This window comes from Spea bombifrons, chromosome 11 (genome assembly GCF_027358695.1).
Source record: "Spea bombifrons isolate aSpeBom1 chromosome 11, aSpeBom1.2.pri, whole genome shotgun sequence".
NCBI classification, from domain to species: Eukaryota; Metazoa; Chordata; class Amphibia; order Anura; family Pelobatidae; genus Spea; species Spea bombifrons.
The window spans coordinates 37,448,565-37,587,752 of NC_071097.1; the positions used below are offsets into that span (position 1 = coordinate 37,448,565).

Sequence of the window (139,188 nt, forward strand, 5' to 3'; positions counted from 1 at the left end):
GCACTGTATGGAAGAAAAATAAACCTTTTTTTTGGACTGAAAATGTAGCGTTTTAACCATTTAAATCCCCTGTGCTCCGGGAGTGTGTGTGTGGGGGGGGGTGTTGAAAAGCAATCCCACCGGCTGCTTCTTGCCGCCGATGTATTTTCGTGCGTCCGAGTGCACCTTGGCGTTGGGGGATTGAAGGACAATCTGTTTTGCAGAATTTAAAGATCCGATTGGACGTTCCGATTTGCTCGGCGTGCGGAATAAACAAACAAAACCACCTTTATTAAAGTCATAGAGAGGCAAACGGAGCTTTCCCCCTTTATAAATAAATATATATATATAAATCATCGCAGGCAACGCACCCAGCAGAGCTGAACCGATGGGTTCTATTCCTGCCGCATTGCCTCCGGCCGCCACTTCTACTGGATTTCAGAAATATTTGCAATTTAATTTTATGTTAAGTTTTATAAGCGGAAGATATCCATCTTCCCGGCAATATATTTCATGCCAAATGAGTTTCTATAATAACAATCTGCTTGTTGATTTTCTCGCCCCGTATTGGATGCTTCTGCAGACATTCTGCCTTTTAGGACAGTTTTTAGATTTTTTTTTTCCGTGCCCGTCTGAATTGGGTTTTTTTTTGCATCCGTAATATGCTATTTGGCCTTAAGGAAGGAAAGGCTGGAGCTGCGGGGTTTCATCGTCCGTATGGGGGACGGTGCTAACGAGAGGAGATCGTTCTCGTTATCCGGCAGGCGGGTTACGCGTATGTAATATTATCAGAATGGGTTTGAAGGGATGATAATGCAGATGGCAGGGTTGGGGCGCCGAGGTGGTAATTAAGCCTCATTATTCTCGGTAGAAATTCGTATTTACTCTGATCGCACTACAGAAGCTCTCGGAGTGAGAAAAGTAACTAAACTCAAATTTAAAGCGCTTTTAGTCAGAGTCCTGTCTGAGTTCAACCAGCCGAGTCCCTGCTGGCTTTAGTGGGATTCATGCGCAGCTGAACCCATCGGGAGCTCGGCGTAAAACTCATTAGTGGAAAACCCCAGAACCTGCAGGTAGATCGGCCCCCGGCGGCCCCGTCTAGTCGCCCGTTTCTCTTCCCAGAGGTAAGATACTCTCAAATATCTCCAAAAAAATAAATTCCGCTGATTAACAAAAAAACACAAGCTTTAGGTTATCAATTAATTAACTTATTCTAAAAGCTGGGACGGCATCAGCACCTCTTTAAGCCCCCCACAGCCCCCGTCACTGTCTACGTCACTATAACATGACCAAGTATCTGCTTGTCCACAGGTTGAAAAAGGAGCTGGAATCGTATAAGGAGGAGGATCTGGAGGACGTCCACGAAGCGCTCCGTGCAGAGATTGATTTTTTGCAGTCGGTACGCTCTTTTATCCCGAGATATTAAATTAAAGTTGATTCGGCACAAAGTAACCGGTATTTTTTTGATATAATATCGCAATTGGCGGATTGCCGAGCTGCGGTTGGCTGGGGGGGGGGTCTGATTGTACAGCGTCTGATTGCCTTTTATCTTCATTCAAATGCAAAAACTGTTATTATTTCTGAACAAGCGAACAATGCAGCAGCCCGCGAGTACTCCTCACAAACACGCGATCCGAACACAACGAGAACCCCGGACGTGGAGGCTTTCAAAGGCAGGCTTTCTACAGCAATAATGTGTCTGTGAAAATGACTCCTCTGATTTCAGAGAAGGAGAACGGGACCTTCGTATCTCAGAGAAGCTCTCATAAGCTTCAAGAACTCGGATCAGAAATATTTACATTAAAAACGGGGCAAGAAATGGCATTTTGGATGTCAGTTCCATGCCAAATATCTTCATTCATACACCTATACTAAGATGTAAACGTTGACAATGTGCGCAGGGGGTCCCATCCACTAAATTCACAGCATTTCAATTCCTCGACTCCGAGTATTTATATTTTTTTATGTAAATTTTTTTAACCCATGAACATTTGGTCATAATGAGTGTATTTCAGCAAAACACATTGAAAGCTAGAGCTCTGTGGATTATTGTAACAGAATGAAGCGGGTGTGAATAGAGAATTGCTCCCGGCTACTGAAACAATGCGACCGCGGTGATGTCATATACCTGTATGACCTCAAGGAGGCGCTGATAGTGCAGGCAGACTTTTGGAGCCCCTGAGCTGCTGGCTGATTCTTTACATAAACAGCATTTTTCAGTAACATCGTTTTCTAAGCTTTGTTTTTTTTCTTCATTTTCAGAAATTAACCCAAAAGCCAGCGAAAGGAAATCAATGAATCCGAACGCGGCACCAGATTGAGGTTTTATGTCCCCCCCGGCTCCCCAAGTTCGGAATAAACGCCTGTACTTATTACACTCAATATGGTAGAGAATCCTGGAACATGTATGGGGTGTTTTGATGCAGAAACATGAAGTTGTATTATTATTATTACTATTATTATTATTATTATTATTATTTAAACTGTAACAAACCTCCCTGTATTTTAAAAGAAGCAACAATTACTGAGTTATTCACAAAGAATTTGGAGTGTTATCTCACAGTTCATGTAGACTCTACAATGCATGCTGATTGACATTGAAAGTGGCAACTGGGGGGTCTTGGCACAATATTTACCAAATCTTACACAATAATCTCAAATGCAAACTCTACGAGCCTTAATAGACTGCTGTGTGAGACCCCCGTGTGTGAGACCCCCGTGTATGAGACCCCCGTGTGTGAGACCCCAGTGTGTGAGACCCCAGTGTGCGAGACCCCTGTGTTCCGACTCGCTGATAGATTCTTATGGTTTCTTCCTGCGACCCCCAGCTCACAAACTGCCCTTCGTCTCATACGGAGAGCTTATGTGCCGTATGGTTGAGATTACGTTGGTTTTTTTATTATTAAACAAAGAGAATCGGATCTTTTTAGGAATATTTCTGCTTAGATGCCCCAAAAACATTGTGTTCATTTGTCCAGTGTGTCCCACCCTCCCCGCCTTGTGCAAATAGCGATTAAAAGATGTTAAAAGACACTAAGGCAGCAAATAACCTGGATGGGGAAGAAGCATCCCGAGAAATATTCAGAGTCAGTGAAAGTAGAAATATTTTATGAAGAATATTTTTTAGCCGTGTTAACGTATGTGGCATTGGAGTCCGGTGTTAATGATTAACCAGTTAATGCGAGGATTAGTGTGAGTGGCAGGTCGGGTATAAGGTCAGCTTTAGCTTTATTTAGCTCCGCACTCGGGGTAAAACAAATATTATGTGGGCAGTTCTGAGCAGTTTATTCACTCTCAGCATCGTGCGGACCCCCGATTGATTAAAACATCACACGGCCCCTGTTGCAAAACACTATTCCATTTGATCTTATATAATATAATGTTCTATGTCTTATCGCACATTAAGATGTTCAGTGGAAGTGAATTATTTATAATTCCTGTTCGTGTTCATTAAGCGCTGCGTATGAATGGGTTCTTCGGATGAGCTCTTAAGTTCTTTGGCCAGTTTATGGACCCTGAACGCTTCTCTCTTTCTTCTTCTTTGTATCTCTTGTATCAATAAACGTTCTGCCAAAATGATAATGCATTCACTTTGTGTTCTTTTCTGACTTATGCTTCATTTTAAGGCATAAATTGGATTCTCGGTAACGAACAAAAACAAATAAAAAAAAACCTTTCGAAACAAAACGCGATCCCGGGGAGATCCTGACCCAGCGGCCATCGCAATTCTTTATAGTTGTTTGCGGCAGCTGGAAGGCCCGTTGGAGAAGACGTCTGCATCGAGCTATCCCAATGTATCCAAGCCCCACGGTTACAACGCGGACACCAACATATCTAGCGAGTATCTGTCAAAAATGCGGTGGGAAGGAGCGGCACGAAATGGGGTATTACTCGGAACCATACTGCTTCATACCAACTAGAAGACTACGGCACGGAGCGTGAAGACAAAACATCAGGATCCGGGGAATATCCAAAACCTAACCAGCTGTGAAGATGCTCTGGAGACTGAAGATGTCCAGCACTGACCTTACGGACCCCTTGAATAAACATGTGATGTGGGTGAATAATACGTCAGTGAGGAGGTGCTGAATGCATGGAACAGCCTTCCAGCAGAAGTTTGTAGAGGTTCTTCCAATGAGATATGGCAGTTCTGAAGATAAGACAAGACCTAGTATAGTTAGGAAATATGTCAGATGGACGGGACCAGCGGCTCTTATCTGCTGTAAGATTCCAGTTTCAATGCTGGAAGTCACCGGTCGCTGGGTGATCCCCGGAAGGCGTCCGGGAGGCGGACATCGTTCACCTAAACTGTTGGCTCAGCGCAACGCAGCCTTCCCAACTCAACAGTACGAATAATTTCAAGCAAACCAGCCTCCATACAAAGGCCATTACACATCTGCAACTTCATGGGAAGCATCGGCCATGTTTATTCCAAGCGATCTGGTGCAATGAGCCGGAACAGTCATTTGGTTTCCATAGTTACTGCTCCACATTTACATCTTTGCCCCAGAGCTGACCATTATGAGTGTTGCGACAGTTCTGCCTCGTTCCAGCGGCTTCCGGGATCTCCGAGGCTGGAGACACTTTTTCCACCCCCAACTCTAGTATCTGGTTTGCAGAATGAAACAGATATATTGCCAAAGAGTTAAAGATCGCGTGAGAAATGATAACTGTAAGGACTCATATTTCACTTTTACGACAGACATTCAATCTGCCGAGATGTTACACTCCGCAGCTGCGGCGCGCCTTTTCATTTATGGATTTTGCCGTAATGGCGCTCACATTAGGTAACATTTTTATCACCGCACAACAGTGCCGTTAGTTTATGCTCACAAAATATATTTGTAACATAATGGCTCCGTGATAAACCCGTGCGCGCAATTTAAAAACCATAAACAATCACGCTGACATCCCTCATCGAGGAGACGCCAAACTGAGCAGTGATTGAAATGGATGCAGATACGGGAAGGCCTGCGCGACTTCGCTTCCTCATTCTACCCAATGGAAGTGTAACCAGATGTATTCAGGAAATGTTTTGTAGCAGAGAGTTATAATATCGTGATTTGTTTTCATGGAGCTGGACGAATGAGTTCCATGGAGGACTGTGATTATAGCTCTATAGAGTACTGCGGAGGACTGTGATTATAACTCTATAGAGTACTGCGGAGGACTGTGATTATAGCTCTATAGAGTACTGCGGAGGCCTGTGATTATAGCTCTATAGAGTTCCATGGAGGACTGTGATTATAGCTCTATAGAGTACTGCGGAGGACTGTGATTATAGCTCTATAGAGTTCCATGGAGGACTGCGAGTAAAGCTCTATAGCGCTCCATAGAGGACTGTGATTATAGCTCTATAGAGTACTGCGGAGGACTGTGATTATAGCTCTATAGAGTTCCATGGAGGACTGTGATTATAGCTCTATAGAGTTACACAGAGGACTGTGATTATGACTCTATAGAGTTCTGCAGAGGACTGTGATTATAACTCTATAGAGTTCCATGGAGGACTGTGATTATAGCTCTATAGAGTTCCATGGAGGACTGTGATTATAACTCTATAGAGTTCTGCGGAGGACTGTGATTATAACTCTATAGAGTTCCATGGAGGACTGTGATTATAACTCTATAGAGTTCCATGGAGGACTGTGATTATAACTCTATAGAGTTCCATGGAGGACTGTGATTATAACTCTATAGAGTTCCATGGAGGAGTGTGATTATAGCTCTATAGAGTACTGCGGAGGACTGTGATTATAACTCTATAGCGTTCCATGGAGGACTGTGATTATAGCTCTATAGAGTTCCATGGAGGGCTGTGATTATAGCTCTATAGAGTTCTGCAGAGGACTGTGATTATAGCTCTATAGAGTTCCACGGAGGACTGTGATTATAGCTCTATAGAGTTCCATGGAGGACTGTGATTATAACTCTATAGAGTTCTGCGGAGGACTGTGATTATAACTCTATAGAGTTTCATGGAGGACTGTGATTATAGCTCTATAGAGTTTCATGGAGGACTGTGATTATAGCTCTATAGAGTTTCATGGAGGACTGTGATTATAGCTCTATAGAGTTTCATGGAGGACTGTGATTATAACTCTATAGAGTTTCATGGAGGACTGTGATTATAACTCTATAGAGTTTCATGGAGGACTGTGATTATAGCTCTATAGAGTTCCATTGAGGAAAGTGATTACAGCTCTATAGAGTTCTACGCAGGACCGATTTACTTATGTTTCCATTTTCTACCTTTTTCAAGTTTAATTCTGGCTTCCCCACCATAAGGGCAAAAAACCCTCTTACTCCACCAAAAGACACCATGATTCCAAAGAATATAATGAAAATATCCCAAACCTCAGTAACTGCCCCAAAATGAACCATCTTTCTCAACCTAACAACGTGCCTCCTGATGGGCAGGTGGAGAGCGTTCCGTATCAAATGATTATAGCAGATTTCCCTTTTAAAATATGTTATTTTTGGTAATAATGTAAAATGTAACAAGTGACTGAAACAGAATGACCTTTTTAAGCGTAAAATCGCGAAAGTTTTTGTGATGTTTTATTGCCATCTAGTGGTTAAAAAGTAATTATCGTTATCTGTGCCAGCAGCTTAGTCAATAAATCAGCCAAATGTTCTGGTTTTTTGTGAGGCCAGAAAATTAAGTATTTTAGTAGAATGTTTCTCAAAAATATAGTGCAGTTTGTCACGTTCCAATATTTACAACGACCAATAGAATTCACAAAAAGCAGGTGTGGGGACAATCTCTGCGCTTATCCCAAATATCCCTAAGGTAAGGAAAGTGCTGAAGGGTTTACGTGCTGCGTGCGGGGCGGGTTGTGATTTATACTTTTGATGGTAAAATGCTTGAAATGCGTCTTGGATATTACTGTTTACATGAGAGAAAATGCTAGATTTTAGAAAATTGGCAGTTTTTGGCAGAATTGAACCCCTTACCCATTAATGACAACGCATTGTGAGCCCCTACATGTACCGGCTTTGTCGTGAAGGGGTTAAGGTACATCCCGGCATTATGGGGGATACGTCATATGTCACTGTTATGTCACGACTCGTCAGGTGGGGATCTCTTGGATCTAAGTGTCGAGTGGACAGTTGAGTCAACCCTCAAGTTAGCCCCGTTGTCTTCAATGGTGTCCATAGACTAGAAAGTCATAGGAGGGTGCAATGCATCTTCTAAACACTGGGGGCGCTCGTGAGCCGGAGTGGACATGCAGCAGCAGTCTTAAAATCTGCGGTGTTTGGGCAAACATTGATTATTTTTATTTTTTTATGGTGTTTTTATTTTCCTTTGCGTCTGGCTTTTTCTTTCATTCTTTGGATGGCCTTTTTCTTTGGGCTGAAAATTAATATCAACGGCTTTGCTGATCTGCACTCGATGAGCACTGGAAAGGTGAGGGATCGGTTTTTCTTCCCACAGGTTTGCAACATTTGAAGACTGGGGGGGGGGTCAGTAGTCTTGGTCGCCAGCCAGCCAAGAGCGATTGGTAGCCGGCAGGGGCCTCCTTTGGCATCGACCAATGAAGGGCAGCAGATGCCAGAGGAGCTCCCTGCCGGACACCTATAGAGTCGCTCTTATGGATCCTGGCCTGGGAAGACCATTGGTCTCCTGGCTCCAGGTCCGTAAGAGCGACTCTATTGGTCGTCGGCAGGGGCCTCCTCTGCAGGGCAGCTGCTCTTCATTGGTTGATGCCGCCTCTGGTGGACAGTGACTGTAACTTCCATACCGCGTTGGGGATGGGGGGGGCGACTTGGAGTTCATGACATTCATAGCTTCATATTCTGTGACGGGGAAGGAGGGGCAGCTGAGGTTCCTTTGGTTAATAGCGAGGTCTTTGTAACCCGTTTTTTCCTTGTACTTACATTTTTTGTTTTGCCCCCAGTGGGGGTGGGGGGGGGGCTTGCAATGTTCCAACTTAGATGTGTGTTGGCTTGGAGAATTTTTAAAAACCTCTTTTTTTTTTTATACACTTAAAATGTTTTTTTTAAACGGCAAACATTCTTTTTTCCAGTGATATGGATGTCTATAAATATGTCGCAGTTCACGGCCCCCGATAAGCACTCGTTACATTAACTTTCTCTCCGAAGTTATGTAAGTTTGTTTTCGCACTCGTTTAGTGACATAACGCACCTTTCCAGTGACCTCGAGGACATCAACGTCGCGCAAAACCTTATCTTTGTAACAATTATTTCCGCCATCTGTCGGAATTTAGAAATTTCACAGAGGGGCGAGCTTTGGCTTCCTGCCAGCGACACGAAATATCTGAGATACGAAATCTGGGGCGGCCGCGAGTCTCTGATCATTCCCGTTATCTCGTGATCGTTCTCGTTATCCCGTTATCCCGTGATCGTTCCCGTTATCCCAGCAGGAGATGCGGTCGGATGATTAGTAGCCCCCGGTAATAAAGGGCCCAAGAGACCTCTGTATTGACTTTAATGGCACTCTGAGTCTTCAGTAACCGGCCCCTGTATAATGTATAGATAAATCAGTGACCGGCCCCTGTATAATGTATAGTTAAATCAGTGACCGGCCCCCTGTATAATGTATAGATAAATCAGTGACTGGCCCCCTGTATAATGTATAGATAAATCAGTGACCGGTCCCCTGTATAATGTATAGATAAATCAGTGACCGGCCCCCTGTATAATGTATAGATAAATCAGTGACCGGCCCCCTGTATAATGTATAGATAAATCAGTGACCGGCCCCCTGTATAATGTATAGATAAATCAGTGACCGGCCCCCTGTATAATGTATAGATAAATCAGTGACTGGCCCCCTGTATAATGTATAGATAAATCAGTGACCGGTCCCCTGTATAATGTATAGATAAATCAGTGACCGGCCCCTGTATAATGTATAGTTAAATCAGTGACCGGCCCCCCTGTATAATGTATAGATAAATCAGTGACTGGCCCCCTGTATAATGTATAGATAAATCAGTGACCGGCCCCCTGTATAATGTATAGATAAATCAGTGACCGGCCCCCTGTATAATGTATAGATAAATCGGTGACCGGCCCCTGTATAATGTATAGATAAATCAGTGACCGGCCCTGTATAATGTATAGATAAATCAGTGACCGGCCCCTGTATAATGTATAGATAAATCAGTGACTGGCCCCCTGTATAATGTATAGATAAATCAGTGACCGGCCCCTGTATAATGTATAGATAAATCAGTGACCGGTCCCCTGTATAATGTATAGATAAATCAGTGACTGGCCCCCTGTATAATGTATAGATAAATCAGTGACCGGCCCCCTGTATAATGTATAGTTAAATCAGTGACCGGCCCCCCTGTATAATGTATAGATAAATCAGTGACTGGCCCCCTGTATAATGTATAGATAAATCAGTGACCGGCCCCCTGTATAATGTATAGATAAATCAGTGACCGGCCCCCTGTATAATGTATAGATAAATCAGTGACCGGCCCCTGTATAATGTATAGATAAATCAGTGACCAGCCCCCTGTATAATGTATAGATAAATCAGTGACCGGCCCCCTGTATAATGTATAGAGAAATCAGTGAGCCGGCTCTTGTATAATGTATAGATAAATCAGTGACCGGCCCCCTGTATAATGTATAGATAAATCAGTGAGCCGGCCCCCTGTATAATGTATAGATAAATCAGTGACTGGCCCCTGTATAATGTATAGATAAATCAGTGACCGGCCCCCTGTATAATGTATAGATAAATCAGCGAGCCAGCCCCTGTATAATGGTATAGATAAATCAGTGACCGGCCCCTGTATAATGTATAGATAAATCAGCGAGCCGGCCCCTGTATAATGTATAGATAAATCAGTGACCGGCCCCCTGTATAATGTATAGATATATCAGTGACCGGCCCCCTGTATAATGTATAGATATATCAGTGACCGGCCCCCTGTATAATGTATAGAGAAATCAGTGAGATGCCCTGTATAATGTATAGGTAAATCATTTCTTCATCTGTTGAATCATACATTATACAGGGCCAGCTTAGTCTTCTTGCCAGGGAAACCTGCCAGTGATGGCATAATAAATACTGAAGATAAGGAGCTGAAACGCTCCTCTCCTGAAGCTCTGCGTTTAGTGAATGAGTCCCTGTGTCGTGTAACCCTTCGTTCCCCTCGGTAGCCGCTGCTCACCAATCCTTATGAAAATGTCCGTTAATTGTATTTTTTGTTTCGTGCCGGTCGGGGGTTTTATGGATATGATGGAATATGATGTAATGTGATGTAATATGATGTAATATGATGTAATATGATGTAATTTGATGGAATTTGATGTAATTTGATGGAATTTGATGTTATATAAAGAGAGCCGCTGCGTGTTTCTGCGTTATCTCCGCTGACGCTCAGCCAACAAATCATATGAAGTGCTGACCTTGTGGGTCTTTTTTAAACTACAGAGAGACCCGAATCGCCCGATATCCACAAAGCGGATCACCCCCTGCCCCACTGCACATGGGGAGGGGGAAGAGGGGGCAATCATCACCCCCACCTCTTTGGTTGGCAGTGGACCCCTTTTTATATATATATATATCATTTATTATTTGTGGATTGGGGGGGTAATTGTATGTGTTTTGGGGGCATTGGGAGGGTTAAGTGAAGGGGGCCGGTAACCGAGGAGCACAAAGCACAAACTGTAGTGAAGGGGGAGAGAGGGGAGAGCCGGCACGCTGCGCTGGTGATGGGAGAGCGGAACGCTGTGTGCGTGTGTATGGTGGTAGAGTGAGTGTGTGGTATTATATGATATAGCTGCCCATGGGGGCCAGCGTGGGCCCTGACTGGGATCTCGAGTAAGGCTAGGCCTTGGTGCCAGTTTGGGGGTGGGGTTTAGGGGGTAGTTATTTAAGGGGTTGTGACACGAGGCTGAGGGGCATTTTGTAGCCCCCTTACCCTGTGTCGTTTGCCCTCCCTGTTTGTTGTGTTATGTTGGGGTATTTCTGCTGTCACAGCTGGGGGGTAGATTACAGATTTGGGGGGTCCTGGTAGGTGGTGCCGGGAGCCTCAGGTTTGGCCGTCTCGTCCGTCTCTGTTCCGCGTTCGCCTCGCAGGCTTTATGTTTTTTTGTTAATTATTGACGTTTATCGATGTTATTTCTTAGATTTATGTGTTGGGTTTGGCAGCGCGGGGTGTCTACGTGTAAGTGCATGGTGTTAGCGTGCGTCAGCGTATGTTACTAAAATGTCCGGGAATAGCCTGGGATTAGTGGAGTGAGGGAGAGAAGGGGAGTGTGTGTGTGTAAGTGCATGGTGTTAGTGTGAGTGGGTGCTGGAGTGAGTTTAGTATTTGCAGGTGTTTTAGTTACAGGGGGACATCTGTTATTACCGAACATCAAGATTAACAGCAACGGGATGAAGGTTCTTTAATCATTAATGGAGCTCTCGTGGGGGGGGGGGTCGGGGGGGGTCGGTTGTCTCCCCTCCTCCGCCGGGCTCCACATTATATATATATATACCTTTCGCAGGCTTCCCAGCCGAGCACTTCGACTTTGCCGCTGAAGACACCGAGGTGAGTGAAGACCAAACTTACAATAAATATAAATATTCTGGATATAACGTCTGATGGAATCTCGTCTGTCTTTATACCAGCGCTGGGCGGCGGCTTTTATTCCCCCCGGCAAATACGTACAAAGACCCCCAATGCTCGGTTTTTTATGTAAGTTTTTACTTACATAAATTAGACATTTTTGGGGGGTCGACATCTAAAAAACCGAGCGCACCCAGCCTTCATACCTAAAATGTTGAATTATGAGGCCAAAATCTCAAAAGTAACAAAAGAAACATTTTAACTCTCGAGGCTTTGGCCACAAATTCAGCACTTTGGACTCAATGAACTCTTTACTGATCTGGTTCAGGGATATTTTAATAAAGCGCCGTTCAGCTTGTATTTGGGTAAAAACCCTGCTCTTTCGTCATTTTCCGCTGCAATAAAACCTATAAAGTAAAATGTTTTTTTCACCGTAAAAACATGGATTTTGGGCACGTTTCACAAACTGTAAATAAAGGAATCTTTTTCCCCCTAGATGTTGCTTCTCTGCGGGTTGTTTCTTGTTGCCCTGGGATCAGTAAAAGGTAAAGATATATATATTTTTTTTTCTAGTGTACATGTACATTATTATGATGTAATAAATATCTTCCTATTGTCGTTGCAGCCGGCGAGGTTTGCTACAGCAGAATCGGGTGTTTTTCGGATGTTAAACCTTGGGCCGGAACGGTAGAAAGACCCATCGCCAAATTACCATGGGCCCCCGAAAAAATTAACACGCGTTTTTTGCTTTTCACCAGAAACAATCAGAACAGCTACCAGGTAAGAGCGGCCAATAGGAACACGGAGATCGCTCTGACTCCCCAACATTCTACCGAGCCGGAGCATGAACTCCTTGAGTGCGTCCTCATTAATGCCTCATATTTCAGTCATTGAGTGTAATGCGGACGAGTCTGAGTCTGAGTCTGAGTCTGAGTCTGAGCCGGACCTGGACTTCAGAATATGAGACAGAAATGTAATGAGACTTTGGCCAAAATACCCGGCTTTAGCAGAAATATTTCCCGGTCTCAGAATCTCTTTTATTAGTAACTCTTAGGCTGTTTTTCCCTTCAGTGTTTTGCAAACAAAAAGTTACCAAAGTAATAAAGTTTGAACGATTATCACGCCTGGCTTTCCCGTCATGTGAGCCAATCGTGCGCCATGATGTCACTGGTTTCATGTTTGCATCTGCAGATATGTCATTTAACTCTTTTACACCTGTTTTCCCAGACCATCAGCGCCACCAACCCTTCCTCCATCTCCTCCTCCAATTTCCGCACCTCCAGAAAGACCCGCTTTGTGATCCACGGCTTTACAGACAGCGGGCAGGAGGCCTGGCTCTCGGATATCTGCAGGGTGAGAACGCGTAACGTTTCCACCATCATTCTCCGAAATCTTTCAAATTACAGGAAGGATCCCAATTCTCAACATTTTGTATTAAAGGCGGATAATATCTGTGGTTTCTGGCAAGTCTGGGTCTCTGTAGGGGGTACCTTATAGAAAACGCGGCCCTTTGTAACCCTTTCCCGGTTTTCTCGCAGAGGCTTTTCCAGGTGGAGGATGTGAACTGCATCGCCGTCGATTGGAGCGGCGGCTCCAGAACGCTCTACTCCCAGGCCTCAAATAACATCCGCGTCGTGGGGGCAGAAGTGGCCTATTTTGTGGACATCCTCTCGGTAAAATAACGAATTCTGACGTTTAGTTCTCTGGGAACTTTCTGTATACAGTTTCTAAATTCCAAGGTTTCTAATGCATTTTATATTATTATTAGCAAAAATATTACTCTAGTAAAGTGTATTATTATTAATTTATTATTATTATTATTATTATTATTATTATTATTTATTAATAACAAAGAGTGGTCTGCCAAACATACAATTTGCAAATATTTACAAATCTGTATTTCAAATGCGAAATTGATAATATTTTATCCAGAACGGCGTGATTTGTAGAAATGGCTCTATGCTTAGAAATGAGTCCCCCGATGTCTGTGATTATTTTCTCTGGGACCCCTAAGGCCAGGTGGGTTCTATTTCAGAATCATCATCATCGTCATTTATTTGTCTTTTTTTTTCACTAGAAAAACTTTGGCTATTCCCCATCTAATGTTCACCTGATCGGGCACAGTTTGGGCGCGCATGCCGCAGGGGAGGCCGGCAAGAGAAAGAGAGGAATCTACAGGATTACAGGTGAGGCCAAAGCGCTCAGAACCTCAACGGACTCTAATATTCAGATTCCTCTTCACCACAATCACCACAATCACTATCAATCACCACAATCACCATCAATCACTATCAATCACCACAATCACCATCAATCACTATCAATCACCACAATCACTATCAATCACCACAATCACCATCAATCACTATCAATCACCACAATCACCATCAATCACTATCAATCACCACAATCACTATCAATCACCACAATCACCATAATCACTATCATTCACTATCATTCACCACAATCACTATTGGGGAGTCAGGAGAACGTATTCCTCATCAGGATCTGATCTGTCATAAATGAAAGAAAGCGTATCGTGTCAGCATTGTCACGCTTATCTCTGGTCTTGATGTTGGAATATAGTGAGTCCTCCGGGTGGGATTCACCCTCAGTTTGTCTCTCGGGACTCGGGCCGTCGTCACACGGTGCAGCTCTCTCTCGCTCTCTTTTTTACTTTCCTTTTCTCTTTCACTGTCTTTTACTCTTTCTTTCTCTTTATCTCTTTCTTTCTCATTTTGTCTCTTTCACTCTTCTCTTGCTTTCTCCTTTTCTCTTTCCCTCTCTTTTCTCTCTCTCTCTCTCTCTCGCCTTCTCTCTCTCTTCCTTTGTAGCACAGAAAAATCCCCCAACTTTTCCATAAGCGCCGTCTCTCCTGTTTCTAAGGACTGGACCCAGCTGAGCCTTATTTCCAGAACACTCCTACCGAGGTCCGCTTGGATTTGTCTGACGCTGGCCTGGTTGACGTCATCCACACCGATGCCGGTCCTTTGATCCCCAGTTTAGGTGAGTATATACGGTATATATTATATATATATTAGTTGGATATTTATCCTGATGGTTGGGTCTTCCTTACGTTGCTAAAATTGCTAAACTAAAAACTAGTTGCGATGTCAGAGGGATCTAAAAGCCAAACTAGCATTTCCCATGAAATTAAAATCAAAATCATTTAATAAACAGAAATAACGTGTGGAGCGAGGATTCACTAAGGGCGAGCGTATTGGGGAGGCCGAGGCCTTTATTCTCACCCGTTGTACCCCGCTTCACCCCAAAGGCTTCCTCCTTAAATATTCTGTACGGAGGGATTGCGGTTTAGCGTCATTTATGTCAATTTAATATTTCTGAACACATTTTTCAGGTTTTGGAATGAGTCAAGTCATTGGCCACCTGGATTTCTTCCCCAACGGTGGGATCCATATGCCTGGATGTCCACAGAACATCGAAATTCCAAACGTTAATGTGGAGGATATTTGGAACGGTGAGTTTCTGTTCACATATATTTAGGAATTCATTATAAGTAGGAAGCGCTAGAGGATAACATTTTGATTATAAATGTTTTTTTTTAAGAGACTTATGAGAGTAGAATGGATGTTAGGGCTGGAGAAGATGTCACAGACTTGTACTGCGCTACGGCGCTATATAAAACAATAAATAATAATAATAATATTCCAGGCCATCCTAAAGTCTTTTCCATTGATAAAACTCAAAAACGGTGAGCTTTTTGGAGCGGTGTATGAATTAAGAGACATTGTGGAGGTGAAAGGATGGGAAAATTAACCCATTTTTTAACAAAGCTCTGTGCTGGAATGATGGCAGCCGCTGCCGGGAGGTTAATATTAATGCCAAGGAAACCAGTTTTGGGTAAAGGGATTTGTTACGTATTTAGCGATCCCCATGAAGGCTGTTTTTATGCATTAATAATCCGTTTAAACAATGAATGCACATCGTGTTATTTCACAGGTGTCGTAAACTACGTTACCTGTAACCACTTGCGCGCCATCAAGTACTACACCGACAGCATCACCAACACCAGCACCTTCGTCAGCTACCCCTGTTCTAATTATTCCACCTACCAGTCGGTAAGTGTCGAGAGCTTGTATAAAGTCATCTACGTGATTAACCCCCGGAAGCCCAGCTTTCCTTCTAGCTCCTGGTGGATCAACCTCTTTCTCTTTTTTTCCCCGCAGGGCGGCTGCAGAACTTGCCCCAGCGCCGGGTGTCCAAAGATGGGTCACTACGCCGAGAGCTACCGCGGCGTGACGTCCTCCAGCCAAGTGTTTTATCTGAACACACCGTGATCCGGCGTTTAACCCCAAACGGAAACGAGCCATTTCCGACAGCATCGGCTGAATAACAAACCTTTACAGACATCGAGAGATAATTACATTTATTGGCCATGAATATCTCAATAAAGCCAAAGAAACAGCATTGAAATAAATTAATAAGTCGTGTTTAATGCATTAATAAAGCGTAATAATGCACTTTTGTCTCATTATTGTCATGCAGTACAATACTATATTCTATTTTATATTATTATCATTTATTTATATATATATATAGCACCGACAAGCGCTTCTTACAGTCCCTACATTCAAAGGGTCCGTTAAAACTATGAACCGCTACGTTAGGTAAAGCGGGCTTGGCTCGCAAGCTTACAATCTAGAGGGAGCGGTGAATAGAGAAGCATAAGCTATGGAGAAAGGGTGGTGGATGTGGAATCAGAGAGAGATATGTGAGCGGCCAGAATTCGGAGAGATCTCCACGGAGGTTAAAGAAAGAGAATAGAGAAAGGACTGGAAAGATTTAGAGCGTAGCGGGTAGTGAAGGGATTAGAGTTGGTGCCCTCTAGTGGTTTGATATAATATGGGGTAAATGGATCGGGTTATAACCTGTCTCCTATATAGTAAGACAGCACAGGGGCAGGTGGTAGAGGGGCATTAAGCGAGGGAGGGATTGTGGGAGGGGGATGGAGAATTGTGTTGTAGGCTGTAGGAGAGAATGTTAAATATTGTGTTAGAGCGGACGGGGCAGCAAGAGGGCAGGTATAGGAGAAAATATTTATCGGAGCAGAAACAGAGAAAATAAAAGAGGAGAGACAGGAACGACGTACATTTTAAGAAATTAAACCAGTGAGAAAATGCCACATAGATCAGGAATGCCCATGCTGGATAGACAGGAATAAAGGGTTAACCTAACACAGGAACAGGAACATCATAATCCCCAGAACAGGGATAGATGGATCCGGAGATCTCCTGGTCCAGTCCGGAAGCCTTTTTGTAAGTGGTTTGGGGGTTTGCTGGGGGTCCGGTTGCTGGGTTGGGAAGATGGAGGAATGGGTTGCAGGGTTAAGGTGGGCTTTTGGCAGAGGTGTTGGGGTTTGTAGATGGTTAAACTTAGGCCCAGCTGAACATCTCACATCCCTTGGATCTACTCAAGTGGTCTGCTGAGTTAAGCTGTAACTTGCAAAATATAAAGTCACGGCAACTCGCCTTGCTAATTGGGGTGAGGGAGTTAAAATGATAAATCTAGACCCCCGGGATGCAGAGACCCCGATGACATGTTTGTTACATGTGGTGAGGTTACTAGGATGATTGATGTCATACGGTGAGGTAACTTGGTCTCTCAAATGTGGAGCTCAAGAGAAATGGGCTTCCCTCTGTCGGCTTTGTGACCCTGACACCCAACATGAAGCGAATTCTTCTCAGAGGTCCAGCTGTCCAATACGCTAAAATCAGGAGTCGTGACACTTTTAGCATTCGTGGCTGACCTCGTGGCCAATGTTCCATCTAATTTCTCTTAGTTGGCGTGCGCAGAAAATTTCTCTTGTGCAAACATTTTGACAGAGCAAAAATTTGGTGCGCACAACATCCGCGCCGCATAAAGTATCCAAAAAATATGATTTTTTTCTTTTTTTGGGGATAAACTGTTGTGCGCACAATTTTTGGACGTGTGCGCTCTCTAAAAAAGCTATGTGCGCGCGCAGAAGCGCACAGCTTAAAGGGAACACTGCTCGTGGCCACTTTGCTGAGACCGAATAAGGACTCTGATGAAGTCATGACTGCTTAAGCCCATAGCCCGGGTCAAGAAACTCAACACCCAGCTAACCCCAACATATCCCCCCAAATAAAGACACAGACACCATTGGTGGGAAAAGGGCTTTATTAACATTTGAATAAACATTCCCCAGGCCAGCGGTGAAACACACAACCAAACCTAAAACCACCTGCCAGCTGTTAAGCACTAAGCCCAACAGGCAGATAATATCCACATGAACCAAGAGTCCTAGCCCCGTAGGTGCCATCAGCCGGCCACGGGACGCGCCTCCCCAAGCCCATTATGGGCAAACATACCCTGCTTACTTTAACTCCGTGCTGGCCAGGGGACCCAGACCGCAGCCGTGACAATAAACAAAAACATGTTGAAATAAAAAGGTAACAAACAGATAAATAACCGGACAGACCAGAACGAGCGTAAATTAAACACCAGATTGAGAACGCAAAATGAGGGCGGGCGGGAGGGGAACGTCTGCAAGGTAGCCGGTGACAAAGGAGAAAGAGGTAAGATTCACCTCTTACCCCCAATATAACCCTAATAGCTGCAACAATGTTACAGCTACCCACCAATGGAAAGGACCCTGACTTATGCCCTGAGCATGAGCCAGCAGTCATGACCCCCTTCCCTACTGGTCCAGGGGGCCCCTTTATCACCCTGTCACTCTATCGAAGAGACCACCAGCTGATGATGATGAGCTTTGCCCCTCTCTGTGTTGGTTCCTGTGGGTAGGGTATCGGTGGTCGCATCTTCCCCATGGGGTCCTCACCGTCCCCCCAAGACCACAACAATGTCCGAAAAACCATAAGAAATGACTTAGGTTCCTTGACTTCAGAAGCTATTGAGAGACAGAGATCACCTCCATGCTGTGGCCCCGAGAGAAGCCCTCCGGGTCTAAAACGGAGCAACTTCTGGATACCGAATGTCCACGAAAAGCATTGAGGGTCCAAAGAAACCCAACGGCTTTGGATTATTTGATAAAACCGACAAATTATAAAAGCTTTTAAATAACCTGCATCAGAGCTATAAAAACATGAAAAACTTTGGCTCTTTTAGATCTTATTTTTCAGGGTCAGCTTTTACTTTAAGTTGCAGGAAACAAAATGGCTGCTTTGGAGAAACGGCCCACTGACCGCGCTGACAAAAAATACGAGACAAAACATGAAAAATAGACATTTTACTTTATAAAGCCGTTCCCTGCTGTTTCTATACACATTATCGGGGCTTTTAGGGCTGTAGAACCCTGCGATCCCCTCATACCCCGCAAACATTCTGACCTCCTAGAAAAGAGGGGCATCGGGGGGGGGGAGAGGGGCATCAGGGGAGAGAGGGGCATCAAGGGAGAGAGGGGCATCAGGGGGAGAGAGGGGCATCAGGGGAGGAGAGAAGGGTGTCAGGGGAGGAATGTGGGGAACAGAGGAGGGGAGAGGGGCATCCGGGGAGGAGAGAGGGGCATTGGAGCAGGAGAGAGAGGCATTAGAGGAGGGGAGAGGGGCATCAGAGGAGGAATGTGGGGAACAGGGGAGGGGAGAGGGGCATCGGGGGAGGAATGTGGGGAACAGGGGAGGGGAGAGGGGCATCGGGGGAGGAATGTGGGGAACAGGGGAGGGGAGAGGTGCATTAGGGAAGAAAACAGGGGCATGAAGGCATTAGAGCCCATAGAGACTGACTGATCTAAACACAACACTTTCAAAACACAATTTCATTTGATTTTTGGTTTTTTTCAGCCGGGGTTTATTGTGTTTTTCTGTCTATATTATTTCTTATCGATTCTGTTGATTATATAACGGCGCACCTTGAACTCCCTGAAATTACACAACACGGAATTACCGGCCCCCATCTGATAAACAGATTCTCAGATTAAATAAACGCCGAAGATCCTGGATCCGTTCCACGTATTTTATGGTTGGGCACGAAAACCGCAAGCGGCAAACATAGAGGTGATAAACATGCTGGGCTGGGAACCCCCCGGGGCCACAGAACGGAGCCCCTGTAGTATGGCTGATAAATTGGGGTGCAACTTTGTCGTAAGACCACCGTAAAAAATCCACGTTTTTCTGAAAATACCGGATTTCTGGTGCAAGTGAAAATGTTAGTCACAGTAACGCGTTCTATTCGTCGATTCTCGGCGCTGGAGCTCTCGCTAGGAGTCATAATGTATTTTTATGTGAAAAAGCCTAATATTATGTAAATGTGTCCATCCAGCCGCTGGCGGACTCCATGTCTGTCGGATCTGCTGCTGGCCGGCTGAGGGTGATAGTAGCGATGGAGCGGTTAAAGCCCTCTGTGTATGTTTTACGGAGTCCTTGGTTATATCGCAGACTCCGTCGATCAATCCGAGCTTTCAATAAACAGACGAATTTAGAATCAGGCGATGACAAAAAATACCTCGGTGACCTTGGCTTCCTCCTGTGTTTGAGACATATGTTTTCCAACACAAATAATAAAGAAAAACAGCGGGACGCGGCCGACGCTCCGCGCATGTAATGCAAAGATCTGCTACCTGATGCTCCGCGCATGTAATGCAAAGATCTGCTACCCGACGCTCCGCGCATTCACTGCAAAGATCTGCTACCCGACCCTCCGCGCATTCACTGCAAAGATCTGCTACCCGACCCTCCGCGCATTCACTGCAAAGATCCGCTAACCGATGCTCCGCGCATTCACTGCAAAGATCCGCTACCCGACGCTCCGCGCATGTAATGCAAAGATCCGCTACCCGACGCTCCGCGCATTCACTGCAAAGATCCGCTAACCGACGCTACGCGCATGTAATGCAAAGATCCGCTACCCGACGCTCCGCGCATTTACTGCAAAGATCTGCTACCCGACGCTCCGCGCATTCACTGCAAAGATCCGCTACCCGACGCTCCGCGCATTTACTGCAAAGATCTGCTACCCGACGCTCCGCGCATTTACTGCAAAGATCTGCTACTCGACCCTCTGGCAGAACAATAAACTCCTCTGCAGCGTCTCGTTCCAAAGATCATTTTGGTGGATCTTTCGCCATTCAGTGACAGGCAGCGAAGACGCCGATCCTTGCAGACTTTGAACACCAAACTGCCCCCCCCACCCCACCCCGGGGCAAGTCTGGTCAGACACGATAAATACTGATATCTCAAGTGATGTCCGCGGTCCCCGAAATACTTTAAATGCACCCCAAGTTACGCTACATGATCTGCTACATACATATCCTCACCCAGAAACAAGTATAATTCAGATTTCGGGGGAATTACCCCGGAGCCCAAAGCCGGAGGCAAAAACAGGAGATAAAGGGGTCTCAGACCCGGAGTGTAGCCGCTCACCCAGGGATAGATAGACAGACTCAAACCTTAATCAGTCGTTGGTCTCGTCTTAGATTCAGGAGCCGTATGTCTATCCCATGCATGTTTAATCCCCTCACTGTATTACCCTCTACCACTTCTGCTGGGAGACTGTTCCACTGATCTACCACCCTCTCAGTAGCATAAAACTTTCTTCCGTTCCATCTCACCCTCTGACTCTCTAGTGTTAGATTCGAGTCCCACCCTACTGCTTGCTTTTTCCTCCCCATTGATGCATTGCCTTCTTACTTTTAAGTCCTCAGAAATAATAACCCCCAAGCCCCTCTCGTCTGTCACCGCTGACAGCGCAGGGGCCCCGAATCTGCATTATTTTACATTTATTAACGTTAAACTGCAGCTGCCGCGCTCTCCCCCATTTTTTATGTAAATCATTAGCCTTTTCTTGAGTTTTAATAATAACGATTTTTATTTTAATTCCCATCAAGCTCAGCCGGCTTTTGGCTGCTGGGAGTTGAAGTGCATCGTGGGGGGGGGCGAAGGTTACTCGGCTGTGAGTGAGAGTTTACCTGATAGGACTCTCCCCTCCCACCCGCCGTATATTTGGCGAGCGGCTCCTCGTGTGACGGCATTTCCCAGACGCTTCCCGAGACGGTGAGTCAATTCCAGGGCAAATAATCAAAATGATAAAAAACGCAATTAATCGCAATCCGTTTAACCCACTGCGTTCCGGGTCAATTTCCCTTCCTTATTTGTTTAAAAAATCATAATCTGTTTATTTGGGGGAATTTTCTGAAATTATTATTTTCCTTTTTTAATAGTAAATCGGCATAAATTCCCATCCCAGAAGCAGCATCCTACTTCGCTTTTACCCCGTTGTACAGCGCTGCGGAATATGATGCCGATATATAACTCAATTAATAAACTAATAATAATTATAATATATCGCTATAGCAACTGAACAGCAAGAATTTCCATTATTAAGACTTTTCCCTTTAAGATTCTGCTAGAAAATGAATATTTTTATGTATGAGGTGTGTGGGGGGGTTGTAGGGGGGTTGTAGGGGGGGGTGCACCATTAACTAACTATTGCTTCCCAAGCAAGCAAAGCAAAGCAAAGAAATTAACAAATATATGTAATTGGGGGGGGGGAATTAACGCTGCTCAAAAAAGTTAAAAAAAAAATCTCACAGCAAATGTGTAGAAAAGATTAAAGACACAAAATCACGGATAGGTTAACCCATTCAGTGCCAATGGACATTCATGAAACATGTACCGGCACTGAAAGGGTACAATTTTTTTTGTTAGTGTCGGTATATGTTTTGGTCCCTGGAAATGGTTAATTAATAGAATTTTCACACATTTCTGGGTTTGCTGCAGAAAAAGTAACCAAATGGAGGTAATTAAAGCCCCCCCCCCCCGGCCGTCCTCTGTACTTTCATGAATACGAATGCTGAGGTCTCTTTAAATTATTGGGGTGTCCCCAAACCTCTACCCCCATTTACTGCCCCCCCCCGTTCCCAGATAAACGCCATGCAGGAGACCCCCCCCATATAATATATTCACCCCCCCCGTGCTGCTTGAAGTAGCCAATGGGGAGCAGGAATTGTCGGGGGGGGGCGTCCACGTCTAACTCAGGTAAGTGATAAATTTTCCCCGTTTCCTAAAGAATCTCTATTAGACTTCGTACAAATGCTTTCTTCTTCCTGCATCATTAACCTGTCCCTTTAAGGTGAATAATTTGCCACAAAAGTATCATTTTTAGATGTTTTGGCAGAAATCCAAGTTCTTTCCCTTTTGAGGTGAGTTTTCATCAATTAAGGCAAATTCCTTCCAGACACTTAAATAATATAATCAAACTTAAAGAGACTTGGAATATAAATATATATTGGGGTGTATAACGATATATATTGGGGTGTATAACGATATATATATATATTGGGGTATATAATGATATATATTGGGGTGTATAACGATATATATTGGGGTGTATAACGATATATATATATTGGGGTATATAATGATAAATATTGGGGTGTATAATGATAAATATTGGGGTATATAACGTTATATATATATATTGGGGTATATAACTTTATATATATATATTGGGGTGTATAATGATATAAATATATATTGGGGTATAGAACGTTATATATATATATATTGGGGTATAGAACGTTATATATTGGGGTATATAATGATATATATTGGGGTATATAACGTTATTTATAAATATTGGGGTGTATAACGATATATATATATATATATTGGGGTATATAACGCCATATATCGGGGTATATAATGATATATATATATATATATTGGGGTATATAACGTTATATATATATATTGGGGTGTAAAACGATATATATTGGGATGTATAACGATATATATATATATATTGGGGTATATAACGTTATATATATATATTGGGGTGTAAAACGATATATATTGGGGTGTATAACGATATATATATATATTGGGGTATATAACGTCATATATATATATTGGGGTATATAATGTTATATATTGGGGTGTATAACGATATATATATATATTGGGGTATATAACGCTATATATCGGGGTATATAATGTTTTATATATATATATTGGGGTATATGATGTTATATATTGGGGTGTATCACGATATATATTGGGTTATATAACGCTCTATATCGGGGTAAATAATGTTATATATATATATTGGGGTATATAACGCTATATATCGGGGTATATAATGATATATATATATATTGGGGTATATAATGTTATATATTGGGGTGTATAACGATATATATATATATTGGGGTGTATAACGATATATATATATATATATATTGGGGTATATAACGCCATATATCGGGGTATATAATGATATATATATATATATATATATTGGGTTATATAACGCTCTATATCGGGGTAAATAATGTTATATATATATATTGGGGTATATAACGCTATATATCGGGGTATATAATGTTATATATATATATATTGGGGTATATAATGTTATATATTGGGGTGTATAACGATATATATATATATTGGGGTGTATAACGATATATATATATATATATATATTGGGGTATATAACGCCATATATCGGGGTATATAATGATATATATATATATTGGGGTATATAACGTTATATATATATATTGGGGTGTAAAACGATATATATTGGGGTGTATAACGATATATATATATATATTGGGGTATATAACGTTATATATATATATATTGGGGTATATAACGTCATATATATATTTTGGGGTATATAATGTTATATATTGGGGTGTATAACGATATATATATATATTGGGTTATATAACGCTCTATATCGGGGTAAATAATGTTATATATATATATATTGGGGTATATAACGATATATATATCCTGCCGGTTTGGTCCCGGAGATGAAACCTGTCGGACTGGAGAATGAGTTTTGGGCGAGAGCCACCTGGACCGGCGCCTCGTTGATATCGCGCGTCTGATAAACCTGAGATTACGGGGTTAATTTGTTATTAAAGTTTTATTGCCTCTTTCTTGATAAGATCGGCTCCTCCATAAACGCGGATAAAATATTTCTATAAATCTGTTGGTTTTCCGAGCCGCCGGCGAGTATCGGTAGCGAGCGCGGTGAATGACCGTGCGGCGTCTCTCTTGCAGATGATCGCTTTGTCGTGGTGGCCGCTCGTCCTCCTCGCCGGGGCTGTGAAAGGTAAGAAGCCATCTCAGGAGCCACGAGTGCGTATGTCGTGTTATCGCTGGACACGCGTGTAAAACGCGTGTATCCGTGTGTTGGCAGGAGGAGAGGTCTGCTTTTCCCGGATCGGCTGTTTTACAGACTCCGTCCCGTGGGCCGGGACGGTGGAGAGGCCGATAAGCAAGTTACCATGGTCCCCCGAAAAGATCAACACTCGCTTCCTGATGTTCACGAGAGAGAACCCCAGCAGCTTTCAGGTACGCCGCCCCGACAAGCGCCTCGCCCCAGGGGTAACGGCGGGGGCTCCAGCAGCCCCACTTACCCCCCCAGGGTACATCACACCTGAGGGGTCATTGAAGGGATCAGAAGGTGCAATCGTTGGGGATCTACTCAATACGAGCAGAGCCGGTACCTCCAGGGGAACCATGAGCGGCCATCGCCATAATGACATCATATTAACGCCACAATGCCATGATGACATAATATTTATCCCATGATGCCATAATGACATCATATTAACGCCACAATGCCATGATGACATAATATTTATCCCATGATGCCATAATGACATCATATTAACTCCATGATGCCATAATGACATCATATTAACGCTCTGTGAGTACAGATGGATGAAAAGCTGAGGAAAGAATAAAAGGCTGGGGGGAAGCGTAGATAAAAGATGGATGGGGAGGAGAGAATAAAAGGGAGAGATGGAGATGGAGGGGGACATGGAAAACAAGCTGGGGTAGATTATGGATGCCCTGGGATTTCTGCCCAGAAATGTTTTTTGCCCTTGTTAATAATAATAATAATAATAATAACAATAATAATAATAATAATAGTAATCATAATAAATCAATGAAATGCATTAATAATAATAAAATAATAATAATAATAATAAATGAAATGCATTAATAATATTACTACTAATAATAATAATACTAAAAATGATAATAATAGTAATACTACTACTACTACTACTACTAATAAATGAAATGCACTATTAATAATAATAATAAATAATAATAATCTGTGAAACGGTCGTTGTGTTTCTCGCAGGAGGTCAGCGCTATAAACCCCTCCACGATTTCCTCGTCAAACTTTAAGACGAGCAGAAACAGCCGCTTCATCATTCACGGGTTCATCGACAAAGGAGAGGAGAACTGGCTGACCGACATGTGCAAGGTGGGGAGAGAGTGCGAGCCTTTGGGAGAAAGTGCAGGGGGGGGGCAGCTCGGACTGAGGAGTGAGAACCCTGGACAGTGCATGAAATATAAGCTGTTCTGTTATTACGCCTTTAGTTTGCAGATTTCTTGTGGTTGGGAGCGAGGTGAATGCGCTTGAGATCCGCCGACTTTCCAAAAACGTTCCGCCATCGTACAGAATCGTGCCGCGCACGGGGGGGGGGTTGTTTGTGGGGGTTGGGGGGGTTGGAGGGCGGTTGTCCGCTGCCGGCGGAACGAGCAGTAAATGCATCATTTATTAGTAATATATAAGATATTTCTCGGCAGACAATGTTACAAGTCGAGGACATCAACTGTTTCTGCATCGACTGGAGCGGCGGATCCCGGACGCTCTACACCCAGGCGGCAAACAACATCCGCGTGGTCGGGGCGGAGGTGGCGTATTTCATCAACCTCCTATCGGTGCGTAGAAAGCCTCACTTTACTATACTGTGACCGGAACGTGGCCGGTACGTGACCGCAATGTGACCGGAACGTGACCACGATGTGACCGCGATGTGACCGCAATGTGACCGAAATGTGACCAAAACGTGACCGGAATGTGATCACAATGGGACCGGAATGTGACCGCAATTTGACCGGAACGTGACCGGAATGTGACCACAACATGACCGCAATGTGACCACAATGTGACCGGAACGTGACCACAATGTGACCAAAACGTGACCGGAATGTGACCACAATGTGACCGGAATGTGATCACAATGTGACCGGAACGTGACCGAAATGTGACCGCAATTTGACCGGAACGTGACCGGAATGTGACCACAACATGACCGCAATGTGACCACAATGTGACCGGAATGTGACCAAAACGTGACCGGAATGTGACCACAATGTGACCGGAATGTGATCACAATGTGACCGGAACGTGACCGGAATGTGACCGCAATTTGACCGGAACGTGACCGGAATGTGACCACAACATGACCGCAATGTGACCACAATGTGACCGGAACGTGACCACAATGTGACCAAAACGTGACCGGAATGTGACCACAATGTGACCGGAATGTGATCACAATGTGACCGGAACGTGACCGGAACGTGACCGGAACGTGACCGGAACGTGACCGGAATGTGACCGCAATTTGACCGGAATGTGACCACAACATGACCGCAATGTGACCACAATGTGACCGGAATGTGACCGGAATGTGACCGGAACGTGACCGCAAAGTGACTGCAATGTGACCAGAACGTGACCAGAACGTGATGTGACCGGAATGTGACCGGAACGTGACGGCAACGTGACCGGAATGTGACCACAATGTGACCGCAAAGTGATCACAATGTGACTGGAACGTGACCGGAATGTGACCACAATGTGACCGGAACGTGACCACAATGTGACCAAAACGTGACCGGAATGTGACCACAATGTGACCGGAATGTGATCACAATGTGACCGGAACGTGACCGGAATGTGACCGCAATTTGACCGGAATGTGACCGCAATTTGACCGGAATGTGACCACAACATGACCGCAATGTGACCACAATGTGACCGGAACGTGACCGCGATGTGACCGGAACGTGACCGCGATGTGACCGGAACGTGACTGCGATGTGACCGGAACGTGACCGCGATGTGACCGGAATGTGACCGCGATGTGACCGGAACGTGACCGCGATGTGACCGGAACGTGACCGCCATGTGACTAAATCTGTTGCTGTAACTCTGCGATCGGAGACGTTTTCATATTTTTCACATTGGGGGCTTTTAGATCCAAACATTGAAGAAATGAAATAATTACTGAGTGATAATTCTGGAAATTTTCTGCCCAAAACTCCCCCAGTTACTAACGTACACACATACTCACACACACACTCACACTCACTATAACACACACACACACTATAACACACACACTAACACACATACTCACTATAACACACACTCACACTAACACACATACTCACTATAACACACACACTAACACACATACTCACTATAACACACACACACACTCACACACATACTCACTATAACACACACTCACACACATACTCACTATAACACACACACACACACACTAACACACATACTCACTATAACACACTCACACACACACTCACACTCACTATAACACACACACACACTATAACACACACACTAACACACATACTCACTATAACACACACTCACACTAACACACATACTCACTATAACACACACACTAACACACATACTCACTATAACACACACACACACTCACACACATACTCACTATAACACACACTCACACACATACTCACTATAACACACACACACACACACTAACACACATACTCACTATAACACACACACACACTCACACACATATTCACTATAACACACACTCACACATACTCACTATAACACACACACTAACACACATACTCACTATAACACACACACACACTAACACACATACTCACTATAACACACACACACTCACACACATACTCACTATAACACACTCACACACATACTCACTATAACACACACACTAACACACATACTCACTATAACACACACACTCACACTCACACTCACTATAACACACACACACTAACACACATACTCACTATAACAAACACTCACACTCACGCTCACTATAACACACACACACTCACACACATACTCACTATAACACACACTCACTATAACACACACACACATACTCACTATAACACACACACACACATACTCACTATAACACACACACACACTTACACACATACTCACTATAACACACACACTTACACACATACTCACTATAACACACACACACACTCACACACATACTCACTATAACACACACTCACACACATACTCACTATAACACACACACACTCACACACATACTCACTATAACACACACACCAACACACATACTCACTATAACACACACACACTAACACATACTCACTAACACACACACACACACACTCACACACATACTCACTATAACACACACACTAACACACATACTCACTATAACACACACACACACTAACACACACTCACACACATACTCACTATAACACACACACACTCACACACATACTCACTATAACACTCACACACATACTCACTATAACACACACACACTCACACACATACTCACTATAACACACACACACACACACTCACACACATACTCACTATAACACACATTTACACGCACACGCTTACTATAACACACACTAACACATTTACACATTAACAGAAATGCCGGCATCTGAGATATTTATAAATCACACAAATTCCGTATTCCAAACACCTGGAAAACGAGCAAAGCGGATTCCATTGGGTCATCATAGAAACGGGTGCAGGGCTTTTGGGACCTCAGAGGTCTCTTCTTCAGATGGAATGAAACCAATCCCCCCCCCGCATGTTATTAATGTTGTGTTGCGTGCAGTTAGGGGGTCTGTGGGGGGGGGATCCCCGCAGAAAGTACTGGAATTCCTGAAAACCTTTACTATTAGGACGGGGTCACTGATAGAATTCTCGTAGACGTCGTTTTTTGTTTATTGCTGCTGTTTTTTGCCCATAATTGGTTTCATTCCTAAAAATGATTTTTAGACAAACTTCGGCTACTCTCCATCCCGAGTCCACGTCATCGGCCACAGTCTCGGTGCCCACGCGGCCGGCGAGGTCGGAAAGAGAAAGCGGGGAATCCCCAGAATAACCGGTAGGTGACGCGCCGGAGACGCCATTAACCCCTTCGGCTCAGAAATTCTACCCTTACAAAAAATGACTGCGGTTTGGTTGAAGAAAAATGCAGTTTTTTGGACATGAAAAATGGCTGCACTTTTCCTTCGTTATATTGCAAACCTGCGCGTTTCTACTCCTCGGGCAGCAAAGGGAAAAAAAGTAATTTCAGATCCGTCAGAGAAGCCGCGGAAAGAAGAAATAACGGAGAATTCTGCGCCTCCTGTGTTTTTGTTATTTCTCCCCGTTAGGCTTGGACCCCGCCGAGCCGTACTTCCAGGGGACCCCCGCCGAGGTCAGACTCGATCCATCAGATGCCGCCTTTGTCGACGTCATCCATACGGACGCGGCGCCGATGATTCCCAATCTAGGTAAAACCCTATTTGGGGGCATTAACCCCCCCCAATTCCTGCCCATTACCCGGGGGGTCGGGGTGGAGATATACTTTATATATACAGGGGAGGCATGTGTCCCCCTCCATCCCAAAGCAAGAAGAGCAGGGGTAGGGGGCACGGTGCAGCCATTATCTACCCCCTTGGCAACGACCATTGGGTGGCAATCAATAAAGCCCCCATTGTCTGTCGTGGTCCATGCGATGCTGAGTGTTCACTCGCCCTCTGAGATCCTCGCCGACATTAAGCAGGTCCTCACTTTTCACCCCATTAGTTTTGGTCGCAGCCCTAGGGGTTCTGCCTGTTTGAGCAGAAAGTAGAAGTTAGGTGAAGAATCCGATGTTTTGACCTAAATCTAAGTTTAATGACATGGAACGAGTCCTTAACCCTTCCCTCTCCCCCGTCCATCGCCGGATCGCGGCGCAGGTTTAGGGATGAGCCAGGCCGTTGGCCACCTGGACTTCTTCCCCAACGGAGGAGAAGAGATGCCGGGGTGCGCCAAAAACGCCCTTTCCCAGATCGTGGATCTTGATGGAATTTGGCAAGGTAACGACACTGCTGCCCTTTCACGATATTTTACAATAATAGCGGATACTTTGCTCTATGATGTCATAACGCCTTTATTTACTTTCCCCAGGAACCCGAGACTTTGTGGCCTGTAACCATCTCCGAAGCTACAAATATTACACGGATAGCATCACCACTTCAGACGGCTTCATCGGCTTCCCTGCCTCTTCCTACAGCTCGTTCCAGTCTGTAAGCTACTAGGGGCAATAAATACTTCCTGACGGGACCGGCAGGGGGGCGGCCGGCAGCCTGGGGGGGGATAAGCTTGATTAAAACAGACAAGTATGGAGCAGCTCAAACACAGGTCTAATTCATTCAGGATCACACTATGTGTGTGAGAGGGTGGTAGATAAGTGGAACGGCCTCCCAGCAGAAGTGGTAGAGGGTAATACAGTGAGGGGATTAAGCATGCATGGTTGTGGACTATGGTTTGAGTCTTTATAATATGATAGACAGGAGACTGGATCCCCGTTGTCTTTCGTGGTTCTCAGGATTTAGATCTAGGAACCTGATATCATTCTTCCACCCCTGCAGGGAGGCGGATTCCCCTGTCCCTCCGGTGGCTGCCCCTTGATGGGTCACTTCGCAGACAGATATTCTGGAGTCACGTCAAGCAGCCAAAAGTTTTACCTCAAAACCGGAGACGCCAGGAACTTTTCACGTAGGTTTTCTGTTGGTTTTTTTTGCATTCTATCTAAAATATTTCATGGAACTATTTTTTTATCCCCCGGCACGGGGCAAACGGGGGCAGGGTCTGCCCGGGGTCTGTGGTCGTCTTCTCCATGATTTGTCTCAAATAATATATGGATGCGTTGTGTCCTCCAAATCTATACATTGACCGAGATGGCCAATCGTTACTCAACATAAAGCAGCTGAGCCTCCAATGAGAGGCAGCGTAGACTTCGCCCCCCTCTGACCCCTCTGACCCCCGGGACACGGGACGGACAGACGGACGGCCTCCCCCCTCTGACCCCGGGACACGGGACGGGCGGCCTCCCCCCTCTGACCCCGGGACACGGGACTGACGGGCGGCCTCCCCCCTCTGACCCCGGGACACGGGCCGGACGGCCTCCCCCCTCTGACCCCGGGACAGGGGGCCGGACGGCCTCCCCCCTCTGACCCCGGGACGGACGGACGGCCTCCCCCCTCTGACCCCGGGACACGGGCCGGCCGGCCGGCGCATGTTATTACCGCCTGCGACTTCCCGCAGGTTGGAGATACAGGGTGACGGTCCAGATCGCCGGCAGCCTGAATACTCAGGGATTCTTCCACATCGCTTTATACGGGAGCTCCAGAAACACCCGGCAGTACCAGATATACAAGTGAGTGAAGCCGGCGGGCTGCGCATGAACAGCGATTCTCGTTCAACGTCAACTAAATGATCTTAATGAGACTCATTCATAAAATATTATCTCTCCTCTTTTCTCTCCTCGATATTTTTCCTCTCTCTCTCTCTCTCTCCCTCCCCCCCACCCTCTCCTCTTTATCTCTCCCTTTTTTATACATAGAAAGTGAAATAAAATGGATAATTCGTTTTTTCGCTCTTTTTCTCACATAAAGCGGTTACATCAACACCGGGAACTCCTACACGGCTTACATTGATGTCGAGACCGACGTCGGACCCCTCAATAAAGTGAAATTTGTCTGGAACAACAATGTCCTTAACCCCCTCCTGCCCACTCTGGGGGCCTCAACTGCAACCGTGCAATACGGAAAAGACGGAAGAACGTAAGAGTTTTACTTAAAAATCACTAAAATAAATGGATATTAAAGTAACCGACAAGAAGAAGATAAAACTAGCGGTACTTTCCCCGATAATCTCTCGAGAGCCGCAGCGGAACCCCCACTCCCATCAGTCACTGGCAGGAAAGGATTCTCATTACAATCTAGTGGAGCACTTTCTGCTCATGTGCCGGGGGGTTGTTAGGAACCTTGGTTCTGGAAAGAACTGGAAGCGGCGGTGATGATTACCCCGCGCATGCTGGACGCTCCTCCAAGGTGCTGGGAAAAAGATCTGACGCTTAAGGAGGGTTCTGAATAATCCCTCTAGTCGTTTAAATAAAAGAAAAGAATGCAAATTTTAGGTAAAACACAGCTTGAGCCTAACATTTAAATAAAATTAAAATCCATTATTCTTCTAAATGCCTCAAAAATAGATAGCAATAGGGCACAAAGCCCCGCCCCCAGCCACACCTCTAACCACACCTCCTAAATCAAAGGTGTGCCTCATCTGAATTCATAATAATAATAATATTAATGATAATAAAATAATAATAATAATAATGATACTAATATTCCTGATAATAATAAAATAATATAATAATAATGATAATAATATTCCTGATAATAATAATAATAATATTAATGATAATAAAATAATAATAATGATACTAATATTCCTGATAATAATAAAATAATATAATAATAATGATAATAATATTCCTGATAATAATAATAATATTAATGATAATAAAATAATATAATAATAATGATAATAATATTCCTGATAATAATAATATTAATGATAATAAAATAATAATAATGATACTAATATTCCTGATAATAAAATAATATAATAATAATGATAATAATATTCCTGATAATAATAATAATATTAATGATAATAAAATAATAATAATAATGATACTAATATTCATGATAATAATAAAATAATATAATAATAATGATAATAATATTCCTGATAATAATAATAATAATATTAATGATAATAAAATAATAATAATAATGATAATAATAATGATACTAATATTCATGATAATAATAAAATAATATAATAATAATGATAATAATATTCATGATAATAATGATAATAATATTCCTGATAATAATAACTCCAGAAAGTCTTCTTTAGCAGGAAACGCGCTAAATAATAACCTTCCGGATCCGGTTGCCGGTCAGCGTGAGATCAAACGCCTGAACGTTTCTCTTCTTTTCCAGGTATAAGTTCTGCGGCAGCGGAACCGTCAGAGAGGAGATCCTCCAGACCCTAAACCCTTGTTAAAAAAACCATCATTTCTGGCTTCCGGCTTTTGGGAATAAAGATCCTATTTGCACATTTTATGAGGAATCCAGAAGTTTCTGTCTCCAGGAGACACCGAGAGAAAACAACTTTTCTTTTCCTTTAAATTCCATTAAAGTCATTAAAAAAAGATTTGCGTTCTGTTTGTGTCGGAGGCGTTTATTTCCGATGGCGCTTCCTTCATTCCTTCTTTTATGTCACTCGATACGTTGTCTCCTCCTTCGCCTGTTTAACCCTTGTACAGCATCACAGAATATGACGGCGCTATATAAGTCAGTAAAGAATAATATTGACAGCTGTAGTCAAAGAGTACAAACCCTCCCCTCGTAAGGGTAATGTCCCTGTGACCGTCAGTATGGACGCTTGCCGGTACTTTTCTCGCATTCATATAATTGAAATGTATGATCAGGTTCCGGACTCGCTCCGCTCCCCTCTACTCAGGAACAAATCATTCGAAATGATCAGCGACCGCAGAACCCTAAAGAACCACCAGAGGGCAGCAGCGAATGGAATGACTCTTCCAGGAAGACGCGCTGCCCAGCAGACGCAGTACTCTGATTTACCACAGGAGGGCAGTGTGGGTAACAGAGCCAGCTTCACCGAAACAAACTGTGAGGCTTCTGCTTTCTGATTCATACAAATTATAAATTTACCGAATTTTGGCAAATTCTGCAATCCATACAAGGACACGGAAACGAGACGAACTCCCCACGAATCGAATGAAAACCAAAAAGCTCTGAATTTTAACCCGGGCCCTTTCACTCACACTCATTCTCATTTACTCTCACACTCTCCCTAAATGCTTCCCTACCTTCTCTGCCACTTGCGTTTCTGCCGACCGCTTCCCCATCTTCCCCTTCTATCTACGTCCGCATCTCCACGGACATAACCTGACGCGGAGCTGCACTCGGTGCTTTGAGTGACGGCCTCTTCCAGATCCTCCAATCGGGGGAGAGAACGTCACCAGAAGCGCCACCATTTTGGCCGAAGCTTGTGCCAGGGCGTGCCTCCAGACTCGAAGAGGTAGAGAAAAGCAACAGAGATCACCGCCAGAGGATTGCTCCAGCGAGCAGAGTGGGGGCCACAAGAAGTATTTCTTCATTGTTCCCCCAGCACTAAGAGACACTCATACTAACACTAAAACTCACTCTAACACCATGCCTTTACACACAAAAAAATCGCCTTCCTCCGTCTTACTAACCCTCGGCTCACCTCCAACACGACACATGCTAACAACATACGGTAACACGCACTCACACACACTCTGCTGCCATACGGTAACACGCACTCACACACACACTCTGCTGCCACACGGTAACACGCACTCACACACACACTCTGCTGCCATATGGTAACACGCACTCACACACACACACTCTGCTGCCTTACGGTAACACGCACTCACACACACACACTCTGCTGCCACACAGTAACACGCACTCACACACACACTCTGCTGCCATACGGTAACACGCACTCACACACACACTCTGCTGCCATACAGTAACACGCACTCACACACACACTCTGCTGCCATACGGTAACACGCACTCACACACACACACTCTGCTGCCATACAGTAACACGCTCTCACACACACACTCTGCTGCCATACGGTAACACGCACTCACACACACACTCTGCTGCCATACGGTAACACGCACTCACACACTCTGCTGCCACACAGTAACACGCACTCACACACACACTCTGCTGCCATACGGTAACACGCACTCACACACACACTCTGCTGCCATACGGTAACACGCACTCACACACACACTCTGCTGCCATACGGTAACACGCACTCACACACACACTCTGCTGCCATACGGTAACACGCACTCACACACACACACTCTGCTGCCTTACGGTAACACGCACTCACACAGACACTCTGCTGCCACACAGTAACACGCACTCACACACACACTCTGCTGCCATACGGTAACAAGCACTCACACACAGACACTCTGCTGCCACACAGTAACACGCACTCACACACACACTCTGCTGCCATACGGAAACACGCACTCACACAGACACTCTGCTGCCACACAGTAACACTCACTCACACACACACTTTGCTGCCATACGGTAACACGCACTCACACACACACTCTGCTGCCATACGGTAACACGCACTCACACACACACACTCTGCTGCCATACGGTAACACGCACTCACACAGACACTCTGCTGCCATACGGTAACACGCACTCACACAGACACTCTGCTGCCATACGGTAACACGCACTCACACACACACTCTGCTGCCATACGGTAACACGCACTCACACACACACTCTGCTGCCACACAGTAACACGCACTCACACACACACTCTGCTGCCATACGGTAACACGCACTCACACACTCTGCTGCCATACGGTAACACGCACTCACACACACACTCTGCTGCCATACAGTAACACGCACTCACACACACACTCTGCTGCCATACGGTAACACGCACTCACACACACACTCTGCTGCCATACGGTAACACGCAATCACACACACACTCTGCTGCCATACGGTAACACGCACTCACACACACACTCTGCTGCCATATGGTAACACGCACTCACACACACACACTCTGCTGCCACACAGTAACACGCACTCACACACACACTCTGCTGCCATACGGTAACACGCACTCACACACACACTCTGCTGCCATACAGTAACACGCACTCACACACACACTCTGCTGCCATACGGTAACACGCACTCACACACACACACTCTGCTGCCATACAGTAACACGCTCTCACACACACACTCTGCTGCCATACGGTAACACGCACTCACACACACACTCTGCTGCCATACGGTAACACGCACTCACACACTCTGCTGCCACACAGTAACACGCACTCACACACACACTCTGCTGCCATACGGTAACACGCACTCACACACACACTCTGCTGCCATACGGTAACACGCACTCACACACACACTCTGCTGCCATACGGTAACACACACTCACACACACACTCTGCTGCCATATGGTAACACGCACTCACACACACACACACTCTGCTGCCTTACGGTAACACGCACTCACACAGACACTCTGCTGCCACACAGTAACACGCACTCACACACACACTCTGCTGCCACACAGTAACACGCACTCACACACACACTCTGCTGCCACACAGTAACACGCACTCACACACACACTCTGCTGCCATACGGTAACACGCACTCACACACACACACTCTGCTGCCATACGGTAACACGCACTCACACACAGACACTCTGCTGCCATACGGTAACACGCACTCACACACAGACACTCTGCTGCCACACAGTAACACGCACTCACACACACACTTTGCTGCCATACGGTAACACGCACTCACACACACACTCTGCTGCCACACAGTAACACGCACTCACACACACACTCTGCTGCCATACGGTAACACGCACTCACACACACACTCTGCTGCCACACAGTAACACGCACTCACACACACACTCTGCTGCCACACAGTAACACGCACTCACACTCTAACACTGTGTTTTTGGTGTTAATACGGTTGGGTTTTTTTGGTTTGTTTTTTCTTTTTAAGCCCAGAAGTCAGTTTTATTTTGTTGCCGCGTCACAAAGGTCAAACTTTTGCATATTCGATTCCATTAAAAATCAGCCATTTCCAGCTGCAATAGTCATTTACAGCATTAACCCCGTCTGCGCTGCATTTCCGATCAATTTCGTGTTATTTTAATGGACCAAAAAGACCATTAGTCACCCCAGTTACCCCGCCACATCAGTAGTCATCCTAATTACCCAGCCCCAGCTGTTGAGCAGAAGACCCCAGAAGACTTTATATGGCGAGAAGGGTTAATACGTTCTCAAGACTGCAGGCAAAACGGCCCCTTCAGAACCAGCAAAGCTTCCGGTGCAAAATCGCAACTGTGGGAATTCTCAGAACATGACCTGCTTTTCCCCATCTCAGTATAATGGATCTGGTTCGGGGGAAATGGCTTCTTTGCTGCATCATGTGGCTCAGACGGGGCCCCACAGTCACGCCAAGTCTGGGGCCAACCGGGGCAACGTCTGGGCCACATAAAGCAGCAAAGAATCCAGGGCCCCAAAATCTGCCCTTCCAATGTTCATTAGTTAATGTGTTTTACACCCGAAGTTATTGTCCATCGAATTCAGAATCCTCTCACACTCATCATCGCTGGAAAGACTCTGGACGCCATCGACGTGTTTTGCTGAACAAGCGAAGTTTAATTCAGTGACGCGATTTTAGTCTACATTGGTTGGCTCGGGGTGATGTGAATTGCAGAGCAACAGCTGGATCTGTGGGGGGCACTAAAACAGGGGTAGGCAATCTTCGGCTCTTTTCATGTTGTGGACCACATCTCCCATAATGCTCTTACAGTCATAATGCTGGCAAAGCATCAAGGGAAATGTAGTTCACAACATCTGGAGAGCCGAAGCTTGCCTACCCCTGCACTAAACCAACCCGCAGATGAACTTAAAGGTGTCAATAAAGAGTTAAAAGAGCATCATTAAGCTTTATAAATGCGCCAAACGCAACTAATCCTATGTTTCCCGCCGCAGGAAACGGCGCATTTTCATTAGGCGTTAAACGCCGGATCACGGTGTGTTCAGATAAAACACTTGGCTGGAGGACGTCACGCCGCTGTAGGTGTCGGCGTAGTGACCCATCTTTGGACACCCGGCGCTGGGGCAAGTTCTGCAGCCGCCCTGCGGGGAAAAAGGAGATTGGATCAGGAGGGAAAGCCCCAAATTACTCCCGGGTTAACCCCGTAGCTCCAACTTCCGCATAGAGTTTAAAACAAACAAAAACTCTTTGGGGGTCATTTTTGCCCCCTGCCCCATAGGGTTGACCGTAGTTAAAGCACCATAAAGTTCCTTTGCCTCGTGGAATGGAGCTAAATGTATTTTTTTTGGAAAAAGCCCCTATCTAGGCCCGCCCAAGCTCCCTTTTGGGTACCCGAAAAAAGTGCAAACTGTAGGGAAAACACCCTTTTCTTTTGAATGGCCCATCCACAGAGCCCTCGGTACCCAATAAATGGCCCAAAAAATAAAACAAACCGACCGATGTCCCAATCACAATGGACTAACCAAGAAGCTGTAGATCGTTTGCTGCAGCTTCCTGCCATTAAAAAATATATTTTTATATATCTTACCCCACACAGCGCTTCGGAGAATACTTACAGACTGAAAGGTGGGGTAATCAGCGCAGGGGTAGCTGGTATAGAGGTCGGGGTTGGTGATGCTCTCTGTATAGTACCGGACGGAGCTCTGGTGGTTACATAGCAAGGGGCTCGCGGCATCTGTGAAATAACGTCTTATGTATTTATAGTGGATATTAACCGATTACTGCTTAAAAACATAAAAATACAGAAATACGAATTAAATAAATAAAGATTTCATCCACTGAAAACTGGTTTTCTTGGCATTCATATTATCCTCCCGGGCAGTGATCAGAGACGACACCGTAAAGGCTTTCCAGTTCTAGAATGTGAGCCCACATTCACTCTCTTCCACCCTCACTCACTCTCTCATACTCTCACTCATTCACTCTCATTCTTGTTCACTCTCTCTCACGCTCTCTAACAGTTTCTGTGCCTTCTCTGTCAACCGCTTCCGCATCTTTTTGTTCTTCTTGTATCTTCTCCTTTTCATCTTCTCTCTTTTATCTTTTGTCTTCTATCTTTGTCCGCATCTTCTGGTGGAAACTTCTGCCAAAACGGCAGCTCTTCCTGTGACGTCCTCTCGCTCCATCCTCCAATCGGGTCGGAGGACGTCATCACAAGCGCCCCAATTTTGCCGGAAGTTCACCTTTGAGCAAAATGGAGGTGAATTCAGTGACATCCACTCACTTGATTGGAGGATCGGGCGAGGGGACGTCACTGGAAGCTCGGGCAATCGGTGGCATCCTTAGGTGAACTTCCACCAAAATCGTTCTAGAAAATATTAGATAAAGAAAGCGGAAGTGGTCGGCAGAAAAGGTAGGGAAACATTTAGAGAGCATGAGAGCGAGTGAATGAGCGCATAAGAGAGCAAGTGAATTTCTTTTAAAGCTTTTTGCTTCATTTTCATCCACTTCATGGGGGGTTTGGCCTTGTTTCCTTGCTTTCTATGATGTTAATTTCTTAATTTATATGAATAGAAATTTACCTGCAAATATCTGTTCAATGGTTAGGTCCGAAGGGACCGGTAAACCAGCATTTAAGGGGCATTCAGGCATTTGCTCTCCGCCGTTGGGGAAGAAGTCCAGGTGGCCGATGACCTGACTCATTCCAAGACCTGAAGACATGTAAGAATTACCAAATGGGCATAAAAAGCACTAAATCGCTTTCAATATACAATACTTTCAGAATTTTGGAATCTAATTTGAAGGCTCCTCTCCGAATGGGGGCCGTATTGGCCCACCAAATGTACAGCCGGTACTCTTTGAATAGCGTTATTATATGTGGCGGTGTTGCAAGCTGAAATCTCTTTTAGGTATGTTTTGAGTGAATCCCACATATTAATAGATATTTTTGTAGAAGGGAAATTTCTGGATTTCTACAAATTATCAGCAATTTGAAGAATAAGGATTTCGTGATGATGGCAATGTGCTTTTTCTATATTTAGCCAAGTCGGTTTTCCTTTATTTCCAGTAGCTATAGCGAGATTGCGAGAATAAATGCATTATTTAATTTTTTTTATTTTGTTTCCAAATGGATGTTATCTAATGTATCTTATTTATTGAAAATGTATCTCTGTGTAATATATGTGTCATATTTATGATATTATCTGAAAAAGATGAAGCAGTTTTTTATAATGCCACCATCTTTATTGTTGAAGTTCGCTTTTGATATAATATCTCATATTTAGACCACATTTGGAGATCAGATTTGATATTATTTCATTTCTTAATTATAATCTAGAAATTAAATAATTTAACAAGTTAGTAAATTTGATACCACGGAGATATTTAAATACCCTGGTCACCAATCCAAATTATATTTAGATTTGAAAAATTCTTAGATCCACTTCTTTGTATGATTTATAGAAAAAACTTTATTGGTTCGAGTGTTATTAGGCTCTCATTAATTAATCCTTTGATGTAAGATATTAAAGAATTAGTCACAAAAAGTAAAATATTATATCTAAATAAACTTTGTTTACCTAATGTTATAGCATTTTATGTTTATGATTTGATTTGATTGACATCAGCAATCAGTTTCAAATCCTAATACAATTTGTAGCGGTAAAAAGGGACAACCTTGTCTTGCACCATTTTAAATGCAAACCTTTGGGGAATTACACATTCCAAAGTTGTGGGAAAATTAAGTTTGCCAAATACGTCCTGTGTAATATCTTGGTGCCTAATAAATAAAATAGTGTTATTTATTATATATACTAATAATTAATATTATTAATTTCTGGATAAAGAAGGAGAGGAAGGCACACTTTTTTTTCTGTATTGGTTAAGTTTAATATGTCAACGCGTTTTTGTAGGTGGATTGAGTCAAGAAATGACATAATATAATTGTAATAGGCTGAAAGGTTTGTGGATTGTCATAGATATTATACTATTTTTATTATCAAAATAAAGCATCGACTGTATCATTTGGATTGTATATAAAGAGATCTTCTTTGGTTTTATGACATGCTTTTTTTTCTCATACATTGGCTCAGCAATTTTCAGTCTATGGATGATCCAACCATCATGATACATTTACCATTACAATATACAGTATGCTCACCTAAATTGGGGATAAAAGGAGCGCCATTAGTGTGGATGATATCAACCAGGTCAGCGTCAGACAAATCCAAATGGACCTCGGCAGGAGTGTTCTGGAAATAAGGCTGAGCTGGGTCCAGTCCTTGGAAATCGGAGCAAGAGAGATGTAATGAACAGACCCAGGAGACGGACTGCATGTCATGGGTGGGAATAACAAAAAGAGGTGTTTTCCTGCTCTCAAGAAAGAAAGAAAAAAACACAACAGGTTATTTGTGTTTTTTGGTTGATCTCTGATCTCGTTACCAGCTCCAATATCCATTAAAATAGAATAGATTCTGGTCTCTCAGTAACTTTTTTCCTCTTTAAAAAAAAAAAACTTCCCTCCCTTTATGTGTTTAAATGTCTCCCATCCTCTCTCTCTCTTTCTCTCTCTCTCTCCCCCATCTCGTCTAACCAGAAGAGTTAAATGTCTCCCTCCCTCTCCATGCCACTAATGCCCCTGGCTATCTAACCCAGCACCCTGCTTGCTTTTTCCACTCCTTTGTTGCATTGCCTGCTTAACCTGCTTATGTGACTGCAATCCTCTGGGATATGTGAGCGGATAATAATGCATTAATACAATCACTGAATTGAGACAATAGGATACTATTGTACGTTTTCTATTTCTCTTTGTATTTGATATGTTTTGCTGTATATTGGTATAAATGAAACATCTTTCATTGCGATCAAACCTTGTTTATAGATTTTGTACTGAAGCGCGTTTTTTCTGTTTTATTACTATGGTGTGTGCATTGGGGAGACGCGCATTCTAATTGCTGCTACTCGTTATATAGTGAGACACCGGGAAGTAACCACTTGTGTTAGTCAGAATCTGTGAGTGAGTGTGTACGTTTGTGCAAATAGGAGAATGTGTGTAAAGTATGCGTATTCAGTAACTGAGGAGGGGAGTAAGGGCCAATTAGACCGCTTGACTTTACTTGCCCCCTGGGCAGAAGGTGGCAACCATCCCCTGGCACTTTGGCCTCACCTGATGCCCTTTTGATTCCTTTCTTTCTCCTGCCGGCCTCCCCTACGGCATGCGCGCCCATACTGTGGCCGATCAGGTGAACATTAGATGGGGAATAGCCAAACTTTTCCTAGCACAAAATACAAAGAGGTTCCTGGTGATTCTGAAATAAAATGGGTCCAGGAGAAAATATGACAGACGTTGGGCGAAGCCCACGAGTCTCCAACCACAAAAAACAAAAAATGCAACTCCTATAAACAAGTTTAAAAAGCAGATATTAACCCGTGCATTGCCGGAGAGATTAAAAGAGTGCCGATTCCTCATCCATGGATTCTCAGCAGGTAATTATTTTTTTAGTGCCACGGAAGTGGACAGCAGTTTTGGTAACTTGGTGATACCTCGCCCTACCATGGGACTTGGAAGTTAGGGGGTAGGTTGGGCTTTCTTTTTAAGTTTTTTTTATTTTTTGTAATTTTACCCCTAAAAAAACATGGATGGAACTGGGGGGTCGCAGGATGGAATCCGCGTCCCACCAAAGGGGCCGCCACACAGATTAACTCCCTGCACACGACAATCAGTGTTTTTATGAGACACCTAGACAGAAACTAACCCACCCCGACAGAGATCTGGAATCTTTATTTTACCGAAAGGACGTCCAAAAAATAGGCCACTTCTGCCCCCACCACGCGGATGTTATTGGCGGCTTGTGAGTACAGAGTTATGGAGCCGCCACTCCAGTCGACGGAGATGCAGTTCACATCCTCCACCTGCAGAAGCCTCTGTAACAAAAAAAGGGAAAGATGTTTGTGATCACACCTGGGACGGCACCTGCACATCTCAACTCTCATCATCCTCAGCCCATTGAGTGCCAGGAACGCCACTGTGCCCTGGGCTCCTGGAGGGGGCCACCTCCCCCGGGTTAACCCCCCATATTAACAAAACATCATTCAATTTGTTAGATCTTTGTAAGATCAACTGTTTTTTTTCGTTAGATCTACTCTTAAATATGCAATATTAACAATATTTTTCACGGGGGGGGCTAACCCATAGCCAGCCCCCCCTCAACAAAAAATCATAATCAGTAACATTTTGTTGAATTTTTTGTTGAGGGGGGTCTGGCTACGGGTTAGCCCCCCCCTGAAAAACATTGTTAATATTGCATATTTTAGAGTAGATCTAACAAATTGAATGATCTTTTGTTAAAATTCTCAATATGGGGGCTAACCCGGGGGGGGTGAGGGGGCCTGGCCTTGGAAGGGGTTCTGTTTTTGGGGAGATGGGTACAGGGGACCAGCTCATTTATACTTTTTCTGCCCTGTTGATATTGTGAACGAATGAAGTAAAATACTAAATGATGCTTCAGAAGACGGATCTCGTGACGTAAGAATGAAAGAGCGACAGCGTCCGAGACCCTTTTTTCGGGGTTAATGCTCGTCTCCGAAGGTTGCTAAGACGTCTGCATTCCGTGCCAAACGCTGGCGGAAATTCTATCCGTTCTTACCCTGCATATTTCCACGATCAAGGCCATCTCGCCGCTCTGAAAGAAGCCATGAATGATAAAGCGGGTCTTCCTCGAGGTGCTGAAATTGGAATTGGTGATGGAGGACGGCTCTTTGGCGCTGATAATCTGGGAAATCAGGGGTAAAATAGTGTTAATACCAAATAAAGAGAGCTCTCTGTAGATGCCATTTACCCCCCTGCCTGCGTCGGGGTGGGTTGGATGTCGCTGATAAGACAGACTTTGCTTCTATACATTATCTGCCGGGAATGTGACTTCTTACTGAAACCATTCTAAAAGATATAAGGTTTGCAACTAAGAAAATAGCTTTAATATTTTTTTCCTTCACCCATCGGTATATCGGAACCTCTGCGGATATCGATTTCCAATTATATTTGTATTTATTACAATATTTTGAGAACAAATATATTTTTTTATTTAAGTCAAAAGCTCTTCACTCCTATAACGCCGATCATAACACAGAGTATGGATCAACTTGCGTCTCTTCTAAAGTCAGCGTCAGGATTTAAATTTAGGTTTACATTTTGTGTGAATGTTACTTATACTTTCCTTACTAACTTCTTACAAAGTTAATCAAGTTTACAGATTTTCAATAATTAAAGTTCGGGTGTAATATTTGGGGTAAGTTTGAGACAAAAGGGTTGATTCACTAAAAGTTGCAAGTAAAGTGGGGTTAAAAGTCCCCATAAATCTTGCCTACATCTCTAGATACGTGTTCCGCGTGTTGATATGTGCATGACAAGAACAGCCCCGTAGGGAAAGAATTGGACGGAGGGGCCCCATGAATGAAGTGCCGGACGAGGTACCCCGTGGAAAGCCTAGTGTTAAGGGTTAAGGCATGACCAGGCAAAAATTTAGCACCTAAGGTGTTAAGCCTTTGAGGCACGTGCAAGACCAGAAGGGAGGGGGTAATTGCCCTCCCTGAGGGGGTATATAAAGGGGGGGTTTATGCTATAGGGTCAGCATTTTAAAAAATATTTCCCGCCCATCCCTCCCTGATTTTTTGCATTAGCCGGGGGCTCAGGTTTTTTACGCTGGTACGGTGCAGGAGTTAACCCTCTAGGTGCGGTTACTTGTGGTGCACAGAGGTGTAAGTGCAGGACACTCCGGGGGCAGCTGCCCCTGTGAATCGTAAGGTCATGTGACTGCCGCGCTGGGGGACGCCGGCAGTTCCAGCAGGGATACAGGTGGACACGCCCATACCAGCAGGGATACAGGTGGATACGCCCATACCAGCAGGTTACTTCATGGTTATGATTGGTTATCATTGTTGTTGTTATTTTGTAAAATGTTTATTTACTGGGCCAAAATATGTTTGGCTAATAAACGGTTATAAAGTTATCAATGTTGTAAACATTTAATAAAGGTTGAGTGTCGCGGTGCTGTGTTATATGCGGGCCGCACCGCGGACAAATAAAATCCATAGTTGACAATTAACCCCTTAATGACAAAGCCCGTACATGTACGGGCTCAAAATGCATTGTTTTCAATGGGTTTAGGGACCGCCCATTGTCCTTAAGGGGTTAATAAAGTTTTTTGAAATAAAGAATTGTCTCTTGTTTTATTTAGAAGGGGGGGGGCGACACTGGACGCTACTTCATTCATGTCCGTGTTCCTGAGGCTGCTCTTACCTGGTAGCTGTCCCGATTTTTCTGGGTGTAAAGAAGGAAACGTGTGTCGATTACATCGGGGGGGCTCGGCTCCGCGGCGATCGGTCTTTCTGCCGTTCCGCTCCAAGGTGGACCATCAGGAAAGCACCCAAGTCTGTCGTAGCAAACCTCACCGGCTGCAACGACAATAGATAAAGCCGTATCCATGGAAACCCATCACAGGATACATTGATCACAGGAGCAAATGTAACACGTAACACGGGAATCGCTATAAGTGCCGTGTAAATGGCGACGCGTTTCGCCTCCCTTCTGGACACCAAAACACTGATAAAGCTAAAGCTCGGACGGACGCACCGTCAGGGGGTCACCAGCAAGCTCCATGGGGGGGACGCCGGCAAGGGAGGTCTATCTGGTTTATTTCTTTAAACATTGATTCATCTTTAGTTATTTCTGCAAAGAAATAGAATGGCTAAAAAAAGAATTATTATTATTATTTTACCTTTCGCTGATCGCAGGGCAACGAGAAACAACCCCCAGAAAAGTAACATCTAGGGGAAAAAATAATAGGATTTGGTTTATTTTCTGGAAACTTTTTTTTTTTTTTTTTTTTTAACACAAAGATCCTTTCTGTAAACAACGGAAAATGCATGCGTTTTGTCTAAAATCCGCGTTCTTGCATAGAGAAAGCTCATAGAATGATTACTTTATTACCGGGGGACCAAGGCAACCACTTGGATCCATCGCGGGACCTCCTGACAACGTTTCACCCCAGTGAGGGGTCGGCTCGCTTATTCAGCTTGAGGAGACCCACCAGTGAGGGCAGACGAGGACCCCTCAACCCCACCAAGTCCATCATTAAGAGATAATTACGTCTCTGTTTCTCCTGCTGTAACAACTCAAACCTTAATCAGCCATCGGTCTCGTCTTAGATTCAGGAGCCGTATGTCTATCCCGCGCATGTTTAATCCCCTCATTGTATTACCCTCTACCACTTCTGCTGGGAAGCTTTTCCCCTTATCCACTACAAGTACAATATATTGCCAAAAGTAATGGGACACCTGCCCATTACACCAACAGGGGTTTTCGAGATACAGAGACATTAATATGGAGTCGCCCCCCCCCCATTGCAGATATAACGGCTTCCGCTCCTCTGGGAAGGATTTCCAAAAGATTTTGGGGCGTTTCTGTGGGATTTTTGCCCGTTCATCCAGTAGAGCGTCTGTGAGGTCAGGCGCTGATGTTGGATGAGACGCCCGGCTCGCAATCTCCGTTCCGGTTCATCCCAAAGGTGTTGGATGAGGTTGAAGTCGGAGCTCCGTGCGGCCGGTCAAGTTCTTCCTCCCCAAACTTCTCCAGCCGTGTCTTTATGGAGCTCGCTTTGTGCGCCGGGGGCCGTCACTCTGGGATAGAAGAAGAGTTTTCCCCCCAAACTGTCCCCACAAAGTAAATAAATAGTTCAGTAGATTCCATCTAAGTCTCTGACTCTCTAATTCACGCATAAATTGTTTGTATTTTTCATAATTTTGATCACAAATAATGAATTTAGAGTTTTCAGCCCAATACAATCCGAATGACATTTCATTTAAATCAGCAATGTAAGAAATAACAACGTTATAAATCTGTCTACAATAAAACGCGAGTATTAGGAGCCTCCATGCCCTTCCTAAATACACATTTTAGGGTAAAAATACAAGACGTGGAGAGAGCCGGAGTACCGGCAGCAGATCCAGTACCTGCGTTAAACGTGACGAGTTCACTCACCTCTGCGTCGTCGCGGTAACACGTAGTCCGGGGATGCGATCCGCAGGGATTTTAAGCAGAGGAAAAAACTTCGTGCCAACTTCCTATTATTTATATTTCCAAACAGTGGAAAAATATTCAGCCAAAATAAACTCTATTTCTCCTATTTTATTTCAAACAACCGGTTCCTTAAAGAGGAAGTTCCCTGAAAACAAATATTTGTCCGTTTGAGCAATAACCCCAAGGCTGTATACGATAATAACCGAGCGCTTATACAGTTACATAACCCCCAACACTGTATACAGTAATATAACCCCAAGGCTGTATACAGTAATATAACCCCCCAGCGCTGTATACAGTAATATAACCCCCCAGCACTGTATACAGTAATATAACCCCCAGCGCTGTATACAGTAATATAACCCCCCAGCGCTGTATACAGTAATATAACCCCCCAGCGCTGTATACAGTAATATAACCCCCAGCGCTGTATACAGTAATATAACCCCCCAGCGCTGTATACAATAATATACCCCCAGCGCTGTATACAGTAATATAACCCCCAGCGCTGTATACAGTAATATAACCCCCAGCACTGTATACAGTAATATAACCCCAAGGCTGTATACAGTAATATAACCCCCCAGCACTGTATACAGTAATATACCCCCCAGCACTGTATACAGTAATATAACCCCCAGCGCTGTATACAGTAATATAACCCCCAGCGCTGTATACAGTAATATAACCCCCCAGCGCTGTATACAATAATATACCCCCAGCGCTGTATACAGTAATATAACCCCCAGCGCTGTATACAGTAATATAACCCCCAGCACTGTATACAGTAATATAACCCCAAGGCTGTATACAGTAATATAACCCCCCAGCGCTGTATACAGTAATATAACCCCCAGCGCTGTATACAGTAATATAACCCCCAGCGCTGTATACAGTAATATAACCCCCCAGCACTGTATACAGTAATATAACCCCCAGCGCTGTATACAGTAATATAACCCCCAGCGCTGTATACAGTAATATAACCCCCAGCGCTGTATACAGTAATATAACCCCCAGCACTGTATACAGTAATATACCCCCCAGCGCTGTATACAGTAATATAACCCCCAGCACTGTATACAGTAATATAACCCCCCAGCGCTGTATACAGTAATATAACCGCCCCGCGCTGTATACAGTAATAAAACCCCCAGCGCTGTATACAGTAATATAACCTCCAGCGCTGTATACAGTAATATAACCCCCCAGCACTGTATACAGTAATATAACCCCCAGCACTGTATACAGTAATATAACCCCCAGCGCTGTATACAGTAATATAACCCCCAGCGCTGTATACAGTAATATAACCCCCAGCGCTGTATACAGTAATATAACCCCCCAGCACTGTATACAGTAATATAACCCCCAGCGCTGTATACAGTAATATAACCCCCAGCACTGTATACAGTAATATACCCCCCAGCGCTGTATACAGTAATATAACCCCCAGCGCTGTATACAGTAATATAACCCCCAAGGCGCTGTATACAGTAATATAAGCCCCCAGCACTGTATACAGTAATATAACCCCCCAGCGCTGTATACAGTAATATAACCCCCCGGCACTGTATACAGTAATATAACCCCCAGTACTGAATACAGTAATATAACCCCAGCACTGTATACAGTAATATAACCCCCCCAAGCGCTGTATACAGTAATATAACCCCCAGCACTATATACAGTAATATAACCCCCCAGCGCTCTATACAGTAACATAACCCCCCCAGCGCTGTATACAGTAATATAACCCCCAGCGCTGTATACAGTAATATAACCCCCAGCGCTGTATACAGTAATATAACACCCCAGCACTATATACAGTAACATAACCCCCCAGCGCTGTATACAGTAATATAACCCCCAGCGCTGTATACAGTAATATAACCCCCAGCGCTGTATACAGTAATATAACCCCCCAGCGCTGTATACAGTAATATAACCCCCAGCACTGTATACAGTAATATAACCCCCCCAGCGCTGTATACAGTAATATAACCCCCCAGCGCTGTATACAGTAATATAACCCCCAGCGCTGTATACAGTAATATAACCCCCCCAGCGCTGTATACAGTAATATAACCCCCAGCGCTGTATACAGTAATATAACCCCCCAGCGCTGTATACAGTAATATAACCCCAGCACTGTATACAGTAATATAACCCCCAGCGCTGTATACAGTAATATACCCCCCAGCGCTGTATACAGTAATATAACCCCCAGCACTGTATACAGTAATATAACCCCCCAGCACTGTATACAGTAATATAACCCCCCAGCGCTGTATACAGTAATATAACCCCCCGGCGCTGTATACAGTAATATAACCCCCAGCGCTGTATACAGTAATATAACCCCAGCACTGTATACAGTAATATAACCCCCAGCGCTGTATACAGTAATATAACCCCCAGCGCTGTATACAGTAATATAACCCCCAGCGCTGTATACAGTAATATAACCCCCCAGCACTGTATACAGTAATATAACCCCCAGCACTGTATACAGTAATATAACCCCCAGCACTGTATACAGTAATATAATCCCCAGTGCTGTATACAGTAATATAACCCCGCAGCGCTGTATACAGTAATATAACCCCAGCGCTGTATACAGTAATATAACTCCAGAGCTGTATACAGTAATATAACATCCAGCGCTGCATACAGTAATATAACCCCCAGCACTGTATACAGTAATATAACCCCCCAGCGCTGTATACAGTAATATAACCCCCCAGCGCTGTATACAGTAATATAACCCCCAGCGCTGTATACAGTAATATAACCCCCAGCGCTGTATACAGTAATATAACCCCCAGCACTGTATACAGTAATATAACCCCCCAGCACTGTATACAGTAATATAACCCCCAGCGCTGTATACAGTAATATAACCCCCAGCGCTGTATACAGTAATATAACCCCCAGCGCTGTATACAGTAATATAACCCCCCAGCGCTGTATACAGTAATATAACCCCCGGCGCTGTATACAGTAATATAACCCCCCAGCACTGTATACAGTAATATAACCCCTATTGGTCGGCATTGAAAAAAATCTAGTTTCTCATTTTGTTCCAGTAAACTCCCCTGATAGTCGAATGACCCCAATAACTAGGACTCACACCCCATTTTTCCCAATAAAGACACGTTTATTAACTGCAAATATATTTTTCCACAGCTTTATTAACAATTTACAATTTACCAAAGTCATTGTCAAAACAGACCATTGCAATTGAACAACAATAACATTTACCCGCAATAAACAATTACCCCCAAAATTATGAGCAATGTCAACATTATAAACATTGCCCCCCCAACACCATAAACCAAGTGCCCCCAACCTAACCAAACATCCATTGTAGGGTGTTACAGGGTCTCCGTACCCAAGGCTGGGTCCCCCTGTTTGAGGGCCGAGGAATCACCAGTCAGTCCCTCATACGGAGCTCCTGCTATCCACGGATCAGTCTGACCGCCATTCACAGTAAAACAAGAACTTTATTTACAAACACACAGAACTTTATATACAATCTCAATTCAATGAGCACCGAACCCAACTCCCATCAGTCACATCCCACCACAAATCCCATCAGTATACAGGGGATGTATCAGGTGAGGGGATTAAGGGATACGATGGGTTCCCCCACCTGTGTTATCCCCCCCTGTAGTGCGGGGGCCGGCGGGGCAGATAGGGCTGTGCTGGCTGATTAAGAGCCCCAGCCGGGTTACCTGATCGTCTCTTTGAAGGCCGGAGCTGCAGCCACATTCAGTCTCTGGGCCGGTTACACAATAAACACACAATATAAAATATCACGAACTGGACACGGACGCTCCATGACCCGGCTACACTTCATATGAACATATGAGCCTGGCCCTGTCACATAGGGGCTTCCCAAGACACCCCCCATGTTCTGAGGCATCAGACTAACTTTAACCAAGTCAAATTAGTTATTCCAAACCAGAACCCTCTCTACCAAACGACTTAAACTATCCCCGGCGCTGAGACAAAACGGGGAAAACAAATAAATCAACAACTACACGGGACCGTAACGAGCGGGCAGGTGGGACAGAAAACGTTAGTGAAACCACATAACAAAAAATGGCTCCCCTTATATCCCTAACACCCTTAACCCCACCCATAACAACGTATACCAATTAAACCAAACTAACTCCTTTAAGCCCACCTCCTAGCTCTGTCTACACCCAATAATCTGAGCTGCTCCATTGGCTACATTATCCGCAGACCCGGAGCCGCCGTTGCTGTCAGTCATGTGATATTTTGAGTGAGTTTCCTGGTTCAATCACCACACTGAGCTGATGCTTTATGGCGATGCTAATGAAGTCCGTTCCTCCATAGACTCTCAATAGTCAGGGAGTCTGATTTGTGATTAAGACTGAGTCATTCTAACGCACACCACAGGGCAGTATGATAAGGAGTTTTGTTGAGTAGATTTGGATTTGGATTACAGATACAAATTACTAACGTATGCTGGCGCAGATACAGAAACATTCAGCCTCGAAACGGAAAAAGTGGTTCAAGTTACTGCCTTTACGATGAGCCCAGTGTGCTGGACGGTGCCCAAATCAAATAAATCCAACTCCCAGCGAAGGTAGGTGAACGATGACATTTAGGGAAATTGGCTCAAATCACTTAATTTAGGAGAACATAAAGCCAAAGCAAACCGAAGTTCCTAAATAATAAATAATACGTGTCAGAACTGTCTCCATAAAGAAAAATTGACTTTAAAACCGGAATGTCAGCTCTGCTGCCGAGCTGCAACTCTAACTCTAGTTATAAAGTTAACAGATGATTATCCAGAAGTCTCTGTGTTTTACCCGGCGCTCGGAGAACTGAGTTCTAATAACCCCGGGGTTCACAGGGTATCCCCTCCGACTCCCCTGGACTTATCTGCACAGCCTTCGGGTTATGGTGCTTTACAGAGAGTGATTACTTGGAACAAGCAAAACCCGGAACCTGCTGGTAGATCGGCCCCCGGCGGCCCCCGTCCAGTCGCCCGTTTCTCCTGCTGTAAAGACTCAAACCTTAATCAGTCGTTGGTCTCGTCTTAGATTCAGGAGCCGTATGTCTATCCCATGCATGTTTAATCCCCTCACTGTATTACCCTCTACCACTTCTGCTGGGAGGCTGTTCCACTTATCTATAGTCAGGAGCCATATGTCTATCCAATGCATGTTTAATATGTTTCTTCCTGGAGGGAGAAGCCAAACGGCAAATGATTTCGGTAAACAGGAGAAATGGTCAGAGCTGTGGCAATTGGCGTTTAATGCGGATAAATGCAAAGTAATGCATCTGGGGCAGAAACCCCCAAACAGCGGAGTATAGAATATCTGACACGGTCCTAACCTTAACGCGCGAGGAGAGGGGTTTAGGGGTAATCATTTCTGAGGATTTAAAGGTAGGTAGACAATGCAGTAGAGCCGCAGGTAATGCGAGCAGAATGCTGGGTTGTATAGCGAGAGGTATTAGCAGCAGTAGAGAGGGATTGTGCCGTTGTACAGAGGACCGCTGAGACCTCACTTGGAGTATTGTGTACAGCACTGGAGACCGGATCTCCAGAAGGATATAGAAATGTTGGAGAAAGTTCAGAGAAGGGCTACTAAAATGATTCATGGATTACAGGATAAACCTTACCAGGACTGGTTAAAGGATCTTAACCTATATATATACATTGTGCTCTATACATATATACTGTACTATATATATATACATTGTGCTCTATACATATATACTGTACTATATATATATATATATATATATATATATATACTGTGCTCTATACATATATATATACTGTACTGTATATATATACTGTGCTCTATACATATATATACTGTACTGTATATACAGCCTGGAAGAAAGACGGGACAGGGGGGATATGATAGAAACATTTAAATACTTAACGGGAATCAACAAGATAAATGATGAGAGTTTATTTAAACGGAGAAATAAAACCACAACAAGAGGACAGAGTCATAAGCTACAGGGGGCAAAGGTTTAATGGTAACATCAGAAAATATTACTTTACGGAAATGGTAGTGGACACATGGAATAGCCTTCCAGCAGAAGTGGTAGATGTTAATACAGTAAAGTCATTTAAGCAAGCATGGGATAGGAATAAGGCCAAGCTAGATAAAGGATAAGGACCGGGGACTAAAGGAAAGAACTCAGAGGTTGGGCAGACTGGATGGGCCGACTGGTTCTTATCTGCCGTCACTTTCTATGTTTCTAGGTCTCGCGGTATTACCCTCTACCACTTGACATCACATTCTAAATACAGAGACATTTAAATGTCCCCCCCTTTGCAGATATAACAGTTTCCTCTCTTCCTGGAAGGATTTCACAAGATTTTGGGGAGTTTTGCCCGTTTATCTAGGAAAGCATTCATTCAGACACTGATGTTGGACGCAGTGGCGGAACTACCGGGGTCGCAGGGGTCGCGACTGCGACCAGGCCCTGGAGTTCTGTCAGTCAGGGGGGCCCAAGGGGTGCCGAGCGGTTGCTGAAAACGAGCAACCGCTCGGCAACTTTTGGGCCCCCCTGACTGACAGAAATCCAGGATGCCTCCGCTCCCTGCCGCCGTCGCCGCTGCTGCCGCCGCCGCCGCCTGCCTCAGCGCTGCCCAGAGTGCAGTGTTGGGAGCGTGAGGCGTTTGTCTCGGGTGCCGGCGCTTCCAGAGCCGGCCTTAGGTGTTCTGGCGCCCTGTGCGGACTACTCCACACAATCCACACACATACCAATCCACACACATACACTAATCCACACATTATTATTATTATTATCTTTTATTTATATAGCGCCAACAGTTTACGCAGCGCTTAATACAATACATAAATTCAAGGGATCTGACAAGACAAGAATTGACAGACTAAGACAAACCGATACATTTGGTGGAGAGAGCCCTGCTCGCAAGGTTACCAATCCACACATATATACCAATCCACACATATACCAATCCACACACACATACCAATCCACACACATATACCAATCCACACATATATACCAATCCACACACATACCAATCCACACATATATACCAATCCACACATATACCAATCCACACACACATACCAATCCACACACATATACCAATCCACACATATACCAATCCACACACACATACCAATCCACACACATATACCAATCCACACATATACCAATCCACACACATATACCAATCCACACATATATACCAATCCACACACATATACCAATCCACACACATACCAATCCACACATATACACCAATCCACACATATACACCAATCCACACATATATACCAATCCACACACATACCAATCCACACACATACACCAATCCACACATATACACCAATCCACACATATACCAATCCACACATATACCAATCCACACACACATACCAATCCACACACACATACCAATCCACACACATATACCAATCCACACATATATACCAATCCACACATATACCAATCCACACATATACCAATCCACACATATACCAATCCACACACACATACCAATCCACACACATATACCAATCCACACATATACCAATCCACACATATATACCAATCCACACATATACCAATCCACACATATACCAATCCACACATATACCAATCCACACACATATACCAATCCACACACACATATATACCAATCCACACACATATACCAATCCACACATATACCAATCCACACATATATACCAATCCACACATATACCAATCCACACATATACCAATCCACACATATACCAATCCACACATATACCAATCCACACATATATACCAATCCACACATATACCAATCCACACATATATACCAATCCACACATATACCAATCCACACATATACCAATCCACACACACATACCAATCCACACACATATACCAATCCACACATATACCAATCCACACATATACCAATCCACACACATACCAATCCACACACATACCAATCCACACACATACCAATCCACACATACACCAATCCACACATATACCAATCCACACATATATACCAATCCACACATATACCAATCCACACATATACCAATCCACACATATACCAATCCACACACATATACCAATCCACACACACATATATACCAATCCACACACATATACCAATCCACACATATACCAATCCACACATATACCAATCCACACATATATACCAATCCACACATATACCAATCCACACATATATACCAATCCACACATATACCAATCCACACATATACCAATCCACACACACATACCAATCCACACACATATACCAATCCACACATATACCAATCCACACATATACCAATCCACACACATACCAATCCACACACATACCAATCCACACACATACCAATCCACACACACATATACACCAATCCACACACACATACACCAATCCACTCTCACTTAATGCTTTCCTACCTTTCCTCTTTTCTCCTTACAGCTCCTTTTCCTTCTCTTCGCTCCTCTTCTTAGTTCTTCTGTCTTCTTCCGGGTCAGAGGGCACGGACAGCGGTGGGCGCGGCTTCAGTGTTGTGCGCCGGGATCTGACTGCTAACCCCGGCGCACAGCAGCTGTTGCCGCGCGGATCACAAGGGAGCGGTATCGGAGGTCTTTAACAGACCTCCGGCTCCCTTGAGTGATTTTAAGCCGGGTTCAAGGGAGATCCTTGAACCGGCTTAAAATCACTCAAGGGAGCCGGAGGTCTGTTAAAGACCTCCGATACCGCTCCCTTGCGAGCCTGCTCCTCCAGCGGCGGACATTGCTGTCCGTCTCTGGAGGGGTGCCGGGTGCCCCCCTGATGAGCGGCACCCGGTGCGGACCGTCCGCTCCGCTAGGCACGCTGCTGACGGCAGCGGTACGCTACGGTGGCGTCGGACCGCGCGGCGGCGGCGCCCCCTGGAGTGTGGCGCCCTGTGTGGTCGCACACCCCAAAGGCCGGCCCTGGGCGCTTCACGCTGAGCGCCGGCATATGACGTCATATGCCAGCACTCAGCAGTGAAGCGCCGGCACCCGAGACACACGCCTCACGCTCCCAACACAGGAGTTGACGGTAAGTGACCTACAAAGGGGGGGTAGGGAGGGAGTGGGTAGATCGTGAGAAGGGGGGGGTAGGGAGGGAGTGGGTAGATCATGAGAAGGGGGGGTAGGGAGGGAGTGGGTAAATCGTGAGAAGGGGGGGTAGGGAGGGAGTGGGTAGATCATGAGAAGGGGGGTAGGGAGGGAGTGGGTAGATCGTGAGAAGGGGGGGTTGGGAGGGCGTGGGTAGATCGTGAGAAGGGGGGGTAGGGAGGGAGAGGGTAGATCGTGAGAAGGGGTGGTAGGGAGGGAGAGGGGAGATCGTGAGAGGGGGGTAGGGAGGGAGAGGGTAGATCGTGAGAAAGGGATAGATGGGTTGGGGGTGGTGCCCTTAACAGATTCTCGCACCGGGGCCCTGAGGTTTCTAGTTACGCCCCTGGTTGGATGAGACGCCCGACTCACAATCTCTGTTCCGGTTCATCCCACAGGTGTTGGATGGGGTCGAGCTCGGGGCTCTCTGCGGCCGGCCAAGTTCTTCCCACCAAACTCCTCCAGCCGTGTCTTTATGGAGCTCGCTTTGTGCGCCGGGCGCCGTCACGCTGGGATAGAAAAAGGGTTTTCCCCCCAAACTCTCCCCACAAAACTTGAAGCCGAGCATCGTCCAAAATGTCTTGGGATGTCCCCTTCAGCTCACCGTACAGAACCCCAACCCAATCGAACCTTTGTTGGGATGAACTGGAACAGAGATTGCGAACCTTTGTTGGGATGAACTGGAACAGAGATTGCGAGCCGGGCGTTTGATGGATTTTTTCATGGTATTGCGACTGCCCCTGTAAGGTTCTGGTAATCTCCATATTCTGTCCTCGCAGGAACCCGTTTGTCATTTGGCTTGCGCAGCTGTTCTGTTACTTTATGTTATTATACGTTGGCTGCCTTCAGTGCTTATCCTCGGGGAATCTTGGAGAAGACCGATGGGTTACTGGAGGACAATGGAGTTTACTCCTACACGGTTATAAATGCAAACAAGTAATTAAAGAATAAAGACCGAGAGCTGAAGAAAGACAGAGGAGTCATGAAGATTCAGAACAATCGACAGAAAGAATACTGAGACATCTCCCATCAGACATAAAGAACCCAATCTACAGAACTAGACTAGAGAGTCCCAAACCAAGATGGTGAGAGGACTTCTTGTGAGCTTTGTCCTGTTTGGCCTGATTTCTGGACAGGACCAGATGTAAGATATTTAAAATGTATTTCATTTCGTCACATTTTATGCTGTGGAGGCCATTAATTCCCGCGCGGAGTTATTCTACGATGTCCTCAGTTACCGTGGACAGTGTGAAACGATCGTCCGTAGTCACTTTGTAACAATTTAAGAATGTTCTTCTAAACATTAAGATTTGTTTCTCCACGGGTGCAAATTCCTTCTTTGTGCAAATGCCCCCTTCCTCTAGGTGGAGCTGTCCAGGAATGTTAATTACCCCTACGATTATATCTTCAGATAACTCGGTGACAGTAACGTAGGTTGGAAAATGACCCAACGCGGCAGGTTCCTCCTTGCGGCTCGTAGCTTCGGTTGTGAGGTTCAGGTTTTCTTTGACATCATCATCGTTATGTGACTTGTGATGGGTTGGTTTCTTCTCAGGAGGTATCTGGTGACGTTACCGGCGGTCCTGTACGACTCCAACATGGAGACGGTCTGTGTCCACCTGATATCCCCAAGTGCAAATAATGACCTCACTGTTACTCTACGGACTTTGTCAACCACCCTCATCATCATGAAGCGATCACACACAGGGGACCAGAACCTGCAATGCTCATCTTTTAAGGTAAGAATGTTACTTTTTTTGCCCAGACCGGGCCTTCAATACTACTTTCTGCTTTGGGACTGTTACATCCCAAGTGCGTTATTTTACATTTATCTGCACCCTTCCTTTATTTCACTTAAATCACTCGCCGTTTGGCTTGTTCCCCCAGGGGTGTCTCCCCTGCCGCAGGCCTTTCACTAGTAAAAATATTAAGCATTATGGGTCCTTAAACTGAACCCCGCGGCTGGAAAGTGGAATGCGTTGGGGCAGGGCACACACTGACTTTCACCGCTCTAGTTGCCATAACCTACTTACCTTCACAGGTTCCGCCGCCGACCGGGAACCCTGATGAAGTTGCCACCGTAGAGGTATCTGTTGGGGGTACAGTAGAGAGTAAAAAAGTTCTCATCAGACCACCGGAGATGGGAACGTTCATCCAGACAGACAAACCCATATACCAGCCCGGACACACAGGTGAAGTTCCCTGGTCTGGGGGTGGGGTGGTGGGCATTCAGCCATCGATTAACCCATTATAATATTCCATCTCTTCTTTTAATTGAAAGGACAAACAAAAAAATCCATGCCAAAACATTTTAGCCCCTCTAGTCGTTTCTCCTGCTGTCGTTGGTCTCGTCTTAGATTCAGGAGCCGTATGCCCATGCATGTTTAATACTCTCACTGTATTAAACTCTACCACCTCTGCTGGAAGGTTGCTCCACCAGCCTCTCAGTGAATACTTTCTTATATTACATCTAAGCCTCTTATTTTATGTCTTGGTGTTTCTCCTCCATCAAAATTACCCTTCCCTCCTGTATTTAAACGCCTCTGTCATGCCCCCTCTTTATTGTGTTAGCTCCAAGCGGTATATGTTGACAGTGTATTTGGGGGCCCCATGATGGCATCTATACATACTGGACAATATAGACGTTTGGCCCTTTAATATGTTGTCGTCTCCTCGGGATCCAGGTCACTAGCCTCGGCATGTCAAGTTTAGTTTGTGAAAGCTTCTGTCCAGTGAAGATGTGAAATTCGCCAGCCGTGTCAGTGAGGTTATTGATGAAACTGACAAGTGATGACATGAGGGTTATAAATATAATATTAATTCAGGAAAGAAATGGATATTATATTAGGTTTCTATTTATTTTCTAGAATATAATATAATAATATAATGTAATATAAATAATATAATAATATAATGTAATATATAATATAATAATATAATGTAATATAAATATATAATATAATAATATAATGTAATATATAATATAATAATATAATGTAATATTTATAATGCAATAATATAATGTAATATATATAATATAATGTAATATATATAATATAATAATATAATGTAATATATAATAATATAATGTAATATAAATATATAATATAATAATATAATGTAATATATAATATAATAATATAATGTAATATTTATAATGCAATAATATAATGTAATATATATAATATAATGATATAATGTAATATATACTATAATAATATAATGTTATATTAATAATATAATAATATAATGTAATATATAATATAATAATATAATGTAATATATATAATATAATAATATAATGTAATATATACTATAATAATATAATGTAATATAAAAATATAATAATATAATGTAATATATATAATATAATAATATAATGTAATATATATTATATAATAACATAATATAATAATGTAATGTAATATAAATAATATAATGATATAATGTAATATATATAATATAATAATATAATGTAATATAAATAATATAATAATATATATAATAATATAATGTAACATATATAATATAATAACATAATATAATCATGTAATGTAATATAAATAATATAATGATATAATGTAATATATATATATATATATATAATAATATAATGAAATATAAACAATATAATATAATGATATAATATAATAATATAATGTAATATAAATAATATAATAATGTAATGTAATATAAATAACATAATAATATAATGTAATATATATAATATACCGGTATATATATGTGTATATAATAATGTGATATATTAGTTAAATGAACTTTCTAAAATAAGTTTGTTACGTTATGTGTCTCTAAATATCTCATTCATCCAGTGATGATCCGCATCGTTCGTTTTAACAAGAACCTGGTCGCCGATGGTCAAGCGGTGCGTATTTATATATTTCCCAATAAAAACTTCAGTCTCATTTACAGGGGAAGCGGTGTAAAAACGCCAGCATAAAACATTTCCCCATTTTTTAAATAAATCCATATACGTTGAAATTTCCCTGTATTAGCCTCTACCACCACTGCTGGGAGGCTGTTTCACGTATCTACCACCCTCTCAGTAAAGTTCTTCATAAAGAATTATATTTATAACACCGGGAATGAAGACACTCAATCACTATGATCCCTTTTAGTGAGATTTTCAAACATGGATTTGGGGGAGTTTGTATCTTTACACTTTAATAAAGGTCACTTCTGACCAATGAGAAGGTCCAGATGTAGTTGATCTTGTCCGAATTCTGACCGAGAGTCCCGAGAGGTTTCGATATAAACAGGGATATTTATTATTTACTGCATCGTATAAGCAGATGCAGGCAATGGAGGAGCGAGGCACAGACTCAGGGACCATGTGTCGGCTCGCCGAACTCGTCCTACGATTGGCTCTTTTTGTTGGCGATTCACAAATAATGTTATTTTCTCCCCTCTCTTACAGATTAAGCTGATTGAACTCACGGTAAGTGTTTCAGTAGCTCAAGAATCCTACAGGAATGTAACAACTTTCCAGAATGAACAGAAGAAGCTCTGACCGTTCCGAATCCAAACATAAAAGGGGTAAAGCACCATATTCACGAACAAATATTAGTGAAAAGACCCTTTACGAACCCAGCTTCAGTGCTTCCTGACCCTTTCTGTTTGGGGCTAATCTACGCTATATAAGTAATTTGATAATTAAACATGTTTTTCCAGACTGCTAGCCACCTGTTTGGTCGGAATGTCCATTTGTGTTGGGTCTTGGACAAGAATAATTAGCAGCTAACATATCACATGACATTTGAGGACCGGTAAGATTGGTTTGGCAGGCTTCATCACCCCCCCCCGGCTTAACCATGCCACCTTTGAGGGCAAATTACTTTTGCCGTGTGAGTCCCCAAACTTATACCCAAAGAGTTCTTTTACTTCTGGAGAACGATAACGTCTTTTTTCTCCTGGTTGAAGGACTCCGTTGGAAACAGGATTGGTCAATGGACGGATGTGCGACCTCAGGGGGGCATTGTCGATTTGACCTACACTCTCGCTAGCGAGGTTGCACTGGGGGAATACACGGTAACGGTGAAGGATGAGAAGCCATTAACCTTCAAAGTGGAGAAATATGGTGAGGAAAGAGCAAGTGTGATGTCCATCTTTTATTCTGCTGACATAATACGTTCCCAGCGGTTTTATCTCGTCGGTGCCACACTTAGAATGGCCCAACTCTAAATTAAATTGCTTTGTTTTCTAAGTTAAAAAGTGTAGTCTATACATGGACACGAGCTCTTACTTCTTTCTACATGAAGATGTCAATGAAGGACATTCCACCATCAGGTGGTCTCTTCCTATCCATCCTCATCGTTCTATTCTTTCGCCATGTCACAGTTTCCCCAAGGTTTGCTCTTCCTGTAGATGCCCCTCGTGGAATGACCATTCTACAGAAGAGCTTCTCTCTGACCGTTTGTGCCACGTAAGTACTTGATTTAGGAGACCCTTGTCCACCCTTTTCATATGAGGGCCATACCAGTACAATGCAGGGTTGGGGGTATGTCATGAAATTAGTAACAGAACCAATGGTACAGACGCGTAGTTGGGTCGACGGCGGAGTAACTAAGCCTTCTGTCCTCAGTTTCATACATGGAAACCCGGTGAAAGGTCACGTGACCGGAACGTTGTGCCGGGAAGCCCTTCCTAACAGCGGGACGTCGGACATCTGCAAAACCATCGACGGAAAGGTGAGGAGCACTGATTTGGGTTTATCACCATGGCAACCAAACAGTCCCATCAGCAAACATACTCTATTAGTTGATATAGTGATAAAAATCACACCAGAATCACTTATTATTCCAAAACCATAACCCATAATTGTTGTCAATCTTCAATTCTGGGAAATGAGGCTCGGAACAAAAAAAAGAAATCAAAACAGAAGCCATTTTTTTTTATAGTAACAAGAAGTACATCGTGATTTGTAATTCCCCTTACTTTGGTGATTTTGATCCTCTGCAGACAGATGCGCATGGCTGCTACACGGCGGAGATCGACACGGATTTCTTACGGCTAAAGTCCAACAGATACCAGAACTTTGTGAACGCGTCGGCTTCTCTCACCGAAGAGGGAACGGGTAATCGTTTCAGGACTTTTACTGTAAATTCCCCAGGATTTTCTGTAACCGTGGTATAAAATAATAGCAACAGTGAAATTTAATACTAATTAGTAATTATTCATTATTTATAGGGGTGGAGGGATTTATTTCCTAATGACCTGGAACATAGTTTCATAGTTGGCAAGAATACAGACGATATATAAGTATATATAGATATATATCCATTGAGTTCATCCTAATCCTGATGAAGTTTAAGCAAAATGAATTGTTACTATGTGTGTTACTCTGTTACTATGTGTGTTATTCTGTTACTATATTGCTATGTTACTATGTGTGTTACTCTGTTACTATGTGTGTTATTCTGTAACTATATTGCTATGTGTGTTACTCTGTTACTATGTGTGTTACTCTGTTACTATATTGCTATGTTACTATGTGTGTTATTCTGTTACTATGTGTGTTACTCTGTAACTATATTGCTATGTTACTATGTGTGTTACTCTGTTACTATATTGCTATGTTACCATGTGTGTTACTCTGTTACTATGTGTGTTACTATGTTACTATATTGCTATGTTACTATGTGTGTTACTCTGTTACTATATTGCTATGTTACTATGTGTGTTACTCTGTTACTATATTGCTCTGTTACTATGTGTGTTACTCTGTTACTATGTGTGTTACTCTGTTACTATATTGCTATGTTACTATATGTGTTACTCTGTTACTATGTGTGTTACTATGTTACTATATTGCTATGTTACTATGCGTTACTCTGTTACTATGTGTGTTACTCTGTTACTATATTGCTATGTTACTATATGTGTTACTCTGTTACTATGTGTGTTACTATGTTACTATATTGCTATGTTACTATGTGTGTTATTCTGTAACTATATTGCTATGTGTGTTACTCTGTTACTATGTGTGTTACTCTGTTACTATATTGCTATGTTACTATGTGTGTTATTCTGTTACTATGTGTGTTACTCTGTAACTATATTGCTATGTTACTATGTGTGTTACTCTGTTACTATATTGCTATGTTACTATGTGTGTTACTCTGTTACTATGTGTGTTACTATGTTACTATATTGCTATGTTACTATGTGTGTTACTCTGTAACTATATTGCTATGTTACTATGTGTGTTATTCTGTAACTATATTGCTCTGTTACTATGTGTGTTACTCTGTTACTATGTGTGTTACTCTGTTACTATATTGCTATGTTACTATGTGTGTTATTCTGTTACTATGTGTGTTACTCTGTAACTATATTGCTATGTTACTGTGTGTGTTACTCTGTTACTATATTGCTATGTTACTATGTGTGTTACTCTGTTACTATGTGTGTTACTATGTTACTATATTGCTATGTTACTATGTGTGTTACTCTGTTACTATATTGCTATGTTACTATGTGTGTTACTCTGTTACTATATTGCTATGTTACTATGTGTGTTACTCTGTTACTATGTGTGTTACTCTGTTACTATATTGCTATGTTACTATATGTGTTACTCTGTTACTATGTGTGTTACTCTGTAACTATATTGCTATGTTACTATGTGTGTTACTCTGTTACTATATTGCTATGTTACTATGTGTGTTACTCTGTTACTATATTGCTCTGTTACTATGTGTGTTACTCTGTTACCATATTGCTATGTTACTATGTGTGTTACTCTGTTACTATATTGCTCTGTTACTATGTGTGTTACTCTGTTACTATATGTGTTACTCTGTTACTATGTGTGTTACTATGTTACTATATTGCTATGTTACTATAGGTGTTACTCTGTTACTATGTGTGTTACTATGTTACTATATTGCTATGTTACTATGTGTGTTACTCTGTAACTATATTGCTATGTTACTATGTGTGTTACTCTGTTACTATGTGTGTTACTATGTTACTATATTGCTATGTTACTATATTGCTATGTTACTATGTGTTACTCTGTTACTATATTGCTATGTTACTCTGTTACTATGTTACTATATTGCTATGCTACTATGTGTGTTACTCTGTTACTATATTGTTATGTTACTATGTGTGTTACTCTGTTACTATGTGTGTTACTCTGTAACTATATTGCTATGTTACTATGTGTTACTCTGTTACTATGTGTGTTACTCTGTTACTATATTGCTATGTTACTATGTGTGTTACTCTGTTACTATGTGTGTTACTATGTTACTATATTGCTATGTTACTATATGTGTTACTTTGTTACTATGTGTGTTACTTTGTGACTTTATTGCTATGTTACTATGTGTGTTACTCTGTTACTATGTGTGTTACTATGTTACTATATTGCTGTTACTATATTGCTATGTTACTAAGTGTGTTACTCTGTTACTATATTGCTATGTTACTATGTGTGTTACTATGTTACTATGTGTGTTACTATGTTACTATATTGCTATGTTACTATGTGTGTTACTCTGTTACTATGCGTGTTACTCTGTTACTATATTGCTATGTTACTATGTGTGTTACTTTGTGTGTTACTCTGTTATTATATTGCTATGTTACTATGTGTGTTACTCTGTTACTATGTGTGTTACTCTGTTACTATGTGTGTTACTCTGTTACTATATTGCTATGTTACTATGTGTGTTACTCTGTTACTATGTGTGTTACTCTGTTACTATATTGCTATGTTACTATGTGTGTTACTCTGTTACTATGTGTGTTACTCTTTTACTATGTGTGTTACTCTGTTACTATATTGCTATGTTACTATGTGTGTTACTCTGTTACTATGTGTGTTACTCTTTTACTATGTGTGTTACTCTGTTACTATATTGCTATGTTACTATGTGTGTTATTATGTTACTATAGTAATATGTGTCATGTTATTAGATTACTCTGTTACTGCATGTTACTATGTTACTCTGTGTAATGATAATTTTACTAACGTATTCACGTATGATCCTTTAATCATTTATAAAAATAATGACCAATGTAGTCAAGACCCAAAACCTAAAATATTTATCCCTTTCTAGCAGTTTCTGAGGGCGCAGCTCCCCATATATTTGTATTTCTTGTCTTTTCGCAGACGTTGAGATGCAGGACCAAAAGAGAACTCCTATCTCGGCCACCATGGCCACGGTGGTCTTCTCAGGAGCTTCTTCCACCTACAGACAGGGGATATCATACAGGGGGGAGGTAAATATCCCGCTCGCTTCAATGATTTGGGAATGGGAGATCTTGTATTCTGAGTAGAATGAGATTTAAAATATTTGAGATAAAAATCCAGAAGAAATATTTTTTTGAAATTCAGGCATTTAAAGGGATTATTCTTCCCAGATCAGTCCTAGAATACCTAACCCCTCATCCATAAGGTGTATACGTATCTATCCGCCACTGCATCCATGGCAACATATAATGGCATACGTTTGGGTGGTAAATCCTTATTTCATGGGATTTGTACATTTTCTTGTGTTTTTGAACATTTTCTGCAGATAACCCTGAAGGCAGCCAACGGGTCCCCGATGCCCAACGTAGACCTTGTTCTCTATGTCAATGGGCAGAGACACGATGAGGCGTACACAACCGACGAAGACGGGAGAGCGAGGTTCTCACTGGACACGTCTTCGTGGACATGACCCATGCACTACACATTATCGTTACGGCACTGTGTATAAACTGTTCGAACACCAAATAAATGACACGGAGGCACATTGGATTTAGAATTGGCCACGGCATTTATTTACTAAATGCCGCGACATTGTTTATTACTTCAAATTTAACAGTATTAAAGAAATGTACACATCCTAAAATTATGAATTTAAAACTGAACCGACCATAACTTAATGGTCCTATTGACGACACCAGCCCCGCCAGATACCACCGGTCGTTGTAAAACTCAGGACACGATGGGTCGGGGCAATAAACACCTTGAATGTAGAAAACCTGTATGGGCATCACTCTAACATCTAACACAACATGAATGTATGCCCATACCGCAAACTAGATCAAGGTCTAAAGACCTCTGGATCACTCTGCCAGATCCCAACGCAATCCAATGCAGCAATCCTCCGCTGAACTCCTAGACTCGGGGAGGGAGGGCGGGAATCTTCTCTCCTCTGTATATCAGTTTGAAATAATAAATATGGTTATTTTCACATAAATTTATACAGTATATTTTCCCTCCAAAATAAATCCCACCCAGGTGATACTGAGTCGCTGACCGATGTTTGACCCCAAATCCTCCCCCAGTTCCTTCCTGAGTGCATGGCTGGGTCATGTAACCCCTTCTGCCTATATGTCTCCAGGGGTCTCTGAAACGACGGTTAATCTCAGGGTGAGGACTGAGGACATCCACGACGTTAATGTATACATTAAAGTAACCTGAGAGTAACCAGAACCCTCTGCGAGGACCTTTAGGTTACTCTCAAAATGGAAAAATAAAATACTTGCCTGAAAAGAAGATGCAGCCCTCCTGCGGCAGATACCCTCCTCCTCCATGACCTGATTATTCTTGGCACTGGTTGGCTGCTTAAAGTAGCCAATCGGTGGCAGGAAAATAGTAGGAGCAGTTTCCAGATGCACAGAAGTGACCCCCCGACCTCCATGACTTCCGAGCTAGAGATGGCTGGAGGTGAGCTTAGGGAATGGGGAGAGGGGCAAATGTATACGGGGGTATTCTGCAGAGCCCCCCCATGCATTTACAAAACGGACATGAAAATGTAAAGGGTCCGCACCACTATCACATGGATTAAAGTGCATGCGATGGCTGGAGGGTCCCTTCAACAAAACACATCTGGTTTAGGTATGAAAGGGTAATAAAGGCTGTCGCTGTATTCAGGGGCAATACGTTCCGGAGCAGCCCTCAGCAGACACCGGCGACGTGGAACCCATTTATGACGAAGCATACGGATCCGCGTCACGTTTTCACTCATACCTAAGAAGCCAGCTGAAGATCCGCGACGATCCGTCCTCCGTCTCCTGTGGCGAGAAATCGCAGCTCCTGGCAGATTTCGTTATCGCCCCCTCGGAAGTTACGGAGCGGCCGGAATATATTCAGTTCTTTTACTTGGTGAGCGAGGTCCTGACGCCGGGATATCTCCTGGGGGGGTGGAGGCGACCAGAAAAAAGTGATTTGCTGTTATTACATGGAGGGTCGTCCATGGCTAGGGGAAGGGTAAGGCTATAGGTGGGAGAGTCGTCCATGGCTATAGGTGAAGCGTAAGGCTATAGGTGAGGGGGTCGTCCATGGCTATAGGGGATGCGTAAGGCTATAGGTGAGGGGGTTGAACATGGCTATAGGGGAAGTGTAAGGCTATAGGTGAGGGGGTCGTCCATGGCTATAGGGGAAGCGTAAGGCTATAGGTGAGGGGGTCACACATGGCTATAGGGGAAGCGTAAGGCTATAGGTGAGCGGGCCGCACATGGCTATAGAGGAAGCGTAAGGCTATAGGTGAGCGGGCCGCACATGGCTATAGGGGAAGCGTAAGGCTATAGGTGAGGGGGTCGCACATGGCTATAGCATGAGGTGGGTACGTATGTATACACAGAGATTAAATGTCTCGATCTGCTTGTTGCTCTCTTGCAGGTCATCAGTAATTATGGAATTACTCAACATTCTGAACTGAGACACTTTTTACCCCCAGACGGAGGTAAGTGCCGGGACCCAGGGCATTTCTGTGCTGGGGGTTCCATTTCTGTATCATATTAAAATGATCTTATTCTACAAATAACTAAGTCGTGTTTATTGTGAGACCTGATTCATTTTGGGGAGTTTTGTCCGAGTTAAGTCCCTTCCCCCCCAAAACTACAGCTGGATGAGAGACGAAGCGTCCCAAATCCCTCAGCTGATACGCGTGGCTTTGTGAGGTTGGGGCCGCTGAAGGACAGGTCCGATGCTTTGGGCTCCAGGTGGGAAACAATGATTTTGAGCTCCTTGGCATTTATTTTGGCTGCAGTAACCGCATTACGGCTTCTGTGACGCTGACAGTGGGGGTTTTGTAAACTGTCCAATCAGTGATCGCATGAGCCGTGTCTTCTGGGACACGTGTAAGTTTCACATGTTGCATGTAAAGTGCTGCCCCCTGCAGTCTGTGGGATGTATGACCTCACAGAATGGAATCCTTTATACCCCCTACAGACTGCTGGTGGCAGAACATGGCTGGTGACCCCAATGAACGCCGCACTGAGCGGCATTTACTGACCGAGCCAATAATATACATTTATATATAAAGCCCCCCCCGTGAATCTACCTGCGGAATTGCATGCTAATCCTACATTAACCCCCTCTCTGCCATTAGACATGAAGGGTTTGGTCTCTGTGCCGCTCACCTCCGATACCCGCCTGGCACCATCCTTCACGCTGCTGATATACGCGGTGCTGCCCACCGGTGGTCTGATCGCCGACAGCAGGAGGGTCTCTGTTAATAATAATAACCGCTTCCCGAACAAGGTGCGTAAAGCCCAGCCTGACACATCGTTAGCCGGCGCGTCTCCTCTCTTCTTCTCATCCACCTGTCCGTCCGCACACAGGTCTCCCTGCGGTTCTCAGAAGAAGAGGTTCTGCCTGGATCCAAGCTGGAGCTTCATGTCCGGGCCTCCCCGGGGTCCCTGTGCAGCGTCCGGGCTGTGGATAAGAGTATCCTGCTGCTGGCGCCAGACGCCGAGAGTGCTGAGGATACTGTGAGTTGGCTTTGTTGCTACAATACATTTCTTTTCCACTTGACGTCCGGCTGCTACTGAATACACAATCCCCTGCATGTTTAATCCCCTCGCTGTATTACCCTCTACCACTTCTGCTGGGAGGCTGTTCCACTTATCTACCACCCTCTCAATGAAGAAGTATTTCTCAAGTCTCTGAGACTCCAGTTCCCCTTTTTTTCTTGAGACCGGAGTAACGTAGATCACAGATCACAGCGGACACGGATAGCGCAGAAACGCGTCCTGTTTATCTGTTTCAGGTGAATGGACTCCTTTCCCGCTGGGTCCCACAAGGTTATCCTCCAAAGGTGCAGGAATACCCGGCGGAGTGTTTCGGGACATGGCCAGTCACTGATGAAGCTCTTGTCGACGACTCTTTTCTCATACCCTCTCTGCCGACGGCCGACACATTCAGCCTTTTCGAGGTATTTGCGCCCGCTTCTGCCTCCCTTCTCCTCTTGCCTCTTCATTTTTCTGTCTTCTTTCTTCTGTCTGCTCCGTAACCTCTGCGTTTACAGCTTTACGCGAATAGACCGATTACCGAGGACGGACGTCTCGTGTTTCCTGGTTACATTTCAGAGAGCGGGAATGAAAGTTTTAACCACCTGGGAGATCAGGAGACCCTTCGTCTGTGAATCCTTCCCCATTTTCTGGAGTAAGTTCGTGGTTCTGACGCCTGATGCTGTAGAAAGTCAAATAGAATTCTACTGATAGCGCGGCGCTAACTCTGCTGCTCATTCACACCATGACCTCACAAGCTTTCTTTACATCAGAGTCCTTCCAACACTAAAGAAACATCCTGCGCTTCACTTTAATCCAGGACGGGTTTGGGGGGAGGGGTCCTGGAGGATAAATTTAGGACAAAATTACGTAAAACAGGACCTTTGGTTTTATTGAAGTGCCAGAGATTCACAAACCGGGGACACCGGGGGTTAAATCCCACAACTACTGCACCTTCACCCTGTCCAATCCCGTCCTGTAGTCACGAACATGGAGACGATCGGCGTATCGCTTTTAGACGGCGCTTCAGATCTGAGCGGCCCATCAGACACGGCTCGGCCAACGCCACCGACGGTGATCCGCCAAGACTTCTCTGTGACCTGGCTGTTTGATCTACAGAGCGTTGGGTGAGAGAACAGCTGCGTGTCCCGGCACCTATACATAAACTATATATATATATACCTGCTTCAATGACATCATACCTGTGTGCAAAACATGATGTATGATGAAGTATGATGATAACGTGCAGAGGTTTCAGCTTCGGTTCGTATCGAGGGGATCTGGACACATTTCGGTTTCAGTTCAACCTTATTATTCCGAGGCCGTCTGCACTGAGGGATCATGGGAAACGGAGGGGAATTTGCATGAAAGGCAGCGGCTCTGGGGTTGGTGGATCTCAGAGCCGGAAATATAAATCTGAATAATTAAAAATGGATTATTCGGTAAAAATAATAATAATAACACGGAGGAGAAATGAATTTTTACAAAACTGAGACGCGTCCCGCGATTTCATCCAGCTTCCTTTTTTCTGTTTTTATCGTAAGAAGGTCTGCTGGTGAAGCAAACATCTCGCTGACCGCCCCAGACTCCATCACCCAGTGGGCGGCAGACGCTTTCTGTACGGGGCCCGATGGCATCGGCTTCTCCTCTCAAGAGACCGTCACTGTTTCTCAGGGGTTTTGCACACTTGCACACTCGCACACACACACACTCGCACACTCCCACACACACATACACTCGCACACACACATACACTAGCACACTCCCACACACACATACATTCACTCGCACACTCGCACACACATACACTCGCACACACATACATTCATTCACACACACACACACACATACACTTGCACACTCGCACACACACATACACTCGCACACTGAGTCTCGGGCTCCGCATTTGGCCCCCGGCCCCTGACGTCTGCTGTGATTCTCTCTGCAGGTTTCATAGAGCTGCTCGTTTCCAGCGAGGCTTTGGCCGCCAGCGATCTGTGTGACGGGCAGAAGCCGGTGATCCCCGAGGAGGGACAGTCAGATGCCGTACGGAAACGTCTCAAAGTGGAGGTAACAAGCGGTGCGGCGTCACCCCGGCTTCTCCGGAAAATTCCGACACGCAGAGGATGAGGCGACCAGAAACATCATTTCCCACTAAATCAGCCCCAATTCATCACCCATTTCTCGTGCTGGTCTCGTCTTAGATTCAGGAGCCGTATGTCTATCCCATGCATGTTTAATACCCTCACTGTATTACCCTCTACCACCTCTGCTGGGAGACTACTCCACTTACCTACCACCCTCTCAGTAAAGTAAAACTTCCTTCCGTTCCATCTCAGCCTCAGACCCTCTCGTGTTAGATTCCATTTCTCCTGTTTTCAGAGACGTATTCCTTACACTACTAGGTGACGCAAATTAATATTTATAACGCCCCAAACGCGTGGCTGTACGCGGCGCTTCGTACACAAAAGTTACAGATTTATCAGAATCCCCGCTTTCTCGTGTAGTAAAAGTTCCTTTTCTTTCTCGGATTGACAGCCGGAAGGCGTGAGGGTCGAGAAGACGCACGGTTCTCTTTTATGCGCATCCGGTATGTGATTCCGAAGTATTTCATAGAAATCATCAAAGGGGATGAGTGTGAGTGAGTGTGTGCTGGTGCGCTGGTGTGCGCCAATCCTTGCCAACCACTCGCCACCCACTCGCCAACCACTCACCAACCACTCACCAACCCCTCGCCAACCCCTCCCCAACCACTCGCCAACCACTCCTCAACCCCTCGCCAACCACTCACCAACCACTCGCCAACCCCTTGACAACCCCTCACCAACCACTCGTCAACCCCTCTCCAACCCCTTGCCAACCCCTCTCCAACCCTTGACAACCCCTCGCCAACCCCTCGCCAACCACTCGCCAACCACTGGCCAACCACTCTCCAACCCTTTGCCAACCACTCGCCAACCATTTGCCAACCACTTGCCAACCCCTTGCCAACCACTTGCCAACCCATTGCCAACCACTCGCCAACCCCTCGCCAACCCCTCGCCAACCCCTCGCCAACCACTTGCCAACCACTTGCCAACCACTCGCCAACCACTGGCCAACCCCTTGCCAACCACTCGCCAACCACTGGCCAACCCCTTGCCAACCACTCGCCAACCCCTTGCCAACCACTTGCCAACCCTTCGCCAACCCCTCGCCAACCCCTTGCCAACCCCTCGCCAACCCCTCGCCAACCCCATGCCAACCACTCGCCAACCACTCGCCAACCACTCGCCATCCGGTATGTGATTCCGAAGTATTTCATAGAAATCATCAAAGGGGATGAGTGTGAGTGAGTGTGCGCTGTGTGTGCTGGTGCGCTGGTGTGCCAACCCCTCGCCAACCACTCGCCAACCCCTTGCCATCCGGTATGTGATTCCGAAGTATTTCATAGAAATTATCAAAGGGGATGAGTGTGAGTGAGTGTGCGCTGTGTGTGCTGGTGCGCTGGTGTGCGCCAACCCCTTGCCAACCACTCACCAACCCCTCGCCAACCACTTGCCAACCCCTCGCCAACCCCATGCCAACCACTCACCAACCACTGGCCAACCACTGGCCAACCACTCGCCAACCACTCGCCAACCCTTTGCCAACCAATCGCCAACCAATTGCCAACCACTCGGTAACCATTCGCCAACCACTTGCCAACCCCTTGCCAACCACTTGCCAACCCCTTGCCAACCACTCGCCAACCCCTTGCCAACCACTCGCCAACCCCTCGCCAACCCCTCGCCAACCCCTCGTCAACCACTTGCCAACCACTAGCCAACCACTGGCCAACCACTCGCCAACCCCTTGCCAACCCTTTGCCAACCACTCGCCAACCATTCGCCAACCACTTTCCAACCCCTTGCCAACCCTTCGCCAACCCCATGCCATCCGGTATGTGATTCCGAAGTATTTCATAGAAATTATCAAAGGGGATGAGTGTGAGTGAACCCCTTGCCAACCACTTGCCAACCCCTCGCCAACCACTCGCCAACCCCTCGCAAACCCCTTGACAACCCCTCGCCAACCACTCGCCAACCCCTCGCCAACCCCTCGCCAACCATTCGCCAACCACTTGCCAACCCCTTGCCAACCATTCGCTAACCACTTGCCAACCCCTTGCCAACCACTTGCCAACCCATTGCCAACCACTCGCCAACCACTCGCCAACCCCTCGCCAACCCCTCGCCAACCACTTGCCAACCACTTGCCAACCACTCGCCAACCACTGGCCAACCCCTTGCCAACCACTCGCCAACCACTGGCCAACCCCTTGCCAACCACTCGCCAACCCCTTGCCAACCACTTGCCAACCCCTCGCCAACCCCTCGCCAACCCCTTGCCAACCCCATGCCAACCACTCGCCAACCACTCGCCATCCGGTATGTGATTCCGAAGTATTTCATAGAAATCATCAAAGGGGATGAGTGTGAGTGAGTGTGCGCTGTGTGTGCTGGTGCGCTGGTGTGCGCCAATCCTTGCCACCCACTCGCCACCCACTCGCCAACCACTCGCCAACCACTCACCAACCACTCACCAACCACTCGCCAACCCCTCGCCAACCCCTCCCCAACCACTCGCCAACCCCTCGCCAACCACTCGCCAACCCCTTGACAACCCCTCACCAACCACTCGTCAACCCCTCTCCAACCCCTTGCCTACCACTCGCCACCCACTCGCCAACCCCTCGCCAACCCCTCGCCAACCACTCGCCAACCCCTCGCCAACCCCTCGCCAACCATTCGCCAACCACTTGCCAACCCCTTGCCAACCCCTCGCCAACCCCTTGCCAACCCCTCGCCAACCCCTCGCAAACCCCTTGCCAACCCCTCGCCAACCACTCGCCAACCCATCGCCAACCCCTCGCCAAGCATTCGCCAACCACTTGCCAACCCCTTGCCAACCACTTGCCAACCACTCGCCAACCCTTTGCCAACCACTCGCCAACCATTCGCCAACCACTTGCCAACCCCTTGCCATCCTCTTGCCAACCCCTTGCCAACCCCCCCCTGAGGATTCGGGGGTTCCATGTATCATTTGCTCTTATAGAGTGCTGTCCGTCGGGTTTAATAGGCTCGCTCGTCTCTTTCTCGCTCTGTTGCGGTTTGCAGTTTTCTGTAAGAGTTGTAACGATGCCAGTTCTGCCACGTGCTGCCTCCAGTCACAGCTCTCCTCGGCCCCTCGCCCTTAATTACGCGGACTAAAGAATAAAAAGCACGGATTCCAGGCGCCCGCGCCGGCCCCCCGGCCCCCATTCCCCATCTTCATGTTCTTGCCCCAGGCTGACGGCGTTTGTGGCTCAGAGTTTTATTGCCGCCAAACGGCAGACGTATATCGATGATCGGCACGCGCAGGACGCCCTTCAGTGGTTGGCAACTTTACAGCAGGAGGACGGCTGCTTCCGGAGCGTTGGCAAATTGCTGAACAGCGACCTCCAGGTGGGTCGGAGACGCCCCACATTTAACACATTTTTGCTGTTTTTTCCCCTGTTTTCGTTTTAAGCTCACAAAGTGTCGAGAGCCGAGGGTCTCTCTCCTAACAGCACGAAAATCCATCATGACATCTATTCTCATTATGTCACGGAGCTGCTTTACGGCGATGCTAATGAAGTCCGTTCCTCCATAGACTTTCATTAGTCAGAGAGTCCAGCTGGGTGATTTAGACTGAGCCATTCTCTTGTTCCCCACAGGCAGTATGATAAGGAGTCGGGGGGTTTAGTAGATCGGGGGTCAGATAACAGAGCGAGAATCATACAAACGGCTGATATGCAGCTGCCTGAAAACATTTATATTATGGGGGGAAAAACTACAACTGGGGGAAAAAAGAAAACGGCAGAATGTTTATGGATTTTTTTGGTAACCTGATAAGAGAAATAAAGAAATAGAGATTCCCGTTAAATTGGTATAAATTGTGGAATTTAAAAATATTTTTGGCTGGAACCAAGTAGACGCTCTGCTCTCATCACAGATTACGCTTGGCAGCTGGGGGGGGGGAAATGGATGAAAATCCTGATATTTTTTGTGTTTCTTGCAGGATTCTAAATTTGAGTTTTCTTTCCTACTTTCTTCATATAAGTGATTGTTTTTTCTACTGTGAAAAGAGTCAAGTCCTCCAGATATTCAAACCAAATATATATATATATATAGTGCTGTGCAAAAGTTTTAGGCAGGTGTGGAAAAAATGCTGTAAAGTAAGAATACTTTTAAAAACAGACAAAATAGACAAAATAGACGTTATAGTTTATTTCTATCATTTAACAAAATGCAAACTGAGTGAAGAAAGAAGTAAATTGAATCCGTATTTGGTGATTCTAGGTTCGCCTGCCGCTCTATGATATATTTACATCTTTTTACATCTTTTTACATCTTTTTACATCTATTTTTTTATTTATTTTCCTCTTTCCAAGGGTGGTCAGGACAGCGATCTCTCGTTGGGGCGTATGTTTTTATGGTATTCCTGGAAGTAAAGAATCCGAATTACGTAAGTGGCTTCTCCATGCGCGCCGCCCCTGCTTTCTATACGTCCCGAGTCCCCGCCGCTCCATTCTCTCCGCGCGATCTGCGGCGTGTCGCTAGAACCTGCGGGGCTCCCGCTTCGCTGTAACCCACAGATGGAGTCTTTTATTGGTTCGGCAGAGAAAAAGACGTAAAAGCGACCCGAGCCTTCGGCGTCTCAGAGGTCTCTCGGTCCAAAAGCAAACGCCACCGAGAGGCAGATCTTTACGATATTCCGTAGGATTCCACAGAAGAAAACGCCAGACTCTGCGGATCACGGAAAGTCTCGCCGCGTGAACCTCCGACGGCCGATGTGTTTGTCGGCAGACAGAGTTTTATAAATTTCTGTACTTTCGGGACTTTTGGTTTAAGATCCGGCCGTTTTCTGCGTATAAATCTCGCCGTAATATCACGGATTATAGAATCTTCTAGAATCTTCTCTCCGTTCCATGCTCTCTCTCGTAGGATAGCGTCTTAGAGAAAGCTAAGCTGTGTCTCGACAGAGTAACGGCCCCCGGGAGCAGCCTTTACAGCAAAGCCCTGAGTGCGTACGCGTTCACGCTGGCCGGCGACCGGGAGAAGAGGCAGATACTCTTGGACCAGCTGGACAAGTTGGCGAAAACATCCGGTGCTCTTTCAACTTAAATGCCGACCGTAACAAAATCCTAAAACCTTAATCAGTCGTCGGTCTCGTCTTAGATTCAGGAGCCGTATGTCTATCCCATGCATGTTTAATCCCCTCGCTGTATTACCCTCTACCACTTCTGCTGGGAGGCCGTTCCACTTATCAACCACCTCTGCTGGAGTTATATATCACCCTCTTCCATACATCGCATTTAAGCCTCTGGCCCTCTTGCTGTTGGTAGCCAAGTGTGGTGTTTGGTAGCCCCGGGTAGGAGGACACTAATTAACGGATGAGTTTGTTAGTAAATTGTTAACTTTAATGAGCTTTTTCTCATTCTCATTCCCCACCGGCTTACGGAGCGAAGGATGATCAGATTGTTTTTTTTTTCGTTTAAATGTATTTAGGAGACGTATTTTACCCACCGGAATAATTTATAATCATTTATGAAACGCATAGTTTATGTCATGTTCCCAAATCCTATGTTTTTTGGCTCTAAACCCCGTAATGCTGTTTATGGATTAAATTAAGCAATAGATGCATATTATAAGTTAACCCCTCGTATGCCTAAACCATAGGAGCGGCCGTCTAAACTTTCTGTTCTCACGATCTGCGTGATTATTCCTCCCCATTAAGTTGCTCCTCAGTGGCAGCCGGTGGGAGATCACAGCAGTAAATTTCTATGAAAGGGTAAATAGACAGGGGGTCGTCGTGAACTTTTTTTCATCAAGGCCTGATCTCCTCGGTTTGTCCGGCGCGGTAAAGCTCAGACCGTTGTCTCATCCACAGAAAGTGGAAAGTACTGGAGCTCGGAGGACGATGTCCCGGACGGTGAGAAGGTCTGGTCCACCCCGCGCTCTGAAGCTGTGGAGATCACAGCATACATGCTGCAGGCAAAGCTGTCCATTCTAAACCCTTCCAGCGGTGACCTGGCGGACGCCCTCCCTATGGTCCGCTGGCTGACGGCTCAACAAAACCCTTACGGAGGATTCGGAAGCACTCGGGTCAGCTTCCACTCGTTGGCCGTGTTCTCTTCTCCTATCCAGGCCCCCCGTATAGATCGGGTGCTGGTCCTCAGGTGCCGGGGCTGATGCACTGCGGGGGGGGGGTCCAATTATAATCGCCCTCCAGACTTGTGCATTCGGATCCATACACATTTTAACCAAATTTCCTCAATTCGTATGAATGTCCAAAGACGATGGGAGGACTCCAAAAAAACAAAGCTACAAATTTTTGTTTGCATTTCGATGTTTTTTTCACTCTCACGCACTCCTTCTCTCTCACACTCTCATTCACACTCTCTCATTCACACTCTCTCATTCACACTCTCTCATGCTCCCTACCTTCTCTGCAGATCGCTTCCACGTCCCCATCTCCTTTCTTTCAGCTCCGCTTCTTCACTCGCCTCTTCTTGTCTTCTTTCTTCGTCCACTTCTCCGTGAACCAGGCCTCATAGCGCACTTCAGCGAAAGGGAGGGGCCACCGGGAACACCCTCTCCCTGATTGGAGGAACGTAACAACAATGCAGACAGATTTGCGGAAAAAGGGGGCGCAGAAATGCATCTCTGGCCTGTCGGGGTACTTCAGCAAAAGAGCGGCGTCATGGGGACAGCCTCTCCCCGCTCCTCCAATCGGGGCAGAAGGTGTGCCCGGAAGTTCCGCCCCTTTTACAGAAGTGCTCTGGGAGCCCTGGAGAAGCGGGCAAAGAAAGAAGAACGAGAAGAGTCAAGAAAAGAAGCATGCCTATGGGAAAGGAGACAGGGACACGCATGTGGTCGGCGGAGAAGGTAGGGAGACATTGAGAGAGAGAGAGAGCGTGAGAAAGTGTGAGAGCGTATAAGAGAGTGCGAGAGAATGAAGGTGAGTGTCCCTCAGAAAAAGAATGCTTAACGCAGAGACTTTTACTAAATGAAGGGTTAAATATGTTAGTGAAACATCTTGTGTTACATTTTACCATCTTATTCACACTCTTGCTCTCTTCTTGGCCGTTTAGGACACCATCGTTGCCCTCCAGGCTCTCTCTAAGTACTCGATGCTGACGTTCAGCCCGGATAGCAGTCCTGTCATCACCGTCACCAACACCAACGGCTTCAATCACGTCTTCACGGTGAATTCCCATAACCGGCTCCTTCTTCAGCAGAAGGATCTGCCAGACATCCCCGGCGACTACAGCGTGTCCGTCACCGGCAGCGGCTGTGCCTTAGTTCAGGTCAGGACTCCATTCAGACTTCGATGTCATCTTATTACTTCTGTCTGGGTCCATTCTGCCCCTGACTTTATTTCTGGTTCTGTACCAGGTAAGTCATAAAAAGATGTCCCTACAAGACCAATGATGTACCTGGTACGTCGTCACTTAAAAATGGTCCCACGTTGTGATTGGTGGGTCCATAACAGTGACTTCCATACAGTCAGGCTTCCTTCTACAGCCAATCACATGCATAGATAGAATATTTTTGATGTATCACATATTTTAAAGAATATTCCATCTGTATTTGCCCCGAACTCCACCCACTCTTTATTTATGACCCGCCCACAATACAATTGTTTTAAAATAGTGGGTGTGGCTACCTTTAGTCTTTATTTCTTACCCTCTGTACCAAGGTTTTAATGTAACAACGTAACATTAAACTAAATTCATTTTAATGGGGAATTTTTCCGAATACTTTTTTTTTATTCTTATTATTTTTTATTTTTGGCTCAGAAATTTACAAATTAAAATAAAATTTACTAAATCCTAAATTTCTGTTTTGTTCCTGGACAGTTTGTTCTCAGGTATAACATTCCCCAGCCGGATACCGGAGGGGCATTTTCTCTTAGCGCAGAAACCAAAGCAATCAACTGCCCCCCGCACCCCCTGCCAAAGTTTGCCCTAACCCTAACATTCAGGTAAGAAGCTGAGCGGGGCAAATAATGGAGGCGATGAAGGGAACTTCTGAAAGGTCTCTATAACGGTTCAAGTGAGAGATAAACCGTGAGGAATAAGAGTGTTACATACATGTTCCGGTTATCCAGACACTTCTATTCCCATGTAACATGCATGTACTATGTTTAGTTACATGCTAACGATTATGATCATGAGTATGATGGTGTCATTTTTCAGCTACACTGGGACTCGAGAGGCCTCTAACATGGTTGTCATCGAGGTGGACCTGCTCACAGGTTACGTGGCTCTTCAGGAAGTTATAAATGATGTGAGTTCTGGGGAAGTCGAGCACTCGCTCTGCCTCGCTCTGTCTCGCTCTGCCTCGCTCTGCCTCGCTCTGCCTCGCTCTGTCTCGCTCTATCTCGCTCTATCTCGCTCTGGGTCGCTCTGTCTCGCTCTGCCTCCCTCTGTCTCGCTCTGCCTCCCTCTGTCTCGCTCTGCCTCGCTCTATCTCGCTCTGGGTCGCTCTGTCTCGCTCTGCCTCCCTCTGTCTCGCTCTGCCTCCCTCTGTCTCGCTCTGTCTCGCTCTGCCTCGCTCTGTCTCGCTCTGGGTCGCTCTGTCTCGCTCTGCCTCGCTCTGTCTCGCTCTGTCTCGCTCTGCCTCGCTCTGGGTCGCTCTGCCTCGCTCTGCCTCGCTCTGTCTCGCTCTGTCTCGCTCTGTCTCGCTCTGCCTCGCTCTGCCTCGCTCTGTCTCGCTCTGTCTCGCTCTGCCTCGCTCTGCCTCGCTCTGGGTCGCTCTGTCTCGCTCTGCCTCGCTCTGTCTCGCTCTGTCTCGCTCTGCCTCCCTCTGCCTCGCTCTGCCTCGCTCTGCCTCGCTCTGTCTCGCTCTGCCTCGCTCTGCCTCGCTCTGGGTCGCTCTGTCTCGCTCTGTCTCGCTCTGTCTCGCTCTGCCTCGCTCTGGGTCGCTCTGTCTCGCTCTGCCTCCCTCTGTCTCGCTCTGCCTCGCTCTGTCTCGCTCTGTCTCGCTCTGCCTCGCTCTGCCTCGCTCTGCCTCGCTCTGTCTCGCTCTGTCTCGTGGTCTTTCTCTCCCTCCCGCTGCGGACACCAAGCTGGCCGCCCCTCACCCTTCTGATATTATGGGGCAGATGTGCAGATCTCCGGGGCAGGTGGTCTCGCAGTTTCTCACACGATTTCTCTGTGTGTTTTATGTTTGTTTGTTTTTTAGATTTTAACAGTAAAAGTGATAAAAAGAGCAGAGATCACGAAATCTTCCGTCATTATCTACGCTGAAGAGGTAATTTCACGATTATGACCCAGAGAACGGCATCAGCCCGGCGCGGTCAGTGGGGTAACTTGGGACTGCATCCCCCCCCCCACTGCCGTCCTCGATCTGAGGAAATCTGTATAAAGAAGAAATGGAGAAACCCAGAACCTGGCAGCAGATCGGCCCCCGGCGGCCCCCATCTAGTCACCTGTTTCTCCTGCTGTAAACCTTAATCAGTCGTTGGTCTCGTCTTAGATTCAGGAGCCGTATGTCTATCCCATGCATGTTTAATACCCTCACTGTATTACCCTCTACCACCTCTGCTGGGAGGCTGTTCCCTCTATCTACCATCCTCTAAGCAAAACCCCATTACATTTATATACTTTAGTATGCAGATTGTGTGTTTTTGTCTCCGAGTGAACAGCCCTGTTTTATACCCAGCGTTGACCCCGATGCCTTCCTCCCCCAGCTCACCTCCACCCCGGTCACCGTGTCTTTCAAACTGGAGCAGGAAAGTCCTGTAAAGAACCTGAAACCGGCAATGATCAGGATCTACGACTACTACAAAACCGGTGAGTGGGGTCACTGCGGACGGACGGGGTCACCGGGTGGAGAATTAACAGCAAGAATGTGCTGGTTAAACAGAACCGGGACTGTAAAGGGGTTTATTCACTAAACTAGGAGTACACCACTGCGGAATATGGTGGCGCTATATAAATCACTAAATGAATTATTATTAACTATTCGTTATAAGGAGCTAATGGGGGAAAGGCTGAGCGGGCTCTGCATGGATAAACATCGGAGATTGTAAGCTCCTTTGAGCTGTTTACCCGTTGTACAGCGCTGCAGTATATGGTGGTGCTATATAACTCAATAATAATAATAATAATAATAAAGTGATGTTTGCTGGAGAGGGGCAGAAGAGGCAACTGCGTGTGGCAGGTTTGGGGAGGTTATTGAATTAGAAGCATTGACGTGAAACTAACAGTGAATATGATTGGCTACTGGAGAAAGACGTGGATAATAAACATGAAGGATCCGGAAAGCTTCGTACGTACCCAGGAGACCCCGCTAACCCCCCTGTTCTCTTCCCCAGAGGAACGAGCTGAAGTCAGTTATACTGCCCCCTGCCAGTAAGGTACGGTACTGCGTGAAACACGGGCCAGAAAGGCGTGTGTGCGCTCTGTGGGGCCTATTAACTAAGAAGTCTGGTGGTCAGGAGAGTTAAGGGTTAACGTGACCAACCAAACTCGACTTCAGGCGCATGCCCTTGAATGCTAACATTTGCAAAACAATTTGTGAGGGCATGTGAGTGAACTTGTATGTCCTCATCTCACACCCGCAAAATTACCCCCCCACACACTACATTAAAACTAAATGAAAAAAATGAAACAGGGGGTCACCGAGACCCTCTCGTTACCAAGACATGCTGACAATTGCCCCCTCTTCCCCCACCCCTTGGGTAATGGGATTTATATATATATATATATATATATATATATATGTTATTTAACCCTCTATGCCCATTACCACCCACTCCGCCAAAATCTGAACTATCCTTTTAAATGTTTTGTGACCAATATATTCATTTTTTGGCAGAGAGTTATTTGTATTTTTTTTTATAATTGTCAACAAAAACACCCATTAAATCCGGGTATTTTATTCCTATATTCACCACCAGGTGGCAGTAAATACTCAGTATTTCCCTTTTCTGTGAACCCCGCAATAATTCCCATATGAATATTATTCACTTAAATATAAGAAGGGCTCTAGAAAAATCTTTCATCTTTTTTACACAATATACTTTATTCTTTTTTAAAGTTTATCTTTTTTGTTTTAGGTTCTGCCGGTGAATTCCAGTTTCCAGAATATAATAAAGCTATTCGCTCTTAGACCTGATCCTCGTGCTTTTATGGATAGTAAAAGTGTAATCGGGTGACTTCTAACTTTTTTCTGCTTTTAAATTTAATAAAAGATAAATCACTCAAACTTCATCAGTCTGGTCCGGCCCCTGGCGGTTTTGAGATGGAGGAGACCTGGAGATACCGGGACGTAATACTGGTGGGTTTGGGGTAACTTTGTAGCTGCTGTTTTATTGTTTAATGAGAAAAATTACTTTTAAATAAAATTGCAATGAAAATTAATCTTAAAACTGTGTATTCTGTGACTTAACATTAAACGGCGATGGAGGAGCCACCCTTCCCCTGCCAGCGTCCAACTTTCGTACATTTTATTAATACGAGAAGCTCGCTGATATACACCAAAAAAACCTCCCAATGCCAGATATGACAATATGACATTTTTAACCCCTTAAGGACAATGGGCGGTCCCTGAACCCATTGAAAACAATGCATTTTGTCATTAAGGGGTTAAAATCGGTAGAATGTAAACATTAAGAAGGGTTCCCTTTAAGCAAAGCTAGAACGTTCCGGACTTTGGAACCGCTCCTAATCCTTTTGGCCCCCGACCTGATTGGCTAATGGAGAGTTTGCAGTGTAATAGTTATTAGAAATGACGGCATCGCCGGGAAACGATGCATTATTGTTCCAGATAACAATATCTGTGATTCACGCCTGAAATCACTTTGGATTCGTTGGTCTGGATTAAGAAACCTGCTGCTGATACAATTACATCTGATCCACAATGGGGATCGGGAATAGTGAAAAAAATCCAGGCTGGTTGGTTGCTACATCCGAAAGACCTTCTTCAAACTTCCAGAACTCCGAGCTCGAGGTTATAAATGGGAAGGAAAACAAAACTTTCTTGTTATTCTTTGAATATTTCTTCCCTGGCTTTCTGGAGGATTTTTTTATTATTCATTTTTCTTATTGATATATTTTTTCAAGAACTTTTAACTTCCAAAAAGTCCAATATTTAACTGAAAAACTCTGATCACAAAAAAAAAAAATAATTAAAAAAAAATCCTGACATTAAAAAAGTAGCAGTTTTGTGGCTTCTACAAACAGATATAAAACTTCTGGACCCCTCACGCCGTATCGGGCTGATTATATTCCGGAGAGAGATTTATCACAAATAACTGGATTATAATTCTCCGAATTAACAATTCTCTAAAAAAAATGCAATGAAACAAATAATGATAGATTTTATCTCAGTGAATGTTCTTTTATCCCAGATTTTGTCATTGCAGTCAATGTGAGGATTGCCGTTCAGTTTTAATAGATTTATCTCATTTTTTGTCACAAAATTTCGTTCTCTGAAATACGGCATCGGAGCACAGAATTCAAATTAACTTCCTTCTGCAGATCTTCAAGTTTAACACAATGTAACAAAGTTTTTTAATAAAACAAAGTTTAAATGTTTTTAAATCTAAAGCACATTTCTCAACATTCACAGTAACAGCTAAAAAGTGTAACTGCGACAATAAAAGTGAAAATTATAATTATCTGGGGGATCCTTTTTTTTTCTATACGTAGAAATTAAACAAATGGAATTATTAGGATTTTAAGGTAAACAACGTTGTTATTTTATACTCTGAAAAAGTATATATAACATAAAAAAATGTATTATCTGATTTGGGTAAATAAATTCAAAATAGGAACATGTACTTAATAAAAAATACTAAAAACTTTAAGGGTTTTTCCTAAATTAAAAAATAGTTTAGTAAATTGAAAATAAATTCCCTATTTAATTATTGGGATATGTTTCGCATTTCTCAGAGTTAATATATTTACCAATAGGATTTTTTTTTAATACAAAGAGAAAAAAAACCAAAAAACTTAATGGACCGAAGAAATATATTTACTAATTTATTTCACTAAAATTTTAGGATATGATGTTATTTTTGTGATGAGAAGATAAGAAAAGCAGCCTGTAATTTGAAATGTACCCGCTGCTTCCAATACATTAACCCTAAAAAGGTGCTTCTGCATAGAAAAATGTAAATATTATTGCATGAAATGTTTATTTGGGAATAAAGTAGGGCCGCGGTTTGCGTAGAAAGGGTTAAGAAAGGTGATGTGCGTTTCCAGTAAATTCTTGGAATAGATCGGGTTTCTTAATTATATTACGGAATCCGCAGAATACAAAGCCCAAGATATAATAAGTGAAGTCAGGGCAAATAACACAACGTGACGTTCTGCCGGGTATTAATTAAAGAAAGAACACAGGAGGAAACGAGAGGTTCCTTCACCCCAACACCAAGGAAGCGATTGTAGCCAGAGCCGGCCTTAAGTGTTCAAAAAATAAACTTGTTTTTTTAACTTGTTTTGGTATTTTTTATCTGCTTTTAGGCATTGTCTATCTCTCTATCTATATATGATATCTGTACATCGTATCACTTCGATAGATGGAGACCCCGTATAACATTATTTATTTTATGTTTATTCCCGGCTCCACATAGCAGCGGTGACGGTGGTGACGCGCGGGGGTGATAAAACGCTTCTACCTGGGGGTTTCATCGTGATTTGGTCTATAAATTAGGGACCTTCACAGGATGTTTTTAAAGCTAGAGCACGCCTCGTGGGGAGGGTTGGATTAACAAGGGGCAAATGGGGCATTTACTTAAATAACCTCCCAAAACTCCAACCCCCAAAACCCAAGAAATCCCGTCAGGCATGGCCCTACTCGGCATCCCAATCAAGGCCCACTCTGGCCCCCATGGACATCATTATGTGGGGGGTCTCTCTGCATGAATGTCCATGGTTGCGTCTATTAGGCATATCTGTGTATGCGTGTCTCTGTGTATATATAGATATATATATAAATATTCTAAAGGGGGGCCCTTGTAACATTGTTGCCCCAGGGCCCTATCTGCCTTTCATCCCCACCCCTGCTTGTGGGGAAAGTGGTATAACCCTTGTGTTTATCTGCTGCCCCCTATCCTTTGTAATGTGAAGCGCCTTCGCTCGGCGGCTGCCTATGGGCTTTCAGGTTCTAGACTCTGTCAGGTCCCTGTGATTGGCTAATAACTGGGGAACACGCATCAGATACATGTACGGAATCTCTCTCGACTGGCACCCTTTCTTCTCATGAACGCATCTCGTTGTCGTCTCCGTCTCTGCCACTTGTTTGCTTTGGATGCCGCTGAGTGTAATTTCTTGTTTAATTAGTTGGATCCTTTTTTATTTTATTTACTGGAGCCTGACGAGGAAAGCCCCGGGGCAAATAGAACAGGAGGGAGTCGGGCTAGGAGGGAAGGAACGACAATGATGCAGAGAGGTGACATCATGGGATACGGAAGATTCCACTCACAAACATAAGCGTTTCGAGTTCATTCACAGAAAATACCAGCGGAATGATAACTACTTTATGAACGTTCTCGTAATTTAACAAAATGTAACTAAATTTTAATTTAGCAATGACCCCCCCCACACACACAATTTTTAAAGAGACAAAACTAAAACGTAACAAGAATCAAAGCTAAAATGTTTCCGGGTTTTGCCAAAACAAATCTAAGAAAAGCTAAAAATAAATTTATTACAGAAATGATCTTGAAATTTCATGACTGAGGTTTGAGTCTTTACAGCAGGAGAAACGAGGGACTAGACAGGGACTAGACAGGGGCCGCCGGGGGCCGATCTGCCGGCAGGGTCTGGTTTCTCTGTATGTTAAGACATATTGTGCGTCACTCATTATTGGGCCGGTGCGACCTTCGGTAATTAATCCAGATCGCTACAAAGTTGGCAGCGATTAAGGAGCGGAGAACATGGGTGGAGCGACCAAGGAAATAAAAAAAAAGAAGGGTTTATATGGGGTGGGAAAAGCCACGTAAACTGATTAAGGACAACCAGAAAGGAGAACAAACACTTGGACAGCTTTATAGACTTACAGAAAGGGAGAATGGAGATCAAATAACATCTCGGAACACGAGGACAAAGAGAATAGCCAAGAATCCAGAATTAGCCCGGCTTTGGAGCAAAACGCGGCCATCTCCAGGACTCATTCATTCACTCGTCCGTCTGACAAGATGTGGAGCCATCTCCTTCTCATCAGCATCGTGGTCTCCCCCAGCCTTGGACAATCCCCAGTGTAAGATCTGCTCCTGTATTTGGGTGGAAAGACACTGAATCCAACAATTGTTCTTATAGAAGGGAACCTCATCGAAAGCATTATCTTGGAAGTATTTGTGGTCAACGAGGATGAGCAGATGGTTCCATTAACCAGGGTCCCACAGAGAAGATCCCCCGTTAACTGGGAGACAGAGGAGTTAAGAAGATGAATCCTCAGCCGGCACCAGCGAGAGAGAGACAAAGTGCGAGAAAATTATAGAAATAATTAAAAAGCCCCAATGTGTCTTTACAGGTATTACCTGCTGCTGGTTCCAGCCGAGGTCCATTATCCCTCCGTGGAGAAAGCGTGTGTAGATGTGGTCGGTGCCCAAGAGGACCTGTTGGTCACCATCACTCTTCAGACGGTGGACCGGGACACCACCCTGTACCAGCAGCGCGTGTCCGGTGCTAAGCTGTTCCACTGCGTCTCCTTCCAGGTATTCAGCCCATACGTTAAAATATCCTTCCTTCCTATCCTCGTCCCGATTCAGTTCGTACGCGCTCTGCGATTCTTTCTCATTTTACGGTATTTTTGTAAATTTGGGGTTCTTTCGTTGCTTCTCTGATTGTTATCTCGCTGTAGGTCCCTCCGCCAGCGGATGGCCAGGAAGAAGTTGCGTCGATTCACATCTCTCTTATGGGGTCGTCGACTCACGTCTCGGAGAGCAAAAACATCCTCATACGCAACGTGGGCTCAGCGACCGTCATTCAGACGGATAAACATATTTACAAACCCGGCCAGGACGGTGAGAGGAACTTGGTGCCTTCGGGTGTCCGGTCCAGATAGCTCTTGGAGAATAAACGCGGCGGGCAAAGGAGACGATCGATTCCCTGCGCCGGTATAGACTGGAACATAAAAAATGATAGAAATGGTATCCAAAGTCTTCAAACCGCAATATTTAACCCTTTCTCCCTTAAGTCGTCTCCCAAGACACCACAGAATTATTATTATTATTTATTGTTTCATTTCGCGCCATAGCATTCCGTAGGTTAAAGCGAGTGGATTTTCCCGATTATTTGCAATCTTTCTGCTTCCTCTCGCAGTGAATTTCCGGATCCTGACCGTCGATCGCGATTTCCACGCTGTGGAAGACACAGTGAGTGGAGCCCTCAGGTTGTTTCGCGCAGGAAGGAGACAAATTCCTGCTACAATGTTGTTGTTTTTTTGAAATTCCATCCACAGATTTTTTTCTATGTTGTGCGTATCGTTTGGCACGAGGAAGATACGTTCTGCTGCTTAGGGCAGTAAACACAAAAGTGCCTCCTAGCCAGATGCCCCCGCTGTACAAAGGGTAAAAGGCAAAGCCTTATGGATTTGGGGCATTAAGTGGCCGAATATGCAGGCTGGGGACGCCGTTTATTAATTTCTTAAATATTTTGCTCTGGCTCGGTGCCTTGTTTACCAAATGCTGCCGTGCAGACATGCGCGGGTTAATCCGCTATCTTTTACGACGGGATACGGGGAGCCTCCAGATAAATGGACAATGTTGGGATTTATGTGATGCGCGTCGAGTTTATTGAAATTCATGAAATTCTGCTATTATTTGCCGTTATTTAATGCGAGATTCCGTCTGATCCACGTCTTCTGCTTCTCTTCGCAGTTCCCACTCGTGGAGTTGCAGGTAAATCGACGCCGCGTCTTTTATGTGTGATGGAAACAAGACTGACGCCATAAAAACCCTCTCTACACCCCGCCTGTCAATCAGGACTCGCTGGGGATTCACTAAAGAGACTATTTATATTTTCCTGAAACACCAGAAACAATGTAACGGGGGGGTAATATAACCCCCAGCGCTGTATACAGTAATATAACCCCCCCAGCACTGTATACAGTAATATAACCCCCAGCACTGTATACAGTAATATAACCCCCAGCGCTGTATACAGTAATATAACCCCCAGCACTGTATACAGTAATATAACCCCCAGTGCTGTATACAGTAATATAACCCCCCAGCACTGTATACAGTAATATAACCCCCAGCGCTGTATACAGTAATATAACCCCCAGTGCTGTATACAGTAATATAACCCCCCAGCGCTGTATACAGTAATATAACCCCCAGCGCTGTATACAGTAATATAACCCCAGTGATGTATACAGTAATATAACCCCCAGCGCTGTATACAGTAATATAACCCCCAGTGCTATATACAGTAATATAACCCCCAGCACTGTATACAGTAATATAACCCCCAGCGCTGTATACAGTAATATAACCCCCAGCGCTGTATACAGTAATATAACCCCCAGCGCTGTATACAGTAATATAACCCCCAGCGCTGTATACAGTAATATAACCCCCCAGCGCTGTATACAGTAATATAACCCCCCAGTGCTGTATACAGTAATATAACCCCCAGCGCTGTATACAGTAATATAACCCCCAGCGCTGTATACAGTAATATAACCCCCAGCACTGTATACAGTAATATAACCCCCCCAGCGCTGTATACAGTAATATAACCCCCAGCGCTGTATACAGTAATATAACCCCCCCAGCGCTGTATACAGTAATATAACCCCCCAGCACTGTATACAGTAATATAACCCCCCAGTGCTATATACAGTAATATAACCCCCAGCACTGTATACAGTAATATACCCCCCAGCGCTGTATACAGTAATATAACCCCCAGCGCTGTATACAGTAATATAACCCCCCCAGCGCTGTATACAGTAATATAACCCCCAGCGCTGTATACAGTAATATAACCCCAGCGCTGTATACAGTAATATAACCCCCAGCGCTGTATACAGTAATATAACCCCCAGCACTGTATACAGTAATATAACCCCCAGCGCTGTATACAGTAATATAACCCCCAGCGCTGCACACAGTAATATAACGCCCAGCACTGTATACAGTGATATAACCCCCAGCGCTGTATACAGTAATATAACCCCCAGCACTGTATACAGTAATATAACCCCCAGCGCTGTATACAGTAATATAACCCCGCAGCGCTGTATACAGTAATATAACCCCCCAGTGCTGTATACAGTAATATAACCCCCCAGCGCTGTATACAGTAATATAACCCCCCAGCACTGTATACAGTAATATAACCCCCAGCGCTGTATACAGTAATATAACCCCAGCGCTGTATACAGTAATATAACCCCCAGCGCTGTATACAGTAATATAACCCCAGCGCTGTATACAGTAATATAACCCCCAGCGCTGTATACAGTAATATAACCCCCAGCGCTGTATACAGTAATATAACCCCCCCAGCACTGTATACAGTAATATAACCCCCCCAGCACTGTATACAGTAATATAACCCCCAGCGCTGTATACAGTAATATAACCCCCCCAGCACTGTATACAGTAATATAACCCCCAGCGCTGTATACAGTAATATAACCCCCCAGCGCTGTATACAGTAATATAACCCCCAGCACTGTATACAGTAATATAACCCCCAGCGCTGTATACAGTAATATAACCCCAGCGCTGTATACAGTAATATAACCCCCAGCGCTGTATACAGTAATATAACCCCAGCGCTGTATACAGTAATATAACCCCCCCATCGCTGTATACAGTAATATAACCCCCCAGCGCTGTATACAGTAATATAACCCCCCAGCGCTGTATACAGTAATATAACCCCCAGCGATGTATACAGTAATATAACCCCCAGCGCTGTATACAGTAATAACCCCCAGCGCTGTATACAGTAATATAACCCCCAGCGCTGTATACAGTAATATACCCCCCAGCGCTGTATACAGTAATATAACCCCAGCGCTGTATACAGTAATATAACCCCCAGCGCTGTATACAGTAATATACCCCCCAGTGCTGTATACAGTAATATAACCCCCAGCGCTGTATACAGTAACATAACCCCCAGCGCTGTATACAGTAATATAACCCCCAGCGCTGTATACAGTAATATACCCCCCAGTGCTGTATACAGTAATATACCCCCCAGTGCTGTATACAGTAATATACCCCCCAGCGCTGTATACAGTAATATAACCCCCCAGCGCTGTATACAGTAATATAACCCCCAGCGCTGTATACAGTAATATACCCCCCAGTGCTGTATACAGTAATATACCCCCCAGTGCTGTATACAGTAATATACCCCCCAGTGCTGTATACAGTAATAAACCCCAGCGCTGTATACAGTAATATAACCCCCAGCGCTGTATACAGTAATATAACCCCCAGCGCTGTATACATTAATATACCCCCCAGCGCTGTATACAGTAATATAACCCCCAGCGCTGTATACAGTAATATAACCCCCAGCGCTGTATACAGTAATATACCCCCAGCACTGTATACAGTAATAACCCCAAGCACTGTATACAGTAATAACCCCCAGCGCTGTATACAGTAATATAACCCCCCAGCGCTGTATACAGTAATATACCCCCCAGCGCTGTATACAGTAATAAAACCCCCCAGCGCTGTATACAGTAATATAACCCCCCAGCACTGTATACAGTAATATAACCCCCCAGTGCTGTATACAGTAATATAACCCCCACTGCTGTATACAGTAATATAACCCCCAGCTCTGTATACAGTAATATAACGCCCCAGCGCTGTATACAGTAATATAACCCCCAGCGCTGTATACAGTAACATAACCCCCCAGCGCTGTATACAGTAATATAACCCCCAGCGCTGTATACAGTAATATACCCCCCAGCGCTGTATACAGTAATATAACCCCAGCGCTGTATACAGTAATATAACCCCCCCAGCGCTGTATACAGTAATATAACCCCCAGCACTATATACAGTAATATAACCCCCCAGCGCTGTATACAGTAATATAACCCCCCAGCGCTGTATACAGTAATATAACCCCCAGCACTATATACAGTAATATAACCCCCAGTACTGTATACAGTAATAACCCCCAGCACTGTATACAGTAATAACCCCCAGCGCTGTATACAGTAATATAACCCCCCAGCGCTGTATACAGTAATATAACCCCCAGCGCTGTATACAGTAATAACCCCCAGCACTGTATACAGTAATAACCCCCAGTGCTGTATACAGTAATATAACCCCCCAGCGCTGTATACAGTAATATAACCCCCCGCGCTGTATACAGTAATATAACCCTGACTGGGGCATTCTATTGTTTCCCACAAGCCCCACAATGGGGACTCATCATGGTTATGTATAAAAAACGGTTTATCTCCTCAGCAGCCAATAGTGAACAGTTCTATAATAATCAGGATGATTTCATCGGCTACTAGGGTGATAAAGTCACTTCTCAGTTGATCACTTTTCGTGTTATGTTCTTCACTGTTTTTTCATGGTTTTTGGTGTTTTTTTGGTGATTCTGATGTTTTTTTTATGTTCATTCATTTGTTTCTCTCCTAAGGATCCCCATGGAAACCGTATCGGCCAGTGGGTGAACCTCATCCCTCGCCGAGGGATCATCGACTTGTCTTATTCCTTGGATTCAGAATCCCCGCTGGGAATTTATACAATCAAATCGCCCGGCGGCCGGCAGTCATTCCACGTGGCTGAATACGGTGAGCCGAGATCCGACTCGTCCAGAAGAAGCATGAATGAAATTGTGAGAATGAACAGCAAGTTATATCTCCGTGAGATACTTCGACCAATGAGTGATCTCCTTTTTTCACTTTCATTTTTGCTTTTAATTTCCTACTTTTACAAATTTGTCATCAAAGCATAAAAAGACTTTATGTTTTAAGGCAATATTTTGTACGTTGTAGATATTTTAGCTGTTATAAAGTTTTATATGAGAATTCCCGTTTCCCGTCTAACCCGTATCCTCTGCCTCCAGAGCTGCCGGCCTTTGAAGTTGCGATCCTCTTACCCCCGGCAGTTACTATTTTGGATGAAACAATTCAATTCAAAATATGTGGCAGGTAACGCAACCACAACCTGAGTCACTGAGGAGAGACTTCCTTCTCTCTCACCCTTCCTTCCTTCACACCGTTTTCATCACTGATTTTTATCCATCCCTTCCTTCTTTTCTTCTATCTTCCCTTACCTCGGTGTTCCTTCCCTCACACTTTTCCTTTACTGTTTACCCCCAGCTTCATTCCTTCCCTCCTCTCCTCCACTCGTCTTGCTTTCCTTCTTCTCACAGAGTTTCTACCTTCTTTGCTCCTTCCTCTATCTCTCTATTCCTTCCTTGTTGTTGTAATTCCTCTCTCGCCCTTCCTTCCTTACAATTTTCCTTCCTTCTGACTCTTCTTTCACTAATCTGTAGCCCTCCGTTCCTTCATTCTCCCTTCATTCATTCCTTCCTCCCTTCCTCGTTTTTCATTCATTCTTTCTTCCTGTTTCACTCTTCCTTTAGTAGTTTTACCCCTCTATTCACCAGATACACCATTGGGAAGCCAGTTCGGGGTACGGTGTATGCCAGTCTGTGCCGCAGAGTTGTGAAGTATTACTGGTACCCAGACAGACGCCCCAAGGATTTATGTATAACTCACAGAGGAAGGGTAGGAACTCTTGTCGATGGCGTTCACTATAAACGCTACAAACCTCAGACATCCAAGGATCGTTGTCACCCAATAACGGAGAATTATTCTCTCCTTCAGACGAACAGGACAGGCTGCCTAGACCTGGAAGTGATGGTTGCCTCATATCAGCCGAGGTCCTATGATTACGAAATGAAGTTTGAGGCTGAAGCATCTCTGGAGGAAGACGGAACAGGTAGGAGAGTTATGCGCAGGCACGCAGGCGGTGGTGGCTGCCATTTTCACAAGCTACACAAACCAAAGGGTCACTTTGCATCTGCTTCTGAGGAGGACATGTTTTCCATCCTTATTCTTCGCCCTCTCTCACCCGTCAACTTCTCCAGGTCATTGTGATCTGGTAACACCTGGATTTAGAGACCTCTTGTTCTTGTGATGAACAAGAAACATTCACGTCATCATCATCATCATCCTCACCATGTCAATGCTGCAGAACGAGAAGCTCATTTTATCACATAAAGGGTTTTAGATGATGAGTTTTGTGGTGAGATCTCGGTATATTCATCCAACGAGCCCGTCATTATTTTTGTGACACCGTCTCTGGCCATACACATAAAACTTTAACTCTCTGTTGATCCCGTCCAGGAATACAGATTAACGTCACAAACAGCTGCCGTTTCACCGGGACGATCGCCAAAGTGACAATCGACGAGCTTGAAATATCAGATTCTTATTATAAACCCGGACTTCGGTACAAGGGGAAGGTGAGTAGAACCCGCGAAGCTCCAAAGTAAATGAATGGGAATTACATTGTATTTCATCGGCCCTCGGACGTCATTCAGTGTCATTAAAAGGGATTCTCAAAGAACAAACTTCTACGGTAATACCCTAAAAATCTATACGCATTGATGTGGTCATCATGACAACCTCCACATCCCTGTCTAAAATTTCTATGGTTAATGAAACCCCTTAGGATTCTACATCAGACTACTGGAGATGCCGTTGAGATGCGGGTTTTCCAGTTTCATATTCCTTCCCAGATACGGCTGGAGGGCCCCGACGGATCCCCCATGAAGTCTAAAAGTTTGTATCTGAAGGAGGAGTATAACGGAGCGGAAAAAGAGCGCACGTACGAGACAGACGAACACGGCCAAGCCTGCTTCACCTTGGACACCAAGCTTTGGAACGGACATCCGGTCATCCTGACGGTGAGCTTCCCGCGGCCTACGGGATTTACAGACACCGAGGAGCATTGAAGTTTTCAAGGAGTCTACAATATCTCCCTACAAATTAACTTAATAAAAACCAAATGATTACTGCGGCTGCGTCTCGAACCGCTCTTCAGTTGACGTTTCTTTCAGGCTTCGTACATGAAGGAAAAGCCGGAATACGTCTACGGAGAGCTGAACCCTCTCTATGTGGACTCACAGATCGTCCTCCGGCCGTTCAGCGAGGTCACTAGGAGCTTCTTAAAAATCCAGCCGGTGGAGCGGCCCCTGTCTTGTAACCAGGTGCATCCGATAGAAATCGATTACATCATACGGGGCAGCGAACTGATGGGTCAACAAGACCACGTGGAGCTGCGATATACGGTACATTTCAGGTTCTTCTGTCTGTGGGTCTCTCTGGTTAAAATCAATGTGGACGTCTTCGTGTGTCCAAGGGTTCCAGTCATGGATTCTGTCAAGTTTTTTGACCAAGACCATGCATCAGTCAGCAGCGGGGCACACATTTTTGGGATGCTGACTTGACTCAGCTTGTCCTCCGGGGCCGCCTTTGCCGGGCTGCGCACGGGTTCAGGCTCCTCTCTTTAAATGATGTCAAACAACATGTCTCCCTAACAGACTCCGCATGATGCTCTCCGGCCGCCATATTCTTTGTTTTTGTTTTTTTAAGGTGGTGGCAAAAGGGAACCTTGTTTTGGACGGGAAACTGGGGATCAACGCCAGCCGGAACTCGGGTAATTTTTTACTCCATCCTCATTACCCCACCCTAGTTGGATTCTTAAGGTTTTTACCCCAATCTCAGGGTCTCAGGGCAAATGGGTAGATCTCTGTATCTGGGGTCACACAGTCTGAAGCCGACTCCTTCATATTCTCCTCTGATTTAATGATATCTGAGCTTCCCGATTGGTGCTTTTCTCCCTGCTATATCACAGCTGGAATCCCTGCTTGAACACAGGTGACTCTATTCAGAATATCTTTACCCCCTGACAAGTCCTAGTTTCCCCTTCGATTTTAGCTCAGCCTGAAACACACGAGCACTTCCTCCTGAAGTATGCGCCAGGAAATTACTTCCCTCAGCCTAAGGCTCCGATTTATAGGTCCAGCAAGTTGCGTTAGGAATTGACAGCATATTTTCCAAGCGTACCAAGTATAAGAATCATTTACAATACTTGTATTTATTAGTAATTACCATTTTATGCTATCTGGAAGCATTTTCACTTCCTAATGATGGGGAGACAGCAGGACTCCACATAAAACATTGTTCATTTTCTTCATTGGGTACCTGAATACAAAATCCTTAGTAAAAGGTTTGTGAGGAGTAAAATCCTTAGTAAAATAAAGGTTTGTGAGGAGTGACCAGACCCCCACTTTATTTTCCGTAGAACTGCCTCAAATTACTGGATTTTGAGGAATTTATTTTATTTTAAATCGGTTATTTTTCCCCCCAATAAACAGCACGGACGGGCACCATAGAGCTCCCTCTGAAGGTCACCGCTGATATTGCGCCTCAGGCCTACGTCCTGGTTTATACCATACTGGATAACGGTCGAGTATCCGCTGACACCGAGCGCCTTCCAGTGGAAAAATGCTTTAATAACCAGGTCAGGGCGTCCCTCTGATTCGCTAACTCCACAATAACTGCAGCCTCTAACTCGAGGAGAAGACTCCACTGCTGCCGGCCATCATTAACTCGAGGGGCAGATGCAACTGCTGACACTCAGCCAAATGCTTAAGTGTTTAATTGCCCCGCATCAAGACGGTCGGCAGGGCAGAAACCGATCCAAACTCCATTGGGATTTACAGAAACTTTGGCCAGAGGGCATTATTTTTTGTCGGATGGGCTGTAAGGACCACTTCCAGGTAATGGGGACGTTTTTCTCCGTGTATTCTCAGGTCAGCCTGGAGTTCTCGCGGGACGAGGCGTCTCCGGGGTCCAACGTCTCTCTGCGTCTGCAGGCGTCCCCGGGGTCTCTCTGCGCAGTCAGGGCTGTAGACGATGGTGTCCTTTTCACGAGACCCGAAGCTGAGATTTCTGGGGACGCTGTGAGTCTGATATCTCTGTCACAACGCGTTGCCCCTCACGCCCTCCGCGGGTAACCAGGAATTCCAACTACAAATAAATGAACACTTTCCATCCTCGCGTTCCTTCTGACGCTCTTTACTGCAGTAGCGGGTATAATGGAGGAGGGTCTCTCCATTCAGGGTGGTCTTTAAGTAAACGGTTCCTGGTGCCGACCTCCCACCCGACTCCACCAAAAGCACAGACAGGGCTTTCTAACACCCACTTAGCAGAGACCGCACGGTAACTCACCTGCCCAGGGAACTGCCCATGTACGGACAACTCCCCTGACACCGGTGCCACCATGTGACCATCAAGCAGTCACCCTCACGCTGGGTGCTATGTTGGGTGCCATGTGTGTGTGAAAGATGACTTCGACGCTCATCTTTTCTCTCTGCATCCTAGATTTACGATCTAATCGCGCAGAGGAGTCGATACGGATACCCATACCGGGTTCAGGAAGAAGACCCCGTCTGCTGGAAGCCTCACCCCAAATTCTTTAAACGATCCCTTCAAAACCTTCGGCGGAGAAAGCGGTTCTTCGATATGCCTCAAGCTAGCCCCCCCGACGCGTTCACGCTCATCAAGGTGAGATCTTACCTGTAAACGCCATGGATCCCCAATGATAAAAAACAGCCAATCGTCTCTAAAAACGAAGAAACCTGATAATAGATGATTCTGGCCAGAGGGGGTCCCAGGAGGAAGACTATGTGGTTATAAGGAACCAGCGGCCGCTGTCACAAGCGTTCTATTTCGGATGAGGAGCTGTTAATGTGATTCTGGGAAGCTACTGGATCAGCCAGCCTCTCATCCGGCACATGAATCCACGTTAATGTCCTGTGTGATAACTCCATGCGGGGTGAGAGGTCGATGTTTTTCATGTAAATATGTTTGATTTCATCACTTTGCTTCGGTTGTTTATTTAGAAGCTGGGCTTAAAGATTCTTACGAACGCCATCGTGAAGAAGCCGCACGAATGCCGTTTGTTTCAGTTCAGTGGTGAGTGTTGTTTTTGGGGCGTACGGGGCCGGGGCCGGCTGGCCGGAGCGTATATTTTATATTCACAAAGATACAATGTGTCGCACGTCCTCTTCATTGGCGCATTGCAGGTACATTGTGTCTGCTGGAAAGCTCATGTTTCGATGGCGGCTCACCCGGAAGGGATTTTTTTTGGTAGTATCAGCCTTCCGTAGCAAAGAATGGGGCGTATTGGTTAAAATGTGGCGATGTCCGGTCATTTTAACTGATAAATATACCATTTTCTTTGTGATTTACTAACGTGCAGACCTTCCCGTCGGTGACATCTTTGCCTCCCCAGCGATATCTCTGGTGGACGAACCAAAGGATTTTTCATATCAGGTAACGGTTACACTGGCCGAGGCCACAAAGAAAATCCGGAGACAGTTTCCAGAGACATGGCTGTGGAGCCTCGTGCCTATAAAGTAAGTAAAGCAAGCGTTATAAGGTTAAAGGTTACGTCACTTCACCCAATAAACTTTATCCAATCAACTCCCAGCTACAACACCCCAATCAAAAAAACATTACGCTACACCATGACACTCAATCATCAACTACTACTACTAAAAACCCCAATCAACCAGCTACACCACTTCACCCAATCATCTACCAGCTAAACCACTAAAGACCCCCAATCATCAATCAGCTACCCCACAACACCCAGTCATCTCCCTGCTGAACCACAACACCTTATAGCTACACCGTTACCCCCAATCATCTCCCAGCGACACTCCAGCCGCTCTGACATCCATATAATAACATCTCATGAACCTCCATCTAAACCACTACACCCGGTCCACCAGGCCGTCATGTCCTCCTCTTCAAGCTATTAGTGGTTATTTGCTATTTTGTTGCATCTGCTTCTGTAACTCTTTGTTACCCAGGTCCTCCGGAGAGGCTGTTCTTGACATAACGACCCCAGACTCCATCAGCGAGTGGAAGGCCACAATGTTTTGCGTGGGGGATGAGGGTCTTGGACTTGCACCCACAGCCTCGCTTGTAGCCTCTCAGCCTTTCTTCATCACTTTGTCCGCCCCGTATTCCGTGGTCCGAGGAGAAGAATTCAGTCTCAGAGCCTCGGTGTTCAACTACCTGAATGATACAGTGATGGTGACGCAACCACAAAGATAATTCTAGAGCGTATTCGGATAGATGGATAGATAATGATAGATAGATAGAGAGATAGACGGATAGGTAGATGGATAGAGATGATTGATAGATGGTAGATGATAGCTAGATAGATGGATAGATAGATGGATGGATGGATGGATGGAGATGATTAATAGATGGTAGATAGATAGATGGTTGGATAGATAGACGGATAGACAGATAGACGGATAGACAGATAGATAATTGTCACATTGCTTATCTCGCTACCCGCGGTGACGTCTCCTCTGTAACCCGCAGATAAAAGCCACGCTGAAGAGCTCTCTGGAGCTGGAGGTGACGCCGTGTCCAGGCTGCAGGTATACTCGGTGTCTGTCCCCGGACGAGGCCCAAGTGTTTCGCTGGGACGTCAGAGCCGTGCAGCAGGGTAACTTATCCTCCGCGGAGCACGGGGTTATTTATTTCAGGCATTTTTGGAAATACCACCCCACCCTGGGCTGCTGGTTCTATGGACCTTCTTCAAGTCCTTTTTCTACAGATCACGTGCAATACACTGACTTTAGATCGTGAATTCGCGGCCTGGGCATTCTGCGGACTTCTTGTATAAAAGCAGATCAAAAGCCGCCAAGAAAGATCAAAATAATTAAACAATAAGATTCAATTAAGCTAAACTAGCCCAAAGTGTGTCCAAATCCCCTTGATATAAAGTGAAAATCATACATGACAAAGACAACCTTTGTCATCATATTACGGCTGATTTACATGCGTGTGCCCCCCCTTTACCCCGATACAATGACACATTTGTATATTTACCCGGGTAATTCAATAGCTATTAATTATACAGTTTAACTCCCCGTTGTCTGTCTGTAATACAATGAACGGTTTGTAGAAGAAACATTTGTTTCTGAAGGTTCCGTTCAGGTTGTAGTGGGCGCAGAAGCAGTCGATACGGAGGAGGTGTGTGCCGGACAGAAAGCAATGGTGTCGGATAATGGACTATCAGACACGTTAACCAAAATGCTCATTGTTAAGGTAAACACAGATACCTAACATAAAAAAATGTACCCAAGACAATATATATATATAGGTAACTAAAATAATAGCCCAGGCAGGGGCAATAGATATCACCTATCTGGACAGTAAGAAATAATACCCCAGGGAAGGGCAGTAGATATTGAGTAAGGCATCTGGCATCTGCAGGGTTTGGGTTTGGATGGTAAATAGTTCAATGGATAAGGCGATTGCTGAGTGAAAGGAGGCAGAAGGTTGGGGTTAATGGGGTACATTCAGAGGCCTTTTGCCCCTCGGGGGTCGGTGCTGGGATTTTTATTATTTTTGTTAGTCATATTGCAAAAGATTTGTCTTTTTGCAGACGATCCAAAGCTCTGCAGCAGGAATTCCGGGTAGTAAATTAAAAGCATGGTTCAACATTGATAAACATAAGATAACGCACTTGGGATTATTTTTCATTTGATTTAAATAATTTGTTTAGCTGAAAATAATTCCGGGGGGATTTAAAACTTATTTGTAACTAAAGTTTTTTGATCTTTCCCTGTTTCTTTTCCACGGCCAGTCGGAAGGAATGCCGGTGGAAACCTCGCAGAATGTCATGATATGTACCCAGGGTAACGTATCATTTATCTGTGTTATCATTGGTTGGCTGGGAAATAAAAAGCTTCATACAGATTATTCTAAAGTAGAGGATCTTAAAGTAAAATGTCTCATAAGCTTTCGGGACCTCAGGGGTCTCTTCTTCATCTGTGTTTCCTACATTTTGGCAGCCACAGTAATGAACTAATAAGATGAAAAGGATGCAAATACTGCGATTTGACACAAAGTATTTTTTTACGATAGAAAATGCAAAGTAACTTTCTATTTTGCTTCTATTCAGGAAACTTGTCTTCTGAGATCATCTCCATCAGTTTACCCCTCGACGTCGTGCCGGGCTCTGCAAAAGCGGAAATGTCTGTAGCGGGTAAGAGTTGTGAGACAGCGTCCTGTGTACATCCGCATACATGTGATTCACGTGTGCCGTGTTATCTTCCGATACTTTGTGAGTTTGTGGTCATCTTCATTGTCCATGCAGGAGACCTCTTGGGAACAGCTCTTGAGGGTATTGAGCACCTCATCGATCTCCCGTACGGTTGTGGGGAGCAGAACATGTTACGATTTGCCCCTAACGTATACCTGATGCAATACTTAGAAAGAACAAACCGCCTGTCCGAATCCCTCAGAGCCCGAGCTGAAGGCTACATGCGGCACGGTGAGTAGGAGCCGGTGAGACCTGCGCAGCAGGAGGTCCGTTCTATCCATGAAGACATTTTTTATACCCTCTGGCTTTTGGTCTTCATCTCGATCAACATAGATCGAAGGGTTAGAAGGGTGATGTGTGGACAGTAGGTAACAATAACGTGTGGCCAGAAGGTTCTCAGTGACGTGTGGCCAGAAGATACCGCGTGATGTGTGGCCGGTAGGTGACCAGCGATGGGGGGCAAGAAGGTGCCCAGTGATATGTAGGCAGTAGATGTAGAGTGAAGCGTGGCCAGTAAGCACCAGCGATGTGTGGTCAGAAGGAACCCGGTGGTGTGCGGCCAGTAGGTGCCCTATGATGTGTTCACATATCGATGATCGGTCTGAGGAAAGTATCCGGCCAACGATCTGCGGGGGAGATAAATAATCCACAAATCCTGCCGTGAAGAAATACCCCTGAGGGACAGCGGCTCCGTGTCTCAGCGGCTGCTTGTCTGTTCCAGGTTACCAGCGGGAATTGAATTATAAGAGAGCGGACGGTTCGTTCAGTGCTTTTGGGGACAGAGACGAAGATGGGAACACGTGGTAAGTCAGGTCGTGGTGGAACCACAGAGCGTCCCCGCCGCGTCTCTACAGGATTGAGCCATCTGAGGCCTTGTTTCTGGTGTAAGATCAGAAGTCTTGAGGTTTGACCCTGACGAACCTCCATCCTCACTCCTCTTCCACCAGGCTGAGTGCCTTTGTGCTGAAGATTTTTTACGCGTCTTCCCGTTATATGTTCGTGGAAGAAAAACACCTTCGTGACATCGCCGGCTGGCTTAAAGAAAACCAGCTGCCGAGCGGGTGCTTCACAGGCAGAGGCAAACTCTTCACGGCGTCTCTAAAGGCGAGTCCGGGGCCAGATCCTCTGTAAACTGGGCAGACACAAAGGAATAATTTATTTAATTTTGCTGATTTCAGGGGGGTGTTGATGATGAAATCTCGCTTTCTGCGTATGTCACCGCAGCCCTGTTGGAGATTCAGTGGCCTAAAGAGGTAAAACCTCCAACCTTCTCACCTGACAGCCTATTTTTTCCCCCATGTGTCGTCCCAACCCTGACAGATCCCTCTATCTCCAGTGCCTTCACGTTGTGTATTGTGAGCTTTAAGGCCGTGGCAGGTTCCCTTCCCCTAAATCTTCTTACCCACCACCTGCCCTTCCCGCGCAAGCCCATCATGGTTTATTCCTCCCCAACTGTTTTCTTTTACAACTCGATTCCTAGATACCAATCTCTAAAGTCCGGCCCCTCCGGCTCCCTGCCCGTAGCTAGCGATGTGCAGAACATCAGCCTGAGACACCGCTTACCCTCGCTACCTGTCTTCTAGGACGAGATGATGCAGAACGCCCTGCGGTGCCTGCGCAGCTCGCTGTCACAGGTTGATGCCACCTATACGCAGGCTCTTCTGGCCTACACCTTCACCCTGTCTGGGGATTATCCGATAAGAGATGGTCTCCTGAAAGAATTGCACAAGAAGGCCGTCCACAAAGGTGCTGCTCTGATAGATTTGATAGAACTCCACAGACTAGGACTTCACAGCGTTGGCATCTTAAGGAGATTCACAACGTCACACGGCCTCACACGGATTCATGGAAAGCGTTTTCATTCCTGTGTCTTCCAGGTGGACAGATCTACTGGGCCGTGAAACCAACGATCGCAGCAAACGCGTCATCATCATCATCTTCCAAGCCAAGTTCTTTTGAGGTGGAATTAGCATCGTATGTCACTCTTGCCCACCTCTCAGGGGAGAACCAAACCAATGAGGACATCAGCTACGCTTCACAGATAGTGTCGTGGACAAGCAAACAGCAGAACTCGCACGGGGGGTTTACCAGCATACAGGTGAGGAGGCTACTGGTTCCGAAGGTATGGACCAATTTTAGGTTAAAAACTGTGGTTTTAGTCCAGTTTTCTGGTCAGCATTCTCTGGCAGAAGACAATCTGTATTGCACTCCATTGGTCATATAAAGATCTCTCCGTTATAGAGTAATGGGAGGCCCCAAAATGTCTGCCGTTGATGATACTTGTCCTCCATGACTCTGTCTTGGATCCTTGTAGGACACAGTGGTGGCCCTTCAAGCCTTTTGTCGTTATGCTGAGCTGACATCTACTGGGAACGTAGGTGTGGAGGTAACAGTAACTGGAGATCATACGTTCCACCAGTTCTGGGTGGATGATTCCAATAAGCTCCTACTACAGAGGAAACCTCTTCAGAATGTGCCCGGGAACTACACGGTGTTGGCGAAGGGTGAAGGCTGCGTCCACCTACAGGTAAGGAGCTACAAGGTCTTGGCCAAGGTCAAAGGTTGTGTCCACCTAGATGTAAAGAACTAAACAATGTTGGCCAAGGGTGACAGGTAGGTCTGTAATATGTGAGTTTAGGAAGGACTATTCCAAAAAGATCTTCTGTAGAGACGTAGAGGGACTTTACACTTCAGTGGGAGGGCAAATGTGATATAAAGGGGGCAGTAACGGGACGTAGCTGCACTTAGTCACTCCCATATATATATACAGACCTTGTTGCCCCTATACATGGGGCTGTAGGCAGGCGTGTGCTGTGATGGGGTAGCTTGTCTGCGCCTCGGTGGTAACGCTTTTACAGAGCTGGGGAGGGATAGCGTTTTGCAGCTCATATAACGCACATTGATAAATCTTGTGTTCCGGCAGACAGCGCTGACGTACAACGTTCATCCGGCCGACACAAATCCGCCGTTTGGCATCCGGCTGGAGCCGAGCGCAGACGAATGCCAAGAGCCAAGCGCGTCTTGTTTCAGCCTTAATGTTTGCGCTCAGTAAGTCAGCAGACGCCTCTGCTATCCATTAACCTGGCCCTCATCCTTAAACCCGACCTGCCTCTGGGAGAAGAATTACATGAGAGGTCAATCTAAAACTAGAGGGTCAGAGGATTAGGTGGAACGGAGGGGGTAGTACATAAGTGGAACAGCCTCCCAGCAGAGGTGGTAGAGGGTAATACCGTGAGGGTATTAAACATGCATGGGGTAGACATACGGCTCCTGAATCTAAGACGAGACCAACGACTGATTGGCAGGAAAAAGGGGCAGATCCAGAGCTGTCTCGGGGCAGTTAGTTATGGGGGGCTGTAACCAGTGAACTCGACTGATACTTAATAACCACCAATCGTCTTCCAGAATTAAGGGGGAAATAAACCGATTGTTTGTAGAAGTTTTGCTGGAATGGGGTTGGACGAGGACGTCTCGGCGCGCTCATCAGCAACATCCTGAGATAAGACCAAGGAGCCGCCGTTCCCTGATACGCATTTCTCTTAAATCCTGTCTGCCGCTCTAAGCTCCGGTTAACCCGTTCAAGCCCGGAGCTCAGGTTGTTGTTTCTGTGCCTTCCAGGTACACCGGATCCCGTCAGGTAACCGACATGATCGTGATCGAGGTAGAACTGCTCTCGGGGTATAGCGCAGACGCAGAAAGCGTCACACAGGTAACAGTGCGAAGGGGGTATCAGAGAGAGGGGCAGTTCAGAAATACCCCGCACAGCGACACACACAGATAGCGATGTGTACAACCACACTGCAACATCACATCGCGCAAAAACACGAACAGGTTACAAAGTTTAGGGAAATGAATTCGTATCACAGCCGCCGACCAGCCTCCGCGGTAAAACCAACTGCCCCACAGGAGCTCCAAGCAGGAAAGCCACAGAAAGATACCCTGTCCTGGGGGGTAAATGCAGCATACAGCGGCCGGTATCATGTTTATGAGACTGAGGAGTGTGCACTGATATTTGGGGGAATTATGTAAATCAATGAATTTTCTTACATAAACTGCACAGCTGGAATATATATTTTTTTGTTTTAAGCTGGAGATGCGCAGTTTGGTGAAAAAAATCGAAACCAATGTGGATAAAGTTGTCATTTACGTCACAGAGGTGAGAGAGAGGAGGGAGAGAGAGAGAGAGAGAGAGAGAGAGAGGAAGAGGGAGAGACAAAGAGGGAGAAAGAGAGAGATAGAGGGGAAGAGAGAGGGAGGGGCAGAGATAAAGAGGGAGAAATATAGAGAAAACAGAAGAAAGAAAGATGGAGAGACAGAGGAAAAAGTGAAATAAAGAGATTAGGAGGATAAGATTTGCCCATTTTTAGCCAATTTATGTCTATAAAGTCAGCTGGAAATAATCTGGGTAACTTCTTACCGACTGCGAAAGAATGAGAGCCGCGACCTTCTTCTCCCCGTTTCCTCCGTCCTCTCACTTTCTGCCGTCTCTTTTTTGTGCAGCTGTCACACGAAGTAGAGTGCTTCTCCCTCTCGTTCACACAAGACATCCCGGTGGAGAATTTGGGCTCCCGGCTGGTGAAGGTTTATGACTACTACGAACCAGGTAAGGCCATAGGTAAGGTATAGGGTGAAGCGCGCGGCGGGCGAAAAGCGGAATAAAGAAATAAATACAAATACATTACTAGAAATCAATAACTACAAATCAATCAATAAATACAAAATCAATAAATACAAATCAATAACTACAAATCAATCAATAAATACAAAATCAATAAATACAAATCAATAACTACAAATCAATCAATAAATACAAATCAATGAATACAAATCAATCAATGAATACAAATAACCAAAAATCAATCAATAAATACAAATACAAAACAATCAATAAATATAAATCAATGAATACAAATCAATCAATAACTACAAAAAACAACAAATCAATCAATAAATATAAATCAATAACTACAAATCAGTCAATAAATACAAAAAAATACAAATCAATCAATAAATAGAAATCAATAACTACAAATCAATCAATAAATACAAAAAAATACAAATCAATCAATATAAATTAATGAATACAAATCAATCAATAAATACAAATCAAACAATGAATACAAATAACAACAAATCAATCAATAAATACAAATCAATCAATAAATACAAATCAATCAATTAATACAAATAACTACAAATCAATCAATATAAATAAATACAAATACAAAACAATCAATAAATATAAATCAATGAATACAAATCAATCAATAACTACAAATAACAACAAATCAATCAATAAATATAAATCAATAACTACAAATCAGTCAATAAATACAAAAAAATACAAATCAATCAATAAATACAAATAAACAGCCAATATCATTAGTTCTTTAAAAGTTTAGATAACCGAAGAAAGCCAAGAGAATTCTACGTCCCAAATCCTGACCTTCTTTATTCTTTTTGCAGTAGAAGCTCTCGCTGCGTATAACCTGCCCGAGCAGTGAGCGAGCGTCAGCTCCTCAGCCAAGACTCACCTCCGCCATTATCCTCGTTAATTCTCAATTCCTCCATTTTTATGTTTTTTTCCACGTGTTTTTCGACGAGGCCGGCATTTCTTGCTTTCTTCTTATTTTTGGTTACTTGCCAATACAATAATTAACAAAATGAATATAAATATTTTAAACAACATACAACAAAATGGTGATTTTTTACTGAAATAATACAATAGATCGACATTCCTTACTCCAACACAAAATAGCAAGAAAAAGTCAAAACGAGGTATAAATCCCAACATCTGGCAAAATCCGTCAACTCGGCACAAAAACATTCCTTACCAAAATGCATAAAAGTCGTCGTCTCCCCCCCCCCGCGGGTCTCCTCCTTCGTCGCTTCAAATTACTGAAATTCACCAGAATTTGTTCTTTTGTCGTATTAATCCTTTGAAATAAACAATAAATCCTTGTGTGCTTTTTGGATTTCATGTAAAGATTTACTTACTTATTATTTAGGAGGGGGAGGGGTGCGGCTAAATACCAATCCCTGGAGAAAGAGCGGTGAGAGGGAGTGGTTTGGGTGTAGCCAGGGAGTGGTTTGGGTGTGGTCAGGGTGTGGTTTGGGCGGGGTTTGGGTGTGGTTGGGGGTGATACTTGACAAAAACAAAAAGGTTTTCACATTTTTCATTAAAGAGAAAGGAGACAAAAAAATGAAAATGAGTGGAAGGAGAGAGGGAGACGAGAGAAAAAAAGAGAGCGAGAGAGAAGAGGGAGATAAGAGAAAGGAGGAACGAGAGGAGATGGACAAGAAAGACAAAAGGAAAGGAGAAAGATGGATTGTGAAGAAAGACAGAATAAAGAAAACTGAGGAGAGTTGAGTCACACACTCACCAACACACCCGCCACTCACACTCCCACTCCCACTCAAACTAGCTTTCAAACCCAGAAGGTGTAGGGGACAGATCATTGTCCCAGACTGTCGCAGGATGAAGACCACTCCATAGCGGAGGAGGAAGACTAACCCCCCACCCGATCCCTTTAACCCTGGGTCTCACTCCCACCATAATACCCCAGGAACTGGTCCCGGGGCATCAGGGGAGGACAGAGGGGTATAGGGGGAGGACAGAGGGGGCATCGGGTATTTGGGTCCCAAAAGAGGGACTGGACAAACTAAACAGAGACACATGGCGGGTATATAATGATATGTGGGGCATTTGTTGGTTTTTAGGATTGTTTCCCGAATAATATTTTCACCCCATCCAGCATCTCCCCCAGGATTCCATTTTATTCTTAAAGTCAGCGAAAATAATTAATTAACCCCCGCTGCAGATTTCTGATGATTAATTAACGCTAGCAGCGGAAACCCTAATTAACCATTATTATACTTATTGTTATATTTAATAATAATTAGAAATTAATCTCAGATTAACGCCCCATTCAGTTACAATACGGGGTCCCCGTTTACAGCCCTTCCCCAGACACACATCCCAAGGACCGCCAGGAAGCGCTGCCCCATAAACTACAATTCCCGGCGTCCCGTGCGCGCATGCGGGCGTCACATCAATAACCACGCCCCGCTATCTGCTATTCGCTGAGCCGCGCGGGTTGTCATACGATGCCGCATGTGACCGCATGTCTCGTGACTGCCGGAAGAGAGCGGTGGGCGGGATTGGAGTGGAGGGCTAGCTTGTCGCTGAATGGAGACCTGAACCAGGCGAAAGGGCTCCGCTTCCGGTTCACTTCCGTCTTCCGGCTCTTACTGAAGCCTAAGCAGAAGTGACAGGGGTGGATCATGGCAGAGTGAGGCTCTGGACAGACTGGTTGGGTTAGCAGAGTTTGCGGTTTCAGGCCTGTGAGAGTCGCCATTAGCTGCAGAAAGGGTCACAACAGGGCAGGCAGGGGGTTCTGAAAGGGTTAATGCGCTGGGAAGTGGTGTGTGGCTGGCTGACATGCAGGGGTTAATTAGCTGAAATAATCCATTTCCAGGAACAGACTGTGGGTTTTGCACGCATTTAGTTAGCGGAGGCATCTTGCACCAGTTTGCACGCTTTGCACCGATTTGGGGCACGCTTTGCACCGATTTGGGGCACGCTTTGCACCGATTTGGGGCACATTTTTTGGGTGGACAGAATTTCCGGTTCCAGACACAGAATCCCAGCGCGGGGAGACAGCAGAGCAGGTAATGCAAAGTTCAGGCAGACATGGGAGGGATAGGGGGCTTTACCAAAGCTGTTTGGTTGCTACGGTAATAAGACCACTTTTCAGACTTTCCACTAGGATCACGCTTTATATGTTACCTCCGGCCGCCGGTTAACCCTTTATTGTTTCTCCAGGTGTGAGTGCGAGATCGGTGAATGTTGGTTTTAATTATTAGTGCTTACAGAGGATCCCCTTCCCGCCGAGGCTTGGGGGGGTGTCTGTAAACCCATTCCAGGCTTTCTGGGGCGGCCGTGTGGAAAGTGTGAGCTTCGCTGTCATTCTGAAAGTCTTCGCCATCAGCCTCGATGCTTAATCTTCTTAAAGGCGTTAATGAGACGGGGAGGAGAGGCTGCGGGGGGGGCAGTTTATGTGCGTGATGTGAGTTATTCTACAAAGCATTGGCTTCGTGGAGCGGACGTTTCCGCCACGGGCGGTTTATTTCACTTCCTCTTCTCGCCCGCCGTGTTCTGTGGCCTCCGTGTCGCAGGAAGGAACCCGGTGGTTGCCGGTTCAGCCCCCTCGCCACGCGCCCCCCCTCGTATTTATTCGAAGGAATCTGCCTTCAGGATCGAGGTCTCCGGAAAATCTGCATTTCCAGCTTAATGAAGAAATAAAAACTGATACAAACTTAAACTTTCTAAATATCCTGCGCATTTAGAAAGTATTTTTTATCTGGTCTCCGCGCCCTCCTCCGCACCCCCTCCTCCGCGCCCTCCTCCGCACCCCCTCCTCCGCGCCCTCCTCCGCCTGTTTTGAGGGTAAAACTTTTCTCGCTCGTCTCTGCAGGATGGCCTCCGTCGTTTGGTACGTTTGCCTCGCGGGGCTGTTGGTCGCGGTTAGCGGGCAGATCGTTGACGACTGCGTGTTGGTTGGAGGCGAGAAGAAATCTGACGTGGACGTTGCCATCCTGGCAAAGCTGGCGCCCCTGAAGAACAAAAGGTGAGGAGGGACCACCTGAGCGGAATGCTGGGGTTTATTCACTAATGGGGGGGTTATCGGCTCCTCGGCTGACGTTCATGGAGTCCGAGGGGAAATCCTTCATTCTCTTCTTCTCCCTCCCAGGTTCGAGGCGAAGGTTGAGGAGGGCTCAGACACCTACGTCTACACGTTTGTGGTGTGCGGCCGAGTCATCACCAACAACACCAGCACAAACGAGGGGCTTCTGCAAACAAAAGTCAACTCCAAAGATTCATCTGTGATCGGCCGCATCAACGAGACCCACGTCATCAGCGGATGTAAGACTCTGGGGGGCGTATCCGCGCCGTATCCAGCACATAGGTTTATGTGTCAGTATTTGGGGAGCGATGGTGTAAAATCACACGGGGGCCTCGAGCTTTGTGATTTGTGTTTAAATCCCCGTTTAAAGTCCTCGCAGAGTATTAAAGCATCAATTCTGTTCCTCCACAGCTGATTGGATATTACTGTCCTACAGAGGCGGGGATAAGTATGACAGCCATTGCGGCAGCGAACCCAGAACCGCCATGATTATGATATCCTGCACCAAGAACACGTTAGCGGTGAGTGTGGGTTCTGCGGGGCTCTCTAAACACGGATGATTACAGAGCGCTGATTGCCCGAGAGGCTGATTGCCCAGGTCTCCCCCGGTAATGCAGCACTGGAGCCGTTCCCGCTAGCCCAGACTTAGTCCAGAAAACACCTCTGCCCGTAGTCGGATAGAATTGAAGGTTACTTGGAATGATACGTGGCAGATACTATTCCCCCCCGTGCTGCCGGCTGCCAGTGTTGGAGGGCGATATACTTACCTGCTTCTCTCCTCCTTCTGCAGGACGGATTCATGGTGATTAAAGAAGAGCGAAGCAAGTCCACCGAGTGCTTCTACCTGTTTGAGATGGACAGCAGCGTGGCCTGCCCTCCCGAGGAGAGCCATCTCAGCGCGGGATCCATTCTGCTCATCGTGTGAGTGACACGTGTGACGTACGGGGCTTTATACGACGATTAGATGCGGGGTAACAGACGGGAGGGATTTGCCCCGGTACCCGGAGCTCCGTTCATACCGAAGCCTCTGCTTTGATCTCTGTCGCAATCCCAAGTGTTGGTTTTGGTGCGTTTAATAGACGTTGTGCAAATACCGCAATCGTTTAAATACGTGCCGTGTGTCACGTGTCTCCAGTGGCAGCGCTCGTCGCCGTCCTCATCGCCGTCCTCATCGCCTGAGTGGAAACGCGTTTGGAATGTTCCGAATTCTGATTATAAAATATTTAACTCGTATTTTTTAACATTCCGTATTAGACGTCTTTAGGGCTGCGCTGAGGGATTGTTTTGGTGGCCGCCCCGTTTCGCTGTTAATACAGAATCCGCTTTGGTCGTCCGTTTGTATAACCCCGGACTCTGTTTACTCATAACACCGATACCCGAGGCTCACCCATGGCTCTAATTACTGATTTGTACGCTCCGTCTGTTAGATCTTATTGGTTCCACAAACCCTTATAAAGTAGCTGCCTCTGGATGGAATTTGTTGCCTTGGATGGAAGGCAGTTCCATACAGCCACTACCTTTTCCTAAATTGTAAACATTATGCGTAACACCCTGTAAGGGGTTGTTGTGACCTCTATTGTAAACGTCACCCTCGTTAAGAAATATTCCCTTCTGTTTGTATATTGGAGCCCATGAGACAAATAATTCTTCAGCACGCCGTTTAATGTTCTGCGCCCTTCCAGGTTTGCCGTCTTGGTCGCGCTTTATCTCATCGGTGGTTTCGTCTACCAACGCTTTGTGGTCGGCGCCAAAGGAATGGAGCAGTTTCCGAATATCACGTTTTGGCAGGAATTTGGAAATTTGGTGGCGGTGAGTATTTAGATTTTTATGATTAACGTGATAAAGTTGCCGGGTGTTCCGGCTCCTCCGTGAGTCTTGCTGTTCCCCCGAGTCTGTCTCCCGCCGCCGCGCATGGACTTGCGCTGACTCCTCTTTCTGTTTGCAGGACGGTTGCGACTTTGTGTGCCGTTCGCGTCCTCGGTCGGCTGACACGGCGTACCGAGGCGTCGGGGATGATCAGCTGGCAGAGGAGCCAGAAGAAAGGGACGACCACCTTTTACCGATGTGATGGAGTCCAAGCTCTAGGTCACCCCCTACAACCTTAGCAAATGGGAGAAGCGCGCCTCCCCTGCCCCCGCTCCCCAGCTATCCATCCTCTCCCTGTGGCTTTGTATCTCCTTTCCTGATGCTTCTCCGCAGAGCCACGGGCCCCTGCCTCCCGCTCTTCCCGCTGGCATGAGTCGGCTCCGGTGCATCTGTGGCCCCCATGAGCGTCGGTAACTCCTGGACCAGGCGCCTGGCGCTGTGATCCGATGTGAAGGAGAAGCAGGTGCTTTGCGCTGTTTGTAGGCCTCGTTCGCTCTGAGCGACTCTCGCCTGGAGACGGATTTTGGGCAGGAGTTATTGCCCCGCTGGTGTAACGGCAACCCCTAACCCACGCCCAGCAGCCGTGAGCCGTCCGGTTTAGAATTAAGTTTGGGTTTTTTGTAGAAGTTTGTCTTTCTATCCCTTTTAGCATAAATAACCGGAAAGTTTAGGCTAATGACCTTCCCAGGGATGAGGCTGGGCTCACCGCGCGGCACATTTCACGCTCCTCCAGCTGCTACGTCTGAACGGTGCCAGAGGGGGCTTTATGTTGGGGCCTTTGTGTAACCCCCCCCCACCACCCACAGTAAATGATATCGTGGTAGACAGTGGAAGCCCCGCGTTTAGTACATGACGTTTATGGGTGCGCAGAGGTTTAGTTTAATAAAAGGAATATACCCCACGGCCACTGCACTACACGAGGGTAAAATACGAACCAAAGGCTTCGCTCACCACTTTCTCCACCACCAAGGTCACTGCTTTATCTATGATTTGTTTCCTTACTTTTGGGTGTTTATTCTTTTTGAGTGTTTATTGGAGGGTTTCTGGGATTTTGTTTTGTACAAAAAATTGATTAAATAACTTAAAAAATAGCCTGTGATGGTTTGCTTAACGCATTTGTAGGAGAGAGTTATCCTCCAGCGCTGCGTCCGTAAAGACCCGTAATCCTCACTCAGTCTTCTTTCCAAATGAACCTGGCCCTCACCGGGTGCTCCTGGGTTATCCTCGGCTCCAGAGCTCCGTTCTGATGCCGGGTGCTCCTGGGTTATCCTCGGCTCCGGAGCTCCGTTCTGACGACGTTCATGTGAATCTAGCGCAGGTTTTCCAGAGACGTCCTTGCGTCACCACGTGGCTGACCTTCCAAGTCGCAAAAGGGCAAGAGATCCTGAAACCAGTGAACCGACTGGCCCAAAGCGGACATCGGTCAACTCCCATCACTTTAAGCACATAAAACCCCCGCAAGCCAAAGCAATGATTCCTTTATTTAAAATGTATTCAAGTGCTGACAAAATGTAACAAAACAAAATGCAGTTTCCTCCCTCTCGCTGGTTACCAGGCGGCCGAGTCCGTCCTACACGAAAAATATATATTTATATAGGTTAGAAATGAAAGAGTAGAAAGGCGGGAGGTCGCAGAACAGAGGGGAGCTCTGAAAACAACATGGCGGACGCCCAGTGTTACAGGTCTATGGGGCTGATATCGTGTAGAGGACACACAGGGTGGGATGAGTATTATTAAGGCTCGGACCCCTCAGCTGGGTGAGGCTAACAGCGTATTCACCCATGGCGGGGGCTTCATGCAGGGAGGGGGACTGTTTGGTTTGACCGTCTTCATAGCCATCCGGCTGCTCGTCGGTTTATTAAAGATGATGAAAGTTTCTACTACTTCTCCAAAGCTCAACCGTAACGCGAGCTTCGTGTTCTATCCGGTCGAGATAAGAGACGCCACAAACTCCATGAATCACAACAAAGACTTCAAAACGCGTGGCTAAAAAAACATAGGAAACGATAATGCGGCCAAAGTCGGGAGACGAGAGGCTTAACATCCTTCTGATCGCTTTTATTCCACGTTCCTCACAGCGCCAGGAAGCATTTCTGTAAAAAATATCTCTTTCGGGTAAAACGCCACAAGCAGCAACCGCCAAGCCTTTAAGATGCAAAGGGTTGCATTTACTTTAAGGCAGCGCTGCCCCGACACCCGGTAAAGACGTCCCTAACCCTAATCGCACGGCCTCACGAACCCCTCCACCGACGACAAACACCACCCCGGACGAGGGCTCAAAAATAAATCAATGCGGGAAAAATAAAGCCTCCCTGAATCCACCGTAATTCACACGAAAGCGTGTCCTAGAGAGAAGGCTGCGCTACCTACAGACGCGTCAAACACCGGATCCCCCCTTTCATTACAGACTCAGAGCTCTAAAGTCTACAAAAGCCGCTCGAGGACACAGAAAGTGCCTTTGGTTTTTGACACAATTTCTATGGACCGGTGAACAAAAAATGTACAAAGTGAGGCACGTTAAGTGTCTGGCTGGAGCGCCCGGCTAAGGCGTATTAGGTACCTTTAGAGAAGGGACACAGACGCTAAATGACTGGCCGTGACGCGCATGCGCCAGCCCCAACCAGCAAATCCCTACCGGCCGAAACCTCATGTATTCCTGCGCGGGTCTCTGACCGAGGCGCGGAGTATCCAGGACTCTAAAAGGCAGAAGATATCCACACAAATGACAACGATGGCTCTAAAACATTATAATGTCTGGTACCGAGTATCGCCGCCCATCGTCCAACCGGCCTGATGGACAGAAACAGACATACAGAGGATATATATTTAGAGTAATGATAAGAAGATGTCGGGAGAACGTGGAGCGGGAGCCCCGGGCACCGGCTGCTTTGTCTCTTTCCGCTCCTCTCCGTGCGTTTTTCCCTTGAGAGATCCTGCGGCTCGAAGCCCCTGCGGGTAAAGGGGTCTAATTAGGTTTCCTTCAGCAGGTTGATCTTGGCACAGATTTTCAGGGCTGGTCCCAGTTTAATGTTCAGGGCGCTCATCAGATGCTCCTCTTTCAGCAACAGCAGCGCCTGCCCGTCAATTTCTTGAGATCGAAAGTCTTCAGCCAGCTCCTGGCAGCCTGGAATACGCAAGAACAAGCGAATGGAGACAGCGGCAGAGCGGGTAACATAATAATAATAATAATAATAGTAGTACTAATAATAATGTCAATAGTAGTAATAATAATAATAATAATGTCATAATAGTAATAATAATAATGTCATGTGAAAATTATGTGATAATCATGTAATATTAATGAGAATATGTAATAATCTAATAGTAATAATAATGTAATGTGAAAATTACGTGATAATGTAATGTGATGATAAAAATGTTATAATGATAATGTAATAACAATGTAAAAATAATGATAATATTAATGTGATAATGATAATGTGATAACAATAATAATAACAATGTGACGATAATGTAATAATGTTATAATGATAATGTGATAATAACCATAATAATAACAATGTGATAATGTTATCCACTGCATTAACACGCGTTTATATAAACCGAGTACCCTGGAAATGTATGATCAGCGGGACTCTCTCTACCGGTTCACGCTGTGCACAGGGCGAGGAAACCTCATTAAAACCAGAACCACAAGGAGTGGGACGTTCGGCTACAGACACGAAACATGTAACTTCACCCTAAATTCCCACAAACTGACCCCAAAGCCAGTACCTTGCAGAGAGGAGATGAACTCATACACTTCCTCCACGCTCCAGCGGCTGGGGTTACTCGAGAGAAACACGGGGTTAACCCCCATGAGGTCAGAGTTTGAGGGTGCGCTGCTGGGCGTACTCCCGTCCCGCTCCCCGTGCGATGCTCTGCAGGATGGAGGGGCCGGGGAGGTGGGCGAGAACGCCTCGTCATAGCTGGAGTTATCAGATCCTCGACTCGAGTCCTCCTGCAATAGAAAAAGGGTAAGCGAGGAGACGGCGAGAGGCGAGAGCGGCGGTAGAAAGACGGCAACCGGCGGCGCTACCCTAATACACCAAAGTGCCAGACAAATACGAGCAAGTCGGGGGCCGACGTCGCACCGGAACTCTTTACCCTCATCCTCTTGCCCTGGATCTTGGCCCGTGCGATCTCAGAGCTGTTCCTTCGCGGCCCGCGTCTCCGGGCTCGCACGCCTCCGGCTTCCTGAAGCTCCTTCAGCTTCTTCCTTTTCAATCTAAACTGATGGCTGCAGCTGACGTTGTATCTGAACGCGAGATAAGAAGAGGGCAAATAATCAGGAGAGGGGCACGGAGGGAAAAGTGTACGGGTGACTTATTAACACTATTCAGCGTATTTACATAGAAATAATAGAGTAATATAGTAAATAAAGATTTCTCGTTAGGCCGATCTAAGAAATAAAATCATAAATTATTTTTGAATACCTCTTGGCACAAGTCATGGAGCAGAACCTCTTGGACCCGCGAAACTGGTCCGCCGGCGCGAACTTCCCGCAGTACTCGCATTTCAAGAGCTTAGAGCTTCCAGAATCTGAAGGAGAAGCATGAGATCAGCGAGTTAGATCAGCGGAAGAAACCATTATGTATGCAGGAAGGGGGGTTACAGCAACATCACAAGGGTTAAACAACAAATGTGCAAAATAAGAGTAAAGACTAGTGAGAAAACCAGAAACCAGAAAACACACGTTTCCGACAACGCCACCCCCTGCCACAAAGTGTTTAAAATGAAATGGCCCATTCCAGAAAATCTCTATTTTTTCCCATTGTTCACTTGGCTGTGGAAGCCGCCATCTTGCTGCCCCGTCGCGGGGTATAAATCTCCCCGGAGCCCTGAGATATCTGTGATAATAGCGTTACGGAGGGAGCTGCACGTCCAGAAACAATCTCTAGCGCTAGAGGCTCCTGGGCCGTCCGCTAAAACAACGCGGGGAGAGAACAGGAAGCGGCTTCCAACTTCCTGCTCGGGTCGACCAATGGGATTCTGAGGGGGTGTATGAGCATACTTGCCAGGTATTAAAATGACAAACCTAAACAAATATTTTTGCTTTTCTTACAAGTTTTTTAGCACTATTCCAACCATCACATTACGCACATTCTACACATCCACCATTACCCCGTCTCCTTCCCACCTTGTCCTCCAACCACGGCCGTTCCGAAATTATAAACCAACCTATCCTTCTCCTTCTCATCTCTTGTGGCGGACTTTCAGATGAGACCCCCTCCGTCCCACTTTGTCCGCAAACCACGATCCCACCCGCCATACTAACGTTATAACCCGAGCCCTTCGGATGCGACCTCTACACCGAAACCTCCCTCCTCCACATCATCAGCAACCATTCTGCCGACGGCACGTAACCGAAGAGAACCCCCACACCCATCACTACGGGATAGGAAGCGCTGGGCAGGACCACGCTCCGACTGTACCAGGGCTTTTAGCTCTGCCCCGTACGACCCACAAATGTCACAGATCCATACTTATTTGCGGCTGGAATATTAACGTTTGAAGACAATGCCCAAGACGGGACAAAAGAGTCTTAACAGTGAGAAGAGGGCAGCGTAGGGGGACACATCGAGATGAGTGTCGGAACAGAGATGCCCACAGCATGTGCGAAACACAGCGGGGAGACTCACCGCTTACTGCCGGTTCTCCCGCAGGTTCTGAAGGAGAACTTTCCATGGCAGACACAACGGTCCCACAGGCTGGCAGCTTGTCCGGGTCCTTAAGCATCTGAGGGCTGGCCACCTGGAGAGAGACATGCAGATGCCGTTACTACAGGTGGAGCGCGAGGAAGAGACACGTTTACACCGAGACGTCACTTACGGGAAAGGGCTCTGCTCCCTCCTGAATGACGAAGCCTTCAATGATATGCGTGAGGATCTGCGGCTTGACAATGGCTTGAGGAGGCTTGGAGTCGCTGTGCTGGCGAGAGGTGATGGAGAGAGCGGGGATGCCGGGGGCCGAGGACACGGAGAGCACCGGAGAAACCTGAGAGGCAGCTTCAGACTTATCTGCAAGACAGGAGACAATGAAACCCGAGAGCGTGAGAGAGAAAGTCCTCGCACCGGCCAGGGAACCAACCACCGGGGACTGAAAAGGCGGCTCACCCACTGGGGTGCTGCTCTCAACCAAGTCTGGGGGAGTATCCGCAGGTGGAGACGTTTTAACGGGAAGCGCAGGGGACTCCTCTCTGTCCTCCTCGGATTCTGCTTTCCTCTTCCCCGGCACCGACATCTTCCCCTACAGCGGGCAGCGATACGTTACCGCGACGCAAAGCAAACTACAGGCAGCGAAACAGAGTAATATCCGCGTTCTCACCTGCAGCACCCCGAAAAACCCGCCTTGCGATTCCTGAAGCGTGCCAGACACGGCGGTGGGCACAGGGGCCGGCGACGGCGGCAAAGTCATCTGTGTGAGGGTGGAACCCTGCGACGGAGCCTGGATGGTCCCCAGTGCCAGCGCTTGGGCAGGACCCTGCTGCCTGGCGCCTACAAGCTGGACAGGGATGTGAGGCTGGCTGGTCGGCGGGGTAGGCAATGCTCTGGTGCCTTGAGAAGGTTTTGCCCCAAGTTGCCCCTGGAGATTTAGAGGTGGGACGCCTTTGCCCGGCTGCTTGGGCTGAATGGGTACAGGAGATTTGGTAGGCAGGGTGGTCTCGGAGGTCTGCAGCATAGGCTGGACGACCAAAGTCTGCTGAGCAGGCGGATTCTGCAAACTCTGCTGCGAGGGGGCTTGCTGCGGCTGAGCGAGCTGCAGGTGAGTGGAGGCATGGACGAGCTGCGACTGGCGATGCTGGTGGATGGCAATCTGCTGCTGGAACACCACCTGCTTCTGCTGCAGCACCGAGTGAGGCTGGATGTGAGTGTAAGTGGCTGGGGGGAGAAAACGCACAGAAGAGGGAAAACAAGAGGCATAAAAAAAAAAAAAAAAGGTTATTCCAGTTTCAGACGTCATAAAATTAAAGTGAAAATATAATCACCTTAAATTATTATATATTATTATAATCACCTTAAATTATTATATATTATTATAACCACCTTAAATTATTATATATTATTATAACCACCTTAAATTATTATATATTATTATAACCACCTTAAATTATTATATATTATTATAACCAGCTTAAATTATTATATATTATTATAACCACCTTAAATTATTATATATCATTATAACCACCTTAAATTATTATATATTATTATAACCACCTTAAATTATTATATATCATTATAACCACCTTAAATTATTATATATTATTATAATCACATTAAATTATTATATATTATTATAATCACCTTAAATTATTATATATTATTATAACCAGCTTAATATTTGCCAGATTATGTTTTTTTAGACCCATTTGTCACAGAACGCACCGGTCCCGGGACACTCACCGGAGCTGATTAAGGTCTGATTGGGCGCCGGGGTCGCGGCTCTCGTCAGGTTTATGCCCACGCTTTGCTGCACGCCGTCCCCTTCGGCTTTTCTCCCCTCCGTCTCTGTCTGACTGCCCTGACTCACTGTGCCCCCTGGGGGTCCCGCGGGGCTCTTCACTGTCTGGGGTACCGGCGGGGAAGGCAGCTGTGGAGGGGCAACTGTGGAGGGAGAAGGGTGCACCGCAGGTTTGGTAAACTGGGGTGTCTGCTGGGAAATGGGGGGCCCAGCAGCTGTGGATGTGGGGGCCCCTGTCTGCTGCCCCCGCATGGCCAAGTTCTGAACCTACAAGAGAACAAACGGTTGAGAGTAATGAATGCGCAGGGTCTGGTATTTTATATTAATCGCTATAAATATGACGCCTTCCAGCGCTTACAAAAAAAGAAAACCAAGCCGGCTCCTAAATCATTCTGTTTGGCTCGTAACAAATAACTATTCTTCCTGGAACATTCTATTGCTGGCAGATTGGCCCCCGGCGGCCCCCGTCTCGTTGCCCGTTTCTCCTGCTGTAAAGACTCAAACCTTAATCAGTCGTTGGTCTCGTCTTAGATTCAGGAGCCGTATGTCTATCCCATGCATGTTTAATCCCCTCACTGTATTACCCGTTACCACTTCTGCTGGGAGGCTGTTCCACTTATCTACCACCCTCTCCATAAAGTAAAACTTCCTTCCATTCCATCTCAGCCTTTAATTTCAGATTATGGCCTCTTGTTTTAAGATTTCTCCTCTTTTGAAATAAACGTCTCTCTTGTACTCTGTCCTTAAATATAGATCCGGTCAGTTATTCTCCTCGTCCTTTAGCTCATAAAATAAATGATAAAACGCCATAAAGCGTGCGCAGGTTACAATGTATGTAATAAGCGACTATGATATAAAAGGGACTTGCCTGGTCAGAATCCTGATGCATAGCCTGGTTCTGCGGGGAAGCCATTTCTTGCTGGACAGCGGCCACCGAGCCATTGGGCATCAGAATGAGCTGGGAGTTCAGGGGCATCCCGCGGCCAAGGGAGCGATTGACGGGGAACAGGTTACCCAGCTGGGGCTGCTGCTGGGAGGACAGGAGATATTAGTGAGCAGAAAAGACACCTGAAGGAAAGCAGGGGCATTAATAGAAGAAAAGCTGCCGGGGGGGGGGTTGGTGGACACTTGCCCGCAAGTACATCTGTGTCTGCGACTGGCTGAGTGGAGGAGAGCTGGCGTTGCTGAGCAGTACGGACTGGGTGAGGGCCGTGGCGCTGGGCGCCGTCACGTTCTGCGCTCGGCTCAGGAGCTGGGCTGACGAGCTCGTGGCGACGTTCGCCTGCTGAGAAATCAAAAGGAGCCTTCAGTGACGCCGCCATCCGACGCAGCAATAAAGTAATAAAAGTTCAGATCAGCCATTAACAGAAAAACCGGCGCGCAAAACGGTTCCTTCGAGCGAATCCTCGGACCCAGACGCCTGCTTCACCTCAGATCGGGCTGTCTGCGGTGACCGCTGCTATTCCTGTAACGTCGTCTGTACTTAATAACGCGCCGTTTACTCACCGATCCCTGGGTGGTGCTGGTCTGCTGGGCCGAGCTCGGGTTGGGAGAGGCAGCTTGCCGGTTGGCGGCCATCGTGGCCTGCGGGAGAAGACAGGATCCATTCAGCTACAATGAATCGCCTCGGAGGCGGAGTCAGCGGCTGCACCCCCCCGTGCAGACACAAGACCCCCTTACCTGCTGCACGGCTGCCAGGCTGTGTAACTGCGCGTTACTGAGCTGCTGCTGCAACATCAACTGGTGAAAGTACTGCGCGGCGTTGGGCTGCCGGTGCAGAGCCTGCAGAGCCTACGGAGAGAAGACAACTCCCATCACTGACAGACAACGCCGGCCGCCCCCGCCGGTATCTGCCGATAATAACCACTAAAGGCAGAAAAATTATTTAATGAGGAATATTAAGAAAACCAAAAAAATCAAACAGCTCCCCGTTTTAGACCAAAATGTTCTCCTAATTATCCTGAAAAATCCAATTCTGACCGATATTAACTACAGCCGCAGGACCCCGGTACTGGCTTCTTCAGGCCGGCGGCGATGATGATGATGACGATGATGATGACGGTGGTCGTTACGTGGCAGAGATATTTTGGGGGTATTTTTAGTATTAGATATGAGAATGTATGATCAGCGGAGTGAATCTGATGTAATCTTGTGGGCTGGCTCAACACAGATCTTTAGGTGCGTTTGGCAGACAGCCGCCATGTTTTCCTTATTTTCAACAAAATAGTGTGTTCACAGAAATTAACTAAAAACAGGAAGAACCGAGGGGGTTAATAACGCTCTAATACCCGGCGACGAACCTGCACGGCCTGGCGCTCATACAGGGACATCTGAGATATCTGGGGACGCGAGCTGCCGCCTGACGCTGAGCTCCCATTGGTGGAGCCGGAGTTCTGTTCGCTTTCTGTTTCCATGGCGAGGGATATTCCGGGGGAGACGCTGACGGATGCCTCAGTATGACATCATAATACAGACGGCACCTAAAGGGCAGAAAAACAAACATTTTATTACAAAACGTCGCTGCAGAGAGAGCCGACGGAGCTTCAAATAAAAGAGCGACCCACGGGGGCAGACGCAGGGAAGCCACCGGAACGGCCCCACCGCTGCCCCCATCCAGGGGTTTGTGGACTGAAATCTTTCTCAATTAACTTTCTTGGGTTCATTCGATAAATACCAGAGTGTGCGGTGTACTGCGCTGTGTACACTATCTGCGATGCTCTGGGGGTACCCGGCGCTGTGTATATTACGATGCTCTGGGGGTACCCGGCGCTGTGTATATTACGATGCTCTGGGGGGTACCCGGCGCTGTGTATATTACGATGCTCTGGGGGTACCCGGCGCTGTGTATATTACGATGCTCTGGGGGGGTACCCGGCGCTGTGTATATTACGATGCTCTGGGGGTACCCGGCGCTGTGTATATTACGATGCTCTGGGGGGGTACCCGGCGCTGTGTATATTATGATGCTCTGGGGGTACCCGGCGCTGTGTATATTACGATGCTCTGGGGGTACCCGGCGCTGTGTATATTACGATGCTCTGGGGGTACCCGGCGCTGTGTATATTACGATGCTCTGGGGGGTACCCGGCACTGTGTATATTACAATGCTCTGGGGGTACCCGGCGCTGTGTATATTACAATGCTCTGAGGATACCCGGCGCTGCGTATACTGTGTTTGATGCTCGGGGTGATGGGGGAGGGGCCCTGCACAGCACTATACACACCGCTAGACCCCCACCCTCTAGCTCCCGGTGGGTACCGAAGCCCCTCCATGCCCGCGGTGACCCTTCCCTCAATCAGCCACAGTGACCTCTGACCTCTCCCCGCCGCTTGCCCCGATCTCGGCCGCTCACTCTGTCTGGTTCTTTCTCTCAGCTTCTGATGTCATTTCCCGTCAGACTGTCCGACTTCCTGAGCACGTGACCACCCCCTGCACTCCTCCAGGTTGCCATGGATACAGTGGGCGGGGCTGTTTAGTGAGTTTACGTTGTTGGCGTATGGGCCTCTGAAAGCCGCTGTGATCTGCGTAGTGTGCTCTTAATAGCCCCCATGTGCCCCTAGCAGCCCCCACCTGCCCCTCTCAAACCTTAGTCAGTCGTTGGTCTCGTCTTAGATTCAGGAGCCGTATGTCTATCCCATGCATGTTTAATCCCCTCACTGTATTACCCTCTACCACTTCTGCTGGGAGGCAGCTCCACTTATCTACTACCCTACCTATATTATGGATCCATATGTCTATCCCATGCATGTTTAAATACCCTCACTGTATTACCCTATGCCACTTCTGCTGAGAGGCTGTTCCACTCATCTGCCACCCTGTAAGTTAAGTAACTTCCTTTTGTAAACTCATTGTGTGAATAAACTTCCTGCGTTTAACCCTTTATGTACGGCATTTATCTTGCGGCGTCTGTACTTCGCCCCGTTAATGATTCTGCGTTGGGGATAAACCGGTCTGGACGAGTTGAAGCCTTCCGTGGCCGGTCTCGTCTTCCCTGGCTGTCCGCCGGCCGGCGCTGAGGTTCGTGGAGACGTTTCTATGACGAGTGTTTAAAAAGGACTATTATCACGAGAGCAAATTTCACCAAATCGCCTGTTTTTTGTTTGCGATGGGAGGGGGGCAATAAAAAGAGGAATTCCGGTAAATCAGCGTTTCTCACATTAATTAACAGACCTCTGAGGCCAAAGGGGCATTTATTATTATGATGGGGGGGCAGGGTATTAATCAGACCTTTAAAGTCCCATCGTGTCCTGTGAGCTATAGCGGGGCATTTATCAGAAGAATAACGTATTTATTTACCCCGTTTAATTTATAAAGCCGTTCCCTGCTGTTTCTATACACATTATCGGGGCTTTTAGGGCCGTAGAACGCTGCGATCCCCTCATACCCCGCAAACATTCTCACCCCCTAGAAAAGAGGGGCATCAGGGGGGGAGAGAGGGGGCATCGGGAGAAAAGGGGGGGCATCAAGGGTTGGGTGAAAAGAGGAATCACCCAAACTAAACAGGGGTATAGAGATATCCGGGACGTTTGTGGCTCCGCTATCTGCGGTTAGGAAATTATTTGCCGTCCCTCGCAGACAGACCTTTAATCCTCAAACAAAGCTCGGCAGGTCATTGGCTGAAATCCTGCGGCGCCGCAGCCTGACGGAAAGGGTTAAATCGCTAAAAACATTTCATTTAACCAATTCCTATAAATATCAATTAACAGCAGAATTCACCTAATACTCCAAACAATAAAAAATCGCAATTAATTCTGCACCCAAAATCCAACTAAAAATGACGTGCGCTGGGGGGCTAATCCCATCATTCCAATCCGTGCAGCCAATGCCGGAGCCTTTTTAAAGGGATCACAGATTATTAGTAAATGTCCCATCACATCGTCGATAAATTTATAGATTTCTTCTTAAAATCCACTTTCAAAAGGAATGGAAGGAAGTTTTACTGAGAGAGTGGTAGATAAGTGGAGCTGCCTCCCAGCAGAAGTGGTAGAGGGTAATACAGTGAGGGGATTTAACATGCATGGGGTAGACATACGGCTCCTGAATCTAAGACGAGACCAACGACTGATTAAGGTTTGAGTCGGGCAGACTAGACGGGGGCCGGATGGGGCCGATCCGCAGGCGGGTTCTGTGGCCGGGTAATTCTCTCCCCTGCCGCTTTGATTTGGGTAGTTAAGGTGTCCGTTGCAGCCGAACTCTCTAAATGAGTGGCCCCTGAGGCTCTGGAAATATTAACTCTTTAATAGCCCATCATGAAGATTTACCATAGTGGCTCGCCAAATGTAACACCTGGAAGGTTCTAATACCGGTCGTCACGGAAACCTTGACTTTAATTAATAACTTTAATTATTGAATTAAATGAGTTACCTGCATTCAAGCAGGGAGATCCCCCATAACATACTGGGGGTCTCATATATGATCCCAGCGGGGGGATGGGAAGGATTGTGAGTGTGTGACCCGAGAATCTGCCCCCTCGCCCTGAGATTGGGCCAATACTATAAAGTAATCCCTGTGTGCAACTTTTTGGAACGTTTCGGGTGAAAAGGGGCTTATCTGTATTTTTTGTTTTTTGATGGCTTTACGCAAACATTACGAAACCTTTAAACCCCGGTCAAGGCTTTCCCTCCACTAAACAAACCCACGCTTCGGTTACTGGATTAGCCTCTACCGCTTCTGCTGTGAGGCTGTTCCATTTATTTACTACCCTCCAAGTATCAAGTCTTAAATCGCAAGCACAGCAGGATAAATTTCAGGCCGTAAACTACTGGCCCCCGGCAAAAGGTTTTACTGTGATGAGAATTAGCAGTGAAATCATCATTATCACTATTATTACTATTATTATTATTATTCATATTATTATTATTTGTATTATTATTACTATTATTATTATTATTATTCGTATTCTTATTACTATTATTATTATTCGTATTATTATTCATATTATTGTTATTATTCGTATTATTATTATTACTATTATTATTATTATTCATATTATTATTATCCGTATTATTGTTATTATTATTTGTATTATTATTATTACTATTATTATTATTATTATTATTCGTATTATTATTCATATTATTATTCGTATTATTATCCGTATTATTGTTGTTATTATTCGTATTATTATTATTATTTGTATTATTATTATTCGTATTATTATTATTATTATTACTATTATTATTATTATTATTCATATTATTATTCGTATTATTATTGTTATTATTATTCATATCATTATTCGTATTATTATTATAATTCGTATTATTACTATTATTATTCATATTATTATTATTCGTATTATTATTAGTATTATTATAATTCGTATTATTACTATTATTATTACTATTATTATTATTATTCGTATTATTATTACTATTATTATTATTCGTTTCATTGTTATTATTATTACTATTATTATTATTATTCGTATTATTACTATTATTATTCGTATTATTGTTATTATTATTAGTTGTTATTTCTATTATTTTTATCTTTTATTTATATGTGCCAACAATCTCCGCAGTGCTTCTTACAGTCCCTACATTCAAAAGGTCTGACAAATCCAGGGCAGACGGACTAAGACGAAGCGACACGTCATGTAACGAGGGCTCGGCTCACAGGCTTACAATCTACCGGATATCACCAGCCGGACACCGCGAGCCGGTAACACGAGCTGCGCCTCTGTCTTCTTATCGCTGCTTTTCTCATGAAGTTCCGGTAACAAAAACCGCGCTCTCCGCCTGTCTCTGCGGCCAGCACTCTCTCTCTGTCTCTCTCTGTGTGTCTCTCTCTCTGTATGTCTCTCCGTCTCTCTGTCTCTCGCTCTCTCTCTGTCTCTCTCTCTGTATGTCTCTCTCTCGCTCTCTCTCTCTGTCTCTCTCTCTGTATTTCTCTCTCCCGCTTTCTCTCTCTGTCTCTCTCTCCGTCTGTCTCTGTGGCTGTGCTCTCTTTCTCAGTCTCTCTCTCTCTCGCTCCCTCTCTCTGTATGTCTCTCTCTCGCTCTCTCTCTCTCTGTATGTCTCTCGCTCGCGCTCTGTATTTCTCTCTCGCGCTTTTTCTCTCTGTCTCTCTGTCCGTCTGTCTCTGCGGCTGGTGCTCTCTTTCTGTCTCTCTCTCGCTCGCTCATTCTCTCTTTCTGTCTGTCTCTCTCTCGCTCTCTCTCTCTCTGTATGTCTCTCGCTCGCGCTCTGTATTTCTCTCTCGCGCTTTCTCTCTCTGTCTCTCTCTCCGTCTGTCTCTGTGGCTGTGCTCTCTTTCTCAGTCTCTCTCTCTCTCGCTCCCTCTTCTGTATGTCTCTCTCTCGCTCTCTCTCTCTCTGTATGTCTCTCGCTCGCGCTCTGTATTTCTCTCTCGCGCTTTCTCTCTCTGTCTCTCTGTCCGTCTGTCTCTGCGGCTGTTGCTCTCTTTCTGTCTCTCTCTCGCTCGCTCATTCTCTCTTTCTGTCTGTCTCTCTCTCGCTCTCTCTCTCTCTCTGTATGTCTCTCTTGCTCTCTCTCTCTGTCTTGCTCTCTCTGTCTCTCTGTCCGTCTGTCTCTGCGGCTGGTGCTCTCTTTCTGTCTCTCTCTCGCTCGCTCATTCTCTCTTTCTGTCTGTCTCTCTCTCGCTCTCTCTCTCTCTCTCTCTGTATGTCTCTCGCTCGTGCTCTGTATTTCTCTCTCGCGCTTTCTCTCTCTGTCTCTCTCTCCGTCTGTCTCTGTGGCTGTGCTCTCTTTCTCAGTCTCTCTCTCTCTCGCTCTCTCTCTCTCTGTATGTCTCTCGCTCGCGCTCTGTATTTCTCTCTCGCGCTTTCTCTCTCTGTCTCTCTGTCCGTCTGTCTCTGCGGCTGGTGCTCTCTTTCTGTCTGTCTCTCTCTCGCTCTCTCTCTCTCTGTATGTCTCTCGCTCGTGCTCTGTATTTCTCTCTCGCGCTTTCTCTCTCTGTCTCTCTCTCCGTCTGTCTCTGTGGCGGTGCTCTCTTTCTCAGTCTCTCGCTCCCTCTCTCTCTCTCTCTCCCCCGGTGTGTAACTCGAAGCGCGTCTCATTGTTAAATGTCTCGCAGCTCTCTAAACAGTTTAGCAATCCTGTTGTGTACCCGTCCGGCTCCACGCACCGGCACAGACGGTAATCAGATCTCAGCTCAACAAACACCCCCCCCCCCGGCCAAGACAAACACGTCCCCCGCGCTCACACAGCCGGCCTTGTGCGCTCGCGTCATGCGGGGGTTTGTTTGGGGGCCGCTCTCGGCTTTATAAAGTCCTCTCTGTCCGCAATTCCTCTTCTCAGCAGAGACGCCCAACGAGAGAATGTGGAGGTCGGCGCTCGCCCTGTGCCTGCTGCTGTCTGCCCTGTCCGGAGGGGCCGCCGCCGATCCCGGCCCGTAAGCGCGCTGTCTGGGGTATTTGGGACGGGGGTATTCTCTGTGCTGTGCCGATCTTTGTTACGTTATTCGGGGGGGGGGGGTATCTTCTGGGAACGTTAGTGAATCGCGTGATTATCCTCTATTATTCGGGCCACGCGAAGAATCCCCTTCCTGGTGTTTTTTGTAAGGATCTCGAATATGTTAAAAAAAATCATAAAATACATAATATCAGAAATTGTCATTTATCAAAATCAATCCAACCGCGGCACCCAGGGGCCGAGGGGCCGGTGTACCGGGAGAACCAGACCACAGGGGTTTTATGACGATCACAAACACCTTTTAATTTCCAAAAACAAACAATTTGTAGAAAACGCTGGGAAACTTTGGTTGACTCGGGGCCCGTAGGCATCGTCGGGACCCCGTAGGCATCATCGGGGCCCATAGGCATCATCGTGGCCCGTAGGCATCGCCGGGGCCCGTAGGCATCGCCGGGGCCCGTAGGCATCGTCCGGGCCCGTAGGCATCGCCGTGGCCCCGTAGGCATCGCCGTGGCCCCGTAGGCATCGCCGTGGCCCCGTAGGCATCACCGTGGCCCTATATACTGTAACATTATACGGAGACGTCTCTGCTTTATGGAATTTATTTCAGAAGCCTTTCTTTTAAAAGTTTTTTTTTTTATAATATTTTTTTTTATTATTTGGACGGCCCCCTAATTAACATTTTTCACAATAATGTGCGTTGAGATATTTATCTCTAATCCCCATAATTATCCCCATAATTATCACATTATTTATGGGGATTTTCGGTTTTTATTTCATGGGATTTTCGGTTTTTAGTTATTGGGTGCACCAAATTAACCCTTCATTTACCAAGGTAGACTGTCCCAGTGACCGCCGGGCCGCGCTGCGTGATAACGGAATCAGAGACCGCTGCGCTGCGTGATAACGGAATCAGAGACCGCCGGGCCGCGCTGCGTGATAACAGAATCAGAGACACGCCAGGGCGCGCTGCGTGATAACGGAATCAGAGACCGCCGGGCCGCGCTGCGTGATAACGGAATCAGAGACCGCCGGGCTGCGCTGCATGATAACGGAATCAGAGACCGCCGGGCCGCGCTGCGTGATAACGGAATCAGAGACCGCCGGGCCGCGCTGCGTGATAACGGAATCAGAGACCGCCGGGCTGCGCTGCGTGATAACGGAATCAGAGACCGCCGGGCTGCGCTGCATGATAACGGAATCAGAGACCGCCGGGCCGCGCTGCGTGATAACGGAATCAGAGACCGCCGGGCCGCGCTGCGTGATAACGGAATCAGAGACCGCCGGGCTGCGCTGCATGATAACGGAATCAGAGACCGCCGGGCCGCGCTGCGTGATAACGGAATCAGAGACACGCCAGGGCGCGCTGCGTGATAACGGAATCAGAGACCACCGGGCCGCAATGCGTGATAACGGAATCAGAGACCGCCGTGCCGCGCTGCGTGATAACGGAATCAGAGACCACCGGGCCGCGCTGCGTGATAGCGGAATCAGAGACCGCCGGGCCGCGCTGCGTGATAACGGAACCAGAGACCGCCGCGCTGCGTGATAACGGAATCAGAGACCGCCGGGCCGCGCTGCGTGATAGCGGAATCAGAGACCGCCGGGCTGCGTGATAACGGAATCAGAGACCGCCGGGCCGCGCTGCGTGATAACGGAACCAGAGACCGCCGGGCCGCGCTGCGTGATAACGGAATCAGAGACCGCCGCGCTGCGTGATAACGGAATCAGAGACCGCCGGGCCGCGCTGCGTGATAGCGGAATCAGAGACCGCCGGGCCGCGCTGCGTGATAACGGAATCAGAGACCGCCGGGCCGCGCTGCGTGATAACGGAATCAGAGACCGCCGGGCCGCGCTGCGTGATAACGGAATCAGAGACCGCCGGGCCGCGCTGCGTGATAACGGAATCAGAGACCGCCGGGCCGCGCTGCGTGATAACGGAATCAGAGACCGCCGGGCCGCGCTGCGTGATAACGGAATCAGAGACCGCCGGGCCGTGCTGCGTGATAACGGAATCAGAGACCGCCGCGCTGCGTGATAACGGAATCAGAGACCGCCGGGCCGCGCTGCGTGATAACGGAATCAGAGACCGCCGGGCTGCGTGATAACGGAATCAGAGACCGCCGGGCCGCGCTGCGTGATAACGGAACCAGAGACCGCCGGGCCGCGCTGCGTGATAACGGAATCAGAGACCGCCGCGCTGCGTGATAACGGAATCAGAGACCGCCGGGCCGCGCTGCGTGATAACGGAATCAGAGACCGCCGGGCCGCGCTGCGTGATAACGGAATCAGAGACCGCCGGGCCGCGCTGCGTGATAACGGAATCAGAGACCGCCGGGCCGCGCTGCGTGATAACGGAATCAGAGACCGCCGGGCCGCGCTGCGTGATAACGGAATCAGAGACCGCCGGGCCGTGCTGCGTGATAACGGAATCAGAGACCGCCGGGCCGCGCTGCGTGATAACGGAACCAGAGACCGCCGGGCTGCGCTGCGTGATAACGGAACCAGAGACCGCCGGGCCACGCTGCGTGATAACGGAATCAGAGACCGCCGGGTCGCGCTGCGTGATAACGGAATCAGAGACCGCCGGGCCGCGCTGCGTGATAACCGGATCAGAGACCGCCGTGCCACGCTGCGTGATAACGGAATCAGAGACACGCCGGGCCGCGCTGCGTGATAACCTGATCAGAGACCGCCGGGCCGCGCTGCGTGATAACGGAATCAGAGACCGCCGGGCCGCGCTGCGTGATAACGGAATCAGAGACCGCCGGGCCGCGCTGCGTGATAACGGAATCAGAGACCGCCGGGCTGCGTGATAACGGAATCAGAGACCGCCGGGCCGCGCTGCGTGATAACGGAATCAGAGACCGCCGGGCCGCGCTGCGTGATAACGGAATCAGAGACCGCCGGGCCGCGCTGCGTGATAACGGAATCAGAGACCGCCGGGCCGCGCTGCGTGATAACGGAATCAGAGACCGCCGGGCCGCGCTGCGTGATAACGGAACCAGAGACCGCCGGGCTGCGCTGCGTGATAACGGAACCAGAGACCGCCGGGCCGCGCTGCGTGATAACGGAATCAGAGACCGCCGGGTCGCGCTGCGTGATAACGGAATCAGAGACCGCCGGGCTGCGCTGCGTGATAACCGGATCAGAGACCGCCGGGCCACGCTGTGTGATAACGGAATCAGAGACACGCCGGGCCGCGCTGCGTGATAACCTGATCAGAGACCGCCGGGCCGCGCTGCGTGATAACGGAATCAGAGACCGCCGCGCTGCGCGTGATAACGGAATCAGAGACCGCCGGGCCGCGCTGCGTGATAACGGAATCAGAGACCGCCGGGCCGCGCTGCGTGATAACCTGATCAGAGACCGCCGGGCCGCGCTGCGTGATAACGGAATCAGAGACCGCCGGGCCGCGCCCCCAGCGAGGATTTCTAAAGCCGCGTGTAAATATTAATAATGTCAATAACACGTTTATGTGCGTTGGGTCCGGCGGGGGCCGCACAAAGGCTGGTTGCGCAATGTCTCTGTCCTGGCCCTGTGGACGGGGCGGATGGAGGGGTCAAGGGGGCAATAAACTGTTTACCCTCCAGTCCTGAAGCTTAGGGATCACCGCGTCTATACAAAACTATTTTGCAATAAATTATATTCCTCAGTATCTGCGGGCAAAAGAGACCACCGAGGCTCATAGGTTTTCTCGTCTCGGCAGGCAGTACATGCTGCTGGTCCCCAGCCTCCTTCATGCGCAAAGCCCGGAGAGATTCGGTTTGCTGTTGTCCCACCTCAATGAGTCCATCTCAGTTTCGGTGACCCTGGAGCTGGCGACTCGCAACGTGACCTTACTGGAGAAAGACGTCACAGAGCCCGACGACGACAGCTGGGTGACCTTCGTTGTAAGCGGCCTCCTCGCCCGCTCCTCCCATACGGGCTCCATTTTTTTTCTCCTTCTTTTCTATCTTTTACTTTATTTCTAATTATGCAAACTTTCCGAAGGGTGTCAAAAAACTGTAAGGTCCCCTTAGTGCTTAAAACCTCGGGGGAGGGGGATCTATTCTGCCCAATTAAATGGCTGAGGCGGGGCAGGGATGAGGCTGCGCATGTCTGCCTGGACACATACGACAAATACATGTCATTTACCAATTCCGAACGCTGCGATAGCAAACACCGTAATAATCACCAAAGCCATGCCCAGCAGATGGCGTCAGCGCCTGGTCAAACGGCCGCGTGTGCCTGCGGGGGGTAAAAGGGGCACAGAAGGTGCCGTCATTAAGGGGGGCTGCGCCCGGAGACCCGCCGGTTACCAAAATATATAAAGGTAGTTTTATGGCGTTCGGGTTAAAGAGAAAACGTTTGGAAAGATACTTTCTGGACTCGTCTCTCCGGTTTAAAGCTTGGATTGGGTTAAAGAAGCGTCTCGTCCGGTGCGCGTCTCTCTAATCCGTCCCCCCTTTATCTTCGCCTGTCTCTGGGAAGACCCCCTCGGTAGATGCAGCAGAGGTGGGCTTCCTGACGCTGCGAGCCGACGGGGGTACCCTGCACTTCAGGTCCAGGAGAAGCGTCCTGATCAAGCCCTTGCTGAACCTCGTCTTCATCCAAACGGATAAACCCATCTACAAGCCGGGACAGAAAGGTCAGTGTCACGGCGTCCTCCACCCCGCATCCGCCGCCCAGAGCAGGCGCTCCGCGCTAAATCAACGGCCTTCTGACAAAAACCAGCAGAAATCATATTTTCTCCACTTAATTCCAATCTTAAATCATGTGATACAAGGAGAAGGAGCTTATTGGTTATGAGGCTTTATTGCCATAGCAGCAGCAGAGTCTCCTTGAAACCTTTCTTGGTTGAGACCTTTTAAAAGAAGGTTTCTTTACCCAACCTGGGGCTTTGTGTAGGCAAAACAGCCCCTTCTTGCGCATGTTCGCTGGTTAAAACTGTGAAAAATGAGTTAAAATGTTGGAATTGTGCAGGAATTTGCAGAAATGATGTGATTTGGGTATTTCTGTTTTTCTCTGTTTTCTAGTCCTGTTCCGCATCGCCGCTTTGAGTGAGAACTTTCACGCCGTATCGGAACATGTAAGGAACCTTTATCCCAACTTTCTTCATGTTCCCGATTCACAGACACATTAACCCCTTAAGGACAAGGCATTGTGAGCCCGTACATGCGCAGGCTCTGTCGTGAAGGGGTTAAAAAGCACATATGAATCAGATGAAGTCATTAAACAGATCGTGGAAGTATAGTTTTATATGTTTTTAAACATTTGTGAGGTTAATAACTTCAGTAGAAAAAATATTTCAAGCAAATAATCATAAAAACACAAACCTGCCGGCAGATCGGCCCCCGGCGGCCCCCGTCCAGTCGCCCGTTTCTCCTGCTGTAACGACTCAAACCTTAATCAGTCGTTGGTCTCGTCTTAGATTCAGGAGCCGTAAGTCTATCCCATGCGTGTTTAATACCCTCGCTGTATTACCCTCTACCACCTCTGCTGGGAGGCTCTTCCACCTATAGCTACTGGTTTTCTGCCCCTCTAGATGCTTTTACTTAGGGAACCCTTTTCATCACCCCGGTACGGAGGTGTTGGTGCCTGCGGGGGTCTCATGTGCCTGCGCGTCTTGTAGTGATGGTCTCTTCTTCTCTCGTTTCAGTTCCCCGTGGTGTACATCGAGGTGAGCGGCGTGGCCGTCCGTGGGAAGCTGTCGGGGTGGCGGCGGAGTGTGTGGCTCCGTTGGATGTTGTGTGGACGGGGCCCCTGTGTCCAGCCGGGGGCCGTTATATAATGAATTTTTGGGGCAAACCGCGGTGATTTTGTTTATTTCCCGCGCAGGACCCCAGAGGAAATCGCATCACCCAATGGCTAGACGTGGAAACCTGCAGGGGGATCGTACAGGAGTCCTTCCAGCTGACCTCCGAACCCTCGCAAGGGACGTACAAAGTGGTGGCCGTGAGGGCCAAAGGCCCCCGCGTGCAGCACTCCTTCACCGTGGAGGAATACGGTACGTGCGCGGAGAATGGCGGGGGTCACCCAGCACCCTGGGGCGGTAACGGCCGCGGGGAGGAATAACGTGGCTCTGCTGCGGTTAAAGGACTTTTACTCTGATGGGGAGGATTGTGGGAATTGTAGTTCATGAGCGTGGAAGCTGCAGTATCTGGCCCGGGGTGGTATGTTAGACGCGGCGTCGCCCCGCGGGGCGATACGGATAACGTGTCAGGGACCCGAAGCCACCGCCGCCGCTGGGTGACTGTCCCGCTCTTCTCTTCTAGTGTTACCGAAATACGAGGTTCAGGTGAAAGTGCCCCCCGTGCTCACCATCCTGGACAAGGAGCTGCGAGTGACCGTCTGCGGGAAGTTAGTATTACCCTGAGGGGGGCTTTAGAGCGCTGCGTGTCCTGCGGGGTAACTGGACAAACACTCCGTAGATTTAACCCTAAAGGGAACGTTAAGGGATCAAACTATAAAACATGCGCAGCGACACCAACCACGGGAGGAACTCAGCCCCGGAGTGTCCTATTCACAGAAAGGTGCAATGGCTGCCGGCAGATCGGCCCCCGGCGGCCCCCGTCTAGTCGCCTGTTTCTCCTGCTGTCGTTGGTCTCGTCTTAGATTCAGGAGCCGTATGTCTATCCCATGCATGTTTAATACCCTCACTGTATTACCCTCTACCACTTCTGCTGGGAGGCTGTTCCACTTATCTACCACCCTCTCAATGCTACTGAAGTAATCGGCAGCATCTTTCCATCAGTTTTTCTCTCTAGCTCGGTCTGTGTGTCTGTCTGGCTCGGAGTGGCTTCCACTCCCGGCGGCGGATCCATGCGTGACCGCGTGTTCCTCCCGTCAGGTACACGTATGGAAAGCCGGTTTCGGGACAGATCAAAGTGCGCGTGTGCAGAAAATTCGCTCATAGCTACACCTACTGCCAGGGAGAGGAGGACGCCGTGTGCGAGGAGCTGCTCCACCAGGTGCGTAGACCACCCGGCCCCGGCGCGCAAAGGGTCTTATCACCATAGCAACCAGTGGAATGGCCCAGCCACTTATAACCCAGATTTATCCAGGTTTATAAGGAGTGCCCACCTCTGGCCACTGAGGAGACTCAACTTCAGCCAAGTGCCCCCGAGTGCCAGACAAGGACATGCGAGGTTAACAACCCCCCCTCCCCGCCCCCGCTATACATAATGAAGCATTTTACAATATATACAGCATAAACCCAGCAAATTGCTTTTTCCTCCCCGACTCTTCTGCAGTCACTAAAAAAACTGCCTGTTTCCTTTAACAGAATGTTCTGTTCAGATAACGGGTTGATTCAGCGTTAATTGCTTTGGGTTTGGTTTTTTTTTTTGAAGGCCGGTCCCGACGGCTGCTTCTCCGATGTGATGCCGACGAAGATCTTCCAGATGAAGCGCACCGGATACGAGATGAAAATCACCGCCAAAGCCACCATCACGGAGGACGGGACAGGTGAGAGGCTCCGAGCCGGCGGGGGGATAGGCGGGGGTCTCATGAGACGGAACCAGAAAAGGGAGACAGCGGGTTACGCGGATGTTTGATGATTGTTTCCCCGGCAGATGCGGAGCTGACGGCTGAAGCTTCTTCTGAAGTGAAGACCACCCTGGCTAAAGTGTCGTTCCAGAACGTGGAGTCCCACTTTAAAAGGGGTATTCCGCTGTACGGACAGGTACGTCGGGGGTATGGACTTGGCGGGTGACCCTGCGGAGCGACAGACATGAGGTCAGCTACATGAAGTCCTGTTCTTACTTTGCAAAGCCGTATGACATCACTGATGACATCATACTCATACACAGGTTCTATTAGAGGATGCATCTGGAAGTCCGATTGGCAATCAAACCGTGGTGGTCTTCGTAGGACACAGCGGAAAGAACTACAGCTACACAACCAAGCCGGACGGCACGGCCGATTTCTCCATCGACACCTCATCTTTTCAGGAGTCCTCACTCCAACTCCGGGTGAGCCGCCACTTACCAACCCGGCAGGGGTCACGGCGCATGTTGTAGTCCATGCTTTATCCTGTAGGCTATGATAATGATGTCCCGCTGAGCCTCGTTGAGATGTATTTGGTGGCGCTGACCGTAGATTCCCTTCCAGGCGTTCTACAAGTCGTCTGAATACTGCGGCCGGCACGGGTGGCTGAACCCGACGTACGAGGAGCCGTCCCGGGGCGTCAGCCGCTTCTACTCCAAGAGCGCCAGCTTTTTGAAAGTCAAACCAATATTCAAGAAGCTGAGGTGTCAGAGCGCGCAGAGGATCCTCGTCCATTACGTGCTGACGGCCGAGGGGATCGGGCACACAAAAGACGCCGTGTTCCGCTATGTGGTGAGTCCGCGCGCCGCCACGCTCTGATCGTGAGCGATATCTCGTCCGAGTGATCCCCCCTCTGAGTCTAGAATGTCCCCCCTTCGATAAAGACGCATACAGAGCGGACCCGGGTATCGGGTGGTAAGGAAAGCAGACAGAAGCGCCGCGGCGCCGCCGTCCGTACCGAGGGCCGTGCGATAACCGCTGGCCCAGGCCGAGAACCGCCGGCGACGCAGTCAGCGGATAACACGAGACTTTCTTCCTACAGATTATGTCTAAAGGGGGCATCGTATCGTCCGGGAAGCACGCCGTCCTACTGGTCCAAAACCAAGGTAAAAGCGGCGGGGTCTTGCGTTACGCCGGAGAGCGGCGCCGGGCCGATGGCGGCCGCAGTGCGATGCTGAAAATCACCGTTTCTCGTTCGCAGAGGCCTTGGGAGAGTTTTCGTTTAAACTCGATGTCGGAGCCAACGTCGCTCCTCTGGCAAAGATTCTCGTGTTCCTGATTCTGGATAGCGGAGAGGTTATCGCCGACACCGCCACCCTCAACGTGGACCGGTGCTTCGACAACAAGGTCAGGGGCGGCGCGGCTCGCATGTTACAGAGTTTTGGGCGATGAGGGTTTAAGGTTTCCATGCTGCATCTTTTTAACCAAATTCCGGGTAAATGAAGCTGATCTGGGTCCAGCGTTCGGTGCGTCGGCCGAGGGCGTAGGAAACGCCCCAATCCCATTAAAATAGACTCGTCGATATTGGATAAAGACGAAACACGACATCGGTGCCGTTGGTTTCCGGTGCCGTTGGTTTTCGGTGCCGTTGGTCTCCGGTGCCGTTGGTTTTCGGTGCCGTTGGTTTCCGGTGCCGTTGGTTTCCGGCGCCGTTGGTTTTTTCCATTGATTTGCACCGAGCCGGTGAACCGATCGCCGGTGACAGTCCGGGAAAAGTACGTGGCGGAGTTATGTCTTCCTCTCCCGGGTGCGTTATGTCTGATTTCTGTCTGTCTCTCAGGTCAAGCTGTCCTTCTCTCCCACCGAGTCCCTTCCCGGCTCGCAGACGGTCCTCAGCCTCCACACCGACCCCGACTCCTTCTGTGCCGTGCGCGGCGTGGACTCCAGCGTCCTGATCATGAAACCGGAGGCAGAACTGTCGGCGAAATCGGTGAGACTTCCCAGGAACACTTTGTACCCTTATAGGCGTATCTGCCCCCGGGCTGGGTAAGAAGCTTCGTGGGGGGCCGCTTCTTCTTCTACCTCTACATCATGTCTTCTAGATATATGAGCTGCTACCCGTTGTAGAACTTTTTGGATATAACCACGACGGCCATTACCTGGAGGAGCCGCGCGATGACCCGTGTGTGAGGGCCGATCCCATTTTTATAAACGGCCTGCACTATAACCCGAGCAGCCCGGCGCAGGACACGGACACCTACGCCATCTTCAAGGTACCTCCGACGCCACGTCCCCTCCCCCCGATTCCCCTTTATTCTCCCGGCTCTGACTACGAGCTTCGGGGAACGCCCCCGACTCAGCGGGTCTGACGCCCCCAACTCAGCGGGTCCCACGCCGACAACTCAGCGGGTCCGACGCCCCCCACTCAGCGGGTCCGACGCCCCCCACTCAGCGGGTCCCACGCCCCCAACTCAGCGGGTCCCACGCCCCCAACTCAGCGGGTCCGACACCCCCAACTCAGCGGGTCCGACGCCCCCCACTCAGCGGGTCCGACGCCCCCCACTCAGCGGGTCCCACGCCCCCAACTCAGCGGGTCCCACGCCGACAACTCAGCGGGTCCGACGCCCCCCACTCAGCGGGTCCCACGCCCCCAACTCAGCGGGTCCGACACCCCCAACTCAGCGGGTCCGACGCCCCCCACTCAGCGGGTCCGACGCCCCCCACTCAGCCGGTCCGACGCCCCCAACTCAGCGGGTCCCACACCCCCAAAGCGAGCGTCCATGATGGAAAAACCCAAGAGGAGAACGGAACGCGTTTAGAGACCCCATATAATGTCCGCGAGCCCAAATAAGATTCGGCCCCCCGCACATCCCTCCTGCCCCCGCCAGCACATGGCGGCTTTTATAAACGATGCTCCCAGCTTCTCTCTATGGAAGCATAGAACCTGCCAGCAGATCGGCCCCCAGCGGCCCCCGTCTAGTCCCCCGTTTCTCCTGCTGTAACGACTCAAACCTTAATCAGCCGTCGGTCTCGTCTTAGATTCAGGAGCCGTATGTCTATCCCGCGCATGTTTAATACCCTCACTGTATTACCCTCTACCACCTCTGCTGGGAGGCTGTTCCACTTATCTACCACCCTCCCAGTAAAGTAAAACTTCCTTCCATTGCAGGAACTCGGCCTCAAGGTTTCCACAAACACCAATATCCGAAGCCCGACTCTCTGTCTCCAGTTTGAGCCCTACGGAATGCCGGCAGGTAACGACGTTAACGGGGAGACTTTTGGGCGCCGTGCCAGACGGTCGTGAATCGTATTTAATATAAAATACGAGATACTGAGATAAATCGGCAGCGAACACAGGAATAATCGGGGGCCGCCAAACGCAACAAACAGCAAGATGCCCTCCGCAGCCTGCACAGGGGGTATAAAGGGATGTTACTCCGGCCCCCGTGGGATATGTGGCTAGGATGTTTAGTGTGTGTGGGGGAATGTAGTGTGTGTGTATATAGGGGTGTATATTTATATAGGGGTGTGTATATAGGGGTGTGTATATATAGGAGTATATATATATATAGGGGTGTGTATATATAGGAGTATATATATAGGGGTGTGTATATATAGGAGTGTATATATATATATATATATAGGTGTATATATATAGGGGTGTGTATATATAGGAGTATATATATATAATAGTGTGTATATATAGGAGTATATATATATAGGGGTGTGTATATATAGGAGTATATATATAGGGGTGTGTATATATAGGAGTGTATATATATATATAGGGGTGTGTATATATAGGAGTATATATATAGGGGTGTGTATATATATAGGAGTATATATAGGGGTGTGTATATATAGGGGTGTATATATATATATATATATATAGGTGTATATATATAGGGGTGTGTATATATAGGAGTATATATATATAATATTGTGTATATATAGGAGTGTATATATATATAGGGGTGTGTATATATAGGAGTATATATATATATATAGGGGTGTGTATATATAGGAGTATATATATAATAGTGTGTATATATAGGAGTATATATATATATAGGGTGTGTATATATAGGAGTATATATATATATATATATATAGGGTGTGTATATATAGGAGTATATATATATAGGGGTGTGTATATATAGGAGTATATATATATATATATATATAGGGGTGTGTATATATAGGTGTATATATATAGGGGTGTGTATATATAGGAGTGTATATATATATATAGGGGTGTGTATATATATAGGTGTTTATTTATATATATGGGTGTTTGTATATATATAAACCAATAAATAATAATAATTATGAGTTGATGCCCCACGGCTGGTGGTATTAGGTGTGGTGGAGGTCGGTTACATGCTGTGAGGTGACCCCCGTTGAGTGGAACCCCCAGGGGTTTTACTGACCTTTCTGCGTCCCACCAGCAGGCATCGCGCGCATGAGTGCCCTGGAGGACATGATGATGCCGGAGGCCATCGCTCTTACCCTCGAAGCGATTGGAATCGAGACGGTGAGGAAATACTTCCCGGAGACTCTGCTCTTTGACCTGATCGCTACGGAGTGAGTACTCAGACCGGACGCCACGAGGGCAAAACACGTCGTCAGAAACGAAGCGTCCGGTTGGGGCCCCGCGGTGCCAGAAACGTCTTTATTTACTTAAAGGCTTTATATAAGTAAAATAGAAACCTAGAATTTGCTGGCAGATTTTGCCCGTTTCTCCTGCTGTAAAGAATTAATCAGTCGTTGGTCTCGTCTTAGATTCAGGAGCCGTATGTCTATCCAATGCATGTTTAATACCCTCACTGTATTACCCTCTACCACCTCTGCTGGGAGGCTGTTCCACTTATCCACCACCCTCTCAGTAAAGTAAAACTTCCTTACATTCCATCTCAGTCTCTGACTCTCTAGTGTTAGATTCCGGCCTCTTGTTGTAGTTTTTCTCCTCCTTTGAAATAAATTCCCTCCTGTACTTTATTAAATCCCTTTACGTATTGAAATGTCTCTCTCCCCGTCTCTCTCCTCTCTCCCCGTCTCTCTCCTCTCTCTCCCCGTCTCTCTCCTCTCTCCCCGTCTCTCTCCTCTC

General features: G+C 46.2%; 9 protein-coding genes and 1 long non-coding RNA gene across 15 annotated transcripts in view; 7 read left to right on the forward strand and 3 right to left on the reverse strand.

Moving 5' to 3' along the window:
• CCDC172 (coiled-coil domain containing 172) overlaps positions 1-1,409 on the forward strand; it is a 6,427-nt gene extending 5,018 nt beyond the window's left edge. Inside the window, exon 7 of the mRNA XM_053450021.1 lies at positions 1,291-1,409. Within this exon, the coding sequence (XP_053305996.1) occupies positions 1,291-1,405 (115 nt within the window). The 3' untranslated portion in view covers positions 1,406-1,409. The remainder of the gene's footprint in view (positions 1-1,290) is intronic.
• Positions 1,410-11,465: 10,056 nt separating this feature from the next.
• On the forward strand, positions 11,466-16,003 carry LOC128468584 (pancreatic triacylglycerol lipase). The gene is made up of 10 exons (XM_053450339.1): positions 11,466-11,504; positions 12,019-12,067; positions 12,148-12,302; positions 12,750-12,875; positions 13,061-13,195; positions 13,600-13,708; positions 14,409-14,528; positions 14,881-15,000; positions 15,483-15,601; positions 15,710-16,003. The coding sequence occupies exons 2-10, from the start codon at positions 12,019-12,021 to the stop codon at positions 15,818-15,820; spliced, it is 1,044 nt and encodes a 347-aa protein (XP_053306314.1). The 5' UTR covers positions 11,466-11,504; the 3' UTR covers positions 15,821-16,003.
• A 5,461-nt stretch (positions 16,004-21,464) lies between these two features.
• LOC128468583 (pancreatic triacylglycerol lipase-like) lies at positions 21,465-33,650 on the forward strand. The gene is made up of 13 exons (XM_053450338.1): positions 21,465-21,508; positions 24,530-24,581; positions 24,669-24,823; positions 25,626-25,751; positions 26,078-26,212; positions 29,382-29,490; positions 29,762-29,881; positions 30,329-30,448; positions 30,540-30,658; positions 31,004-31,130; positions 31,680-31,791; positions 32,030-32,197; positions 33,428-33,650. Exons 2-13 carry the CDS (start codon positions 24,530-24,532, stop codon positions 33,489-33,491), a joined length of 1,407 nt encoding a protein of 468 aa, XP_053306313.1. The 5' UTR covers positions 21,465-21,508; the 3' UTR covers positions 33,492-33,650.
• Positions 33,651-38,091: 4,441 nt separating this feature from the next.
• Positions 38,092-48,323, reverse strand: LOC128468588 (pancreatic lipase-related protein 2-like; the record flags this gene model as incomplete). Its single annotated transcript, XM_053450343.1, has 9 exons — positions 38,092-38,245; positions 38,720-38,838; positions 39,686-39,814; positions 41,263-41,382; positions 42,268-42,376; positions 42,891-43,025; positions 43,748-43,873; positions 45,397-45,551; positions 48,299-48,323. Coding segments are annotated over 9 exons (1,029 nt in total), but the record flags the coding sequence as incomplete, so codon positions are not given.
• Positions 48,324-77,109: 28,786 nt separating this feature from the next.
• On the forward strand, positions 77,110-82,345 carry LOC128468587 (ovostatin-like). Its single transcript, XM_053450342.1, has 8 exons — positions 77,110-77,210; positions 78,200-78,415; positions 78,968-79,092; positions 79,307-79,397; positions 80,295-80,363; positions 80,775-80,905; positions 81,430-81,471; positions 82,174-82,345. Exons 1-6 carry the CDS (start codon positions 77,154-77,156, stop codon positions 80,778-80,780), a joined length of 564 nt encoding a protein of 187 aa, XP_053306317.1. The 5' UTR covers positions 77,110-77,153; the 3' UTR covers positions 80,781-80,905; positions 81,430-81,471; positions 82,174-82,345.
• A 3,914-nt stretch (positions 82,346-86,259) lies between these two features.
• On the forward strand, positions 86,260-105,722 carry LOC128468335 (alpha-2-macroglobulin-like protein 1). Its single transcript, XM_053450022.1, has 35 exons — positions 86,260-86,321; positions 86,595-86,778; positions 86,925-87,087; positions 87,386-87,438; positions 87,943-87,963; positions 91,706-91,859; positions 92,135-92,219; positions 92,681-92,801; positions 92,901-93,015; positions 93,423-93,541; positions 93,818-93,985; positions 94,139-94,369; positions 94,674-94,737; positions 95,459-95,604; positions 95,897-96,046; positions 96,468-96,650; positions 96,989-97,061; positions 97,348-97,504; positions 97,964-98,189; positions 98,487-98,613; positions 99,097-99,218; positions 99,760-99,811; positions 100,078-100,161; positions 100,273-100,449; positions 100,940-101,021; positions 101,166-101,322; positions 101,397-101,471; positions 101,802-101,964; positions 102,096-102,316; positions 102,533-102,745; positions 103,142-103,266; positions 103,837-103,927; positions 104,306-104,374; positions 104,719-104,821; positions 105,685-105,722. The coding sequence occupies exons 1-35, from the start codon at positions 86,260-86,262 to the stop codon at positions 105,720-105,722; spliced, it is 4,374 nt and encodes a 1,457-aa protein (XP_053305997.1).
• An 88-nt stretch (positions 105,723-105,810) lies between these two features.
• LOC128468590 (uncharacterized) lies at positions 105,811-106,141 on the reverse strand. Its single transcript, XR_008345873.1, has 2 exons — positions 106,053-106,141; positions 105,811-105,857 (listed from the first exon to the last, which is right to left on the reverse strand). It is a non-coding gene; the product is annotated as an uncharacterized LOC128468590 (long non-coding RNA).
• A 1,703-nt stretch (positions 106,142-107,844) lies between these two features.
• M6PR (mannose-6-phosphate receptor, cation dependent) lies at positions 107,845-111,341 on the forward strand. Its single transcript, XM_053450340.1, has 7 exons — positions 107,845-107,889; positions 108,696-108,848; positions 108,972-109,144; positions 109,317-109,426; positions 109,696-109,826; positions 110,588-110,714; positions 110,851-111,341. The coding sequence occupies exons 2-7, from the start codon at positions 108,697-108,699 to the stop codon at positions 110,971-110,973; spliced, it is 816 nt and encodes a 271-aa protein (XP_053306315.1). The 5' UTR covers positions 107,845-107,889; position 108,696; the 3' UTR covers positions 110,974-111,341.
• A 2,162-nt stretch (positions 111,342-113,503) lies between these two features.
• On the reverse strand, positions 113,504-121,658 carry PHC1 (polyhomeotic homolog 1). Of its 5 annotated transcripts, none has more exons than XM_053450335.1 (15): positions 121,553-121,658; positions 120,536-120,715; positions 119,916-120,026; positions 119,742-119,819; positions 119,368-119,517; positions 119,104-119,262; positions 118,178-118,502; positions 117,099-117,652; positions 116,888-117,020; positions 116,604-116,791; positions 116,414-116,525; positions 115,208-115,313; positions 114,879-115,029; positions 114,507-114,732; positions 113,504-113,895 (listed from the first exon to the last, which is right to left on the reverse strand). In XM_053450335.1, exons 2-15 carry the CDS (start codon positions 120,647-120,649, stop codon positions 113,741-113,743), a joined length of 2,562 nt encoding a protein of 853 aa, XP_053306310.1. In that variant the 5' UTR covers positions 120,650-120,715; positions 121,553-121,658; the 3' UTR covers positions 113,504-113,740. The 5 variants fall into 5 exon arrangements, with proteins under 5 accessions (XP_053306310.1, XP_053306309.1, XP_053306308.1 ...); XM_053450334.1 differs by having other exon boundaries at positions 119,104-119,265; XM_053450333.1 differs by having other exon boundaries at positions 119,368-119,520.
• A 4,844-nt stretch (positions 121,659-126,502) lies between these two features.
• Positions 126,503-139,188, forward strand: part of A2M (alpha-2-macroglobulin) — a 23,518-nt gene continuing 10,832 nt past the window's right edge. Inside the window, exons 1-18 of one of the 2 annotated variants that reach the window (XM_053450327.1) lie at positions 126,503-126,591; positions 130,321-130,504; positions 131,085-131,241; positions 131,630-131,682; positions 132,253-132,273; positions 132,432-132,600; positions 132,869-132,953; positions 133,444-133,564; positions 133,946-134,060; positions 134,168-134,277; positions 134,405-134,566; positions 134,706-134,933; positions 135,184-135,247; positions 135,343-135,488; positions 135,922-136,071; positions 136,184-136,354; positions 137,251-137,335; positions 138,530-138,665. In XM_053450327.1, the coding sequence (XP_053306302.1) occupies positions 126,518-126,591; positions 130,321-130,504; positions 131,085-131,241; positions 131,630-131,682; positions 132,253-132,273; positions 132,432-132,600; positions 132,869-132,953; positions 133,444-133,564; positions 133,946-134,060; positions 134,168-134,277; positions 134,405-134,566; positions 134,706-134,933; positions 135,184-135,247; positions 135,343-135,488; positions 135,922-136,071; positions 136,184-136,354; positions 137,251-137,335; positions 138,530-138,665 (2,231 nt within the window). In that variant the 5' untranslated portion in view covers positions 126,503-126,517. The remainder of the gene's footprint in view (positions 126,592-130,320; positions 130,505-131,084; positions 131,242-131,629; positions 131,683-132,252; positions 132,274-132,431; positions 132,601-132,868; positions 132,954-133,443; positions 133,565-133,945; positions 134,061-134,167; positions 134,278-134,404; positions 134,567-134,705; positions 134,934-135,183; positions 135,248-135,342; positions 135,489-135,921; positions 136,072-136,183; positions 136,355-137,250; positions 137,336-138,529; positions 138,666-139,188) is intronic. The other variant, XM_053450328.1, reaches the window with a different exon arrangement.

Coding starts and splice junctions, on each gene's coding strand:
- LOC128468584 (XM_053450339.1), top strand. CDS start 12,019: ATGTTGCTTCTCTGCGGGTTGTTTCTTGTTGCCCTGGGATCAGTAAAA. Junction 12,068..12,147: donor TGCCCTGGGATCAGTAAAAG/GTAAAGATATAT, acceptor TTGTCGTTGCAG/CCGGCGAGGTTTGCTACAGC. Junction 12,876..13,060: donor GGCTCTCGGATATCTGCAGG/GTGAGAACGCGT, acceptor GTTTTCTCGCAG/AGGCTTTTCCAGGTGGAGGA.
- LOC128468583 (XM_053450338.1), top strand. CDS start 24,530: ATGATCGCTTTGTCGTGGTGGCCGCTCGTCCTCCTCGCCGGGGCTGTG. Junction 29,491..29,761: donor GGGAATCCCCAGAATAACCG/GTAGGTGACGCG, acceptor TCTCCCCGTTAG/GCTTGGACCCCGCCGAGCCG. Junction 31,131..31,679: donor AGACGCCAGGAACTTTTCAC/GTAGGTTTTCTG, acceptor GACTTCCCGCAG/GTTGGAGATACAGGGTGACG.
- LOC128468587 (XM_053450342.1), top strand. CDS start 77,154: ATGGTCCGCTGGCTGACGGCTCAACAAAACCCTTACGGAGGATTCGGA. Junction 77,211..78,199: donor GAGGATTCGGAAGCACTCGG/GTCAGCTTCCAC, acceptor TTGGCCGTTTAG/GACACCATCGTTGCCCTCCA. Junction 79,093..79,306: donor GCCCTAACCCTAACATTCAG/GTAAGAAGCTGA, acceptor GTCATTTTTCAG/CTACACTGGGACTCGAGAGG.
- LOC128468335 (XM_053450022.1), top strand. CDS start 86,260: ATGTGGAGCCATCTCCTTCTCATCAGCATCGTGGTCTCCCCCAGCCTT. Junction 103,267..103,836: donor AGCCTTAATGTTTGCGCTCA/GTAAGTCAGCAG, acceptor TGTGCCTTCCAG/GTACACCGGATCCCGTCAGG. Junction 104,822..105,684: donor TTATGACTACTACGAACCAG/GTAAGGCCATAG, acceptor TTCTTTTTGCAG/TAGAAGCTCTCGCTGCGTAT.
- M6PR (XM_053450340.1), top strand. CDS start 108,697: ATGGCCTCCGTCGTTTGGTACGTTTGCCTCGCGGGGCTGTTGGTCGCG. Junction 108,849..108,971: donor GCGCCCCTGAAGAACAAAAG/GTGAGGAGGGAC, acceptor TCTCCCTCCCAG/GTTCGAGGCGAAGGTTGAGG. Junction 110,715..110,850: donor AATTTGGAAATTTGGTGGCG/GTGAGTATTTAG, acceptor TTCTGTTTGCAG/GACGGTTGCGACTTTGTGTG.
- PHC1 (XM_053450331.1), bottom strand. CDS start 120,649: ATGGAAACAGAAAGCGAACAGAACTCCGGCTCCACCAATGGGAGCTCA. Junction 115,314..116,413: donor GGGAGAACCGGCAGTAAGCG/GTGAGTCTCCCC, acceptor CTTCTCCTTCAG/ATTCTGGAAGCTCTAAGCTC. Junction 113,896..114,506: donor GTTCATCTCCTCTCTGCAAG/GTACTGGCTTTG, acceptor TGCGTATTCCAG/GCTGCCAGGAGCTGGCTGAA.